At 33.0% G+C, this 128018-nt stretch overlaps 10 protein-coding genes, 3 non-coding genes and 1 pseudogene across 16 annotated transcripts; 6 read left to right on the forward strand and 8 right to left on the reverse strand.

The window, feature by feature from the left end:
* Window positions 1-9048: 9048 nt before the first annotated feature.
* On the reverse strand, window positions 9049-10194 carry LOC120174656. Its single transcript, XM_039181439.1, has 2 exons — window positions 10036-10194; window positions 9049-9981 (listed from the first exon to the last, which is right to left on the reverse strand). Exons 1-2 carry the CDS (start codon window positions 10192-10194, stop codon window positions 9589-9591), a joined length of 552 nt encoding a protein of 183 aa, XP_039037370.1. The 3' UTR covers window positions 9049-9588.
* Window positions 10195-23410: 13216 nt separating this feature from the next.
* Window positions 23411-23484, reverse strand: TRNAI-AAU. Its single transcript has one exon. It is a non-coding gene; the product is annotated as a tRNA-Ile (tRNA).
* Window positions 23485-23560: 76 nt separating this feature from the next.
* On the reverse strand, window positions 23561-23634 carry TRNAN-GUU. The gene has a single exon. It is a non-coding gene; the product is annotated as a tRNA-Asn (tRNA).
* Window positions 23635-25974: 2340 nt separating this feature from the next.
* Window positions 25975-27824, reverse strand: LOC120174530 (protein NUCLEAR FUSION DEFECTIVE 4-like). Its single transcript, XM_039181343.1, has one exon. It carries the CDS (start codon window positions 27806-27808, stop codon window positions 26021-26023), a length of 1788 nt encoding a protein of 595 aa, XP_039037274.1. The 5' UTR covers window positions 27809-27824; the 3' UTR covers window positions 25975-26020.
* Window positions 27825-34758: 6934 nt separating this feature from the next.
* Window positions 34759-39027, reverse strand: LOC120174532 (glycine-rich RNA-binding protein RZ1C-like). 3 transcript variants are annotated; one of them, XM_039181345.1, is made up of 4 exons: window positions 39008-39027; window positions 38744-38889; window positions 35237-35733; window positions 34759-35145 (listed from the first exon to the last, which is right to left on the reverse strand). In XM_039181345.1, the coding sequence occupies exons 2-4, from the start codon at window positions 38852-38854 to the stop codon at window positions 34923-34925; spliced, it is 831 nt and encodes a 276-aa protein (XP_039037276.1). In that variant the 5' UTR covers window positions 38855-38889; window positions 39008-39027; the 3' UTR covers window positions 34759-34922. The 3 variants fall into 3 exon arrangements, with proteins under 3 accessions (XP_039037276.1, XP_039037275.1, XP_039037277.1); XM_039181344.1 differs by lacking the exon at window positions 39008-39027 and having other exon boundaries at window positions 38744-38971; XM_039181346.1 differs by lacking the exons at window positions 38744-38889; window positions 39008-39027 and adding an exon at window positions 36138-37160.
* Window positions 39028-41812: 2785 nt separating this feature from the next.
* On the reverse strand, window positions 41813-46028 carry LOC120174622 (protein SEEDLING PLASTID DEVELOPMENT 1-like). The gene is made up of 10 exons (XM_039181424.1): window positions 45914-46028; window positions 45424-45876; window positions 44853-45067; window positions 44356-44506; window positions 44079-44270; window positions 43683-43845; window positions 43263-43567; window positions 42820-42996; window positions 42490-42651; window positions 41813-42278 (listed from the first exon to the last, which is right to left on the reverse strand). The coding sequence occupies exons 2-10, from the start codon at window positions 45868-45870 to the stop codon at window positions 41976-41978; spliced, it is 2115 nt and encodes a 704-aa protein (XP_039037355.1). The 5' UTR covers window positions 45871-45876; window positions 45914-46028; the 3' UTR covers window positions 41813-41975.
* Window positions 46029-49657: 3629 nt separating this feature from the next.
* On the forward strand, window positions 49658-49737 carry TRNAL-UAG. The gene has a single exon. It is a non-coding gene; the product is annotated as a tRNA-Leu (tRNA).
* A 505-nt stretch (window positions 49738-50242) lies between these two features.
* LOC120174657 (glycosyl hydrolase 5 family protein-like) lies at window positions 50243-52061 on the forward strand. Its single transcript, XM_039181440.1, has 3 exons — window positions 50243-50530; window positions 50722-51493; window positions 51602-52061. Exons 1-3 carry the CDS (start codon window positions 50243-50245, stop codon window positions 51676-51678), a joined length of 1137 nt encoding a protein of 378 aa, XP_039037371.1. The 3' UTR covers window positions 51679-52061.
* A 936-nt stretch (window positions 52062-52997) lies between these two features.
* Window positions 52998-57621, reverse strand: LOC120174525 (ACT domain-containing protein ACR10-like). Of its 2 annotated transcripts, XM_039181341.1 has the most exons (7): window positions 57606-57621; window positions 57414-57566; window positions 56868-57089; window positions 55176-55281; window positions 54231-54567; window positions 53439-53723; window positions 52998-53333 (listed from the first exon to the last, which is right to left on the reverse strand). In XM_039181341.1, coding segments are annotated over exons 1-7 (1242 nt in total). In that variant the 5' UTR covers window positions 57607-57621; the 3' UTR covers window positions 52998-53195. The 2 variants fall into 2 exon arrangements, with proteins under 2 accessions (XP_039037272.1, XP_039037271.1); XM_039181340.1 differs by lacking the exon at window positions 57606-57621 and having other exon boundaries at window positions 57414-57582.
* Window positions 57622-82399: 24778 nt separating this feature from the next.
* LOC120174658 (probable cysteine protease RD19D) lies at window positions 82400-84900 on the forward strand. The gene is made up of 4 exons (XM_039181441.1): window positions 82400-82915; window positions 83532-83651; window positions 83793-84036; window positions 84629-84900. The coding sequence occupies exons 1-4, from the start codon at window positions 82400-82402 to the stop codon at window positions 84898-84900; spliced, it is 1152 nt and encodes a 383-aa protein (XP_039037372.1).
* Window positions 84901-90819: 5919 nt separating this feature from the next.
* Window positions 90820-92169, forward strand: LOC120174613 (vinorine synthase-like). The gene has a single exon (XM_039181420.1). The coding sequence runs from the start codon at window positions 90820-90822 to the stop codon at window positions 92167-92169; it is 1350 nt and encodes a 449-aa protein (XP_039037351.1).
* A 3046-nt stretch (window positions 92170-95215) lies between these two features.
* Window positions 95216-98679, forward strand: LOC120174512. Its single transcript, XM_039181330.1, has 5 exons — window positions 95216-95291; window positions 96251-96496; window positions 97069-97156; window positions 98051-98117; window positions 98376-98679. Exons 2-5 carry the CDS (start codon window positions 96340-96342, stop codon window positions 98427-98429), a joined length of 366 nt encoding a protein of 121 aa, XP_039037261.1. The 5' UTR covers window positions 95216-95291; window positions 96251-96339; the 3' UTR covers window positions 98430-98679.
* Window positions 98680-99906: 1227 nt separating this feature from the next.
* LOC120174659 (dehydration-responsive element-binding protein 2A-like) lies at window positions 99907-100792 on the reverse strand. The gene has a single exon (XM_039181442.1). It carries the CDS (start codon window positions 100663-100665, stop codon window positions 99907-99909), a length of 759 nt encoding a protein of 252 aa, XP_039037373.1. The 5' UTR covers window positions 100666-100792.
* Window positions 100793-105818: 5026 nt separating this feature from the next.
* On the forward strand, window positions 105819-121976 carry LOC120174660 (annotated as a pseudogene).
* The last annotated feature ends 6042 nt before the right edge of the window (window positions 121977-128018 follow it).

Genomic DNA, 128018 nt, shown 5'->3' on the forward strand with positions numbered 1-128018 from the left:
ATGAGTTATTTTTTTCTTTTAACAATTTTTATCTATGGGAAAAGAGAATTTTACTTTTATTGAATATTAAACCCATAATCTAAGGATAAAAGGAGTTGTCGACGAAAAACTTTTAATTATTTGATTCAAAGATCGATATTTTATTAATGAGTTTTCATTGCAGATAGAATGTCAAGTACCAATCACTTTACTTGCAATCAACTTCATATACCAATCACACTAATCACACAGACCTGCCTTTCTCTCATCTCAATGGTATATGATGAACATAGTTATGAAGTAATGTAGTTAGGCATCGTAAAAAGTCGAGAAACAATACATTAATGACTTAATCTCACTTGCCCTGAATTTTATTTAATACTTTAATTTCCGACTGATTCAAATCCCATTTTTTTTTCATTTCAAAAAAAAAAATCATCTACTTAAGGAACAATAACAAGATTAGCACCCTATTTTTTAAGTAGATGGAGGAGTAATCTAGTTCGGACCAAAAGAAGTCAGAGTTTAACGTTGATGTTAGAGCTTCAGAAACTTTTCTAGAAAACTCTAGTTCGATAAAACGAATGGGAAGCCAAGACGAGGTTGTCGGCTGTATAACGTAGGGGTGTAAACCAGCCGAGACTCGACTCGAAAACTCTGAAATGGAGTTCGACTCGACTTGAAAACTCACGAGCTTAAAATTTTCAAGCTCGTCTCGAACTTGAAATCCTGAACTGAAGCTCGTGAGCAACTCGAAAAGGCTCGAAATGAAAAAAAATTCTTAAAATTAACTCGATTGAAGCCTCAAGCTCAAACGCGAACCTAAACCTTAAATACATGAAAATCTTACTGTATTTTAAAAAAAATCAATACATAAATATTAATATTACTAACAATTTATTTTTTTAAAAATAAAATCTTAATATATTATATTTTTGAGCTGTTCACGAGCTTTTCGAGTCGAATATCAAGTAGCTCGTTTCGGCTCGTTAAGAACTCGAGTCGATCTCGAGTCGAGTCCATTCGATCTGAGTATTTATCGAGTCTTGATCGAGTCGATCTCGAGTAGCTTGTGATATGTCTCATCTTATTTACAGCCCTAGTATAACATTCCCAAAACTCTGAACTTTCTCGATTTATTTTAGGTATATTCGGATTTTCAGAATAGTTTTGAGGTTTTCATTAATCTTTAAAATTATGTAGGTTGGATATATAAAAATATATTTTTAATATATTTATTAAAGATTCACTTTTTAATGGTTTCGGAGTCTATTATGCGCGGGGAATGGTAAACACCCCATAATGTCTAAAATTAATACCTCTCAATTATACGTTGTCTAGATAGTAAAATTTTACATATTCGAATCTAAATTTAAATTTCAACCCTTTTATTTTTATAAATAAATTTGAAAGAGTGAATTTTTTTATAAAACATTTGACTATAAAAAAATCTAATTCACTCAATTTTGTTTAAAAATATATTCTTTTACCTTAGAAATTAACGGAAATTATAATCCAGTCATGTTCGATACGATTCCAACTCTCAATATCAAATAGCATTGCCTTCAATTTTATTAAAATGAGAAAACAAATGGATGATTGATGAATGCAACACTAATAAATGATATATATGTAGCTGATGAAATGTCATATATGATATCCAAATTTTAACGAATAAATTCACACATGAAATATTTATACTAATTAAGTTAAAATTGACATAATGATCTTTCACTCGTACGTCTTAAGAAATTACACTCCATGTTTTTAGAGGTTTTCTTGTAGATCGTTCTATGCTCGAGACATTTTCCATTAAATAAATACAATTTTTTTTTATAAATCTACTTTATTTTTATTTAATTACTAGAATAGAAAGGATAGCCTTTATTTGAGTAATCCTTAGAAGAGTACTCCCAGGTGTTTGGTGGAATTCTATGGATGAATCTTAGAAAAAAAGGTATAGCCTTAATTAAAAACCAAATAATGTAGTTTTTACCAATCTAATTTATATACACGTACATTAATAGACAAGCATAATGGAAATAAAGCAGACTTAATATATAAATGCATGTTTAATGCTATAGTGCATAAATATGATATAACGTACAGTATATAAAAATATGTTTATAAAATTAATACAACATGGATATACATGATGTCAACGACCGATACGATACAAGGGAGGGGGGGGGTCCATATGAACGTAATAAAAACATGCTTGCTGAATGTATCAGGCAAAACATTGTAATGGAGGGCTAACAAATTGAGAAAATGAAAGGCTTTAATTTAAAATTGGTAAGTAATTATCTATAACTAAAATTAAGGAATAAATTAAGCTGCTCATAAATGACGTGGTCAAAGGGAAAACAAATGCTCTCAGAAGCTGTCTCAACATTCAAAGGGGATCAAAAGGAACAAATTGCAGAGTTAAAGGCTGAAAATAACATGGAATTAATCAAAAAAGGGACCAGATTACAAAACTTCCAAAGCACGAAGGACTAAAAACGCTAGTCTCCCCTAGAGATGTAAAACGCACGGGCCTGAAATGCACCAGTCGCTTCATCAAGTATAAAGGTCGCATTTTTTTCCTCTATCTAAAAAAAATCTTCCTAAAACTTTCCCTTTTCTCTTCTAGTCTTCGAATCCTAGAGAAGAGGAAGAGAAGGCCATCGTAAATCAATGCCGATCGAGAAAAAATCACCCCAGACATTCTTTCTTTAACCCTTAAAACTTAAAAACAACCATTCAATGTGTTTTACTACTACGCACGTAATATAAAAAGATGTTATTTCGGCGAATATTAATAAAAAGATGACATTTCTTTAAATAATGATTTAGGGTAATCTTTAGGTTAAACAACCAGATGGGGAAAAAAAGAAGAAGAAAAATATGAAAAATTATTATTTTTAATATATGTCACATGTAAAAGCGATTGATTTGAATATTTTAATGATTGTTTGAAATAATTATTTATTTTATATGTTTTTAAAGGATAAGAAAGAAATTATAAAAAAATAGTAAACTGTAAAAGATTAATCATGCTATTGCGTCTTTAAGTAAATATTTTTCCCTAAAATATCACACATTAAATTTTGGTTGGTTCAAAAGTTCTATTAAAAACTATACATTTATATAAACAATAAATTTGTTTCGTTTTAGTATTTAAACTTTCATTTGTTTCAAAATCATACCTAACATTTATTTTTCTTCGTTTTGGTACCTCGCCGTTAGAAATTTAGCGGAACTATTAAAACATGACACGTTTTATAGGTAAATTATATCATTCATCACTCAACTATCTTCTCACTCATATTTTGGTCACTGGAGTTTATTTTGTTTCGAGTCAATTTTTTTCAAATCATGTCGAGTCAAAAGATCGATTTTTTGACTCTAGTCAAAAGATCGATTTTTCTAGTCTAATCAAGTTTTGTTAACCCCTAGTCAAGACAAACTGCTTTGAGGGGGGAATTCTTTATCCTAATAACTATCCACAATCACTAGAGCAGATGGTTAAAAGCTCCCGATTGACACATCTCATTTCCCTTATATTGTTGGTTCATTACTCATTAGGAAAGAGAAATTTTGCTCCATATAACTTTTTAACATAAATAACACACAAAAAATTCCACGTAAATAATAATTTTAAGTTCATAAAAACATATGAATCAAGATCAACAATATTTTATCAAATCAAAACCCCTTAATCATGTCATAAAATAGATCAAAGTTGATATGTATAAGATAATAGGTCAAGGTCATCATATATTGTCATGTATATATGTGTATATAATGTTATGCACTATTGAGGCTAGCTGATACATTCATTTTTTTTTAATGTTTTCTTGATATAATATTTGTATGTTGTATATTTAAGGTCAATTAATTTATTCAAACTGCTAACATGCTGGTGTATTGAGTGGATGAGAAGATACTGAATCTATACTTCTCTTTCTATCTTCTTTATGGGTGAAATAAAATATTGAAATGGGTCAGTTGGAATTTCATTGCCAAACTTGGTCAGAGTTGCTACCAAACATTCTCTCCCAAGCTACCTCTCCCTCTTTCCCCCGTCACACTTCATTCATTCATACATGCATAGATGAGTCGAAAAGGAATGATAGTGACAAAACTCAATATTATTTTTGAGAGGTTATTTAAAAAAATTATATATATTAATTTAAATATATTATTATTTTTTCAATATAAATTATATATCAAAATATCGTACTAATAAAAGAAAAATTTATAAATCCTTAAAATTCATTTTTTTCGCATAAAAATTTGGGAACATTGCCCAATATTCTTTTGATTTTGGATGATGAGTTAATTATAAGTCTTACGTGCCGCACACAATGAATCCTTCATTAATAATATCTTCATGCCCAAGAACTTGCCTTCCTTTATCCATCCATTATCTCTTTTCTTCATGGTCATGCCATGCCCTACAACTTAACTAAATTAAAAATAATAGAGTAATTAATGCATATTGATAAAAGTTAATTTCATAAGCACTGAATCAAATGATTTCTTTATTTACTTTTAATATTTTTAAGGGTAAAGTATAAAAATGGTCCCCGACTATAAGGTATTACTTTGTTAATTTCCTAGATTATTAAAAGTTACAAAATGATCTCCTGACTATGTGGTGATGTTTTGTTGAGTCTCTCGACTATTAAAAGTTACAAAATGATCACCTAAGTATTCATATGTTTCAAAATCGTCCTTTTCCGTTAAAAATTGACATTCGTATGAGCTAGACGTTAACTTGTTGACTGAGATATGATTAAATCATATTTTAATGTTATTTACTGACACCATTGTTACTTTCAAGCACTAACTTGATGAAATAATGGTTCAAGCATTGGTTTGACGACATAATGTAAACGGAGAGTCGATCCATAAAATACAACTCAAACGGTTCTAGGATAAGATTTTATCATATCTTTGTCAATAGGTTAATGTCCACTCAGATAGTCACTAATTTTTAACGAAAAATGATGAGTTTGGAATATATAAATAGTCGGAAGACCATTTTGTATCTCTTAATAGTCGAGGACTCATCAAGGAATCGTTTTGTAACTTTTAATAGTCGGAGGACTCAATAAAGTAGCACCATAAAGTTGGGGGCATTTGTGTACTTTACCTAATATTTAAATACAGTGTAAGAACATTTATCATCGTCTTAGGGGCTGTTTGTTTACTTCAGAATGATTAAGCGCTGAATGATTCAAATGTTGAATGATTCAGATGTTATGTATGAATTAGCTCTGAATGTGACATGCTATTTGATAATGGCTCTGAATCATTAAGAATGTACTTCTGTGCTGAATCATTCAACACTATTTTGTTAAATCAGTCAGCACTGAATCATTCAGAAGTGCGAAACAAACGTGTTGAATGCTGAACGGTTCAACATTCAGTGCTGAATGGTTCTATTAAGAGGCAAACAAACAACCCCTTAGTGATATTATAAAAATTATAGTGTACCGAATAATTAACCTAAAATAACTTTTAGAATAAAATACTTTTAAATCTAAAAAAATTAACTTTTAGCTTTTAACTATAAAATTATCAAAATGCCATATTTCTTATGAAATATATAAATCCATGGAATCAAAGATTTAAAATATATTTGGTAATGTGATGTAAATTACATTTTTAAATTAATGTAATGTCAAATTATATTTTGGTCCCCAAAATGATGAAAATTCAGTTTTACCCTTAAAGATTATGAAGTTATACAACGATAAAAATTGCCCTTTTTTCTGTGTTATTTAGATGATGCAAAAACACAATGATAGTTTTGTGATTATAAATGTATTGTATTGTTCATAATATGTAAGTTAAAGTTCTAGTCAATAAAATTAATATTATTTTCATAAAGTCATTAAATTGAATTTATAAATTTATCTACTTATTTCATGTTATCAGGGCTTCACACCTGATCCCTAAAACTAAGAATATGTATTTATCAACAAATCCCAAAATTATGAGCAATTTGTACATTATTAATATAAAATAATTTATTAGTATGAAATTTATTATAAGCTATAAAATCATATAAGCCGAAGTAATCTAGTGGTTTCAATAGTTAAATGAAATATTATTTTTTCTGAAATTCTAAGTTCGAACATCTGTATTTATGGTATGTGTGTGCATTCTATATGCAATATCGTATATAAGCCCAGCTCCAATTTAGTTTCTAGTTTATATGCATTGAGTTTCCATTTGGGTATACAGATTCAATAAAAAATTTGGGGCTGCTGTACTCAATGAAAGCCCAAGGCCTTGCCTGCCTTAGCATGTTTGCTGTTATTATTGTCATTCAGTGTTCTTCCGTTATCATAGAAAAATAGATATCCATTTAGGAAATGTTATGTAAATCGTGAATTAATTATTGTTTTATCCTTAATAATATAAAATTAAGTGAGTTTTATATACTTTATAGATTGTATTGTAATAATTTGATCGTTAAATTTCATATTCATATTTTATTCACATAGATTATATATATATAATTTAAGTAAATTGAAAATATTAATTTTTTTAGATAGAAACCGTCAATATAATTATATTGATAAAATGAATATTTAAATTATTAAAATATCAAAAATTTAAAACCCTATGAAAATATGGAAATTTCATTTATTTATTTTAATTAATCATTGGCATTCAATCTAATGATCAATTAATCCATATCGAGTATTGCAGAGGTGAGGCCGACCCTCACAACTCAATTTGCTCCATTCGTAAACGCTAGAATTCAAACTCCTAACCTTACTTAAGAAATCTAGTTCTTCATCACATTAGACTAACCATTGTCGTGAAAATTCATTTATTGTCATGAACCTTGCTTAAGAATTCAAACCCTTTCAATAGGAAAAAAATAGAGAAATCTTTTTTAGATTTTATATATAATATATTAAAAATATTGACACAATTTTGTTGTACCCGTCAAATGTCCTTGCTTATCATTCTCGTATCTTATAGTCGTTACATGGGAGTTCTATAGTGAGACAGTCTTAATATACGGTTAAAGAAAGTCTCTATTGATTTTGTTATTATTTTTTAACAAAACCTGTAAAAAATACCGAAAACATTATTATTTCTATCTAAAACATTAATATTATTAACGTTTCCGGTAAAATGGTAAATAATAACAAAATCGGTAGAAAAAATAACAAAACCGGTAGCGTTTTACCAAACCCGGTAAAGCGTCAAATAATAATAAACAGTAGAATAATATGTTTCATGTAATTTTTATCGGTTTTGTTAAAAAAAATAATAACAAAACTGATAACGTATTTTTTAAACCTATATTTAAGACTATTGCACGTGATCATTTCACCGCTAGAGGATTCAAAAACTCTTCAACTTTCGACACTCAAGAAATCCGGAATTGAAACAACGATTTAAAAAAAATCTTAATATCTTGAAAAACAACGATTTAAAAAAAATCTTAAATATCTAACATCCATCAAAAAGTTCATGACTAAATTTTTCCCATAACCCTACGTAAGATCAGATGTTCCAAACCGAAGTCAGACTGTAAATAAGATAAAACAAATAACATGTCCAGAAGAAGTAATAAATCTAGAAATATCTTTTAGATTAAGTACATATATATATTAATAATAGGAATTTTTATATAAAGTAAATAAAAATAAAATTTTAGAATAGATATTATAATAAAAATATATAATTAATATAAATAAATTAAATTTTAAGATAAACCTCGCATCCGCTGCTGTCTAGAATGAGTCAGTTTCAATGCAAGTAGAGAGTGGTGAATGGAAAACGCGTGGGACGTTCACCGGTGAATGTTGCGCAAACCAGCATGTGGGCTGCATGATTACGGATGTTGATGGAGCGGTCCATCCCATTGGTATTAAAGTAAACAAGACCTTGACCCCTCCATGTGACGCAACCTATTCTTTCTCTGTTTAACTTTTTCATACTTATGTCGCCTAATGAAGGGAATGATAAAAGGAAGTATCGATCTCAAAATTACTCTTGAGTGAAATAGTGAGTTTAAGGAAATTACATTATATTATGTTTTAATAATTATAGGATAAATTTTGAAAGATTATAATTTTATGTTCGGGGGTCGGAAAAATCTCATTTGTATATAAGGATTTACAATGTATAATTTTATTATAATTTTTATGTTTGATCCCTCTAATTTTAATTTTCTTTTTAGTTTGATCCTGCCGGGCAAACAAAAACTACAATCAAACCAAAAATGAACTGAAATATTTAAAAATTAAATGCGCGATTTTAAACTTTTTTATTTTTACCCTATAATTTTATTTTCTTTAAAGTTTTGAAATATAATTTCCTTCCTTATACTTACTATTTCAAATCATTTTTTTCTCTATACTTTCATTTTCTTTTAATTAAATCCTAAAATTAAATTAAAGTCATTGAAAGTTGATTACTATTAAATTGTATGTCTGATAACCATATGTTATTATTTTGTATATAATATTTTTTTATTAATTAACAAGTGTTAAAATAGTGATAAAATATATTATATTTAAAAACATAAATTCAAACTTTAAAAATAATATAATTGAAAAAATCATATATCCTGAAATCTCTGTTTAATATATTCATGGAATATACATATGCACTAATCTTTAGTCAATATATAGTAGCGCTTTTAATGGCATATATTCGCCATTAATGGTAAGGGAAAAGAAATATCATTGAAGATCTACGACTATTATGGTCAGAATATTTTCATCATTAACCAACTTTGCTATCACGAGTGGGGATGGGTTTTTTTAAAAATTTTAAATTCTTATATATTTTAGATATTTTATTTGTATTTTATATTAAAAATCTATTTTGACTGCTTAAAATTTTAAAAAAATTCTCTTTCCTTAAAATTTTATAAGTTTATCTTCTTAACATAAATCTTGCATTTGTGTCTGGCTATTAACAAAGCACAAGCATATAGAAAGAAAATGACATAGCAAAGTAAAAACATTCAATTTAATTGCAATACACAATTTGGGAATTTTGGAACTCCTTGTCCAATTCCAGTAATATACATAATTGGGAAAGTTATGCATAGACAGAGACATTAACTAACATTCTAAGCCTCCATTGAAGTACATTGGTGGTTTTGTAGTTAGGACATTTGATTCCTAAGACAGAGACTAGTCTTCAAAATTCAGGTATGAAATTGGTAATTGTGTGGTGGAGGGTCAAACTATAGTTTTAGTGCTTCCGTTACAGTTGAGTTATGATTTAGTCCGTATAATTTAACATCATTGATCTTTCTACTTTTGTAGCACCATTAGCCAACAAAAATAATTAACCTCATAACTATTCTGGTTAAAATGTTGACGTGAAATTTTCTTAAAAACAACACTTCGAACTTATCAGTTGATATGGTTTTTTCTGTGTTCGAGAGGGTGTTTTAAGAAAAAGTTCTCGTCTATGTTTTAACTCGGATAGTTAATGGTGTTTAACTATTTGGGATTAACTAATGAAATCAAATTATGTCAAATTAGTATAGTAGAGGGACAAGAATCAGAATTTGACCTTCAGTGAAGAGCAACCTTGTGGTACTTGGAGTGAAGAGAATATTCAAAGTGATCTTCATAGTTCTGGACTCCTCTTCTTGCTTAAACAACCATTAACATCGTTGAAAGACTCTTGTTTTACGAATTGCTGTTTAGGGGAAGAAATAGACACCGGTGGAATCTCGATGGAGGCAAGCTGAGGCGGCGGATGCTGCCATTGAGGAAGCGGTCCTGCCAAAGAAGGTTCTGCAGGAGGGGACCGGCAATCCTTCACAGCCAGCAGCAGTTTCCCTTTCTCCGGAAGTGGCCTATTAGCTGCTAGTTTCAGGGCCTCTTGGGGAAGAGACGATTCCGGCAATGAGTCCGAATCCGGTGTTGAAACCAAGCTTATGTTGGACTCATCGTCACTGCTAGAAACACCAGAAAATGAAGCAGTTTCATGCTGCGCTTGTCTGTGCTGCTCAATGCGCTTTTAATTGTTGCTCGAACACGAATTTCTCCACCATTAGCTTCTGGCATCGACGTTGAGCTTCGTCTCCTCTTCATCATCTTGCTGAGAACATCTTTGAGATGAAACAATTTTCCATATCCCTTTGCTAAAAATGGGAGGATTCTTGAGCTTCTTGACAAGAGTTGAAATATACTGTTTTCCCCTTCTGTTTTCACGGGACAAACAACACATGAATCCAAAAGCACAAGATAAGCTTAAAAAGTTGAGTGCCCTTTTTATACAGTTAGTTTCTGTGCAAGTAAACAAGACTTGAAATGTTTCTAGGTTGAAGGGAGTGTGAAATCAGCCGTAAAAGTGGAGCCAAAATCCTTGAAATATTTTCAGGGTAGGGTGAGTACATGTGTTAATAATAGAAACTTTTCATATTGGGCATGCGTAAATAAAATTTCAGGATAAATGTTACTAATAAAATAAACAAATAAATAAATATATTCATATTTCAAGATAAATGTGTCCACCCTAGAATACACATACATCCGCATGTAAAAGTTCCAAAGGAAAATTTATTTTCATGAAGTTTTTCAAAAACATGAGCAATCCTAAAGTTCAAAATCAGTGAGTAAATTAAAAAATTGAAAGTATAGTGACTAAAATATGAGAGAGAATATTATTCAATTAAGTAAATTTGTAATTTACCCTTTTTTAGACACATACTAAACTTATGATTTAAACATGCAATAACACTGGCAAAACTTTCGAGATAATGTTCTGGAAAAAATTAATTAACGAGATAAAGCACTCCCAAGATTAATTGCTCAAATAAGGTGAAATCCACAGTATTGGCTACTAGGTAGGGATGGCAACTCAACCCGAATCCGACGGGTTCCGACCCGACCCGACCCGATCGGGTCGGATTTTTTATAAAAAATTCGGGTTCGGGTCGGGTTTAGGGTGAAAAAAATCCGACCCGACCCGACCCGAAAATATATATAATTTTATCCTATATATTTAGGGATAATTACAATAATATCCCTCCATATATAATTTTTTTCAATTAAGTCAAGTTTTCATTTTTATAAAAAATTCGGGTTCGGGTCGGGTTTAGGGTGAAAAAAATCCGACCCGACCCGACCCGAAAAATATATATAATTTTATCCTATATATTTAGGGATAATTACAATAATATCCCTCCATATATAATTTTTTTCAATTAAGTCACTGTTTTCATTGAATAAAATTTTTTTATTATTATTTCGGGTCGGGTCGGGTCGGGTTTCTAAGTCATATATTCGGGTCGGGTGAAACCTTAATTTCGTCGGGTCGGGTCGGGTCACGGGTGAAAAACCCTTTCTTCTCGGGTCGGGTCGGGTGGCCCAAAAACCCGACCCGACCCGACCCATTGCCATCCCTACTACTAGGTCGCCATGCCTTCCGGGCGACCTACTAGGTCGCCATGTCTTCCCCGCGAGCTACAAGAGATAGCATGTGCCATCAGAGGCCATCCGAGAGCATCTGAGGCCATCCGAACGAGCTATGCGAGGGCAGCCGAGCGAGCTATGCGAGGGAATCCGAGGGCAACCGAGCGAGCTATGTGTTGGGCCTACAAGGTCGCCCGGAGTTCATGGCGACCTACAAGGTCGCCCGGAAGGCATGGCGACCTACGGCCAACACTGTGGATTTCACTCTATTTGAGAGTGCATTAGCTCGTGAATTAATTTCTTTCAGAACCAATAACACTTGATAGGGTTAGGGTTCTATTATCTAGCTTAGAATCCAAATCAAAATACACTAATATGAGGAGTAGGTCAAGTGCTTTCTAAATCTCTAATTAGAATTTACATGAACTAAGAATTTTGGAGGGAATTTGAGATTTCTCTCTAAAGCTTAAGGTCTCAACAACGGTGGTTTTGGTGAAACTAAGAAGATGAAACAAAGTAGTGTGAAGATGGATTTTTCCTTCACAATTTCGGTGGGTAGTCTAAAATGGGGAAAGACTGATATTTTGAATTTATTTCATGCATTACACATATTTAATACTATTTTGACCTGGGATGAATCGTGATTAGAATTATTCGTCATCCTTAAAATTTTCAAATTATTATATATTTTATATTTTTTTCTATTGATAATATATTTTCATACTCATAGAATTTTATAAGTTTGTCCCCTCCTAAAATTTTAGAAGTTCGTCCCTTAACATAAACTCTGGAGTATGTACTATTTTGATAGAGGATTAAAAGCACGCGATTTATTTTCGCCTAAGAGAATTAGCTTAGGTTTTCTTTTTTGACTCTTAAAGAAAATGTTGCAAGTTTGATACTCGATTGGAATATTAGGGTGCTTTTTTGAAAGGAGGAAGGAGCTTCTATCCTATATCAACTCAACTAGAATCTACTATTTATTGTTTTGTACATTCAAAAGGGTTGGTGATCTTTAGAATAATTACAAAAATAAATTAAATTAATAAAGGGAAAACATGTAGTATATCGATAAGTAGCCCTATAGATGAAGTATATTTGAGAACCGATATTGAAGGTTATAATATTTACATGATAGTAGAGGAGAACGTTGGGAACAATCACTCCATATACTTTTTTTTAATTTAAGTATATTTTTTATTGATAATTTATTTTTACTCCCTAAAATTTTATAAGTTTGCTCTATTATAAATTTTATAAGTTATCATTAACATAAAATTTTACGTTGATCGTTGTATTTAAGCATGTTTAACATTAGTAAGATTGTTGGATTTTTTTTTTAAAATAAAAGGTTAAGTAGGAATGAATATTTGAATATAAATGAAAATTATAATATTGATATTTTGTTTAGAATTAAAGATTAATATAATTAGCACAACCAACGATCTCGGTGGTAAAGAATTATTGTTATTTTTAGGTCTTAGATTTGAACACCACGGATGTCATGACTGTGAGTGTTCAATATCAATGGTTGAGTGTTATCTTTAGACATATACTGCCTTTTACTTATCCTAATTATAAAAAAAAGATTAAATATAATTAGACCGATTGATAAATATAAATTTTAACAAATAATATAGTTAAAATAGATAATAAACTGAAATATTCTTCATAAAATGATGAGCAAGGTCCTTTTGTACTTAGCATTTTCACACTTTTTTCATGGAGAAATTATAATGGATAACTTTGATTTTAGGTTAGTAAACAAATTTAAAATATTAAATCACTAAATTATTATTTTCTATTAACAAAATTTTCAATAACTTATAAAACATGCCCTTAAGTTTTTCAATTTTAAAATTTTAAGAATAAAACCAATTGATGTGAATTTAATTCACCTATCATGCATGGATATATAGATAATCAAATGAGCAAAGTTGATAGGGTCGATTGGTTAATTTAGAGTTGAAAAAAATGGTCCTTTCTACTAGAATCATTTCCATCTTTTTTTCTTTTAATATATATTTTATTATTTTTCATATTTCATATTTTATAACATTTATAATTAGTATTAATTTATGGTTTACAATAATTAAAAACAATAATAGGTGGATTTAATCAATCAAATTAAAAACCAAAATAACCAACAATCAGTTATCTAATGAGATGAAATATTAGATTATTAAAGTAAGGTGTACGAATCAACGATCGCAATGGTTACGGGATTTGTTATTATCTCTTGATGTATAGGGTTCGAGCATTACATATGTAGGGATATGAGCATTTATTGACAAAGGGTTAAAAGTATGTTCACACTACATTGTATTCAACCCATATTTATAAAAAAAAATCCTTAAGCAAGGTCAGACGATCAAATCATAGCGTTGTGAATGAAGCAAACTGGTTTGAGAAAACCACCCCTATAATTAGCTTTTGTAGTACTAAATCCAAGTTAATCGATCAATAGATGAAACATATTTTTTCAAGCATGCTCTTTAAATGTAAAGTAGGTCCCTCAAATTATTCTATCAATATTTATATCTATGTGTACACTAACTAAAACTATTTTCAATCATAATAAATATCCAACATATGAACCCTACTTGTGACAGGCAAGAGTATGCTTAGAGACATCGGCATTCCACATTGAAATTTAATGTTCAACATTAATAGTTTCTCATTTGCAATGGGAAAATTTCAAGGAATTTTCTTAGCTTTAACTACATAAATCCAAAAAGTAGGGCAGTCCAAACTAAAAATTTGACAACGGAGCCTCAATATGATTCGATAAGATTTTGTTGTATTTCAAAGACCTTTTCTTTTCTTTTCTCATCAAACTTGACATTATGTTTAGAATCAAGAATGAATAGAGAGAGGTGAACATGAGAAATTGTGGTAGAACGCAAGGCTCTTAACCTTGTGGTTGTGGGATCGAGTCCCATTGAGAGCAATTCATAACGTAACAGAGGTCTTCCACGGAAGCTGCTCTCAACCTGGCGTTGGGGGCAGCCTACTACTCTACCTCCTCTTATCCCATTACGTATGGGAATAGAGTCAGCTATAATTTTTTTGAACAAGGGAAATTGTCCCCTTAAAAATTTTAAATTATTAATATTTTATGCATTTTCTATTAGAAAATTATTTTATTCCCTCCTATAATTTTATATGTTCGCTCATTTCTATTTTAAAATTTATCCATAATATAAAATCACGTGTATGTATATATCTAGGATTATGTGTGCATAATTATATCTTTGTAAATTGTAATTCTCTCAAAAATTTCAGTAGTCTCCACCAATTTTTTCTTAAAACAAATAAAATGATAGGTCCTTAAACTACATATGAATCTCCACTTTTGGACAAGAAGATATCCCGTTTAAAGGACCAATTTTATAAAAAGGTATAATAACCAACAACAACAACAACAAAATCATATTCCCATATGCAATGGGGCAAAGGTATAATAACCAAAGGTTATTAAATTATGTTTGAATTATCATTTTGATCGTTAAACTTTTAAAAATTAGAAAATAATCAATAAATCAATTAATAAAATATTTTTGATTATTTAGTAATAAATTATTAAAATAATTATTTGAATATAATTCAATCTCACTTTACCCAACCAAAGACCTTATATTTGACCAATCCCATCAACTTTTTGGCCTAACCCGAAACCCATGTTTTTACGTGTGGGTCCTTTTAGCCCCACCCTCTTGCATGAAAATTGTGGCGCACATCCCACGCTCACATCTACGCATGTGGCTTTAGCTAAGGGTACTACTTTTCCTTCATCTTTGATATATTTTTGTTTGTGGGCTCTTTCTTTTTGGGGTGCAATCAACTTCTAAAACATTGCAACTAATTTTATATAGTGGGTCGAAAAAATGTCAAATCGAAATATTTTTTTAGAGATTAAATTGATTTATTATTATTTTAGGAAAATAAAAATTTATTGAAGTGTTTTGTCCTCGTTTGCCTAAGAAAATTGTATTTTATTTTGTGTTTTAAATCAATTTCAATGAAGAAATGGGCTTTAAGATGCGGACAGACCCGTCTACGTGTAAGGGTAGTATGTGACATATTATAATACAGGTACTAAAATTTAGGGGTCTAGATTTAGTAACATAAGGTCTACACATCTTCTAGGACGAGTCTAGATGTAGAATATATATGATTTAGGGAAAAAGATAAATTTTAAAATTATCTTTTACTTTCGATCAAATATGTAATGCAAGTAGATGAATTTTGATTTAATTTTTTTTTGTTGTCCTCTCGATTTCAAAACTTCGTCTCGATTAATCAAGATTCAAATAATATATTTTGATTTAACATGTTACGTTAATGTTAAGTTCGCCTATTTGTTAATGCTGATTGCCAAATACTATATTTTTATATTTGTACATCGAAATGAAAATGGAATTCAATTAGTTTTGCTCTTCCTGAAAAAAGAAGTAAAAAAATTAATAGGAGATCACAAAAATAAAAATGACGACGAAGAAGAAAAATACATATTTGTTTTTGGGTAGTTCTATGTTACAACCTAAAATTTAAGGATAAAAACAGTAGAAATCAGATACTATCGGAAATGTTATCAAATCATAATATTTTAGATTGGACGTGATTTAAAATATTACATTTTTCATAGTATTTTAACGAGTGAGGACAGGATACAAATAGGTTAGAGTATGAGACTCCTAATGAGTCACTATTGCGAATTGATCTTTAGATCAGGGATGGGCCGAGGTAATGGGTGGGGGGCAATTGTTCTTCCTAAAAATTTAAAATTATCATATAATTTAGATTTTTTTATATAATTTTTGTTTAAAATCTATTTTTACCCCTTGAATTTTATAAATTTGTTCCCCTAAATTTTTAAAGATTCACACCCTCTAGAATAAAATCTTGTGTAGGTTACTGCTCTAAATCATCATGAAATATAAATTGAGTTTAATGGGGGTCTCGATTCCTCGAATACGGAGATGGAACAAAAACTTTTTAAGATAGAATTGAAGTCTTCTCAGAATTTATCGAATAGTCTTTGATAATGTGTCCCTTATCACCATATAAAATTATATTTTTGGAATTTTCATTAAGTTAGAAGGAAACTAACTCTTTTTAAATCAAGTATTAGTTTGGTGATTAACTGAAGAGAAAGTGAGTTAAGCAAGGTAGGGTTTAAGGTTTTAATGGAATCGTGTGTTATGGTAAACCAAAATTAATAGTATAATAAATAAAATAAAGGGTACTACATGTTAACAAATTATGCTTAACTGTAGATAATATAAGTGAACAAAACGTTCGATGAACTGTTCATAAATAATTTGATTTATGTGTGTTTGTCAAGCTAACTAAATTCATGAGCATAAACAAGAGTTTGAGGGTCGTTTATTATACGAACAAAGCATGTCCAGTTCATTTATACTCATAAAGAAGTTTGTTTATGTTCGTTCAAATTATTTATTTTAATCGTTTGGAAAAAAGTGTGAAAAGAAAGAACACGGCCCATGCAAGTCTCAAACCTACCGCCCCAAAATTTAAGCATAAAACAACAACACTAGAAAAAGGGTTTGAACCTCTAAACTTGTGGTTTACAGCCACACACTCTAACCAACTGAGCTATTCCGACTTTTTGCTTCTTGTTTAATGCATATTGTTTAACAAGACAAAGAGTTGCAGAGCTATTATGGAGGGTCAAAGCTGAAGTACATGGAAGCTTTAAAGGACTTGTTCCCCCTTGGCATATTGTTTACGTCTGGGATGTATCATTTCCTGCATCTTAAAACACTTGCATGTCGCTTTAACTCTTGTTTCTTGTTCCCATTTTGATTTTGATTTTAACTCTGTTGCATATTAGATATTGCATCCTACAAAAAATTTGGAAAAAATATAATTGATAGGTATGGCTCATAAATATACCAGTAAAGAGGACAGGAGATAGAGCGGAGTGAGCGAAGCGAACATCAATTGTCCTTACAAAGAAAGTCTCGTTGTGGGGTTACGAATTATGTGGGTTGGGGGTGCGGGGGCGTAGCCCCGCGGTACGGTACAGGGTTGATTTTGTAATTATGTACCACGGTTTTCTATTATAAATAGAGATGTAACCTAGACCTAAAATATCATTGAATAAAACTTCTAGCGCCGCCTAGGCACCGAGGACGTAAGCACATTGCCGAACCTCATAAAATTCTCGTGTTCTTTTGTTTTCTTTACCCGTTTTCGTCAACAATTGGTATCAGATGTCAGGAGCAAAATTCGAAGTCGCGAAATTCGATGGTCAGGGTAACTTCGGATTATGGCAAACGAGGGTGAAGGATCTATTGGCGCAGCAAGGGATCTTGAAGGCTTTGCGACCTACAAAGCCGGCGTCGATGGATGAGGAAGATTGGGAAGAATTGCAGCAGCGAGCGGCAGGAACCATACGATTATGCTTGGCAGACGAGGTTATGTATCACGTCATGTATCTATCGTCTCCAGACGAAATTTGGAGGAAGTTAGAAAGTCAGTTTATGTCCAAATCCTTAACGACAAAACTGTATCTGAAGCAGCGGATGTATGGGCTGAAGATGCAGGACGATCACGATTTGGCGCAACACGTGAATGTCTTCAATCAAATCGTTTCTGATCTGGCTCGGCTTGATGTGAAAATTGAGGATGAAGACAGAGCGATGATTCTGTTGTGTTCGTTGCCTCCCTCTTACGAACACATGGTGACTACTCTTACATATGGGAAAGAGACTATCAACGTTGAGGAGATTACTGCAGCCTTGTTGGCTCACAACCAGCGGAAGCAGAATGCAGGGGAAAGCTCTCAAGCCGATAGCTTATATGTCAAGGGTAATCGAGATCGTGGACGGAAGCCAGAGAAGGCAGGGTCCGGGAAGCGAAATTCCAGATCCAAATCCAGGGATAAGAAGACGATTCACTGTTACAAGTGCAAGGAGGCGGGACATATGAAGCGAGACTGTCCGAAGTTGAAAAAGCAGACTGATGAGAAGCGTGATGGCTCATCCAAGTCTGTGAACGTGGTCGAGGATGATAATTCTGATTACAGTGAGGGTGATATGCTTTCTATTTCAACGACACAATTGACAGATGCTTGGATTCTTGATTCTGGATGTTCTTATCACATCACGCCAAATAGGGAATGGTTTTCGACATACAAGCCGATTAATTCTAGTTCGGTTTATTTGGGTGATGATCGATGTTGTAATATTGTTGGTATTGGTGATGTCATAATTAAGATGCACGATGGCTCCGTTCGGACGTTGAGTGGTGTTCGACATATCCCAGACTTGAAGAAGAATTTGATTTCCTTGGGCACTTTGCACAAGAATGGTTTTATCCCTAAGGCTGACGAGGATAGGGAACCATTCGGATTGTTAAAGGAGCATTGACTGTGATGAAAGGCAAGATGACTGCAGGGAATATCTACAGATTGTTAGGGAGTACCGTTGCAGGTGGAGTTCACTCTGTTGAGTCCTGTGATGATACGACAAAATTGTGGCATATGCGCCTTGCTCATCTTAGTGAACGTGGTATGGCAGAATTACACAAGAGAAACTTGTTGCATGGTGTCAAAAGTTGTAAGCTCGATTTTTGCAAGTATTGTGTTCTTGGTAAACAGACTAAAGTCCGTTTTAAGACTGCGAAGCACACAACTCAAGGGATTCTTGATTATGTGCATTCTGATGTATGGGGGCCTTCCACGACATCGTCTTTGGGTGGATCTAGGTACTATGTTACTTTTATTGATGATTTTTCACGAAAAGTTTGGGTGTATTTTTTGAAACAGAAATCTGAAGTTTTTGAGAAGTTCAAGCTGTGGAAAGCTGAGGTAGAAAACCAAACAGGACGAAAAATCAAGTTTTTGCGGTCTGAAAATGGTACGGAGTACACAGATTCACATTTCCTACAATTCTGTAAGGAGCATGGGATTCAGAGGCATTTTACAGTGCGCAAGACACCACAACAGAATGGTGTTGCGGAACGAATGAACATGTCATTGAATGAAAGAGCCAGATGTTTGCGGTTGAATGCGGGGATTCCCAAACGCTTCTGGGCTGAGGCTGTTAACATGGCGTGTTACCTTATCAACAGATCGCCAAGGGCATCGCTGGCTGGGAAAGTTGCAGAAGAGGTATGGACTGGTCATGATGTTAGTTTTGATAACTTACGGATTTTTGGTTATCCTGCTTATGTGCATGTACCTGCTGATGAGAGATCCAAACTTGATGCAAAATCGAAGGAGTGCATTTTTCTGGGTTACAAGAAAGGTGTCAAAGGATTCAAGTTCTGGGATCCAATTGCGAAGAAAATTGTGATTAGTAGAGATGTCGTTTTTTGATGAACATTCCATGTTGCAGCAGAAGCAAGACACGACAGTGGTGGATTTCGAGTAGTTTCCAGTTGAGAAACCAGAAACTTCTCAACCGACTTCTGGTGGTTCCACTATGGATGATTTGCAGGATTATAGTCTCGCCAGAGACAGGGTGAGACGGACGAATATAAAGCCTCCGAACAAATTAGGTTTTGAAGACTTGGTATCTTTTTCACTTATTGTTAGCAGTGATGATCCGGTTACTTTTCATGATGCCGTTACTAGTCAGTAAAACGACAAGTGGATGGCAGCCATGGTTGAGGAGATGGAGTCTTTGAATCACAATCGTACATGGGAGTTAGTTCCCCTTCCTGAGGGTAAGAAGCCGATTGGTTGCAAATGGGTGTATAAGAAGAAACCAGCAGTAACAGAAAAAGAGGGGGAGAAGTTCAAGGCTCGTTTGGTAGCGAAGGGTTTTTCACAGCAGAAAGGAGTTGATTATGATGAAATCTTTTCTCCTGTGGTCAGGCACACTTCAATCCGAGCAGTACTTGCATTGGTGGCTAGTTGGGATTTGCATTTAGAGCAGATGGATGTTAAAACTGCTTTTTTGCATGGTGATTTAGAGGAGCAGATCTACATGTGGCAACCTGAAGGTTTCACTCAACCTGGAAACGAGCATTTAGTTTGTAGATTGAAGAAATCTTTGTACAGGTTGAAACAGTCTCCGAGACAGTGGTATAAACGATTTGACTCCTATATGATCAAGATTGGCTACAACCGATGTGAGTATGATTGTTGTGTCTATGTTAAGAGCATTGATGATGGTTCTTTTATTTTTTTATTATTGTATGTTGATTGCTGCGAAGAACATGGATGATGTTATCGGGTTGAAAACTTTATTGAGACAGGAATTTGATATGAAAGATTTAGGTGTTGCAAAGAAAATTCTTGGAATGGAAATTTGCAGGGACAGAGACTCAAGGAAACTGCGGCTATCTCAACGGGGTTATGTTGAGAAAATGCTAGAAAGGTTTGCGATGAGCAGCGCGAAACCAGTTAGCACTCCATTGGCGAATCACTTTAAGCTCTCATCAGAACAGTGCCCTAAGACAGATAAGGAAGCTGAAGATATGGCAAAGGTTCCGTATTCTAATGTTGTTGGCTGCTTGATGTATGCGATGGTATGTACTCGTCCTGATTTAGCTCATGCTGTTAGTCAAGTTTGTAAGTACATGTCTAAACCTGGTAAACAACATTGGGAAGCAGTCAAGTGGATCTTTCGGTACTTAAAGGGTACTGTGGGACATGGAATTGTTTTTGGGAGTCAGCGGGATAATCCTTTGGTTGTAGGATATGTGGATTCAGACTATGCAGGTGACTTGGATAATAGAAGATCTACGACAGGGTATGTCTTTACTCTTGGTGGAGGGCCTATTTGTTGGAAGTCTACTGTTCAATCTGTTGTGGCTCTATCTACAACTGAAGCTGAGTACATGGCAGCGGCTGAACCTGCAAAAGAAGATTTATGGCTTACTGGTTTAGTGAAGGAGTTGGGTGTTTAACAAGGTGGAGTTCAGTTGTTTTGTGATAATCAAAGTGCTATTCACTTGGCTAAGAATCAGGTGTATCGTGCTAGAACTAAACATATTGATGTAAGGTTCCACAAGATCAGAGAGTTGGTTGCATCTGGAGAGGTTTTGTTTCAGAAGGTACATACTGATGAGAATGCCGTTGATATGTTCACCAAGCCAGTTACGACAGACAAGTTCAAGCATTGCTTGGACTTGTTGAATGTTTTGAGTTGTTAAAGAAGCAAGGTAACCCAACCCACATTGAAGTTTCCAAGGGGCAGGATATTCGCCAAGGTGGAGATTTGATAGGTATGGCTCATAAATATACCAGTAAAGAGGACAGGAGATAGAGCGGAGTGAGCGAAGCGAACATCAATTGTCCTTACAAAGAAAGTCTCGTTGTGGGGTTACGAATTATGTGGGTTGGGGGTGCGGGGACGCAGCCCCGCAGTACGGTACATGGTTGATTTTGTAATTATGTACCACGGTTTTCTATTATAAATAGAGATGTAACCTAGACCTAAAATATCATTGAATAAAACTTCTAGCGCCGCCTAGGCACCGAGGACGTAAGCACATTGCCGAACCTCATAAAATTCTCGTGTTCTTTTGTTTTATTTACCCGTTTTCGTCAACAATAATCATATTCAAGTTTGATACTTCAGTAACATAAGCTGCTACTTCCACCACTTATTTTGTGTTTTGAATTTCCCATGTTATATATACATATATATATGATTGTTCAATCTATCTGTGTTTAATGGTTTCTCTTAGGGTTTTGAATTTAAACTCCTATTAGCCTTATTGGAGAACAGGAAAGAGTTACATAAGATTTTATGCTAAGGAGGTGAACTTATAATATTTTAAAGGGACGGAAACAATTTTTTAATAGAAAATACAAAAAATATCTAAAATATAGGTAATATAATTATCCTAGGCCGGTCGGATCAAAGATTTTTCATCCTAAACCTGATCAGATTCAAACATTTTTTCTTTATATTCAATCCTATAGAATCAGATTAGATCGAAACTCGTCAAATTTAGATAATTTGACCATCACTTATCACATTGGATATTTTATTTTGTGAAAGCGCAAACACTATATTAGACATCTTAAAAGTTAAGGTATTGCATAAGACCTTTTTCATAATATAAATACTACATTATACATTTTAAAAAATATAGGTAATATATTCTCCATAAAGAAATGTAAATGTCACATTCAACATTTGTCAAAATACATTGATAAAATATGACATGATCACATAGTTAATATTTCAAATTGAAGTTCTTTTAGTCAAATTCAAAGAAGTCATTAATTTTTACCGAGTTCGATTCAAAGAAAAATTCATTGAGTTGATCTCATCTATTTATGCGAAGACAAATCAAATACAAAGCCCTGGTCTTGGTGGATTGGTTGGGAATTCTTAACATTGTGAGATACGTTCATTGGAATAACTTCAAACACTCACCCTTAACCAAAACCATTGATAAACCTGTTATTATTCAAGTATAAACAAGGTAAGGCCAATGAGAACAAAACCATTAATGGTACGTCTTTAGATAGTTAATGAGAAAACATGTATGCATTTTTATGGAGAATAAGAAGAGCAATACATAATAGTAGCATTACAAACTTGGAAAGGGAACATTAAAGGTGTTCTGAAAGCAAAACCATGTATGTCCCTTTCCTGCTGGACCTGCTCTATCTACACTGCAGAAACAAAAAGAGTTGAATGGATTGCAACTATTTGAAAGTTGTGAAGATAAATTAGCATCCTCCCTTGTCCCCATTGATGCATCATCTAGATTTCCGCTACTTTCGACTTGCTCCAATCCTCAATGGGACTTCATCGGCAGGTTTTGGTTGAAGTTCATCTCCTACCCCATCCTCCAGCAGCACGACCTTCATTGCTGTTTTCTTTAGCTTCATTGCTGTGTACACCATTTGTTCCCATCAGATGATCTTCACTCCCTGCTTCGTTAGTTAAAAGCATTCATTGCCTTTATTTATTCCACCCACCAGATTGATTCCAATGGGAGGATTGGCCTCCCTGATCAGGAGAAACAAATATACTAGTTAGTAATGAGGGTTTGGAAAATTTGAAGAAAAAAAAGTGTGAAAAAGAGTAAAATGGCCCGTGCAGGTTTCGAACCTGCGACCTTCGCGTTATTAGCACGACGCTCTAACCAACTGAGCTAATAGGCCATTAGCTTTCTTTTGAGAAATATTATATATTTCCTAAATATAAAAAAGGGTTATTTGAAGTTGCAAAAAGTAGTAACGCTAGAAGGAGGGCTTGAACCTCCGACCTTGTGGTTAACAGCCACACGCTCTAACCAACTGAGCTATTCCAGCTTCTTGATCCACCATTCACACAAATGTTATTTAGTTCTTTATTAGATTAAACATATGTGGAAGGATGGAAGAATCTTTGGAACAAGTGGTTCTATTATGATAATTCAGAATAATTAATATTAAATAAATAAATTTTAAAATAAAAATAAATTAATAATATGTGCTTCTTAATATATTTATTTTCACTATTAAGCATCATAATTTTATATTTTGATTAAATAAATTAAATAAAGTAATGTAATATTCTCTGTGAATTCATTATATAATCGTATTTATAGAATTAATCTTATATTTATGAATCAAATGTACACGAAAAATGTGATTTATACATCTAAAATTAACATCACACTTTTAATAAAAATAAAAATAAATTCAATCATCCAAACGAAATTGAGTGTCTATAACATACTTGGATTGAATTAAAAGAGGAATTAGAAATTCCTAAATTTTAAAATAAAACAACGCTAGAAGGAGGGCTTGAACATCAACCTTGTGGTTAACAGTTCCTGCTCTAGTTATTTTATTAAATTATAATTCAGTGATAGCAGGCTTGTATAACTACATCTTTTAATTATATATCATAAGCTACAGTAATTAACAATATTATAGGCATTTTTATATTCAATTTTAGTAAATGTTAAACTGATCATTAAAAAATCATATTTATAATAGTATAACTTGTGATAGTTCAAATATTATATTTAGAGATGGTTATACGTGAAGTTAGATTGGGTTGAATTTTCCGTCAACTTGGCTTCGATTTGAGTAGTATATCCCTTCACTCGACTTGATCCAAATTTAGAAAGGCTTCATCTGTCCTAAACTTGACCCGACACAAATTAAAAATTATTTTATTATATTTATTCAGTAAAAAATGGAGAAAAGTGAAGAAAAGGAAATAAAGAAGGGTATTATAGTAATTATATCTAAATATATAGAGATGTTTATAGTAATATCTCAAGTTGGGTCAAGTCCAAGAATTTTCACTCTAAACCCGACCAGACTCTTACATACGTAATGCTCAAACTAGAGATCTCAAAGATAACAACAATCTCTTAATCACTAAGGTCGCTTGGTTCGTGCTGAATTTTGAGTATAAACGCCTAATAATTCATTTTATTTTTCTTAAATAGTCTAATATTTCAGTCTCTATCAATATTTAATCATGTCTATGACCTACTCGGAGTAATGCAGCAAAAAATGAGATAAGTACAAATCTTAATAAGATAATTACCTGCAGAGCACGCACATAGAGATTTACTTTCTCACAAAGTTGTGCAATTCGAGGCGATCATAGTGACTGAACATTCCATTTGCTAAAATGCCATCAGCAACTTTAGGAAAAGTCACTATGATCAGCTAAACCCTACATGGAAAAGAATGGTATTGAACTACATATATTATTATTATTTTTTAAAATGGAAAAATAGAGGGACGGAGATTACCTGAACCAACATATCAAAGAAGTAACCTTTATCTGTAGAAAAGCACGCTCTGGCAGATTTGGCTTCAAAACATGTAAAAAAAAATGCAGTAGCCTCTCGTGTCAAATTCCACTGAGAAAAAGCATATACCCAAAGAAAACAATTTCATTTGTTTTGTATAGAAAAGTAAGGTTATTTTCACAAGCAAAATGATAAACATCGGACCTGAAGAAAAAGGTCAGTAATAGTGTTGTAAACAACTGGACAACCTTCATTTGAGACACCATCAATGCAAAATTAACAGTTCCCTGCAAGTAAAACAAGTGATAACCCCTTTGTCCATGAAAATTAGAGATTAAATTCCATAGAAAAGATCATAACAATAGATATTGATTGCCGAACAATAAAAAGGACTTTAATGAAGAGAATTAATACGACTCAACATATTTATCAATTATTCATATGACACGCTTCAAACCCTTCAAATATTAGTGACTATTTGTACATTTTACTCTTTTTTATTTTATATATTTATTGTGTCACGTCAGTAATCCGTTAAAAGTTTAAAGATAGTTATTCTTCAATAACCACGTCTTAATTAAATAAAAACCAAAACGATTAAATATTATATTTTTTGAATTTGGTGAATATATATATATATATACAAAACTTAAACGAAAGTGATTAATTTTATAATTTAACCAAATTTATTTCCATGGAACAATTAAAAGTGAAAATTTTGGACCTTATCCAATTCAATGATACTGTCTCCCATATTAAAATAAAAAAAAGGAATTATAAAGGAATCCAATCCTTGTCAAAATCAATGACAAAGTCTCCTTATTTTTCATGTACATATTCTCATTTATTACGAATCATACAATAGTGAAACAACCCTACCCGGTCTAGGCCCCCTGTCGGTGGATGCCGTTACCAGAAGACTTCATCTCCGTCTTTCAAATTCAGTCTCCAGTCACCGCCATTTCCTTATCCGCTGCCTTCACGTCGTCCCGGAACTTCTTGTAAATGTCACTCTTATAAAATTTCCTAGTCCTGAGTGACAAAAGAAATGACACAATCGTGCCAAACAAGGTAGTAGCTGTTATTATAATGAAAGACAATTTGAAACACTCAACCCCTTTGCAATCCAGATCTTCACCGGCTCTCCTCACAATACCTAAAGCTGCCATTTGCTTCTTAGCCTCTCTATCGTACAAGTTTCCGGCCACTTTCACGTTGAGTATGTAGGCGCCGATGGGGCTCGCAACCGACCCTAAATTGTACAGCGTCGAATAGTATTTGAGTCCAAAGAGTTCAGAGATAATGGCGAAAAGTAAAGGCCATTGTGCCCCAAAGCAGAAACCAATGATGACCGATGCAACATAGAGGCCACCGGGGACATCGAAGGCAATCAAAAGGTGGCCGACACATGCGAAGAGCATAATCAAGGTGAGCATTAGAGGCCTGGGGAACTTGTATTTGGTCAAGAAGATTTCTGAGACAAAACCTGATGCAACTCTGCCAAGGTAATTCCATATGCTCACGAGGGAAACGAATGTGCTTATGCTTCTTTTAGGGTACCCCAAGGAGCTTCCAATTTGCCCGAGATTGTCGATCGCAGTTAAAGTGCCACCGACCCCACAAGTCGTGGCTAAGAAAAGGATTAACATGTCTAGGCTGAAAAGTGCCTGCAAAATTGTGTAGTCTTCTCCTCTGTTTGGTGCCTTGAATGCCGTTTTCCAGCATGAAACATCGGTTTGATCGCTACTTCTTGAATTGTTTGAGGCCAACATAGCTGCGGTGCTCGACTCTGAGGGAGTTTCGGGGATATTGTCCTTGGACTCTTCGGAATGCGGCTTCTCCGTGACGATTTTCAATGCAGAATTGGGATAATTTAAGGCCTTAATTCTGGCATCCCAAAGCTTGTATTCTTCAGTAATCACAACACCAAGTGGTAAAAACAGCAAGAAAAGAACAATGGCAGCACTGCCACCATATTTAGGTTGAGTGAACAAAAATCTCTTCTCCACAATGATAATAACAATCAAGAAAGAAGCAAGAGCAAGGGAGATATAAAGAAATTTATAGAAAACTTTAAGCTCATTCGCCTGGCGAGCCACTTTCATGACCCGAATCGTTCTCACAAAACAAAGCGATATAGCAGCCGGAAGCCAACCGATAAATAGGATCAAGGCCTTCGTATTATCACCGTACAAAGCATGGTACAACTGAGTTATGATCGCACCACTCAAGCCAACATAACCCTTGAGAAGCCCCAGCACGACGCCTCGGCTCTCTGGGAAATTCTTGACGCAGACGACGATAGAGCCGGTGTTGGCGAAAGATTGTGAATTGGCACCGATACATATGTACAAACACATATGCCACACTTGTGGTGTGGCGATCCTTTTGGTGACGGCCAACCAAATCATGAAGTACCCGAAGAAGTTGAGGACCGCACCGACTGATAGCACGAACCACGGCGGTGTGACCTCAGCTATGAGCCCCGATAGGACCCCGACGTTGTTGCCCAAGTCCTTGAAGAAACTGAGCAAATTGAGAGTGGTTTGGTCATAGCCAAGCGATTCTTTAATGTCGCCAGAGTATAAGCCAAACATGTAGGCTGCACCAGCAGCTGACATGATCAAAAGTGAGCCAAAAACCATGAGCCATGGTCCTGTTAGGATCTGAGCGGCTAAGCTCTTTGAGGTTGGCTCAGTGGCACCACCGTAACCTGACCCTGCCATCATTTTTTTTTGGTTTAAATTGTATTGTTTTCGATGAAGATTGATGGTTTAGAGCTTGTTTTTTAACATAGTGCTTAATAAGTCACTATATATAGGAAAAAGAAAAGGAAAATACATGTGCATGGAAACCAAGGATGAGGGTAAAATAGTCTTTGGAGTTTGTTCCAATTTTTTTTAATCATAAGTGTAATATCTCGTTTTGGTCCTACCTGTCTTTTTCAATTCGTTTTATTTCCTTCCTTTACCTTTATTTTGAATTTTTCTTAATCATGTTCTGTTTGTAATTCGAATGCTTCGGTTTATAAAAACCAGGCCACCTGCAAAATCAAGGAGAGGGTTTTTTGTTTTTCATAGGCGAGAGGAGAAGAGCAGCCATCACAACCAATTGTATTTTCGAAATGAAAATAACGAAAAGAGGTTCTCCCCTTTCTTTTCATTTGTTTCTTTGCATGCATGGTTTTTCTATTAACGGAGATGAATAACCTACAAAAAGAAAGTAAAGAGAAACCTACAAAAGAAAAGGAAAGGAGAATGGTGTACCTCTCGTCCTCCAACGAAAGGAGTGTGGATATCAGAGGATAACATATATGCAAATCGAGACGATCCAACGAGGTGGATGAGACAAGTGAAATCCAAAAGGTTTTCGACTATTAGTTACATACGATGACGAGATGCCGGGCGGCTAGTGACTATAGAACTCTAGAGAGAAGGGAGATATTATCTCTCTAAGACACGTTAGAGAGAGAAGAAAATGACTAAAGGGGTAGGGCTGTAAATGAGATGAGACAGATTGCGAGTTACTCAAGATCGACTCGGTCAAGGCTCGATAAATACTCGGATTGAATGAACTCCACTCGAGCTCGAACTCGACTCGAATTCTTAACGAGCCGAAACAAGCTACTTAATACTCGACTCGAAAAGCTCGTGAGCAGCTCGAAAATATAATATATTAAAATTTTATTTTTTTTAAAATAAATTATTAATAATATTAATATTTATGTGTTGATTTTTTTAAAATACAGTAAGATTTTTATGTATTTAAGATTCATGTTCGAGTTTGAGTTTGAGGCTTCAATCTAGTTAAGCTTAAGACTTTTTTTTCATTTCGAGCCTTTTCGAGCTGCTCACGAGCTTCAGTTCAGGATTTCGAGTTCAAGTCGAGCTTAAAAATTTTAAGCTCGCGAGTTTTCGAATCGAGTCAAACTTCATTTCAGAATTTTCGAATCAAGTCGAGTTCAGTAATACTCGAGCTCGACTCGACTCGTTTATACCCCTAAAAGGGATATATAAAACCTTCCAAAACGACGTCGTTTTGGCAATAGATCCGACCCACTCTAGACCATGAATATGTTGGGGAAACTATGGTCTTGGCCTTCTAATTTACGTTTTATTCCCGTTTGGTCATTTTTGTAATTTTATTTCTTTATTTCAGTTATTTGACTTTCTTTTGTTCTATTTTGGTCCTTTGCATTTGCTTTGTTATTTATTTTAATTTTTTAAGGTCTTTAATTTATAATACATTTCAATTAACTCAATTTTCTTTTGTTTGCTCGTTTTCAAATTTCTTTTAATTAAGATCCTTGGTTTTTTATTTATTCTAATTTAGTCTGTTTAGAATTTAATTTATTTAGTCTTATTTTTACTATTTATTTATTCCACCTCCAATTAGTACATTACTTCAGTTTTGGTATTTATTTCTTCTTTTAATCTTTTAGGACTTTTAAGACAGGTGAGTCAATTCTTTCATTTATTTATTTTATATCATATTATCATGTATATTTTTTATGAATGTTATTTTATATATTACTAATGAATTTTATTTCTTTTTCAAGGTGTAAGCAAAATTTATGTTTATTTAAGGGATCACTAATTAAATTAATTCATGAATTCATGGTTTTCTATTTTTAAGACAACATTTTAATCGACTAGGTACCAAAAAAGTATTGTGCGAGTGCTAATCATTCCTCATACGTAATCAACTCTCGATCCATTTTCGTTAGTAAGTAGACTGAATTTGTTGTTTCAATTTATTTAAAATGGTAAACTTTTAGGGTACTTCAATCACACCCTAATAAGGATCGATGGTGACTCTCTTGAACCACAATATAGTATGCATTCGAAGTATGCCTTTAAAAGAGGATTCACCTTTCATTTTCATATAATTGAGCTAGGTTCTACTCTTACCTATCTAATAGGGAGCACGAAGCTATGTCTTGTGAGGTTTTCACCTTCTTACAGGATAAGGGATCATTTCCGAGGCACACATATTATGCCTTTGTGTATGTTTTCACCACCATATGAACATAGGAGATGTGTATCACACCCTAGGGCAAATTTTAAGGGACTAAATTGTAAGATTCTCAAAATTTTATAGTAATTTTTGAAATTCCTGAAAGTTTCAGGACTCAAGCTTGTAATTACCCTACCCTATCAGTGAAAAATAATAAATGATGAAAATAAGCAATTTGGTGCGCCATTTACAACAAAGGAACCCATGCCTCTACCATCTAGGTCAGGCTATTATTCAACATCTTTTTCGTGGGGAAAGAAACAAAACCAGTACCCAAAACCAATGAAGCCTCACCCTCTCCCGTCTCTGGTTAGCCGTGGTGTCACCACCTCCATCAGTGAGATCACCGCCATCCCGTGACCCAAACCCAACCTTCCTCTTGTCGTGAAGCGTCATCGTTAGTCATCGAAGAGGTCCTGAAAGTTCCTTAGAATTCAAGCCCTCTTTCTAATTTTTTCACCGATTCGTCACCAACTAGATGGCTGTGGATCTCACCGTCGTTGTCATTGGAATCAGCTCCTCGTCGCGCCTCGATGTGGTGGTCATCGGTGACCGGCCGGTGATCCCCTGTAAACAGGGGAGGATGTAGTAAGCCCCGAGCCAAATACACAAAAAAGTGAAATTTAGTATAATATATTAAAGAAAAATGGAAAATATAAAAAAAATTTACACCTATTATTTTTAAGAAAAGAAAATTAAAATTTTAGATCCATTTATAAATTTCTAGATCTGTCAAGAAAATATGAAATGGAAAAAAGGGGAAATCATCAAGTTAGTCCTTCAGGATTGGTAAGATCTTAACCTTGTTTTCTAGTTTCCATGTAATTATGTTTATGTCTTAATAGTAGTTATGTTTATGTCTTAATAGTTCCAATAAGATTAATTTAGTCTCTAACCTTGGTAGCTAAATACTTTTTTTGTGGCAAGGGAAGTTATTTGGATTCAATTTCGTAATAGAGATGGTTCGAGTTCATGAGAAGATTGAAGGCTTGAAATCAAAGTTAATAAGCTTGAATTCGAGAATAAGGAGTTTCTAGCAGCATAGTTGACTATTTTTGAAAAAGGCATATTTTTTGTTTTTCGATGTCTTGGGTCCGTTTTTGAGGTTATTTTCGTCAAATTCGAACACAGTAAGTTGTTTTCATCTTTTTACCTTCTGATTTGATATGTTTCACAATTAAGTTATGTTTCTAATGTAATTCATTTTGATCAAATGGAAATTTAAATGGCTATCCGATGTGGCTTGAAAATCGAGGTAATACATTACTACCTTTTGCATGTTTTATGGACCATGTTGGTATTAATTAATGCATGGATGAAAACCTTTGGTCATGTGTGTAGTTAATATTTCTAACCTCGAACCGAATGTGGTAAAAAGTAAGTAAACTAAATAAGACTCAGATTACTCATATAAGAAACTAGAAGGCTGATAAGAAATAATTTCAAGCTCAGTGATTAACTAGTAAAGTGATTAACCTCATAATCCTTAAAATTATGATTATTCTTCGTTAAAAGTTTTATGGCCAAAAAATAAGAAATTATGAAATTGCCCTTGAGAGGTAAAAATAACACGGACTGACCCTAATAGTAAACTTTTCCTGAATATTCATATTTAACTTGATAAAATTTCTAATTCATATGTTAAATTCATGATTGTTCAGAAAATTCCTGATAATCAGTTCGTAACTTCAAAGAAGGCATTAGACCTAAAATCTCTGATTTTTGAGCAAACACCATAAGACTAATTCATAAGAAGTACTCTTTATGTCAGAACTGTTCGAAATGATTGAAAAATGAAAATATTGGATTGGATGAAATAACCAAAATACACCTGGATTCCAAAATGACCAAAATACTCATGAACTTCAACCTGATCAAAATACCCCGAGCTCTGATATGACCGAAGTACCCTTGAGCTCCATAATGGCTAAGATACACTTAAGGTTCTAAATTATTTAAATATCTCCACGACTTGGAATAAGGGAATATCTTTGGATAAATTCTGGAAATACTGATAAAATTAAGGGTTGTATCGCTCCTGAAGGTTGAAGCACGACCTAAGCATATCAACCATGCTTGCTACTATTAAGATTCGAGAGTTAGAATAATTACCGCATGAATATATTTATGTCTCATCAGCATCTGTTTAATGAAGATTTGTGAAGGTGGATTTGTTCGGCCACATAATGCAATCAATATGAAGAAATCAATATCCGTGAAGTGTTCCTACCAGAGTCTTGCTAAGTTCTACAATGATGAGAAATGTTTAACTCGATTGGACTCGGAAGTCGATAATTTGTTACAAATATGGAATATTGTAAATTATCGTTTTACTTATATTGAGTGATAAAGAAACTATATAAAATTTATTAGCCTTGTATTCGGTCATCAATTAATAATTTTCAATTATTTTATTTAAATTATTATATAAGATACGTGACACCATAATCAGAAATTTCATAATAATAGAGATAAAAGATTTTAAAAATTGTCTGCTAACAAGTGATTTGTTGGATAAAAGTGTAAAATATAAATTATAAGAGTAAAATACATCACATGTAATTCAATTATCAACTCAATTATAAAGGGTCATATTTTTCTTGAAAATTACAATTTAATCATTTATTTAAAATATTATTACAAATAGAATATAGTTATTAAATATTTAAAATAATAGTGATGTGGCTTGATATAATAATTATTTTAGTCCCCAAATATATATATATATTAACAATTTGGTCATAATTTGAAATATTCCAATATATTTAACCGTCTGATGAAATTTATCCAAAATTATAAGGGTAAAGTACACAAATGGTCCTCCGACTATAGAATACTACTTTTTTTAGTGCTCCAACTATTAAAAGTTATAAAATGGTCACTCAACTATTAATATGTTCCAAACTCGTCTTTTTCCATTAAAAATTGACAGTCGCTTGAGTTGGATGTTAACATGTGGAGTGTCGATTGAGATATGATAAAATATGATCTTAGAACCGTTTGAGTTGCATTTTGTGGATCGACTCTCCGTTTATATTATGTCATCGAGTCAGTACTTGAAACACTATGCCATCAAGCCAGTGCTTGAAAGCAATGGCGGTGCCAATAGACATCATTAAAATATGATTTTATCATATCTCAATCAGCATATTAATGTCAAACTAGACGACCATCAATTTTGTAACGAAAATGGACGAGTTTGTAACATATAATAGTCGAGTGACCATTTTGAAACTTGTAATACTCGAGGGACTCAACAAAGTAGCGCCTTATAATCGTAGGGACTATTTGTGTACTTTACCCAAATTATAATTGGTGAATTATTATTTTTTATTAATATGAGGTGATTACAAAATAGTATTTGTTTGAAAGACTCTAAACCATTTGATATAAACGCTCAAACATTATTTCATGAGTATGACACCTCTAAAAATAACAATGATTTATTTTACTAATGCGGTGAATAATAATTACTTCATAAAAGTGGCTGGGTGGATAATGTTATAATTGCTTTCTTGTGGTTGGGGGGATAAAAGTGGTAAGTAGTGGGTTAGGGTTTTTTAATTCATTATCTTTGTTCATAAGATTAGTGGATGATATAATATGATTAATATTATAAATTTCAAAAGGTATATAATTTCAATATGATATTTCACTATGTAAGATGATGAGTAAAAGGTGTCAATTTTGGCCACACCAAGATTTTGATATAAATATTTAAAATGTCCTAGACGATTCTGATTATTGTCAATTATTTTGTATTAAGTAAGACCAAACACCTATAATTTTTTTTAAAACTATCTTTAAACAAATAATTTTAAAAAGTTGAATTCAAAAGTCGATTACGCATGAGAAAGATAAAAGTTCCATCACAACGTTTAAAATTGATAATTATTTTAAAAAATAATCAGGTATAATCTCATGCTTATTAAAATCTCCAACCGTTAAATCAACACCGAATACAACCGTTAAATCAACACCGAATACATGTTACTATCCTAGGTTTGGGTCACATTTTGAGTGGCGAGATCTATGCCCGAAGCCCCGGATATTCTAGAACCCGAGATCTCAAGATGAAGTATTTCCTTTCCCTTCTTTTTTGTTTGTTTTTTGCTTTGTTGTTTGTAATTTTTGTGCTGAGAGGCATAGAGGTTTCGGCCAGGGTTGTGGATGATGGTAGATTGGGGCTGCTCGGTTTTAGGCTTATAGGCTTAAGAATATGGGTTGTTGTAGCAACTTCGGGTAAACAGGCTGATGACAATTTGTGGTCAAAGTGAGTTGATGGGGTTGAGAGTTCTGATTTTGCTTGTGGTGGAGAGATGACGGTGGCTCGGTTTAAGGAGTTGGGATGACGGGAAGACAATAGAGATAGAGGTCGAGTTATGAAACAATGGCGGACACAATGTGTACCGGAGCTCAATGGTCGTTTTGATGGTGTTTTCGACTGTGAGAGTGAAGCTTGAGAGTAGTGGAGACTGTCGGATGATGGTGGCCGAGGGGAGTATATTTTAAATCTAAATTAAAATATTTGTAATTATTTTATAAAAAAAATTATTATTAAAAAGTAATTTACATGAAGTTAATCTGAATGACAAAAAAAAACCATGTCCAGATCGACTAGGCATAGGCATAGGACGGGTTCATCATCTAGCAAGAAATAAGATAACAAGAGGAACAGATTCTCTAATTTAATTGATCTCTGTCAAATCCTACCATTCATGGTAATTCCAGCATCCTACATGATTCATTGTTTGATAGATTTGATAAAACTAAGTACCCTATGCATACCGTTTTCACCCAAAAGCTGAGACATCATAACGGCATCGCTTAATAGCGGTCAAAGGAAGACGGGTGACCTCCTCCCATGCCCGGACGATCATAAGGGCCGGCCCTGTTCCGGTAGCTTCTTCCATCACTCCGTGCTGCTGGCCCTCCACTTCCATACCTATCACTACCCCTTGGTGCAACATCTCGAAACCCTCTCTCTTTGCCATAACCATTTTGAGTGAAACAGTCTGGAACCCCGTATCGATCTCCCGCAGGGGGATACCTGCATTATTTATGGAAGCATTAGAATTGAAGATATTATATGACAGATGATGTCAAACCTGTGCAGTAACATTAGGTAAAATCTTATATACCTGTCGCCGATGAAACGATCACGGCTCCCATATCTGTCATCCCTGCTGTCAAAACGGTCCCTATCACCAAAGCGTCCGCCATCATAACGGTCATCTATGTACCGATCACGATCTCTGAAGCGATCACCACGGTCATCAGCGGCAGCGCCACCGTTTCTTGAACGTGAAGAGAACATGGCGCCACTCCCACCTCGGCTACCACCAGCTGAAGGACAATCACGGGCCCAATGCCCGAAGCGCCCACATCTGAAGCATTCATCTTGTGCAACAGGCCTGTCTCCACCTGCATGGCGACCCCTGCCACTTGATGAGTAACCTCCTCTATAGCCATGATCAAGATCTTCACTCATCTTGGGTTGAGCCTTATTCACCGAGATGGTGCGCTCTCCCAAGTCTCGCCCATGCATCTCCCTGATAGCTTCATCCATGGACCGGCGATCTGAAAATGTAATAAATCCAAATCCACGAGATCGCCCTGTATCTCTCTCCACCATGATCTACAGACACCAACACACACAAAAAGCTCATACCAAACAACAAAGAAATTGTAAAGCAAGTACTACATGATTATCGATTTAAGCATTTTAACATACAAGAAACAAATAGGTACCATGCACCATTTGTATACTAAAGGATAGAGGAAAATTACATCAAGTAAATTTGAAGAACATCAGTCTAGACAATTATGCTTGTGAACTATTGTGCCTACTTATATCGCAAGATAGTTTGAGTTTACCATAAAATGAGAAAAGTTGAAGGCAATATGGTATAATATGAAGTTGTAAAATTTATAGAACAAAATATATTTCCAGTAAAAAATAATCAACATCATCTATGGAAATGAAATAAATGGACTTCAAAAACATAGTATACGGGGAATAAAGAAGGAAGCATAACTTACTTTCTCCTTGTTATAGTTGGTTATGCATTGATATGATGACATGGCCAAGATTCTTAAAACATAACAGAAGATTCTGCAATTTTTTCCTTTTCTAATCTGATAAAATATGGATCTGACCTTAACACATTTCCCACAGGATCCGACATAACTGTTTATGCATAACTTATCAAAACCGTGGTCAAACAAATGGTTTTCTTTCTGATTTTCCGTTTCTCTTCCTCTTTATAGTTACATTCCCACCAGTCAGTGTTAGAAAACAATAGACACTATGGTTTCCACATTGAGCTAAAATCAATCCTTACCAAGCCAAAAACATTTTCCATATCAATCTATTTGTCTGCAAGGTATAAATGACATGAGAAGCAGATACATCATCAGGCCTCATATGCCAAAGTGTACTACTCATATCTGTGTGCAATCAGTTAGGGAGGAGAACTTCGAAAGTGGGATCACGAAAACTGCCAAAAATAGCAAGTCCAGTATCTTACAGTTTCAGCATTCTTGGTCAACAGAACTGGATAACTTTGAAAAGGCTCTCACAATAAAATCTGAGGGAGATAACAGTCGCTACAATAATATAAGCTCCCAAAACTTAATGCTACAGAGAGCGCTTGATCTATTATCTGCCATACAGATGCTGTCCCTGAAAAAGAACAGATCTGGTTCTCGGAATAAAAAAATTTCTAGTTCTTGAGGCTTTCATCAGAGGTAAGAGAAACAAATTGGGGGTTGCTAAACCGATTGGGTGAACAGTGGTACAAGCTTGAAAGATTAACAAAACTGGATCAAAACTCCCATGGAAAACATGTCCACAACTAATCTGGAACAGAGTCCATTTCTATTCTGAACCAATTGAGAAATTCAAAGGAAATCAACAAAGAAACCTAAACATAAGGCTAAATAGGGATCTTAAGTCACACTAACCACATCAGCCGATATGATGATACCAATCCCATCCAAAAGCGATTAACACTGCCCTCAGGAAAACTACATAATCATGCATGACTACACAGCTGCTCTTTGTCATCATCTGGAACATAGTGGCCCAGAAAATTGTACGCAAACGAGTAGAGACAAAGGTGGCACACTCCGCAACAAAAAAAGGTCAAGCACATGAGAATTGTACAGCAACTTAAGGCTCCACAAGGACTTCACAAGTAAGGAAGGTCTAGACATGCTTTCATATACACTAGAAAAGGAAAAGACGTCTTGACAGAACTCCGGTCCTCTTGGAAGGCAAATCAACCGATATGATGATACCAATCCCATCCAAAAGCAATTAACACCGCCCTCAGGAAAACTACATTATCGTCCGTGCACACACAGCTGCTCTTTACCATCATTTGGAACATAGTAGCCCAGAAAATTGTATGCTAATGATTAGAAACAAAGGAGGCACGCTCCGCAACAGAAAAGGTCAGGCCCGTGAGAATTGTACAGCAACTTAATGCTCCACGAGGACTTCACAGGTAAGGAAGGTCTAGACATGCTTATACACTGGAAAAGGAAAAGACATCTTGACAAAACTCCAGTCCTCTTGGAAGGTAAATCGACACAAATCGATGACTCATTTGTTGTCCATGAGAAAGAAAAACAGTGGTCTTGCCATAAAATTTTCCGAACCAACTCCATAAAGCCTTCAATGTGATGCTTACCAAAAATGGCCACTTAAGAAACAATGCATGTTTCTTCAAGGCAAAAAACTTAAGGCTTGTTCCTTCATGCAAGGATCCTTTAATCGAAACAAAACAGTTTCCCCATAACATAATTTAAAGAATCAGTTTTAACTTCACCTCCCTTCCATGAACCATACACTTAATTTAAACAAATACTTTGTACTTGAACATTACGAATAGGGATACTTTGCACTTCAACAACTTGATGCAGTCACTGACCAAAAACCCTTCCTAAAAAACCCATCCACGGTATGTCAAAATGTTCTTAGAGCAATTCAAAAAGACAAGAAACAAGAAAAAATAATTTGATAAGAGAGAAACATGAAAACTGAAGAAATTATTTATCACCCCAATACCTTATAAGCTTGCAAAACAGGTTCTACTATTGATATATAAAAGCAGTTTCTATATCAACAAATATGTGAAACATAGGCAGGAGACTTATAGCTGTGCATGTTTACAGTACCATAGAGAATTTGATATGATAACCACCTTTCAGAAAAAGAATACACAAATTTAAAAATGCATAGAACATACATTATACTGTTGGATAAATGTCAATAATGACTTGCTGTAAGCTTCACTACTCAATAATTTAATCCAATCTTTTTTCCTTTTATTATTAAAAATTTTGTTAATGTCAAATAACAAATTTTAGGCAAAGGAGTAAAGTTTGTTCAAATTCATGTTTGAAACCCAGTGTTACTAAACATATCCATAGATAAAAAAGAAAACACAATCCATTAGGTACAGCATACAATATTCAACCAAATTGAAGACAAAATCAACAACCCATTTTCCCACAAAGTACCCAACTTATAAATTCCCCACCAATTACTCTGATTAATTTTCCTGGCAACCAAACATAATATGATAAGGAGCGGAAGGGGGAAAACAATTTGTTTATTATTTGAAATCAAAAAAGGGTACCTGAGATTCAATAATTTTTCCAAACTGACTAAACGCATGCTCAAGCTGTCGCTCGGTGACATCCCATGATAATCCTCCGACAAATATTCGGTTCTCTTCTTTCCCTGTCATCCTTTACAAACAATTCTTCTTTCTTCTTTGAAAACCTGCAAATGAGAGAAAATAAAGCCAAAAAAAAGGATTAAAAAGATAAAATCTTTATCCGTTTCCTGAGAAAAAAAATCCTAACTTTCCCGAGAAAAGAAATATTATTCTTTTGTTTACCTCTCTCCTCTTTTGGCTTCGTGGTACTGTGGTTTTCTCTTTTGCGGTATTTTTATGAGAGAAACCCTAGATGATTTCGGGTGACACGTGAAACCTTTTGGGTAAAGTACATTAGAGGTCACTAAACTACAACACAATAATCCTCTTGGATTATAACTATCAAATATTTTAAAATAGTTATTAAACTTCCTAAACTATTACAAAAATATCCCTGAAACGTTAAAATAATAATAAATTAAGGATACTTTTTAATATTTTGATCATTTTAATATCATGTCCTTTTCCTGCTCTATCTACACTGCAGAAACAGCACTGAAACAATAGGAGAGAGGAACTTTTCTCGACACTTTCTTTTTTTAATACTTTCGAACCTGCGAACTCCGCGTTATTAGCACGACGCTCTAACCAACTGAGCTAATAGCCCTTCGGTTTCCATTTAACAAAAATAAAATTTGTTTTAAATAATAATATGTTTTAGGTAACAGATTGAAATTAAATAGGAAATTAAAAGTTCCGACACTATTTCGTTTCAGGGAGATTCGTTTTCCTATCAATTTACCAAAGCTAAACCAGCTCCAGCTCCAGTCACGACAAGGAAAGGCAGTCCGGAGAAGAGAAGAGAAAGCCAACGTTAAGCGTGGGACTCGGGGATAATAGTTCCTTTTTAAGTCTTTCTATAGCACTTCTCCATTTGATATGCCAGAAAGAAAACAACCAACAACTCCGAGTGCTAAAGGAAGCCCATCAGCGTATTCCACTACATTGCTGTCGGTTCCGACACGGCCATTTGTTCCCACCAGATGATCTTCACTAGCACCTGCTTCGTTAGTTGAACCATTGCCTTTTAATCAGATTGTATATTGACGCCGTTTGAAAACAAAAGTGTGAAAAAGAAAAAATTGGCCCGTGCAGGTTTCAAACCTGCAACCTTCACGTTATTAGCACGACGTTCTAACCGAGTTAATAGACAAGTGATATTTAATTGACAAATTGTTTTATATAACTGTGTAGCCGGGGTAACAGATTAAATTAAAAGGTTACTTAGAAGTTGCAAAATATGTCAACGCTAGAAGGAATAGTTATATGTGTGCTCAAGCTATTGAATAAAAGGAAGTGAGGAAACAACCAATGTTTTCTTCAACTTGTCAGATTTGAGTTATAATTTTGAATTCGTGTTATAGTTTAAGCATTACAAAGAAAAATTATTACTTGCTGTACTTTTTTAGTACATTATTCTAAATGTTGCCAAACTTTCAATTAATTGATTTCTGCAGGCAGGAAAAGTTTTCAATCAAGATTTATACTTCGAGAAAACCGTCAAATATGTTGGAGAACCAATGACTCATCTGGAATCCATTGCTTCCTCTGCGGTTTATATCTCTGATGCTTCCTCCTTTGAACTGTTTCTCTTTCCGGCTTTCCATGCGGTTCAGTTAAAACAAGGCATGCATTATATTAAGAAAAGAATAGTTACCTGAGGGACAGGTAGATTCATCAAAGGATTCTCTACATTGCTGCTTACCATTCAATTTCATCGGCTTATACACAATCTCCACTCCATACGTTTGCAGCAGATGCTCGTCTCTTGTTCTTATCATGACTCTGCTTCCTAAACCTAACACAGTGTTGAATAATGCAGAAGAACTTCAAGAATTCTAACACAGTGTTGAATAATGCAGAAGAACTTCAAGAATTCATGTATGGAATGTATGATTACTTCATTCAATCAAAGAAAACTTGCTTAGCGCAGTTTACACTACTGTTTTTATATAGAACATATACAATGCTTTAACTACTCAAGAAAATCACCTAACCAACTATCTGTTAAGCTGTTAAGAACTGCTAAGCTAACAAACTTCTAACAACCTAGCTTCTAGATCATTTCTAGAACCTCCTCATGCATGAACATGCATGGAGCTGCACGAGCACAACAGTACGTAACTCTCAACACACAGTAAGTGTTGTATGTATTCTGCATCATAAATAACAACAATAAGTCAACAACCTTTTTCTGAGATAACAAACGTCTTATAATGTCATTTCCTTCGTAAACATTACAAATCTTTAAACTTTCCTCCGGAAAAATCTTGGAAATAAGTTGTTTCTGCAAATAAACAAGTCCATCTCTATTTGTTGAAGCGCCAGTCAACAAGGAGTCCCACCCTTTGTAGGTTGACTAGCAACCACCGAACACGATGATGACACTGTTTCCTTTTTTATCGACTGCAACAATGTCGGACTTTGTTCGTACATGCTGCAGCTGATGGAGTAACAGTTTCTGACATTGGTAAGCCTGTTTATGTTCCTCCTATCAGAACTATGAGGGTACTAGGAAACCTGTACTTGGGTACAAGTAACCGATCTTGCAGACGGTATTATCATCGGTTGCACCATCAATCACGATGTGGCAGATGGGACATCATTCTAGCATTTCATGTATTCATGGTTGGAAATTTCCAATGGTTCAATTGATTACTAGGACCAATTTGACGAGCAACATTCTGATCACAAGTAGTTCCCCTCGATTTAATATTTATGGTAATGATTTTGGATGGGGAAATCCGATTGCAGTAAGAACTGGGCCCGAGACCAAGCTTGTTGGAAATATTACACTGTTCTTTGGAGCAGAAAAAGGAAGTATTGACATTGAATCATGCTTGTCAGCAGAGACATTGGAGGCTTTAGCAATGGGCGATGAATTTATCGATACCGTAACTTCATAATCGATGTTAATGTCGGAATCGAACATTGGTTCGTTGTGTTGTAAGTGAAAGTTCAGTAATCAGTCCCATGTTTTCGGTTTGATTGAGAAAGAAAACGATAGTAAATTGCATTATGATTAGTTGTAGTACGCTTTTACATTTTACAATGTCAAATAATTACATGATGAGATACATAACCTATTTATAAACTGTACAAGAATTGGAGCCTTGTATCAATCATTGATTCATATGATTGAAATAATGGTTTATTCAGGCAGGAAGGGAAGCCTTGTAACACTTGTTCCTCCATTGGTATCAGTTAGCGGCTTCAATCCGGTCTCATTTTGTAAATTCGATGTAGTTTTGAGGGATTTTGATGGAAGTTTTTTGTTCAATCTATGAGGAAGAATTTGCAACCTTGGGTTAAGCTCAGTACCTGAGTTTTCTGCATCCAACTGATAGCTTTTGACAAGCTCAAGTTGACGGGCAATTATTTCGGAACGTCTTGGAAGAAGTTCAACGGGTTCACCACCGGGAATAACGATATACTCAATCGCTAGGCGAACCTCCTGCAAGAATGCAAAGGAAGATGTCAATTAACAACAACTTCATTAAGTGTATATTGCAGTTAATTCAACGACATTTGAGCGGATACGACTTGATCGACCTGATAAGAACAGGGTTTCAATAACATATGCACTTTCCCCACCAAGATTTCAAGAATAATTGAAGAAATTTGGAACTGTTACGATTAAAGAGAACAAGGGGAAAATTTAGCACCTCTAAGGCATCGATCTCTTCCAAGGTGGGTTTTCGTTTTGGTGCATCATCTTCGACCTCAATATCGGAAGAATTTATGTTAAGAAGCCTCGACTTCGAGGTGTATGATTCCCTCTCGAGAATCATGCGCACTGCCTTGACCATTTGTGCCATGGTATTTGACTGCAATCCAAGAGAAGAAACCTTGATATCAATTAAACACGTTTTATGTATGTTGCGCCATTTTATTATGAAGTTTCATATCAGCAAGAGACTGTACCAGGAAGATAAAAACAACAATGAAGTTGGTGTTTTCAGCACAATTATTTGTGAAAATAGTTATGAAGATACCTTAATGACAAACATTGGCAACTTGTGGAACTTTGCTATTCCACGAATCCACGGGTTCTGCTTTATTTCGGAGGCCGATACTAAAACTGCATCGGCCATCCCAATGTCATCAGTGACATCTATTTCATCTTCAAGTCCCATTACTGTTGCTACTTGTAAGAGATCCGTTTCCAGGATCTAAAGGATACATCCAATAACAAAAAACATATAAGCACAGCATGAAGACACAAGAAGCTTATCAAGCACACAAAAGATATTCGATTAGATGCCATCCGATTACAATTATGAATCATGTTCTTTTTTCCAAAAAAAATGTTCTAAAAATCAACCTATAAATTTCAGTAAAATATCTGTCCAAGTGTCTATTTTCCTTTTCCTTTTTGTCCATTTCATCAAGCAGTCTTGAAACAAAAGTAATGGAAAACATAAATCGTGTACTTCACCTTGTAAGTATAAACGAATATCGGTGAGCTCCGTTTGCTAGCGGACCTGGTAAACCTGTGTTTCTTTCTAGGAATAGGAAGGTCATCTTCATCTTCATCACCAAAATCAACTTCAGCACGTTTTTCTTCATTAACATGCAAGACAGATTGTTCATCTTCCTCATCATAATGAACTTCAGCACTTTTTCCTTCATTAAGAAGCATGTGAGATAGTTCACGATGGTCGATTTTAGCCATTACAATAGACTTGATAGGAACACTAGCTTCAGGCTCCATCTGACGGGTTTCAAATAAAGGAGATCTCCCTGCCAACCAGAAATGATTCTGCTTAAACATCTTACATGAAAACTTTACTTGATATACAAGTAGGTAGACGCCAAAAGAAGGCTTCTAAATAAATATGAAACGGATATAATCTACCAGCCAGTATAGCATCCACAGTTGCATCAAGTCTATGATGGACACGACACTCGGTCTTAGATATCATCTCAACAGCACATGTAAAAGTCGGTGGGCCCTTTCGTTCGAGAATAGTCTTTTGCACTTTCCTTTTCCTTGCTTCTTCATCACCCAGAGTTACACTCTGCTTTCCAATGAAAGAATGACTTTAATCAATATGAAAAACTTCAGTAAAGGTGGCATAGATCGGCAAAATTTACCCATCTAAATCAATCGCACTCGAAACGTTTTACTTGTTCCATAAATTTCCTAACAACATGAAAGCAAGTGGTATATCCATATGGCAAATCCCACTTTGAGCACATTGAAAGCCATATGAGCAATATGAAGTGAAGAAAAAAAGAAGTTGCTTCGCACCTCGATGCCACCAACAAGGATCTGCAGAGAAGGGTTCTTTATTATGTTGTCAATAGTCATTCCATGGGCTGTTCCAACCAGCTGAACACCTCGTTGAGCGATAGTGCTGGCAGCTAATGCTTCAAGCTCTGTACCAATCTCATCAATTATGATGGTTTCAGGCATATGATTCTCAACAGCCTCAATCATAACCTGCAAGGTAATTGAGACCAGGACAATTAGACTTGAAATAAATGATTGGTGTTTTGCAATGAGAAAAACACACATCAATACTCACATTATGCTGCAAATTTACATTTGGAACTTGCATTCTCCTTGCACGCCCTATTCCTTCATGGGGGACATCTCCATCACCTCCAATCTCATTCGATGTATCCACAATGACAACACGCTTCATGTGTTCATCTGCCAACATTCTAGCTATTTCTCTGCAACAGAACGAAGTTTTTGTCGGATACAGAACTTCTGTACCATGAACAACTAAACTAGTTTTTATGTCAAATGTAGAAATCGAGATAACCACTGGACAGAATTCAATATAGTTCTTTCAAGAACTATCAGTAAACTCAAATAGTGAGTCGGTTATACTTTTGTAAGATCAGACAGCATTTAGATTATGAAACCTTGCGTATATAAAATCGAATCCACATAAATAAAAAAAATCAAACAAAAAAGTACCAAAAGAGGGGTTATCTAATCTAAACAAAAAGGTACAACAACTGTTTGAACAACAAGGTGATCAAGCAACAACATAGACTTTGTAGGAATAAGTACCTGATTAAGGTTGTTTTGCCAACTCCAGGAGGACCTATGACCAGGATGGAACCTCCTCCCTCGACCAAGTCGCGAATAATCTCAGCACTTCCAGACACAGCTCGACCCACCCGACAAGTGAGGCCGATAATTTGCAATTTACGGTTTCTAATAGCGCTAATGCGATGTAAAGATCTATCGATTCCGGAACGGTTGTCATCAGAAAAGTCACCAACCTAGAACAAAAGTACAAAACAAGTAATTTCAATTCACTTAATCTATGTAAAAAAGAAGCAACTTCATCTCAAAAAGAACTATGCCAGCCACAAAATTCTCATTCCCAACAACTAAAGTGACAAATAATATTTAATCATCAATAATTCAACAGATAGTATTTTTGTATTAAAGTCAAATTTTAATATAAAATATACCATCTCTGTTAAACATAAAACAAAAATTCAAACCTGAAGCTTAATCTAATTGGTTAAATGCTCATCCTTTAACAGTGATTCGAACCCATCATCTACCTCAAACTATACATGAAAAATGAGCAAAAAGTCAAATTAAACTTCACTAATTCACTGAAAAACACCTTAGATGTGGCGTGCACTAAATCTTCATGCTTAACAGGCTGATCCGAAATAATCCAATCCCCGAAAGGAAACCTAGCGAGAGGCTTCCTCCCCAAATCCATAACCACCTCAATCAACTCCCCTATCTCACCATGCCGGCTAAGCTCTCTCCTCACCCTCAACGGCAACATTTCGAGGAACAAATCGAGCTCCGTGCACGCCTCCAATCGGGAAGTCAAAGCCGACGAAGACCCATTCGAAGACGTGGCTCGATCCGACGGTTTCCGGATCTGCGGGGTCCGGAGAATCGAGGGCTGAGATTGCTTCAAAGGCGAGGTTGACATTCTCTGATGAGCTCCGCCGCGCTGGGACATGGTGATGAAGTGGGAATGCCGCTGACGGTGGCTCCATGAGACGGCGTCGTTGGTGATATCAATTAAAATTAATCTGGAATTCAGAGCTCTCATTTCCCTCGAGTGTGATATTTACTTTCCTTCTGGCTTCTGTGCTTGGTTTTTGTAGAAAGGAAAGAAGATATGAGAAGCAAAGGGAAGAGGAGGAAGAAGAAGATTCGAAGGGATCTCCTCTGGGATTGGAGGGAAAGTGGGGCCCAAGACATTGCCGACCGTGTAACACGAAGGGGGTTTCTTTGGATGCCACGTGTGGGGATATCTGGATTTTTTTGGATTACATTCTAAAAAGTTAAAATATGGAGTACTGTTACTGACAGTAAAAAGAGTAGTTAGTTATTTCGTGTCAATTCAGTTTAGGGGAAATTACGTGATTAGTACCTACACTATTAGTCTTAGTCAATTTTAATACTTAAACTTTCAATTATTTCATAACCATACCTAATATTTAGTTTTTTGTTTCATATTAGTACCTGTCGTTAAAAACTTAATGGACGGGCTGATGAGGCATAGCTCTGATAGATGCACGATCGATCTGAACGGTGGACCATGAGAGAATGAAGAGTTGACCAACATAGTCCATATTTAGGCCTATTGGACGGTTGACGACGAAGATTAGAGAATGAAGAAGTCAAAGAGTTCATCGTCAATTTGGAAAGATTTAGGCATTTTTCGATGAAACGGAGGCCGAAATCACATTCACATGGACGAAAAGGTGCAGGCTGGAACGTTTGAGATTCATCAGTCGACGGATGCGACAGCCAACGACTGTAGATCTGGCAATCGACAAGGTCGTTCGTTAAGTTTTTAATAGCGAGATACTATAATGAAACAAAAACTACATATTTTTTAAAAATTTGAAATTTTAGGTATTAAAATTATCAAAATTGATAGTTTAAGTACTAAATACATAATTTACCCTTCAATTTAAAAAGTTTAAAAAGTTGAATAATTGGTATAAATGGGTATATTATCAATTTGGTACCTATACTTGAACAAAACATTAAATTTTGATACATTTATTTTAGTGAAATGTCTAATACGACACATGTTTTGTTAGAATATTTAATGACTATACTTTAGTAGAAATTTCAATATATCAAACATGATACTACCAGTTAGAGCAAGAGGAAGAATTCAACTATGGTGTTCGATGGAACTATCAAGGACGAACATGTAATTTTATATTAAGGGAGTGAAATTTTAAAATGTTTTATAGGAGTGAATTTAAATAATTATAAAGACGAAAATAAATTATTAATAAAAAATATAAAAAAAAATATCTAAAATATTTCAAAATGATAGATTACTTCCGGCTACCTCCCTCAATCCATCTCTAATTAACGCCCGAACCTTCATCATCATAGGACAAAATCGAAAACAAAGTCAAGGTCCTCGACCGTCGTAGCACAAGGAGCACACGTCAATACTTTACGTAGAAGAGTTGTGTGGAATTAGTTTACTAGTTGTTAATTTGACTTAAAATATGTCCAGAAACAAAATAGCCAAATTTGTTCTTTAAATAGCTGACTAATGGGTCAATTAAAGTTATATAAGACAAAGTACTTGTTACACAAATAAAGCCCATAGCAAATTAAATTGGATTAATAACTAAATTTAAAAAAAATAGAAATTCAAAAATTAAATTCAGTCAAGCGAATCAGAAAAGACAAATAAGTTCAAAAAAAATTAAAGAAATTACTTGATTGATTTCAGATTTTTTTTTTGGAAGATTCAACTTTGTCCTTTTAACCTGCAACGAAACGAGAGATTAGTTAAACTGTAAATAATTACGAAAAAATGAATAAATAGAATTAACAAGCACTAATTTTATTTTGTGATAAAAAAATCCAAATTTCAACGGTGGTTGACTCCGGCTATCAGAGGCAGCAACTAGCAGCGAAGATGAAAATATTTCAGAGATTTTTTTTCTTCTCTTTTCCTCAAAAAATAAGCCAAAATGTTATTGAAGGATAAAGGATAGCTGTAAAATGACTATCGCTTCTTCATTTAATGAAATTTAGTCTTTTTCATTTTAATTTTATTTAAGATTTCACATTTAATTTTTATTTTTATTTAATTTAGTTCCTTTTAGCTATTTAGGTTATAGTTTAGGTCTTTAATTTAATTTTCTATTTGAACTTTGATTTGTTTCATGATTTTGTAAATGCGATGTTTTTCTTGTTAAATTTATGCCCGCCATGATTTTTGGATGAGGAATATGAAAACGAAAAAAATACCCCCTTGGTTATCTTGTTGGGTGTAAAGGCCTAATTTCTTGTTAAATGCATACAATGATCTTGTGTTGATTGTTATATATATCTTTGTGGATGTTGTGTTAATGTAGGATAAATTCCTGACAAGTCTATTATAATATTTCGAGTTCTTGAAAGACTAAAATACTCTAATAAGACCAAGTTTAGTATCCTATTTGGGTTTAAATAGATTATAACTTTTGAAGACCAATAACTCAATTAATTAAAGCAAAATAATTTATATTTTATATTGTTAAATTATAATTAGAGTGAAGCCCGACTAGCTCAGTCAATAGGGCGTAAGGCTTTAAACCTTGTGATTGTGGGTTCAAGGCCCACGGTGGGTGTGTTTGAATTCCTATATATATTTTTACCGCTAATGGCAGTGTGGTTTGTAAAGCAAAACTATTAAAATCGGGGTGTTGGAATGAAACGATGTGTTAAAAAAGATTGCAATTTTGAGGCTTATAACGTATAATAACACTATACAATGACATACCAATCAGTCATTCTGCATGAGTGAAGACTATATGCTATTAAATAAATTGTATCCACATGGAAGAGCATAACCTGTGACTGTGGTTCAGCGGTTAGAATTCTGGCCGTACAGACCCGGGCTTGAATCCCAGCAGGCCACAAATGCGTTATCTTGGTTGCTGCAATTCCGTTTTGTCCGTGGTTCTTGCCTTTTTTTTAATCTATTGAATGGTTTAATCGCGGTGGAAATTAGATTTTCAGATGTTTATGTGTTGGGCCAGTCTGACAATGGGTGAAAGGTGAAGCAAATTTTAATCGCACATTGAAGGCAAGCTTTTGGTCCCTTATTTAACCAAGTGAATTCGGCTAATGACAAAGCAAAACTATTGAAATTGGGTGCCGGTAGGGATGGCAACTCAACCCGAATCCGACGGGTTTCGATCCGACCCGACCCGATCGGGTCGGATTTTTTTTTTAAAAATTTCGGGTTCGGGTCGGGTTTTTTTTTAAATGTACTGTTCGGGTCGGGTCGGGTTTAGGGTGAAAAAAATCCGACCCGACCCGACCCGAAAAATATATATAATTTTATCCTATATATTTAGGGATAATTACAATAATGTCCCTCCATATATAATTTTTTTCAATTAAGTCACTGTTTTCATTGAATAAAATTTTTTTTATTATTATTTCGGGTCGGGTCGGGTTTCTAAGTCATATATTCGGGTCGGGTCGGGTCGGTTGAAACCTTAATTTCGTCAGGTCGAGTCGGGTCACGGGTGAAAAACCCTTTCTTCTCGGGTCGAGTCGGGTGGCCCAAAAAACCCGACCCGACCCGACCCATTGCCATCCCTAGGTGCTGGAATGAAACCATGTGTTCAAAAGGATTGGGGCAAAACTCCTTGTTTGTTCTTTCAATATGAACATGTAAAAATATACTACAAGGAGTTGTTGCTCCCATTGACTAAATTAGATTTGTTTTAATGTTTATGCTTTAATTCCCACTAACATCTTGTTGGTTTTTAGGAGGTCCATTAATCTTGGTTTTCCCTTTATTAAGGCTCAGAAACAAAATAGACAATATGAATGTTCTTTAGATACGCTTGCCATCTGCCAACAGTTTGGCCGAGTGGTCTAAGGCGCCAGATTTAGGCTCTGGTTCGAAAGGGCGTGGGTTCAAATCCCACAGCTGTTAAATTCTATTCAATATTAGAATTAGATGATTTTTTATAGACAACGCATTGAAAAGGACTCATAATCTTAAACATATAAAAATGTAACACTATTGTCGGTGTAATAACATTTGATGTTTACATATATTACGTGCAGAAATAATTATATTTATCTAATATAAAAATTTTAAAAAATATATTTAATTGAATTAGAATTAAAATTTCATGTATGCATTGGAATCATAACTACAATTTCACGAATAGAATTATATCAAAACAAAATTAATGTATTAAATTATATATGGGATTTATAAATTTAATATTTTATAATTACAAGTAATAATTATAGAAAGAGAAGCAATCCTACTATATAAATAAATCATTTAAATTTAATAATAAAAGTTAAAAGACATAATTAGAATAGGATTTGTGTGTTTATGGACAATGCGCAAACCAGTGTATAAATAAGGCACTAAGTAAGCTGTCCTTCAACGTTCTATTCTCCTCCTTCAAGTCAAAACAAAAGACATGGCAATTTTCGTTTCCTCCTCTATTCTCCTCCTCTTCCTCTTCTTTCCCATTGTCATGCCCCTGCCTCTGTCGACGAATTCACGTTGGATTGCGGGTGAGGGAGGACGACGCGTGAAGCTGGCGTGCATGAACTGGTCGTCTCACTCAGAACTGATGCTTGCCGAAGGGCTCAGCAAGCAGCCTATGGATAAGATCGCCAAACAGATTGTGTCAATGGGGTTCAACTGCGTTAGGTACACTTGGCCAGTCTATCTCATCACCAATGACTCGTTGGCATCCCTCACCGTTAGATCGTTTTAACGACTCGGCTTCGTTGAATCCGTCGCCGGAATCCAAGCCAACAACCCTTCCATCATCGATGTCCCACTTATCAAAGCTTACCAGATATGACAGATTTTCCATGTCCTTGTTTTCTCCGATTAGCTTTGAATAAACAACATGTCTCAAACTTTACGGCATTGATTTATTGATTGATATTTATATTTCAGACGGTGGTGTCAAGCTTAGGGAAAAACAATTTGATGGTCATACTTGACTATCACATCAGCAAACCCGGTTGGTGTTGCAGTAATCTTGATGGCAATGGTTTCTTCGGCGATAAGTACTTCAACCCGGATCAATGGATAACCGGGATGACTCGGATGGCCACTTTATTCAACGGTGTCACCAACGTGGTCGGCATGAGCTTGAGGAATGAGCTAAGAGGCCCGAAACAGAACGTAAACGACTGGTACAAGTACATGCAGAAAGGAGCCGAAGCAGTGCACTCGGCAATCCCGGATGTTCTCGTTATACTTTCTGGATTTGATTTCGACAGAGACTTGTCATTCTTCAAGACTCAACCCGTAAAACTCACGTTTAGTGGGAAACTAGTATTCGAGGCGCATTGGTATGGATTCTCCGATGGGGTGACCGGAAACCCAAACGAAGTTTGTGGCAGAGTTGCGACATACATGATGAACACATATGGGTATTTGGTTGATCAAGGATACCCGTTGTTCGTTGGCGAGTTCGGGATCGACCAAACAGGAGCCAATGTCAATGGCAATAGGTACTTGAACTGCTTTTTGGGCGTGGCAGCTGAGCTTGACCTGTTTTGGGCCTTGTGGACACTGGCCGTGAGCTATTACGTGAGAGAAGGTGTCGTCGGGTTAAACGAGTATTACGGAGCCTTGGATTATAATTGGTGTGCTCATAGGAATTCGAGCTTCATAAAAAGAATTTCAGCTCTCCAAGCTCCTTTCCGGGGTAAGCCAACGTATATTAAATTTTCTTTTTTAAATTGAGATTGATGTGAACCGAAAATGAAAAAAAAATCAATATTAATATTTTGTTATTCCACAATGACATATGCAGGTCCAGGTCTGTCGGAAGTCAAACCGCACAAAGTGATCTTCCATCCCTTAACAGGGCTTTGTATCACAAGGAAATAATTCGACCACCGGTTGCGGTTAGGTCCATGCACTGACTCCTACTCTTGGAATGACTCCCCCCATAAGACTTTACTAGTAAAAGGAACACATTTATGTTTACAAGCCAATAAATCCGGGACATCGGCAAAGCTGGGCGTCTTATGCACCGGCTCAAATTCGAAATGGGAAATGATATCGGATTCCAAGATGCATCTTTTGACTAATCTCAGAGATGGAAAATCTATTTGCCTCAATGTAGCGTCAGACAAGACTATCATCACAAATAGTTGCAAATGCATAAATAAAGACAACACATGTGACCCTTCGAGCCAGTGGTTCAAACTTGTGGACAGCACAAGGAGCAGCAAAAGGGCGAAATGATCTTTGTTGCAATACTTAGTTGGAAAGGGTAGCCTTTCGGTATAGAGTTTCATGGGAAGCAACTAGTGGTCAATGGGAGGCATATAGTCTATGGTCGAAACATGTTGACGCCATTTTGATCAAGCATTTAGTTTTAGTTTTATTTATTTCGAAATGTATAGAAATTAGGTTCCAGTTGATTTGATCACTAAAAAAACAGTAACCATTTTCATCACATTTGGATTGAGCTATTTATTTATTAGATAAACCAGCATGGATGATGGATCTTAATAAATGAATTTAGCAAAGATTTCCCGACATGACAAAATCATTGCAGATGAAATTAGCATTCAGTTTATCATTGAGGTAAAATTCAATCCAAAAAAAATTGGGTCTCGATTCCTATCCTATACCAAATTCGCAGCCTATTATGCACAGCCTCCAAATGCTGGCTAATTAATATGAAACAAGTTTCTCCTCGCTACCAACTATCCTGTAGCAGCTCACAATCTTATGAGTTCAATGTCCAAGGAGAATGTAGTTGTCATTTCAACTGGCTGTTTCAGACAATGGCACATCGCAAACAATAACAAATTTGATTAAATTCAGGCAGAGTCAAATCCATAGCAAAATGTTTAGATGAGTGACAAGTTAATAGCATTTATCTGTCTTATGTAGAATATAACAAAAGCTGTCTTCCTCGTGTATATATATATATGTATGCTCCTTGAGTTTGATGGATTCGATTCTGGCATCTCAAAGCTGTAGTCATGGGCACCAAATTTGGACATTAGAGTGTGTTTGGTTTGTATGCTAATGCTTATTAAGATCACATGAGAGATGCCCACCAATGGGGCAATTAAATCTATAACTTATAGGTAATACAAAAAATTAACAGCATAACGACTACATTTAAGTTGGAACTAAAATTTGAAATTCTGAAAAGTATGAATACCGAAAATGACCGAATTTCTTTCCCATTGTTGTAAAAGAGAACATCCTTTTTCATTTGTTTGAAGGCAACTTTACAGATTTACAGGTTGGTAACTTGTTAGAACCTACCATTCAACAAGAACCTCAAAAGAGAACCCCCAAAAAACCAAAGAGTGATGATGTACAGTGAGTGTGGAATTAAAGTCTAGGCTTCTGAGCATGATTTTTCAGTTATCTTAAATCTATCATTCCCATCCCATTAACATTTTTCTAACACCTTCTTCGATCTTATTCCTCGGAACATGACAACTATCTCCTTCGTCGAGTAGGATCCTATATACTTCCCATTCACGATCGCAGATCATGTGTCTCCCTATCTCAACCTGAGAGGAGTTGACATAAAAAACGAATTGCAGTTAGATATTGGGGGGCAGAAAGCGTTTACAAGTGCTATGACGAGCGATAACGATGGATATAGAGGCTCGTACCGAAAAGATCTGGGTGTTGAGATTCTTGAGAGCAAGGGTTATGTCGTGAAAAACAAGAGGCCGGCCTCTGGCGGACAATTCAACGGGGTTTGCTACCAGTAGCTCAGTATCAGGGCCGCGGCTTACCACAGCCACTCTAAGTGGACACCAAAGCTCCATCCTAAGACGAGAGCATAGTGCATTTTGCTTATTCCGGTCTATGATTTTCTTGCCATCGGCTTGCACTATGAACAAGTCCAACTCACAGCCACCTTTTCGGTTTGCAAAGAATCGTCCGTACGAAACCTGATATGAAAGGTTAATTTTTATATGTTGCATATACAAGAACTCGGGCTATCAAGAAGAGAAGACAAGCAACATAGTTGTGCAACCTTTTGCAGTTATGGAACAACTCTTTGTGGATATTCAAGACTTTCAGAAGATAATTTCAAGCAAATTTTAAAGCATAAAACAATCAAATTGAAGGTTTCCTTCTTGAGATTTACCCATAGCAAGCAAATCCGAAGTTATGTTGCTCTAACTCTTCATTTTACTTGAAATATCATGCCTGTCTCTTATTTCGACAGGGTTATGAAGATATTACCCTATGAAGAACCTCACATTCAAGCCTAAATAACTTTTTAAAAGAATTGTAGATAGCTGTGTCGGACACATAACATATCCGACAGGACCGACACTCACACTCAAGCCTAAATAATATAGATTCAATGTAATGCACAAATGGAACCAGAAATGCAAACAAAAAAAAAGGACTATTTTGAACAAAAATAGTTAGTAGTTTAAGATATGTACCTGGATATTATAGTCCTTTAGGGTTCTCATGGTATCATATATTAGGCCTTTATGGTCCTGGCAGAGGATTTGAATAAGTGTGTGGGAGGGGCTAAGGGTGTTGTCGACGGTAACGGATATCGGGTTTGATGTAAGTAATCCACTGGGATGCCCTGCTGGAAGCTCTAAATTGAACATGTCTTCAGTGACCGAGGAAGGAAGAAACAAAGTTCCTTGCGAAAATGTGGTTATTTCCAGACCAGCTGATTCAATCTCACAACTTACCAATATTTCACCCAATGCAATTTTCAGGTGAAAAATTGTTTGACTCTGCCGTTCTCTTGTATGAAGAAGATCCCTAGAATCAGAAAAAGTGAAGAACCAAGTTACAAAAGCATCACACATGCATGCCCGCACAAAAACATACAAATTTATACATACACGCATAAATGCATGCATGCATACATACAACATACATTATATATATATATATATATATATATCAGAAACAACAAATACATGTGTTGCCCCTGACAATTAACATATTGGTACAAGTTTCACGAGAGTCTCTCGGTGATACTAAAATTTTATGCATATCTCTCCCTTCTTTCACTTTGAAAATACATCAATTTACATTCCATATGCAAGGAAACATGAAAACTTCCATAAAATTTAATAAAAAAAAGTCACATAAAACTTAGGAACATAGTAATATCACTAAACAAACGCCGGTTCACTTCAGTTTGGAGATTATAGAAGTAGAACATTCACTTCAAGAGATCAGTTAGTTTTTATATTTAATTCTAATTTCCAACTCACGACGTTAACCATAATAGTTTCTCCTATTTCACACCTAAAGTGCATAGCATTTATCACTTCATCCCATGGTCAGGTAGTGCTGGTAATGGAGAAACCATTAAGATAACTACAAATTTCGAACTAAAAATGTTTTCAACACCGGCAAACCTGGTATCAGTGATGAAAAAGAGGTCCATCACTTTTCCATCAGGAGTTGTGGATACCTTCACTCTCTTTATTGTAAGCTCCAGATCGAAAAGGACTTGAGCTATATCTATCAAAACAGAAAAGGAGAATTTATGTCAACTTAAGAAAAAGAAAAACAAATGAAAAAGGATATGTTGATGTGCTTCACACTTAATGTTCCTTGCCTAAAAAAAACAAATCATTTGACTGAGAAGGGTAATTCATTAAGAGGAACGGATTGATTGGTAGTCTAGAATTTCATGACCTTATCTTTTGGGAGGGCTGCTTGGTTTACAGATGAGTCATAGTGATGCTGGTTTCCCTACAAAAGAATGCTCACACGTCCTGATTTCCTTTTAGAAATACTTGTACTTTTAAGACAGACTCCCATTTTCCATTTCCATCCACAAGACAATTTCTAAATTCAATAATTTTCCAAGTAATTAAAAATATGAAACCTCTTTTACCTTTCTATCCCTTAAAATCCAGCTGCAAGGTTGAAATAAAAAGTTTACTTTTCATATATATCAATATTCATCAACAATCATGCAATTCCTATTAATTTTCCCATGCAGTTTGGCTTGTCTAAAATCTAGAATAAGAAGATAACGTGAACATTAGAGTCTTAATCGAAGACAAGAGAAAACAAAAAAAATAGGGGGAAAAGAACCCCTTCACAAAGGTATTTCATTCTCATGATATATTTCCAGTTAATAAACAACAACAAAACTTATCCAAGTCAATTTAATCAAACAACTTTTAATAAATTGCAGCATAAATGAAATCATGCATTAAAAGTAGGGGTGTAAATTAACATAGCGTTCGATGAACTGTTCGTATAGCATTCGTTTGTTAAGCTAAATAAATAAGTATGAACAAAAAAAAATTATGTTAATTTAATAAACAAACGAACACGAACAAAGGTGTGTTCGATTTGTATATGTTCATGTACAAGCTCTTTCATGAGCTCGTTTATTGATTCGTTCATTTATGTTCATGAACAAACTCATTTACCCGGTTCTCCTTTACCTTTTATTTTTTTTACATTTTAAATAATGGTGAAGGTAGGGACTAAATTAAACACATAGTAAAAGTTGTAATTTAAACTGTGAAATTTAAGAAGTTTAAGCACTAGTGGCTTAATTTTATCATCTTTCTTTAGCTTGCAAACGAAAGGGAAAACTAAAATTGAACCTATAAACGAACATTAAACGAATACTAAATGAACATTTTCGTGAACGCTAAATGAATATGTTCGTGAACATATAAACAAACATGTTTGCAAACATTAAATGATATTGTTCGCGAACAAAAAATAAACGAACAAAAACATTAAATGAACATTTTCGCGAACAAAAAATAAACGAACACGAATACCATCAAAAATAAATAAACAAACACGAATACAATATTAAAAATTTAAACTAACATGAACCAAACTTAAACGCCTTCAAAAATTAACAAACAAACACGAACATAACTTTGTTCGTTCAAGATCGGTTCATTTACACTCCTAATTAAAAGAGGAGAAAATATCACTTTAGACATCAAGCAATGAGGCAAAACAAAATCAAATGCCCGAAATAACTCGAAAACTAATACGAGATGGTTAACCACTAGCTAAATTAAACATCTCATTTTCCATCAAAGAACAAATTTGAAAATAAAGATTACCATGTAATAGTCCCTTCCTATCACAAGAGCACCAAAACTTCAAAAGAAACACATCCAATTGCTTTGGCTGTTGATTTACAGTCCTGTAATAGTCGATTCCGGATGTCGAAAAATACGATGGACAAACTTCCAATAGCCTTTTTTCCAGCAAATCCCACCTTGTGTTTGTTTTTCCATCCACCCAAAGCACTATGTAGCACCATTTCCCATCTGTTGAGAAATCTTATCCACCAAAAGAAGAAACAAACAAAAATTCAGTAATTATCTTAAACTTCCAAGTTATCAACCCAAACAATATTGAGACAATAACAGACTAAAAAGTAAATAAATAGGGTATATCATAAGGAACTATGATCAAAACAATCAAGTGTTTAGCTTACTACACATAAACTAAAGAGAAGATTAAAACAAGATAAGAACTAATCAATTTTCAAACAGTTATTAACACAAAATCTAAGAAAATAACAATGACCCAACATTTATATTGTTACATACAACTAAAAAAACCAGAAATGTTTGAAACTTTGGTGAGTATATGAAGCTTACCTCCTCTAGTAATGCTTAAACCAAATAGTAAAGTAATCCTACACAAATCACAGCCTAAACCAGTCTTATCAGGGCAATTCACGGATATAACAGTGGGATCTCCAGCTTTTTCCGCTGGACTTACCACTACAACATCTTCCCTCAAAATTCCCATCTCCCCCACCCTTTTCCCTTCCTTTTTTCCTTTCACTCTCTCTTCACTCTGTTTCTTTGTTACTATGTTTTTTCTTCTTACCCTCACTCTTTTGCTTCCTTATTTGTTTTGTTTCCCAGTTTTGAAGCAAATGGATTGAAGTTTTCGTCAAAAACAGTGAAGATTTTTTTTTATAAAAAAAATGGAAGATATTTATTATTATTTAATTCCTCTGTTTATCTGTTTCCTTTTTCTCTCCGTGTGAATTTAAATTTCTCGGACTTTTTTTCGAAAACGAGATGGTTTCAATGATCAAGTGAAATCAGCTTCACCTGGTCTCTACACGTGGCGTTTTCTTATTTAATGATGTTAAAAGGTCAATCCAACTTATAAAACATGGGAAATTCTTCTTTCTGGTCCATAAGTAGATTTTTGTTCATGGTAATTTCCTTTCTTACAAAATAGTAATTTCCATAACCCCTACAAATTCTTTCTTTTTTTTACATAATTATATATATATATATATATATAAACATGCTTTTTCTCAAAGGAAAAGTCAAACGTCTTTTATTTAAAAATTCGAAATTTAGCTTTTGCATTTAAAATATAAAAATTAACTCTCTCACTTTTTATTTAAAAATTAAGGTGCAAATGTCAACTTCGTCAATATTTTCAATCATAATTGTTAGTATGTCATATTGATTGATTGAATTACCATATTCTTTTTCTTTAGAGTATTTTAGCTATTAATGTTCATTTTGGGGTAAAAAATCCCTCCGTATCCTTGCATACATGGTATTCAGACCCAAAACATCAAAGGATAACATCAAATCTCTTAACACTGAAGCGCTTAATTCATACTATCAATAGTGTCAATAAAATAAAATCTTAACATTTTTAAATCTAAGTAGTAGTCACATATTACCGATATCTTTTTCGAGATGAATGATTATTATTTATAATTAACTTTCGATCATTTAGTTCAAATCGAGTATGATAAAGATCTAATATGAAGATAATATTTTTTTATCTTAATTTAGAATCTCAATTCTTAAATACTCAAATATATATTTAAATTTTAATGAAACTGACATTAAGATCAATCATTAATGATTAACTAAAAAAACTTCATTAATCGGGAATAGAATAATAACTCTTTGTAATATTATACGTAAAAAGTTGTTAATTTATAAACTAGCACTTTTGTATACCCGACAATGCACGGGTTAGTTGCATATATAATTCGAATTTTGTTTGAGATTTTAAATTTTAAATAAAATAAAATAAAGTATATATAACTAAACAATGACTTGGATAAGGGTTTTTTTTTTCAATTAATAGATGTTTTATCTTTATCTTAAAAAAATTAAAAGAAAACGAGTAACCAATAAAGATGTAAAGGAATTGTTGGGTGGATAGCATTCCTTAAAGCTAATAGCTCAAACTATAATGCATTAAAGCAAATATATTTACGAGGTTGAAGTTGAAGCGTTTAAATTAATTACTATAAAAGTATTGAGTGATTTCGTTGATTAAAGAAAATAATATTCTCTTGAGGTTTTAGGCTCAAAAAATTGCGTATATTGTTAATGATTAAGAAAAAACTTAAACATATATTAATTTATACAAAGGACGCTATATTTTTTTCTAAATGATTTAAGTTTGATTAATATTATCTACAAAATACTATATGTATAATTGGATTTACATGGTGTTTAAAAAAAATGCTCGTGTGAAAAAATGATCGATTTTCACTATACTTCATTGAAATAATGTCGAAGAATCATATAAATTCGAATTCATAATCGAAAATCTTTTTACACTGATATTTTTTTAGGGATAGAATCTAATTACATTATTAATAGGGTTCTTAGAGCTTACAGGTTCGAGTAGATGCATCTGTATGATGTGTACGTTATTAATAGGTTAAGAAAAGTTTGAACAATTAATATTTTATAATCACTCTAGACTATTAAAAAATTAATTAAGGTGATATTATAAAAATTCTATAATTAATTCATTATTATTTTAAATTTTGGAGGTTTAAAGTAACATTCCATTATTTTTTTAGAAATTAATATTTATACAAAAACAACTTAATTTTGAATTTTAGATACTTATGTAATTGTTTTTTAATTAATCATCGATATTTGATCTATTGATTAATTAATTCGGATAAACTATTGCAGAAGTTTATATGAAGACAACCATGGGTGTTCATTATTCGATTTTAACCAAATTAACCGCTGAACCAAAACTTATATTTAAATATGTATTATTTATGTATATATATAGATTATGATTTGTAAATTTGGATATATGCTTTTACTTATTAATTATAAAATAAAGAATGTGTTAGTTTATAAAGATTCAATCATTAACCATCCATAATTAATTTATAAAAAATTGAATATTCAACATATAACTTTAAACTTTAAACTCAAATATTTTTTTTTACAAATTTAGATATTTAATAAATGATAATACTTAAATTGAATTTAATTATAACAATAATACTTTAGTGATTTGTGAACAAAAATATATTCAAATTCAATTAATACTGAAAATATAAATATCAACTACCATTTTTAATAAAGGCGTATGTCATCCTACAAAAAATTAATTCCTAAAATAATACCCATTTTATTAATTCCTAAAATATAAAAATATACATATATGTATTGAAGACACGTGCTGACATGAACTTAAATCAGATCAAGCAATGACGGCAACATGCATATATAAGCCTTGTATTTATTTATTTAATAAATGTATGTTTAAAAGGTCATATTAAAACACTTGAAAAAATAAATATATAAACAATGGGATTAGAGAATCTCATAGCCAAAGTAACTTATTTTGAACTATCAAAGACATGTTGTCGTGAACTTGATCAAATATATATTAGTAAGACTGTTAAAGGAAGTGTTAGCTCTATGGATCAATCTAAAATCGTAAAAAAGGGAATAATTGGCTTTTAGGAAATTCGGTGAAAACTTAAACAAAAATTAAAACTTTTGACACAACCGGTTCAGAGTAGTTAGATTTTCTCAACCAAAGTTTACATACACTATCTTAGTTTTCCAACACTAAGGATTTATCACAAACTTGAATTGAATTTTTTAAGGACACGAGTTAACCTTTACAACTATATCTTTTACAATAGCTAAGATAGAACCACTCTAGTTTTTCTAAATCTAAACTAGAATCACTCCCTTTTATTAGGTTTGATTTATGTAAATAAGGGTACCACTTTAGGTGAGTTTTTACAAAGATTAAGCCCACCAAGAATAAATGTAAAATACGTTTAATGAAGTTTTATACATTTTGTACAAGAGAAAATGAAAGAATTAACAATAGAAACACTTTTCTCATAATCTTTTAAGCTTAAACATGTGTTGTAATATTTTTCAAGTGCACTTGGATTGTTTATATAATGTGAAACGAGTTTTTAACCATTTATGACCGTTAGAATGAGTTATAATCATCGGTGATGCAAAATAATTGTTATATACAAAGAAAAAAAACTTTTACAACATAAGGGATTAATATTTTTTAAATATTTAATCGTTGCCAGCAAAGAAGTCGATCTTTTGAAGGAACGGATCAATCTTTTTTTTACAAGGGACCGATCCTTTTGAGAAATGGATCAATCTTATTTGGAATTGAATAAGTCCATTGCCTACTACCATTAAAAGGATCGACCTTTTGAGCTAAAATTTTTAGGAAACTCAACTTTAAAGGGTACAAATAATAAATATTTGAAAATGTCTGACTAAGTTGGAAAATATTTAAAACATATTTTTCAATTAAATTTAAATTTTGGAATATTTTTAAGAAATTTTAACAAATTCAATTAATTCCAAAAATATTTTATTTTTATTTATTATATCAAAATACTAGAATTCAAACTTCAGCATGAAATAACAAACTGACAGAGAAATTTGAATATCCAAAACTTTCTTTAACCATCATACTAACATGAGTCTAATCAAGTTCGGAACTTTAACAACTCAAAATAACAACTCTAATAAACAACTCTAATTTTATGAAGATTCTCAAATCTCACTTTATTTAGATATTGGTTTTTAAATATTTAAAATCAATATTTTAAGCATATGCACTCCCATCACTACTTGGCTCGATTCATATTTTTTTAGACATATTTTTATATATATATATTTTTATATTTTATAGATAAAATTTATATAATTTTTTAATATATTTAGATTAATATGCATCTAATAAACACTTTAATTTAAAGATATTTTTATTAAAAAATATGAAAAAAAAATCAATAAAATCTAGACAGCCAGCAATGGCGATCGCATTAAGCCTTCATTAAAACCAATGTTTTTTATTTTTATAAATTTGAGTAAATATAAGATAATATTTATTCAAAAATTTAACTATTTGATAAATGAATACTTATATCTTTAGCTAGAGGCGAAACCAAAAATTTATTAAGATGAGAGTTAAAGTACTTATCATTTTTTATAGATATATTTTTTTAATTGAGGGGATCTTGTAAAACTTTATTTATTTATTTTTAAAAAATTAATATTAATTAATACTTAACAAAATTAACGGGGCTCAAGACTACTCTTGTCCCCTATAAAGTTCCGCCCATACTCTTAGCGGGTGTTTGGTTCAAGGATTGTGGGATTCCCATGGGATGAGAATCCCACATTTCCATGTTTGGTTGGCCGGGAATCTCATTCCCGGTAATGTTTTATTACCAATAGTAGATTTTTTGGGGTATATTACTGGGAATGTCATTACATCCCTTATCTTAGGTATTGTAACATTACCGGTATTTTGGACTAAAATGCCCTTAAATTTTTCTTTTTTTCAAAAATATTTTTCTTCTGTCATTGAATAATAAAAATTCTACGAAGGTTAAATTACAAATTTATCTTTAAATTATTTTAGATTTACAAAAAAAATCTATAATTAAAATTTTATATGAAGTTCAGAGATTAAAAAAAATTACCCTTTCATTAAACTTTTTTTATATTTTTAATTTTGTAATAAATATTATGAATTTAATTTTTTAAAGAAAATATATACATATTTTACAATTTGTAATATTATACAAATATATATAATAATGACAATTTGGTCAAATATACATTCCAATAATCTTTTATTCTTTTAACCAAACACGGTAATCTTACATTCCTGCTAAACCAATCAAACACAAAATTTAACATTCTCAGTAATCCTATTCCCTGATAATCTTTTATTTCCACTGGTAATCTTATATTCTATGAACCAAACGCACCCTTAGCATATTTAATATTTGAGCTTAAAACCTCAAATAATAATAATAATAAGAGAAAATAACCTCAGTGACAAAAAATGCCTTATAATATACGATTTTAACCAACTTTTTTTGGATTTGCCAAAATGACCAACTAAATCGCAATGCGATTGATAATTCGCAACGCGATCTCCGGTATCGCAAATCAGTTTCCAGATTCGCAATGCGATTCTGACTATCGCATTGCGATTTCCCAAATTCGAGTTGCGATTTTCCTAATTCGCAACGCGAATACGTAATCGCGTTGCGATTTACTAAATCGCAACGAGATTCTGACTATCGCAATACTGAATTTCAAATTCGCAACTCGATTTCTGAATTCGTAACAAGTTTTAATTTCGCAACACAAATGTTTTGGGTATATAACTACGCAGCAGCAGCAACTCATAACCTAAATCCATAAATCGCAACTCATTCCATCTCCATCTATCACTCTCTCCGGCGACATCTGTTTCTATATCCAACGGCATCCTTCCCCATCCGGCAACAGGTTTTAGTTTCGAAGCTCGTTTGTTTAGTAAATTAATTTACAATAATGAAATCATCTACCAAAATATGGATCCTCATCAAAATCCAAAGCTCATATGGTGTCAAGCAAAAGGCAATCAAAATCGCAATCATCTTTAAAATCCCAATCACAACCGGCTTCACCTTTTGGGACTGTTAACTTAGGTGATTTTTAAATGCAAACGTTGTATTATGTGGGTTTTATGTGTGAACTTTTAACATTTTCAGTTAGGCATGTATTAGTAACTTGAGTTTGAAAATTGCTATGATCTGTTCAGTTGTTATCACTTATTAGGCATTCATTTGACTATCGCAACACGGAAATGACGTTCGCAATCATCTTAATGTCTATCGCAACGCGGAAATGAAAATCGCAACGAGAGAATCGCAATGCGAAATGAAAATCGCAACGACAAAATCACAACGCGAAACTAAAAATCACATCGCGGAAATGACTACCGCAATGCTAAATGAAAATCGCAATGAGAGAATCGCAATGCGAAATGAAAATCACAACGAGGGAATCGCAAAGCGAAATGAAAATCGCAACGCGAATTTAGTTTCGCATTGCGATTTTAGTTTCGCGTTGCGATTTTGTCGTTGCGATTTTCATTTCGCATTACGATTCTCTCGTTGCGATTTTCATTTCGCATTGCGATAGTCATTTTTGCCTTCAACATAATGCATATTGAAATCAACAAAATCAACCATTACATTTCAATCAATTAAACAAGCACAAATAAGAATTATGTTCACATCAATTAAACAAATCAACTTTTACAAATCATCTTTTACAAATCAATTAAACAATAAAAAAATAAGCAATAATTCTTATTTCCTCATCTACTATTGAATCAACTTTTGCAGCCATACATCGTTTTCACGTAGCTCACTTCTGAGATTAACCTGCAGAAACCAAATATTTGCTCAAACAACACTTTCTACACATCTAAAACCTACAAAACAGCAAATTATTGAATTCTAGGTACTTAACCAAACATTTTCAAACCAAAAGCCTATAAACTTACCAATTGTTTATGGACATTTTTATAACGCGGATGCAGATAGGCAGCGTCTCGTATATATCGATCTAGCCATATAATGCCAAAACCACAAGCCTACTACAGCTCTATCTCTATCGGTGGGAGGTAGATACTTTATACTTTCTGTGATCAAACGCTCCAACGCCAAGCATACGAGAGGACCACAATCCCCTCTGACTCCTTCCGTTTGTTGTGGTGCGGTCTCGTCTCTGCTAACTGTAATATTGAGTTTCTTTGGCTTCTTGTTTCCAGAACGAGTCCAATAATTTATCGCATACAAGAATTTAGCCAAATGAGAGCTCCATCCCTTAATAATATCTCTTAAATCAAACCAATGATATGTAATTTATCATGCTATCATATACTGTTGCCTTAAGGGATGCGAGCTGAAGCTCGACGAGAAGCCAATGTTTACGTTCCAAAACAGGGACAAACACCTGCAATCATAAGTAATAATTCATTCATTTGTGCACTTATTTATGAATACCTTTAAACTCATTCTAAAATAAATACTAACCTTATCGACATCCCACCATGCAGGATAAAGTTTAGCTTGTCCATTGCCCAACGCAAATGATTCATCTCGTTGATTCTTCAAGTGAACGGCGTTAAAAGACGTCGGCATAATTGTATATCGTGTATTTCTTTTATTTTCCTTAAGTTTCCTAATTATTAGAAGACGTGACACCCACGCATCGATATGCTGTTTTACAAAAAAAGACATATATTAGTGACTTACATAAATTTAAAAAAAAAATCAAATTGAAATATAAGAAAAATATAAGACTTACCCCTCCATCGAAATAGCCATTGTCTTCGACCCATAATAATACACCTCACCAAGACCGATCAAGCAACAAATAGATATCATCGTTGAGCTTGCATATGTCAGTGAAACACCCCTGGCTCCGCTCATGTAGATAAAAATCAACTGCGGTCTTAGCCCAAAGGGTGTTATCCAGAATTGTGTCTGGTAGTTGTCTCCTCTCCACTTCAGATACCAGAATGGTACTGGCCGGTAACTCATACGAGAGCCAACTCTTATCCATCATGTCCGGTACATCAGAGGGTTTCTCAAGAATCTTACATATGACGCCATGTGAATCGGGCTCTTGAATGGTGGGAGGGACCTCTTCAACGATGACAGTGGCCTCTTGAACGGTGGGAGGGGACTCTCGAGGAATGATAGGGGCCTCTTCAATGATAGGAGTGGACTCTTGAGGGATGACAGGCGAGTTGGGCTTCTTCTTGCGGTGTCTTCACACTATTGGGGTGTACGGAGACTTAATAGCACGTGCACGCCGTCTGATGCGTGAACTCCGTCGTGCAAGAAAAACCCGACGTAAAGCATCCACCTTATCGGGCCGCTAAATAATTAAATACAAAAATCAGTAAATAAACAGACATGATATTTATCATCAAGTTAAATATGGAAAATCTTAAACTTACCTCGTTGCGTAGAGTATGAACCTCATTCTACAACGATACTACCATCTCACGTAGAGCGGCAACCTCACCACGTAAAGTAGACACCTCCACATGCCATGTACCATCGTTATCACGTAGAGTACCGATCTCCTCACTCAAGGCATTGACCTCATCACGTAACTCCCTTGACTTATCCCGTGGAGTTGGAGAACAGGGAGATAGAAGTCGTGGCATCTTTGTCGGTCGCCTATCATGAGGTGATGGTGAAGAAGAGGCTCGATGATGTGACGGGATAGGTGATGGCTCTCGTTGTAGAGGTGTATAGTCGGGTCGATCAGGTGATGACTCTTGGTGAGGTGATGGCTCTCGAAGTGGAGGAAGTGGAGGCTGCTCATCATTCGTGCCATCAAAAAAACGTTGACTAGCTTGCCACCAATCAGTGGCAAGCTCAGCCTCCGTGGGTGTCAGTCTCTGTAATGGAGTGTTGGCCTCCTAAAAATATAAAACCTCAAACAAAGTTAAACGTCTACTATTAATAACTTGTTTATATATGATAGTATTTGTGTTAACTTACATTATTTATTGTCGCATATGGTATTAAGTCTTCCCAATCCAACAGACGTTTCCTCTTCCAGGAAATAGCCCTAGGAATATCATTTGAAGTTTTTTAATGCATATGTCCGCATGTTGGGGAAAGCCTCGAATATCCAAATCTACAAACAATATAATAACAAACATTAGTAATTGTTAAATAATTAATTATAATTTTGAAAACATTATGTTGAAACATTTTAATATTTCGATATAACAAATTAAGTTAAATGGATTTTAAGATTTTCCAAATGATTTTCTAAGTATATTCGATATAACTATTCGAATATCAAAACATTACTCCAAATATTTCAAAAATCATTTTTGATCCTTACTTAAGTGTAAAATTAAGTTTTAATCATAAAACAATTTCAAAATATTTTATAAAGTATTTCGAACCAATTCAAAGCCAAAAATTCCAGATTACTCAGAGGGAACCGATTCCCCCCCATAGGAGGAACCGATTCCCCCCTGAATGGTTTGGCTCCGAGATTTCCAGAATGCTCGGAGGGAACCGATTCCCCCCAAGGGGGGTACCGATTCCCCCCTTGTTCAACGGTCGAAATATTTGAATTTTACACTTAGGGAACCGATTCCCTATGAGAGGGAACCGATTCCCCCCACTGTCCAAGTTGTTTTATTAAATGTTTTCACACTAAAACGGCTATAATATCTTCTCTAATTATCCCCAACGTTCAGAAGTGATCCAAGGTGTATTTAAGCAAGCTTAGAAGCCATTGATCAACAACAAGAAATATCAAGCAACTAGAATCAAGAGAGAATCAAAGAGAAAGCATCAAACCTCAAGTTTGAGCATTTCAAGCCTATTTCATTCAATATCATTTTGCTTTCAAGAACACTTTTTGTGCTCAATTGTATTCATCTTTGAGTGTTCTTTTCTTTGTTCTAGAATTGTGCAAACATCTTACCTTGTGAGGTTTTCTTGTAAGTTTGCAAATTTGTAATCTTCTCTTTGAGAAAAGTGTTCTCAAGAGTTGGGGTATACTCTTGAGGGAATTGTAAGGTTATCTCTTTGGCCTCAAAAGAAAGAACAAATTAGTGAATTTGTTGGAAAATCCTTAGTGTGGATAGCTAAGGTAGTGGACGTAGACTTTGTTTGAGAAAGTCGAACCACTGTAAATCGCTGTGCAAATACTTTCAATTCTCTGCAAAAGCTTCCACAAAATTTTTATTGCCAATTCACCCCCCTCTTGGCCAATTTCGTCATTCGATTAACTCAACAATTGGCATCAGAGCCTAACTCATTTGAAGGTTTAATCGCCTCTTGAGTCGATCCGGGAAGAGTTACATCGATTACAAAGTCATCAATGGCCTCCACTTCAAACTTCGACTCCGGTCTCGATTCGATGCCCGTCAACAAGCCTCCTTTCTTCAATGGAGCTAACTACGCCTATTGGAAGAATAGAATGATGTACTTCATTCAAGAAAGTGACATGGGAGCATGGAATGCCGTAGAAGAAGGATACATTAAGCCTATCACTCATCCAAGGTTGTGGAGTGAAGGCGATATTAAAATGTTCCAGCTCAACTCCAAAGCCATCCATATTATCTTTTGTGATCTTGGACCAGATGAATACGGAAGAGTTTCATCGTGTACAACCGCCAAAGAAATATGGGACAAGCTTCAAGTCACACATGAGGTACCGATGAGGTAAAGAAATCAAAATTAGTATTCTAACGCATAGCTATGAAAATTTCAGGATGAAACCAAATGAAGACATCAAAGCTATGACGGATAGATTTTCAACGATTGTCAATGGTCTCAAATCATATGGAGAGATCATCTCAAATGAAAAGCTTGTGAGGAAGTTAGTCTACTCCCTCCCAAAATCATGGCAATCAAAGAAGACGGCAATCATCGAGTCTAAGGACCTATCGTCCTTAACTCTTGAAGAACTTATCGGTTCACTCCTCACTCATGAGATGATGCTTGAAGATGAGGTGGACCTTGATAAAGTTGAAGAGACACCAAAGGAGAAGGAGAAGAAGAAAAACATTGGAGTTGCTCTCAAATCCACAAAAGATGAGAGTGATTCTAATGATGATGATGATGACGAGGAAATGGCATTGTTTGCCAAACGGTTCAGAAAATGATGAGACCTTACCAAGGAAGAAAATTCAAACGAAACGAAGGCCTCAAAATGAACCAAAGAGAAGGACCCAATCATTTGCTATGAATGCAAAAAGCCGGGGCATGTCAAATATGATTGCCCACAATTGAAGAAAAAGGGTCAATCAAGAATAAGCACAAGGCTCATGTGGCTACATGGAGCGATGAAGAAGGTTCCGATGAAGAGGAACAAGAAGTAGCAAACTTGTGCTTGATGGCATTCGGGGAAGATTCTAAGGTAACCTCTAACTCATCTGATTTTGATGATTTATCTTATGATGAGCTATTAGAGGAATATAATGGGTTGGCTTCGGATTATGAGAAATTATTTTTAAAATATAAAAATGATGTTTCAAAGTTGAAAAATGAAAATAAACTCATATCCAAAACCAACAATGATCTTGAAAGTAAAATTAAAGATTTGCAAATCAAACTAGAAGAGTTTGAAAAGAAAAATTTAGATTTGCAAAATTTACTTTCAAAGGTCAATGATGATCATCAAAAGAAAATTGATGATCTTAAAATCTCTTTTGATAAAGTTGGAACAAAACGTTTTGAAAAAGGAGAAAATTCAAAATCCAACTTTGTTAGAAAAGATTTTAGAAACTACAATCATAGAAATCCTCAACGAACCTTAAATGGTAAAATATTTAGAAGTATATGGGTTCCTAAAGGACTCATTACTACTAAAGATAAAGATATCCTACAAAAATGGATACCTAAGGGAACTAGGATTTTGGAAACTAATGAATATGGACCCAAAAGAATTTGGGTACCAAAATCAAAAATTAATCTATGTTTGTAGGGAAAGGAGAATTGCTACAAGGCACGGGAAACAAATTCAAATTCATGGTACCTTGATAGTGGATGCTCAAGACATATGACCGGAGACAAAAGCCGGTTCATTGAGCTTAACGCCAAAATGGAGGAGAAGTGACTTTTGGAGACAATTCAAAAGGTCACATTGAAGGTATTGGTACAATAGGTAATACCTCTTCCATACAAATTAAGAATGTTTTATATGTGAATGGATTAAAGCATAATCTATTGAGTATTAGTCAATTATGCGATAAAGGATTCAATGTCTTATTTGAAATTAATGGTTGTAAAGTCATTGACATTGCATCTAATCGGATTATGCTTGTTGGTCATAGAATAGGAAACATTTACATGGTGCATTTAGATTCTATTGATATGACTAATTTATGCCTAGTTGCTAAGGATGAGCATGATAGTTGGTTATGGCATAGGAGACTAGGTCATGCTAGTATGAGTGTTTTGCAACGGCTAATTCAAGGTGATTTAGTTCGAGGGTTGCCTAAGCTTAAATTTGATAATGATAAAATCTGTGATGCTTGTGCTAAAGGAAAACAAAAACGAGTTTCTTTTAAATCTATTAATGATGTATCAACTAGTAGAGTATTACAATTGATCCATTTAGATCTTTTTGGGCCAACTAGAACTACTAGCTTGGGAGGAAAACAATATGCATTTGTCTTGGTAGATGACTATTCTAGATACACTTGGGTTCTATTCTTAAGTACTAAAGATGAAGCATTAGAAAATTTCACACATTTTCAAAAATAATCCAAAATGAAAAAGGTTACTCTATCACTAGTGTTAGAAGTGATCATGGAACTGAATTTGAAAATCTTGGATTTATCGAGTTTTGTAATTCTAATGGTATTAGCCACAATTTTTCAGCACCTATAACCCCTCAACAAAATGGAGTTGTTGAGAGGAAAAATCGAACTTTAGAAGAAATGGCTAGAACCATGCTTTGTGAAAATAATTTGCCAAAATATTTTTTGGCGGAAGCCACAAATACCGCTTGTTATGTTGTAAATCGAGTAATGATTAGGCCAATTTTAAAGAAAACTCCATATGAAATTCTCAAAAATAAAAAGCCTAACATTAGCTATTTTCATCCTTTTGGATGTAAATGTTTTGTTTTAAACAACGGTAAAGAAAATCTTGGTAAAATTTGATGCTAAAAGTGATGAAGGAATTTTTCTGGGTTATTCCTTAAATTCTAAAGCTTATCGTGTATTTAATAAAAGAACTTTAGTTGTAGAAGAGTCTATACATGTTGTTTTCGATGATAATCCCCTTCCGAGGAAGGATTCTTCTGTTAATGATGATGTAGGTATTGTACAAGCAAATGACGTTAGACATGACGTTGGAGAATCATCATCAAATGAAGAAACAAAAGATGAGGAAACTCATGATCCCCTCGAGAATCCAACCATTGAAGAAAGGGAAGTATCTTTTCCAAGAGAGTACAACTATGTCAAGGATGGTGAAATTATAGGTGATCCATCAAAAGGGGTAACTACTCGATCTTCTCTTAGAAATATCTGTAATTATGTTGCATTTATTTCATGCATAGAGCCTAAGAACATCAAAGAAGCATTAAAAGATGAACATTGGATTATGGCTATGCAAGAAGAATTAAATCAATTTGAGAGAAGTAAAGTATGGACATTAGTTGAAAGGCCTAGTAATAAATCTACTGTAGGTACTAGATGGGTTTTTAGAAATAAACTTGATGAAAGTGGTAATATAGTGAGGAACAAGGCTAGACTTGTTGCTCAAGGATATACTCAAGAAGAAGGCATAGACTATGATGAAACATACGCTCCCGTAGCTAGGATGGAAGCAATTAGAATGTTATTAGCATTTGCATGTTTCAATGAATTTAAATTATCAAATGGATGTTAAAAGTGCATTTTTAAATGGTTTTATAAAAGAAGAAGTGTACGTGGAACAACCTCCAGGTTTTGAAGATTCAAATTTTCCGGATCATGTTTTAAAATTGACAAAAGCTCTTTATGGTTTAAAACAAGCTCCTAGAGCTTGGTATGAAAGATTGTCAAATTTTTTAATTAAAAAAGGTTTTTTAAAAGGAAAGGTTGACACTACATTGTTTTTAAAGAAAAGGTAAAGATTTATTAGTAGTTTAAATTTATGTTGATGATAAATATTTGGTTCTACTAATGATGTTCTTTGTCAAGAATTTTCTAAGCTAATGCAAAGTGAGTTTGAGATGAGCATGATGGGGGAGCTCTCATTTTTCTTGGGACTCCAAATCAAGCAAAGAAAAGATGGCATCTTCATTAATCAAGCTAAGTACGTCAAAGATATGCTCAAGAAGTTTGGACTGGAAAATGGGAAACCTCATAACACTCCAATGAGCTCTTCAACAAAGCTTGACTTAGATGAAGGAGGTAAATGTGTAGATGTTAAATTATAGGTCAATGATGGCTCTTTGCTTTATCTAACTGCAAGTAGATCGGACATTATGTTTAGTGTTTGCTTATGTGCTAGATTTCAATCATGTCCTAAGGAATCACATTTACTAGCTGTTAAGAGAATCTTTAGATACCTTAAGGACACTCCTAGTTTAGGACTTTGGTATCCTAGAGACTCTAGCTTTAGCTTGCATGCTTTTTCTGATGCGGATTATGGAGGATGCAAATTAGATAGGAAAAGCACCTCCGGTACTTGTCAATTCCTTGGAAATATGTTGATTTCTTGGTTTTCAAAGAAACAAAATTGTGTGCATTATCTACCACTGAAGCAGAATACATTTCAGCCGGTAGTTGCTGTGCACAAGTTTTATGGATGAAACAACAACTTTTTGATTATGGAATTGAAGTAGGTACCATTCCTATCAAGTGTGACAATACTAGTGCTATTTGTCTCACTAAAATCCCATCCAACACTCTAGAACTAAGCACATTGAAATAAGACATCACTTCATTAGAGACCATGTCACTAAGGAAGATGTAGTTCTAGAATTTGTTGATACTTTGCACCAATTAGCGGATATCTTTACAAAACCCTTAGACAAGGAAAGATTTTGGACACTTAGGAGAGAATTAGGTTTGACCAACCTATCTTCACTTAGTGTTTAAAATAATTGTAGCACTTTTTATAAATCTTGAAAAATGCTTATAATAATAATTTTTGATTGCATTCTTGCTATTAGTTAGGGGGAGTTTGTGATTCTTAATGAAAATTAATTTTATGTTCAAAAATCAATTAAAGACTAATTTAATTATTTGAACATAATTAATGTTTGATATATGAGTTGCCAATACCACTAGAAAAGATTAATTTAGCATTTTGTGCTTAAAAAATCGGATTTTAGCATTTTGGTGCAGAGGGAATCGATCCCCCCTGAGGGAACCGATTCCCCCTTTGAAGGGGAACCGATTCCCCCCACAGGGGAATCGATACCCCCCTGGGGTTCTGCTAACCCCAAATCTCAACCCTCTTCCTCTCTCTCTTCGCCGTTTCTTCCCTCTAAACCCCTCAAATCTCCATTTTTGCCTCAAATCAACGATATTAATCGGAATTTGCTTCATAAATCATCTTCCAAACCTGTTGGAATCATTAAAATCGTGCAAACAACATCTAAATCCCCTCAATCTTCATATTTCAAGGTAAATTTTTCTAAACTCTTTATTTCATTATTTTTGAACATAGGATTAGTTTCAATTAGTTCTAGGTTGAAATAGTGATCGGGCATTGAGTATTTAGTGATTAGAAACTAGATGTTACAATTAATTTTATCAAAAACACAAGAATTTTTCAAATTTTTTTTAATTTTCGAAATATAAAAAAAATGTTATTTTTCAAATTATTGTGTTTTGATTAAATTATATTGTTGTTATGAAAAACTATACATATATTGTTTCTCAAAACCATATTTTTCAAAAGTTTTTCAAAAACTTTGCCCATTAGGATTGATTTAGAGAATCTTGAAATATTGAGGACTCATTTGAGTTTTGGGATTAATTGAATTGCATACATTTGTTTTAAAATTGCAGGTTATTCTATCTATTCCGATTTCCTTCACCATGTCAAATCCTAAACGACCTAGGTCTTCATCTAGTCGTTCTAGTCGTCAACCAAATCCACCTCAAAATCCTCATTCTATTCCAATTTCTAATCCCAATCCCACTGATCCTAACTTGACTATCCAAAATTCATGTATCAATCATCCTGGGTCTAGAAATCACCGATATTGGTATTATCAATATTTCGATTCTTACAAAATCCGGGAAGAACGTATTCCTTCTCGTCAAGCTATGTTAGCTATCGATTTTAAATATCTTCCCATTTTACAAGAATGGAAATTTGATAAACTATTTGATCTTGAACCCATCGTTTACCATCAACTTGTTCGTATATTCTACTCTAATGCCGTATGTGTTAAAAACCAAGCTGAAACCGAAACCATAGGAGTTCGTTCCTACCTCCTAAGACAATTTTTATATATTGACCCGGCATATATAGCCAATACTTTTGGATTAGATAATGATGGTATTTCGAATGAAAAACAAATCTTAGGTTCTCGTTATAAAAGAAGAGATAGTGCGAGTGTCTTAGACCTACATGAGCGTTTTCTTCATCTAATGATTTCTTGGTGGTTTCGACCATCCGGAGGTCGTTATTCTACTCTTAGAGCTTTGGATCTTTGGTGGTTACATTGTTTCGAAAACCGTATTAAAATTAACCTACCTCAGATTATTTTTGCTGAAATTGTTGAAACCGTAAATCTTGTTCCTAACAAGAAACACTGTTCATCTCTAGTTTACGGTTGCTTTTTGAGTAATCTGTTTTCCAAGCTGGGCTTAGAGTCGGTCTAGATGCCGTTTTTCCTCTTAAGAAACAAATAAATCTTCTTTCCTTAACGAGAGCGGGATGGGTAAAGGACAAAGAAACCGGTGAATGGGTTCGTTCTTCTACTCCGGGAGCTAGTTCTTCACAAGCTCCACCCGAGGCTGACGAAGATCCCGAGTTTGAACAATTAATGAGGGATATTGATGAAGCTGAAGAAGAACCTGAACAACCCGAAGAGCAGCCCGAGGAGCAAGCTCAACAAACGCATCAAATGCCTCCATATTTTCAATCCTTTATGGAGACATTTGATTTCCGATACGCTACCATGGACTCGCGCTTTTCCTCTATAGAGTCTCATTTATCCACAATGGGAGCTCAACAATTAGAGATTCTTCGGGAGATGCGTGCAAACAATGAATCAATCAACGCTCGTATCAATGAACTCACACACGAGATGGCCGCTATTCGAGCCCGTTTTCCTCCTACCGATCCGGATGCTTGATTTTATGTTTAGCTTTAAAACTTTGAAAAAAATGAATATTGTTTCAACATTTTGATATGTTTGATTTTGTGGATTGTTGGATTTTGGATATATGAATGGTGTGAACTTATATGTTTGGTTTGTTTTATTCATTTTTGCATCATTTACATTATCATTAGCAATATGACCAATTTTGCCATATCACATTATTTATGAATATTGATTTATGAAACTAATGGCTAACCTCTCTTTTGATTGTGATCTTAACAGCTTAAGCTTATAATTAATAAATCAATTGGCTAAATGATTTTCAAAACCTTGTTTTACAATGTCTTTTTGATTTAACAAAAAGGGGGAGAAGAATAAGTGTTAAAGTAAGGGGGAGTAATTTCTAATTTCAAAACTTGATTTCAAAAATCTTAAAATTACTAAAATGTTTTGTTATATCAAAAAGGGGGAGATTGTTGAAACATTTTAATATTTCGATATAACAAATTAAGTTAAATGGATTTTAAGATTTTCCAAATGATTTTCTAAGTATATTCGATATAACTATTCGAATATCAAAACATTACTCCAAATATTTCAAAAATCATTTTTGATCCTTACTTAAGTGTAAAATTAAGTTTTAATCATAAAACAATTTCAAAATATTTTATAAAGTATTTCGAACCAATTCAAAGCCAAAAATTCCAGATTACTCAGAGGGAACCGATTCCCCCCCTAGGAGGAACCGATTCCCCCCTGAATGGTTTGGCTCCGAGATTTCCAGAATGCTCGGAGGGAACCGATTCCCCCCTTGTTCAACGGTCGAAATATTTGAATTTTACACTTAGGGAACCGATTCCCTATGAGAGGGAACCGATTCCCCCCACTGTCCAAGTTGTTTTATTAAATGTTTTCACACTAAAACGGCTATAATATCTTCTCTAATTATCCCCAACGTTCAGAAGTGATCCAAGGTGTATTTAAGCAAGCTTAGAAGCCATTGATCAACAACAAGAAATATCAAGCAACTAGAATCAAGAGAGAATCAAAGAGAAAGCATCAAACCTCAAGTTTGAGCATTTCAAGCCTATTTTCATTCAATATTCATTTTGCTTTCAAGAACACTTTTTGTGCTCAATTGTATTCATCTTTGAGTGTTCTTTTCTTTGTTCTAGAATTGTGCAAACATCTTACCTTGTGAGGTTTTCTTGTAAGTTTGCAAATTTGTAATCTTCTCTTTGAGAAAAGAGTGTTCTCAAGAGTTGGGGTATACTCTTGAGGGAATTGTAAGGTTATCTCTTTGGCCTCAAAAGAAAGAACAAATGAGTGAATTTGTTGGAAAATCCTTAGTGTTGATAGCTAAGGTAGTGGACGTAGACTTTGTTTAAGAAAGTCGAACCACTGTAAATCGCTGTGCAAATACTTTCAATTCTCTGCAAAAGCTTCCACAAAATTTTTATTGCCAATTCACCCCCCTCTTGGCCAATTTCGTCATTCGATTAACTCAACACATTATATAGAAATTCTTACCTTAAAGGCCCAAACAAAGCCTGAAAAATTGTATTTCGACCCATCGCCACGTAAACTTTTGCGGTCATCAAAGGCAGTCGACAACTTAGTCCAAGTAGCTTTCCATATATATGAACCCCACGGAAACAGATTCCATGCATTTAGGTCCTCTACCAATAATATTAGCTCCTGAGGAATAGGTTGTCTGGCCTCTCTGCCTAAAAAACCGGCATACAAAAGTACTAGAAGGCATACTCGGACAACATCGACGTCATTCATCCGAGTAAAACCATCTTTCTTATTAAACAATTTATTCAGGTCTTCGACGTGTAAGTTCGGCTTCTCTATTAACTCATCAGGAAAAACTCGGGATAACCATGATGGACGGGTGATATGACGAGTGTACCGGCCTACATCATCGTGTCCGAATCGTAGACCAGTGATTAAGCATAACTCCTTCCGCCCAAAACAAGTATACTCCGGTGGAAAATGAAACCATATCTCTTCCTCACCACGTTGTATACTGTCGGGTAGATCGCTAGTCATGGTCTGAAGCCACAAATGGGTCAAATTAGCATCTCCACCCGGATGCTGTACTCTTAGCCATGACCCGAAGCAGGTTTCCTCAAACAATTTTCTTTGTGCAGGTGAAAGCTTCGAAGCAATTGTAGTGGCTAGGCTAACTTTATTCCTTAATGTCAATGAAGCCGAAAAAAATTTCTACAAAAATAATAAACATACCAAGTTAGATATACCAAAAACTACACTGTGAAGATATACCAAAAACAATAAACATAAAGAGTAGTAGTTTATTCTTGAAACTAAAATTTACAACACTGTTTTGTCTTTTGGTTGAAATGAAAATCGCAACGAGAGAATGACTATCGCAATGCGGAAATGACTATCGTAACGCGAAATGAAAATCGCAACGCGAAATTTAAAAAGCAACGAGAGAATCGCAACGCAAAATTAAAATCGCATCGAGAGAATCGCAACGCGAAATGAAAATCGCAATGCGATTTTGGTTTCGCGTTGCGATTATCTCGTTGCGATTTTCATTTCGCGTTGCGATTATCTCGTTGCGATAGTCATTTTCGTGTTGCGATTTTCATTTTCATGTTGCGATTTTAAGTTTAGAAACTATTATTCTTCTGCAAATTGAAACTTTAATGGATTGCATTACTTCAACCAAAAGACAAAACAAAGATAAATACTAACTTCACAGGGTTAAAGACTAAACAGTTTAGCAGTATTGGCAATAATCAAATGAATTTAATAAGAAATCTAAGTGAAATGGTTAATCTATTATTGAAATTACTAGTAAACTTATCATCAATTTCAATATGAAAAGCCTAAAATAATGCAAAAATTTCAAAATAAAAAATTTAAAAAAACTAACCCTCGGAGGTTGATTTTCCATTTCTGAATGATTGTGAGGGATTTCGCCGGAGATGGAGACGGAAATCTTCGGAGATGGGGACAGATTTCGCCGTAGAGAGTGAGAGATGGGACTGAGTTGTGATTTTAGGTTTTAAGTTATGAGTTGCGATTACGGGATATACTGTGAACGGTTCAGTGTTCCGATAATTAATATTCGTGTTTGAAATTTGAAAATAAAATACGCGTCGCGATTGTAATGACGCTTTAAAAATCGCGTTGCGATTTACGGATACGCGTTGCGATTTTACGTATTGTCGTTGCGATTTACGGATACGCATTACGATTTACGTATTCTCGTTGTGATTTACAGATACGCGTTGCGATTTACGTATTCTCGTTGCGATTTACGGATACGCGTTGCGATTTTACGTATTGTCGTTGCGATTTACGGATACTCGTTGCGATAGTCAGAATCGCGTTGCGATTTATATGTTCGCGTTGCGATTTTAATATTCGTGTTGCGATTATGTAAAATCGCAATGCGAATTTGTACTATCGCATTGCGATTCTTCATAATCGTGTTGCGATTCTGGTAACTGATTTGCGATTCTGGAGATCGCGTTGCGATTATTATTTCGCATTGCGATTTTGTTGGTCATTTTAGTAAATCCAAAAAAAATTAGTTAAAATCGTATATTATAAGACATTTTTGATCACTGAAGTTATTTTCTCTAATAATAAATCTCTTATCACTCTATTGGGGTTTACTGTAACGAATCTTAAATATCTTCAAAATATAAAAACTCGCGAACATATTCCCGTTTCCGGAGAAGTTGGAAATTAATCGCGATAAATTGACGTTAAATTAGATGAGTCACTGATCACCTAACTCTGTGCCTCCCTTAATTTCTTATCCCTAAAGATCAGGCCACGTGGAAAATCTTTATTTGTCCTCCCATCACGTGGTCTAGGAGAGGATATTCGGCGGAATCGGCCTCACTTCTTTTAATTTGCGCCAAGAACCAGAATCTGCCACGTGATAGTGTTAATTGACTTTTTCTACTTGTACTTGTCAGCCACGACATTGGAGACAGTTTAATTAACCTCGTTAACTAAGTCGTTGAATCAAATAAAAACATTTGAGTGAATCGAATTTGTAACTATTATTTTATTATATAATTATCATTTACATTTTTTTAATTAAATATATTTATTTGAGTTTTTTTTAATTTAACATAATATTATATTATTGATTGATACTAATTTAAATGAGACTTTACTCTAATCATATATATATATATATATATATATATATATATATCATATTTTTTAATTGTTTATGCAAGATTTGTAATATTATTAATAAATCAAATACCATCTAAACTCATATAATATATTTTTAAAATTTTTTAAAGAATGTATTTTGAGGATATAATATTGATGTGTGTATAATAGAGTCAAATAATTGGTGAGAGAAAAGAATTTGTAAAGAATTATATTAAGAGGATAAAATTAAATAAAATAAAAAATTAATGGAATAAACTATAGAAGAATTTATTTGTCGTAAAAAAGAATTGAAGTTATAAAATTATTATAAAATGATTTAAGAGTGTGCGGTTCAAATTTGATAAAAATAGATTTAAAATAAATGAGAAATTTGATAAACTTACTTATTATTTACTATGAGGATTATTGTGATTATGTTTTATAATTCTGATTAAATGTTTTAAAAATGAATACCCATTGATGATTTAACGTGATATATAAAATTTTTAAATTCGAATCGAATCATATTAAAACGTTAGATCATGAAAATCATCAACAACCCCGTATTGATTGAATATTAATTTCTCCAAATGTTTAAATATATATTTTTATTGTAATCTTATCAAACGATTTAACTTCACGTGCACACGGTTGGTATCATCTGATGCACGCTCATATTTGTATTGATTATGTTTTGAGATATAATATTTTATTTTTCTATTTAATTTTTTGATTTGTTTCAAATTATTTCATATCTAATTTGTGCTTAAATAATTCTAGGATATCAACGTTTTTCTATTTTTTATAATATAAACCAAATAAGCCTAAACCTAACTACCCAAGTACGGCTATGGCGGTCTAGAAAATTTTATTTGAATATTCAAAACCAAAATAATATTTATCAATAGATTAAAAACATCAATATATCCCTTTACATACATTATAAGCACAAAATCATTCTTTTTATTATTCGTAATACAACTCCACACATGAATTATTTTTTAACATAATCATTTTAAGTCTCAATAATTTTAGATAAAATATTCTTTTACTGTTTAAGTTAAATTTTCAATATTAAAAAAATATATGAATTAAAATATACAAATTTAAATATTTGAGCTGAACTTACAATTTATACAAAATAGATGAACTAATAACATAATTTTACAAAAAAAAAGTAATTATTAAAATATATTGCAATTACCTTTAGTTTATTTGAAAATGTTGAAAACATCGAATGAAGATAAAAGTTGTCAAATCATAAAAAGTAAGTTATAGGTGTTTCTTTTGGACATTGTCAAATCATGCATCAATTTTCAGACTATTTGTGAGCCGCCTTCAAATAATAATTAAATTTTCTTCCACTTAATTAAATTAGTTAAAAAAGTTTAAAACAACAATTAAATAATCATCAACTTTGCACTTAATAATTAAAGAAAAGTAAAATTAAGAAGACATTCAATTCAATTGCTATCGCAATAGGAGACGTACAAAGAATTGGGTTTTCATTCTTTAGCTATTGAACTAAGAAAAGGACTTTCTTAAAAAAAAACTAAAATTTCTTTTCTCTACGTTTTCTTTCAAAATTTTTGTATCATATCTCTTTTTATTTTTATTTTTATTTAGCCAGTAGTGATATTTATTTTAATGTTTATTACCAATCATAGTTAATTATTAGTTCTATTTTTTTATAATATATCGTTTGTTTACTTTTTTTTTCTTCTTTTCAATTTCAAAAAATAATCATTTTTCTTGTGACATATTTTTTCACTGATCTTGTGACACTTATTTTCTCTGATCTTGTGATACGTTCCTTTTGGCTTTTGATATGTTTTTTTTGGCATACGTTTGTGGTCATTGTGGTGTTCGCACAAAGATCCTCATGAAATTTATTTTTTAAGTGTTTTGTCGGTGGTCACATATAGTCATACTCACTCTTTGAAAAAATATTGTTTGCCGATATAATCAAAATTGTGTAGCGAAACAACATACCAAATAATTTGGTTCGCACACCTCTATTTTATCATTTCGTAAAATGTCTTGTTCGACACGAATATATTTTTATGAAATTTGTTGAATTCTTTTGATGTTTTTGTTTTTATTATATTTTTGAGTTTAATAATTTTGGTTTTATACGAAATCTTTTAATGATTACTGTCTTTATTTTTCTCTCTATATTTGAGTATTATATAATTTTAATTTTTTCCATTGCTATTATTAATGAAATTCAATTATCATATTAAAAAAGAAAATGACCTACTTTGAAACTTACATTCCTCCCTTATCACTCTTTAATTTTGTGTAAAAAAAATGAAATCAATTAGAGTTCTTATAAGTTGATAATTCATAGATTATAATTTTAAAATTATGGTTAGTTATATTAGTTTTATTTTGTTTATAGTTATTTTAAAATATTTAATTTAAATTAATAGATTTAAAACTCTCTCTTATAAAAAATTATTATTATTTTAGTAACCACATATATGTAAGCGGGTGGCATTCAGCTTGCCCTGAAAAGGGGGGAAAAAAGATCGGGCCGTAAAATTCAAATCCAGTCCATAAACACATTATTTTTCCGATAAATTTGAGATAAGTATAAAATAATATATATTTAAATATAATTCTCAATTATTTGATATCAAATGTTTACACATTTAATATTATCCAAATCTTTTAAGTCACTTAGTTCGTATTTTATAAGCACATTTACTAATGTTCTGAGGGTGCTTTTGAATCATTCATCTAAATAGACTTTGAGATGTTTTATTTTATTATCGTTTATAATCGCATGAATTGTTTTATATCTATTTTATGCGAATATAATTTAATATAAACAGAAATGATATTTAAATAAAAAAATTAGTGATAGTAATTTTGAATATTCAACATTAAATTAAAAGAAAATCCACGATCAATTCCTTCCGTCACTTATTGTTTTTATTTAATTATATTGATTAAAATATAATTTTTTCATCAATAATTATTTTAGTGATATGAGATATTAAATATTTTAAATGATATCAACGATTTAAATTTTAACATTATAAATATAGCAAAGTAGGTTGAGAAAATAGGTTTATAACTTATTTAGGATGGGCACGTATCTATTTTGGAATATGATTTCTTTTTATTAGTTCTTTATTTAAATGAGTATATCTATTTTAAAATTTTATTTAGGTTCGTTTTATATAATTTATTATAATAATAATAATAATAATAATAATAATAATAATAATTATTATTATTATTATATGTGTGTTCATATTTATAAATATTTTTAGATCTTCAATTTAAAAAGATGATCTCATAATAAATCTTTTTAACAATTAGTTAGAATAATCATCAATAAATTAAATACAAATAATTAAATAGAAAAATTGAAAGTAAAGCAAGAAAGCGGTAACATAAGGGTATTGTTCTGGAAACACGAGGCAGCCATGCACGGCATGCACGTAGCACAGTGCATTACGATCCCAAGTGTCCTTCATGGCGTGCTGTACTTGTGAACACAACTCCTTTTAAATCATCACCTCAAAACGGTGAGAACCCTAAAACCCTGAAGAAGTAAAATCAAAATGAAAGCAGGAGGGCAAAGCTCAACTCCAACCGCCACCACCGTCGCCATCAGAATTTTAACCTTGACTCTAATCTTCTCTTTCAGCCAAGCTCTCCTCGAAACCCCACAAGAACCAACCATACTCCAAGTCACAGACGATCCAAATATCCCGATTCTCAACACCAAATTATCGAGAAACCATGTCTACAATCAGTTCCGAGTCTACATGGAAACGTACGGGAAAAACTACTCGACCGGGAAGGAGTACATGCACCGCCTCGGGATCTTTGCCAAGAACTTGGCGAGGGCTGCTGAGCACCAGATGCTTGATCCTACGGCTGTGCATGGGGTCACTCAGTTCTCTGATCTATCCGAGGAGGAATTCGAGAGTCTTTACACCGGGCTCAAGGGCCCGACGACGGCAACACCATTGATGGATGGCGTTGGTGGTGAAGCGGAGAAGTTGGAGGTTGATGGGTTGCCTGAGAGCTTTGATTGGAGAGAAAAAGGAGCTGTGACTGAGGTCAAGACGCAGGTGACTTAACCAGATTTTTTTTTTGGGATCAAAATTTATGGTTCCCACTATTTTCCCACTTGTTGAAATAATGTTAATTGTTAAATTTTAGAAACCACAAAATACTATGCCTCCTATTAGATCCCCAATTAGGGGCTTGATTAGGATCAATTTAGGTTTAAATAATTTGAGTTAATTTTGGGTATTAAATTTTAGTTGCGGTGTCACGACTGTGGATGTTGCGGACATTATGACAATATCTGTTTTTATTAAAATAACTATATATTTAAATTGTATTGAGGATGCTGTAGCAGTATCACGATAGTTTTGACAATCGTTATGATGTATTCGTCAAGGTTCAAAATAAATGATTTTACCTTTCAAAAAAACATAAATGATTTTGGGTTTTAGCACTTTTCCAAGTTCAGGTCATTTCGGGTCATTTAGGATTGCTTATGGGTTGTTTTGGGATGGATGGTATAAGTTGATCTTAATTTTTATAATCAAATGTTAGATCAGGTTTGACTTCGACCAAGCACCTCTCCAGTTCATTTTTCCAATATGCCAATCTCTTAATTCACTAAAGGCATGTCTTGAGACGATGATGATGCATTATTGTTTCATTATATATTTATAGGGTACTTGTGGATCATGTTGGGCATTTAGCACTACGGGGGCCATGGAAGGAGCCAATTTCATAGCAACCGGGAAACTTCTAAATCTAAGTGAACAACAGCTTGTTGATTGTGATCACGTGGTAATTATTTGCATACTATATGCTTTGTTCTTGTTCACAATTATTGGTCATATTTTGGATACCATACCCATTCGACTTTCTTTCATGGCCTGGTTTTTAATCGTTCTCCTTATTTTGATGCCATGTTGCCTTCCAATTAAGTGCGATATAAAGCAGAAGGACACATGCGACAATGGTTGCGGTGGTGGCTTAATGACAAATGCCTATAAGTACTTGATCGATGCAGGAGGCTTAATGGAGGAGAGTGCATACCCGTATACAGGGAGACGAGAAGAATGCAAGTTCGACCCCGACAAAACAGCCGTTAAAGTTGCGAATTTCACGAACATCCCCATCGACGAAAACCAAATCGCAGCAAATTTAGTCCATCGTGGCCCTCTAGCCGGTGAGTTAATTTCCTTTGAAAACACATATATTCAATTTGTGCAATGCCATCATTGCAAGTAAACTTATCAAGCTATACATTATACAACATGTTGCATAATTCAAAATAGGTTGTTGTTCTTATAAACATTCGTTACACTCAGGAATATAGTCATTTGTTGGGTGGGAGGAATGGTAGTTTCTCAATTGCTTTGGTAGAATAGCATCTTAGGTCCTTGTTAGTTTAAATATTAGTCAAATAAGACCTGTGTCCCTTTTGAAATTCAGATTTTAGATTTAGATTTAGGTACTTAATAAATTCTTTAATATTAGTCAAATAAGACATTTGTCCCTCTCAATTTTTAAATTTAGATACCTAATAGATTCTCGACCCTCCCAATATTTGATCCTAATTCATCTATGATTGCACGTAATTTTGATAGAATAGTATATTGGGTCCCTGTTAGATTAAATATTTAATCAAATGAGGTCTTTGTCCTTTCCAACTTTTTAGCTTTAAGTGCTTAATAGTTTGTCTCTTTCAATATTTGATCATAATTTCGTTCCTGGATGCACGTGTGAACTCGGTTTCTATTCCTTTGTGCCCATTGCAGTGGGGTTGAATGCTGTCTTCATGCAAACCTACATAGGTGGGGTGTCATGCCCAATAATATGTGGGAAGAGATGGCTGAACCATGGAGTACTACTGGTGGGCTATGGTGCAAAAGGGTTTTCAATCTTGAGACTTGGAAATCAGCCATATTGGATCATCAAGAACTCATGGGGCAAAACATGGGGAGAACATGGCTATTATCGCCTTTGTCGAGGCCATGCTATGTGCGGCATCAACACAATGGTCTCAGCAGTGGCGACCCAAGTCCTCTAAACATGGATGGATCGAGGGGATGATCAGGAGGTTTTATGTTTGTCCCTGCTACCTGAATGTTATTGTTTATTATTATTTGATATTTACTTCATGTTAGGAAATTAGTTATGGTACTAATTTGCAATTGAACTTCGTTTATATATATATATATGTTCTATTTGTACCAGAAAAAAATGAATTTTATTTCAAATGCGTTTTCTATTATATAAATGATTTAAGGATAGAAAATAAATAATTAATATAAATAGTTGGTCGGTTGATCTTACCGTTGTTTAATATATTTATGGTTGTGGTATCTTTTCTTGATTAAGATGTATAATTCTATTGTGTGATTTTATCCTATTTTCATCTTATTTTATGATATCAGTATCGACATTGACTTTAATTTAGATTATATTTAAAAAGTTATATTGCATTGGATTTAAAGTTTATAATAATTTTGGTCAAAATATTACCAACGCTTTGTCTTTTAATTTTATATTAATAAATTGGGTTTTAGACTCTTCTGCAGGTTAACATCTTAATTGAAGTAGTCACCTAAAGTGGGAGAGCAAGTTAATCTCCCGATTATTTAAGTTTTTGTCTCGACTTATTCGTATCGATTATTAATAATTATTATTGTATAATCAATAATTTAAATTTGAGATTTACTTAAACAATAGTAAGTTATTTACTATTTGAACTAATCCAATACGTTGATTACATAGTACATATGTATTTATTTTTGTGCTAATTTGGATTCAACTCTTTCTATCTATGGAGTGGTGGTGGTGTTATGGATTGATATGCTCTGTCGGTTGAGACAGAAGGTAGGTAGGGATATGGATGCCTTGCTGTGGCATTAGAACTTGTTTTGTAGTGTACGAGTTATAGTAGGGATAGAAGTAAAATTTTATATTAGAGTATGGAACTTATAAAATTAAGAGGTAAACTTTAATATTAGAGAATCGAACCTATAAAATTAAGAGAGAATTTATAAAATATTAAGGAATGAAAATAGATTAGTAATAAAAAATATATTTAAAATGTACGAGAATTAAGAGAGCTTGATTTCGGATGGGTTGCTCCATTTGGGGAAGTGGGGTCTGATTTCAGGAACCTCGTTGTTTTTGTCCGAACAAAGTGTGGGAAAGACGTTGAAGCTTTGGATAACATTGGATGAAAAAAGGATGCTTTTGTTGGAGAAAGATGCTGAATTCCTCAACTTCACATCTCCAACTCCCAAAATCTCAAGTCTTTGATGCAAATTGCCTTCCACTACTAATGCTCATCACTTTCTTAGGTTTGTGAAGAACTGCTATCCTCTTTTGAAAAGACATTTCAGTATGTCATCACTTATAATCTCCGTGACTTTTTTTCCTTTTCGATGTGAAGTTTTATAGACCTTGATTTACATGTTAGAATTTTTAGGTAATAATTTTACTAATAAAAGTGAAATTTAGACTCTAAAGGGACCTAGAAATTCAAATTATTAAGGATTGAATTGAAATTAATTTTAAATATGGTACCCAAATTACAAAGATAAGGAGTAATTTGAATACAAACTAAAATGTAGAATCTATTTAAAATCCCATGTAACATCTCAATAATTGATTTAGAATTTTTACGATGTCCGATAACTGAAAATTGCTTATCTAATAACACAATGTAAATCTTTTTTAGTTTGAAACAAATTTAGTACCGTTATATGAGTGAAAATAGACCACTGAGATTAACAATAAGGAATGAAAATATATTCATAGAGAAAAAAGTAAATCTCAATCGTATATTTTACTTATCCAATAATCCTAAATTTGCATAAAATTAAAATTACATTATATATATATATATATATATAGAGAGAGAGAGAGAGAGAGAGAGAGAGAGAGAGAGAGGGGCACTAATTATTATATATATGTAGAAACCCTTAAGGGAGGGTTTCTTCCATTTTAATTGAGGAGGAATTTTGGCAGCAAGGCGTTGAAGGAGCCGGCTTTGGGTAGGTAATGGAAGTTAAAGCTGGCTGAGCTAAGGTCGGTTGCAATCAATACTCTGATTATTAATAACTATATTTAATGTAATATTATTCATCTTAATAGTTAAAACGGTAACTTATACTTATGGTCACTTAACTATTATCCATTTTCATTTTGATCACCAGTCTTTTATTTTTTTCAATCAGACTACTTGACTAATTAAGTCCTTGAAAAGTTTAAATTTTTATATAATTTAAATATTTTTTATATTTTTATTGATAATCTATTTTTGCTCTACTAAAATTTTATAAATTTGGTCCCTCTAAAATATAAGTTCAATAATTAATTTGGTCCAAAAACTTCACGGACCAATATAGTCCAAATCAAAAGAGTTAAAATAACATATATTATTTATTAGATTTAATTGTATCGTATATATCGGAACTGTGGTTTTTGTTTTAGTGGTTTTCAAATTTTTAAACATTCAAATTTCGTCTTCAAATTATGAATCTCGTTTTAAATTGATCTTCTAGAATTTAACATTTCAATTTTATCCCTAAATTATGATCATCATTCTAAATTAGTCTATAAACTTTTGAATATTTTTATTTTATCTCTATATTATTAGCATATGCTAATCATGTTCTCTATTGATAAAATCGTTAAAAATTTAATTATCATATTATCTCTAAACTTTTGAACATTTTTATTTTACCTCTACATTATCAGTATATGCTAATCATGTTCTCTATTAACAAAATCATTAAAAAATTTAATTGTCATGTAAATACTTTTTTGAATTATGTAATAATATGATGTTACATAAACAATAGTTAATATTGAATTTAAATAAATAATAATTTAACTTTGAAGTGTAGAAAGAATTATAAACAAATTATGAGAATAAAATTAAAAATCAAAGCATATTTTAATCTCATTCTAAATAATGATTACAAGGGACGTGATACAACATTAATTACCTTTTATGCAACATCGTACTATTATATAATACACATTAATGCCTACATGACATAACATTTTTTAACAGTGTTATTAACAGGAGACATAATTAGCATGTGCTTATAGTTTGGTTATGAAATCATAACGTTCAAAAGTTTGAGGATTAATTTAGATCAAGAGTTGTAAAATTTTAAATGTTCAAAAGTTTGGAAACTAAATTATAATGAAAGTCAAAATTTGGGGACACAATGTTTAAAAATTTATCCTAATAAAATTTGTAAACCCCTAGACTCGTTCTGGACGTTATGATCAAGTTTAGGTGGTTACATATTGTATTCATAAATTCTTTTCATATTTAAAACAACGTTAAAATCCATATAATAATATAATATGGAATTAGCCATAAGAAAGATTCATACGATAAACATATATATATATATATATATATTCATATATCAGAAAACCATATAAAACATATACATAACAAAATACCTATAATACATATATACCAAGACAGTAGAAAAAACACGTGTCACGAAAGTATAACTAAAGACATATAGAGATATACAATGGTGTAAAAATTAGAGTAGTCGTTCCTCCTGATGTCAAGTGTGCTAGTCTATGGTATATTATTATCTGAAAATGTTAAAATTTACAAAATGAGCTAAAAAATCGGTGTACTCGTTACAGTGTATAAAAACATACAGATAAAATACTCTAGTAAAAATCAATTCATCAAGCATGTTTTAAAAATATGAACACTACCTACATCCGAACACCAGAATGTGTAGGTTCTCCATAACTATACACCCACATGTACACCCAGTAAAGGCCTTATACATATAGCATAAGGACATGTGGCAAGGACTTACCCTACGCACAAAGCAAACAAGTCTGCAGTAAGGTCTTATAAGTCATAGACTATGCCCGATATACTCCCTCCAATAATATCTCTAATGACAATATTAAACATGTATTTATTCAAGTGAAAACAATAGTTTAATCTATTAAAACGTGAAAATATTTCATACTCAGAAATCAGATACAAAAATATAGTAACCAGAGATCATATAAAAAAATACAGTAAATCAAGTATCATATAAACAATATTCAGAAAATCAGGTATCGTGTCATAAAAATATTTAATATCACCAGAAATCTAAAACAATTCAGATAAATAGTTTAAAATAGTAATGTAACACAATCAGGAAACATACATGTATTGTTTTGAGTAGTATGATAAGGAAACCAATTATTGAGTCTGCCGATTACGATCAACGACAGCGCTAGATCATACAAATTGAAAAATCTATATCATAATCCTAATATGAATAGTAATAACATATATTTAAACAATCTACATAACCTACGAGTAACTCTCGAAGAATGCGGATTGAGCGGATCTAATCGACCCTCGGTCGGGAGAAACACTGGTACATTCATAAATCTATATACTTTAATAAATTTCATAATCAAATCTCAAATAAATAAGCAAAAATGCTAAGTATTTTCGGATTAACGGGCTCAATTCAGGGCTTTTGGGTTATAATTTAGCAAAATGGATCGCAAAATATGACTCGGGACATCGAAAAACATCCAAATAAAGGTTTTCAAAATAAAGTCAACGGCGATCAACGGTCAACAGTCAATGCTTAACGGTTTGGTTCGGGTAGGCAAGTCGAGTCAGGTAGCTTCTAGAAACCTGCTAGGAGGTGGACCTTCCCCACGCGCAGCAACGATGAGTAGGGGCACGTGCAGGGCATTTCGGTATCGAAAAAATAGAGAAAAAAATTTCTATATGCTCTTTAAGGAGTTTTGAGACACTTACTAAGCCCAGTTCACAACGGTGAATGCGCGGAGAGATCAATTTTGCAATGTCGAAAATTTGATCTTTTTCACCCCTCACACACCGACGGTAACAGAGACAAGATGAACACCGATAGACTCGGGACGATGTGAGAAACACGATGGTGCAGGTGGTGTCGAAAACGAAACAACGATCTACGATGAAACATCAATTGAAATTTCTTGTTAAAAGAAAAAAACTTGAAGAGAGAGAATGAGGTTTTAAATGAGGAGACTTTACATATTTGGGGTTATATATTCCTTAAAAAGGAAAATGATAAAATTATATCATAGGTCCTCTAGTTTTAGTTTATTTCAAAATTTAGATTTAAATTTAATTACAATTTTATTGTGGTCCCTAAATTTAATTAAACTTTAATTTAATCCTCGAAATAAATTTTAAAAAAATAAACTCTAATTTGAGGTGTGACAAGTTTATTAAAACTTAAAAGTAATTTTCTTTTTATAACTATTAAAAAAATTAAATAATGATAAATTAAAAAAATAGATAAATCAAGATTTCTAAATAAAATAATACGGAGACACAATGTTGTAGAACTAGAATATAAAATAATACAATAATCTTGAAAATATTTAATTATTTTTCAATAATAAATGCTACTATGATTCCCAATAACAAATCCTTTTTCCAACGCAATAGATTAGCCCATCCCTGTCAGGAAAAGGTTGTCAGTTGCCTCTCCACGAATTAATTGTAACCCTTCACCATTGTAAATATCGAAATTTTGCCACAATGTATATAAATAAATATCTTTTTAAAATTTATATAATAACAAAAGATTTGAGAAAAAGGTTTATTTAAAAATTTATTATTTATTTATTCACTTTTAATTAATATTTTTAACTATAATACAAGGACCAAAAGAGGTCATAAGTTAATTAGTTTTTTTTATAAATTTTAAATCTGATTTTAATCCTACTCGAATGGGAGAGAAATGTGAGGCTCTAAGGAAAAGAATTAAAATAATTTTAAAGGGTTAAAAACTCATGACAAAATGAAGATAAATAATTTAATCAACTGATCAAAAGTGTTTGTTTAAGTACTAAGCTAATTAACTAAATATACATGTGTGCGTATATATGGAATTCCTGAGTTCACCATCCTTTGTAAAAGGAGCAGTTTTAGCAAATTTGGAAAATGTTTAACTTTGAGGTTGAAATTTTTGCAAGAGAAATCATCAAACCATCTTCACCACAAATCCATGGCATGAAACCTTTCAAACTCAACTTCTTTGATCAACTCACCCCTTCAATTTACGGCACAGGTATTTTGTTCTACTCCATCAGTGAAACCAGTTTCACTCCCACCATCATCTTGCCTCAGCTAAAGACCTCACTTTCAGAAACCCTGAATCTCTTTTATCCATTGTCTGGTCGGATCAAAGACAACATGTTCGTCGACAGTTTCGATGAGGGCGTTCCTTTTCTATCGGCTCAAGCCGGTTGTCGGTTGTCCGAGTTCCTCAAGCTCCACGAGGTTAAGTCATTAAACAAATTGCTTCCATGCCATCCTTTCTCCAAGGAATTTAAAAGTGAGGTTGCCCCCCTTGTGTGCCAAGCCACTATTTTCGCTTGTGGCGGGATAGCCATAGGACTCGCAGTTTCTCATAAGCTCGTTGATGGGCAAACATATATTAATTTTAACAATCTTTGGAGTACAATCTCTCGAGGATCTCAGTACCATAATGTTGGATTTCATGGTTTAGCTGAGGCATCCAAGGTGTTTCCTCCACAAAATGAAGTCCCAAAAAATTACTTGTCAACGATGGAAAACTTGTGGTTCCTGGAATATAATAATTACATTACAAAGAGATTCACGTTCGACGCCAAATCCTTAAATGAACTGAGGGCCATTGCTAAAGGGGAACTTGAGATTTCACCGTCTCGGGTTCAAGCTTTATCAGGTTTTATCTGGAAACGTTTTATGGCAGCGTCTTGGACGATCTCGGCTTCATCGAAACCATCTATAGCAGTTCAAGCTGTGAACCTTAGACCAAGAATGAACCCTCCTATGTTACATAATTCGATTGGAAACCTGTTCTGGTGGGCAAGTTGCGCTGCAGATATAGCCGACGAGACCAGCACTGAGCTATTCGAGTTGGTCAAGTTGATGCGAGAATCGGTGGAAGGTTTCGACGAAGAATACTTGAATTCATTACAAGGGGAGCAAGGGTTTGAAGCCTTGGGGGACTTCATTAACCAGTTGGAAACCATGTTTTCCTATGAAAAACCAGACATGTTGGCCTTCACAAGCTGGTTTGATCTCATGCTTTACGAGCTTGATTTCGGATGGGGAAAGCCGCAATGGGTTGCTCCATTTGGGGAAGTGGGGTCTGATTTCAGGAACCTCGTTGTTTTTGTCCGAACAAAGTGTGGGAAAGACGTTGAAGCTTGGATAACATTGGATGAAAAAAGGATGCTTTTGTTGGAGAAAGATGCTGAATTCCTCAAGTTCACATCTCCAACTCCCAAAATCTCAAGTCTTTGATGCAAATTGCCTTCCACTACTAATGCTCATCACTTTCTTGGGTTAATAAAGAGACTAAATAAAAAGCTATCGGACTATATGGACACGACATATGTAGTAAATCCGTTGTTACATTTTATTATAATCAATGTTCTAGTGTGCCCGATAGCTTCTATTGCGTATGCAACTTTTAGTTTCAAAGGAAATCAAATTTTAAAATCTGTTACATGCGATGTGCCATTATTGTGGTTAGTTTTGAAGTTCTTGGGTTGTAATCTTTCAAGTAGTTTTTCAATTTGTTGGATGTCATGGTCATGGACGAGAAAAAATAGAGAATTGAAGGAATTAAGGACCGGATCAAATTAAGAAGGTTGAGGTCAATAAAAAAAGGAGAATTATTGGAACGACAACAACGTTTTAATTACTCTTGTTCTACAATAAATAGAGTTACTATGAACTTATGAGTTACCTTATTAGTCAAGAAGTTTCATACAAAAAGCTTTTATAAACCTCTAAAAGCATAAATAAAATTAGGATGAAGGAAATAATATCGATTTTTGGTACCTATACGAAGGGTGGTTAGGAAGATTTTACATTTGAGCTTATCAGAAGCTCTCAGAATATCCATATAGGCTTTTTACTATGACATGTGATCTATGGGGTCCATATTGCCATCATATACTTCCTTTGATAGTTTAAAATTTATAGGATATGTTGTAGCTAATAAGTGATAAGCTAAAGGGCTTCTTTCTTCCATGATAAAATTGGCATTTGGGTCTGGGGTAGCCTTCAACTCATTCAATTCTTTCGTTATCATTTCAAACTTTTGTTGTCACATACTTTCACTAGGGTGCTGCAGATTTTGAGTTAGAAATAGTTGTTTTGTGGACCCTAGTAATATGTACGTTGGTTTAGGTTTTGAGTCATGGGCTTGAGGAAGGTATTGGTTCTCTTGTTTTTCATCACAAGCATCTTTGTTACGAGATTAATTTTGGGCTTGTTATGAGTTACACCTTTTGATTAATTCTATTAGTTAGGAGGTTCGATTCACGCTCACTGCACCAACATTGATGTGCAACATGTGAAGTGGTGATTAGGACATATTAAATAACGGGCGTTAACTTAAGATGAACGATTCATTCTTTCTGATTTTGGTGAAGATTCGTAGGTAAAAAGAAGTCTTAACTTATGTGTGTTCGATGGTCATTTTACTCATTTCCTTTCTATTTGTACTTATTTTCTCTTGGAACTTGTGTGTATTATAGGATCAATTCATAAGCTGAGGTTTAGTCAAAGTTTTTATCACGAGATCTAGACATATTAAGTTTGTTTTCTGTGTCAACGATTGATGATGGACTCCTATTTATTACTCATGATTCTAGGTGGTTCAACATTTAGTAGGATAATATAACAAATTTAATTTTTAAAAAATTATTATTTAATTTGAAAAAAATCTTAAATTCATATATAATATTAAAAGTTGGATATGTAAAAGATTTGGTGTATTTCCCGAAAAAAAATATAAGGAGCATCGGCAAATCAATGTATGGATTTGTAATAAATTAGAAAGACTAGAAGGAAAAAATATATAAGTTTTCCAAGTTATAAATATAAATAAAAAATACAAATGATTCCTACCAAACACTTCATACCTACTCACGTGTTACATTATTGGTGAAAAAATAGACAATTGAATCAAACATCCTTAAACCCTGCTTTAGATTTCAAATTAGTTTTTAAAATTCAACATATTTTAATTGAATCCTTAAACCATCAATATCATTTCAATCAAACTCTTTCCTTGGTCTAACAATCTTTGTGAGTATTAAACAATGTAATTACATAACTGATTTTGAGCATATTTAAAATATTTAAATCAAAATTTAATAGTTTTATTCATATTGTACAAATAATTTAGTCTCACATACAGAAATCAAACATCAACATTAAAATTAATAAGATTTTTTAATACGTCAAATCAATATTCTCTATTAAATAAATGCATTATGTTTACAATTAGTTTGATGTAGTCTAACATATTCTATTTAAAATTTAAATTAATATTTAATATTTAAATTAATAATTAGATAAAAAAACTTAATTGAAATGATATAATAAATTAAAATTTCAATTAAAATATCTTCGTAGATAAATTTAAAATACCAATCATAATACTATATATATTTAAAATTGAATTATTTTACCATCAATATTCTTATTTTTTAAACGTCTTAATGTAAAAATAAATATCCAAATTATACTTAAAGTTAATTTTAGGCGTTTAAAGATTTTTTCGTTTGTGTCTAACGTTTTCAACGTTACACTTAAGGATGAGCATAGGACCCGAACCCGATCAGGTCGGGTTTTTTTTAAAAAAAATTGAGTTCGGGTTAGTTTTTTAATGTGATGTCCGGGTCGGGTCTGGTTAGGGTTTAGGATGAAAAATAACCGATCCGACCCAAAAAAATATATAATTTTACTTTATATATTTAAGAATAATTACAATAATATACTTCTATATATTATTTTTTCAATTAAGTCACTATTTTTATTCAATAAAAATATTTTATTATTATTTCGGGTTAGATCGGGTCGGGTTTGGGTCGAGTGGACCAAGAACCCGACCCATACCTAGTTACACTTTTTAGGTGTTTGAGTTGTTAACACCGTTAAGTGATATATGTCCGACATATAAAATTTTAACTTTTTTTAAATAAAATTTTTAAACTATTATAAGCCTAACACATTTCATTTAACGATCGAATTTAATAACAAGAACTTAAAAATATAATGTTAAAAACGTTAAACACTTATTTTAAAAAAAAAATTAAATACCTAAAATTAAATTTGAGTATAGTTTCACCGCCTATTTTTGCATTAAGCCATCTGAAATCAGTTCAAGATTCTATCCATTATAAAATTCCACGCGTCAAAATTCCAAATCACATCCACGTCGGCTTAGGCAAAGACGTTCATACACAAATGTAATGAAAACCAAAGCTAAGAACGACAACAACACATCAATAAGCGAACAAAACAAGAAAACTTGCAGAAAACACACATAATGATTTCCTTCGTTTTTTGAACTTTTTTATCTCTTCCCATAAACCAACTCCAAAATCTCACCTTTACCATCCTCAAAGGTATCTTATTTTGTTTACTTTCTCTTCTATTGTGCCTTTTTCCCCATTTTTTTTGTTTTATTGTTTGGATCGGTTGATTCTGAAATGGGTGTTCTTTTGTTTCACTTTTTCATGGCCAAATGCATTGTTGATTTCTCTCTCTCTAAAGTCTATGTTTTTTGGTGTTTTCTTATGGATCTTTTGTCTATATGGTTTATTTGATTTGTTCACATTGTTGTTCTTGTATGATAGGGTTTATTATTCTAGCTGATTCTTAAGTTGAGAAGCTATGGATTTGGAATGTATTTCTTTCATCATGTGTATATATAGTCAAGATTGTTTAAAAAATGTACAACTTGAAACTCTAATGTTCTTGAACAAGACGAGGTTCTTTAGGTTTTTGCTTTGCTTAGATTGTTGAACGAGGACAAATTCATTGGGAAGTTTTGAGGAATCTGGTGGAGTTTTGTTGTGTTTTTCGGACCAAGAACTTGAGTGAAATTGGAGGCTTGCTTTATTTTTCATGTAAATAAAGCAAGATCTTGATTCATGTTAATGGACGTGCTATCCATCTAGACTTTCTCAGATAATATTTTGTACATGCATAAATATTTTTCGATGAATTCCATATTTTCAGTTTATGCTCTTATTTCATGTCCATAAGGATAAGATTGTGTTGGATTGAACCGAATAAGCACTAGGGGAAGAAGGTCGTTGATATAGAACTGAGCTATTATTGTTGATAAATGTGTGTGTGTTAATTTATAAAGAGGTTTTAGAATCCGAGCTATAAGAAAAGTTAGAATCAAGATGAAAAAGCTTGTTATACGGTGTTAGATGTATATGTGATGTAAAAACAGATTGTATTGCAATATTTGGTTATGTATACTATAGCATGTAATATTACCAAGCCCAGTCGATGGAGTCATATTGTTGTAAACAGGCAATATTCGGACTGAAAATATCTTCATTCATTGCAGTGGACTTTGAATCCCTACCAACTTTTGTGGATAAATTTGACTTTTGAGGGAATGTAAGAGGAGCACTGTTGGTGAGTATTTCAATTTTTATGAAAAGGGAATGGTCATTTGGTTCGAAGATGATGGAGTTCAATACTGGATATTCCCATTCGAATGAGAAACATCCATCGGATTGTCGAAAATCTGCTGATAAAGGGAAAAGGCCTGCGGAAAAAGATGCAAGCGCTTCTGCATTTGTAAATCATGGTTAGTTCCCTTGCTTTAGATGGTTTATAGTGTTTGATTATCGGTATTTTCCCAATTTTTGCAATGAAATTAAGAATTTCTCAAAGATTATCAATGCCACAATGTCTGTCATTTTAGCTGTTAGATAAGACATGGTTTTGTACAAGACTTTCCCACTCATTTCGTTTGGGAATGTTTTCGAGAAGTGATTCTCCAACGAGCTTGTCCAACGCAAAAGCATCATTTTTCCAGCTTCTTGGTTTTAGTCAATAATCACTTTTCGAATGTGAATTTTTGGCTGAAAATTGACTGTTTGGGATTGCTTTTGCGTTTAAAACAGATTTTTGGGCCAAAAGCACTTCCAGAAGGATTCCCAAACGAGCCCGTTTGGACTCACATGTCGAATATGGGTACATGTCCAACACGGATATGCTCTATGTATTTAGAGGGTAACATCGCTGTACCATGTCAAAAAAAGTTACCATTCAAAAGGAAATGCAGAATTAGAACTGTTGTTTTTGTTTCAACAGAGCATATATTTATGTTTAGAAATTTGATCATGAAGTTATAATCTAATTGAATCTATCATTTAGCTACAATCGCTTGGCACGAGAACAGAAAAAGGTGGACAGGGGATAAATCGCAACAATCACGAAAGATTAGCAAGGATCAAGTTATAAGGTATAACGTTTTCTACATCCGTTTGTTCAATGACTGTTTGATATTGCTCTACTGTATACTATTTTGGTTGTGCGGAGATAGACATCATATATGCATTCAGGAACAGCCTAGTTGAAAACCGTGTAACCCGGACTAGGTGATGAGTGTTAGACATATACTATTTTCCATCAAATGCTCTTTTAGGTTTTTACTTTTTTCTGAATTTTCCATTTATTTGGAGGATCATATCCCCCGTTTTTACATTTTATGTCGTCGATTTCTTTAAACAAGAAATGTAATAAATTTGTATTTAATGGAAAATGGTCAGGGAGAAGTGAGAACCAAAATGTTGGTGCTAATAAACATCTTTGCCATTTTTTTCGTCTTCAATATGTGCAGTTAAAAAGTTAGAGCTGAAGTTGCTATTCGGTGTTGGCCTACGTGATATAATTCTGGGTTTGTTGAAAAAAATCAATGCTTTTCGTGTTTTCTCTTAAGTGCTTGTTCAAACTTCAATGCGAATGAAACTTTTGCAGACCCTGCGAAATACGAGTAATAAGAGATGATGCCTTTTATGGTTGCACATGTTGTTTATTGTGTGCCATATTTATCGGAAGGTGAACGGTAACTGATCCGGTTTTCCGACTGAAAAAGGGCTATTGTTGATATTTATACATACGGATTCTTAAACTCCATACACTTGTTCGCTCAAATAGAATATATATGATCAACTTCATAGGGAACTATCACAAAGTCGCAGCATAGAAATTAGAAATAGACATTATTATGCATAACATTTACGATTAAACAAAGAACGTCTCTTACCTTGCTTGATGTGTAGATTTTATTAGTTTAAAACTTTCTTATAGTTGCTCGAGCATGTTGGATAATAACTGCGAACACTTTATGTTGCAGCTGGTCCACAACATTCGAAGAGCTTCTCTCAACTAATGAGCCATTTTCCCAGCCAATTCCTTTACCGGTAAGTTCCCCGAACTGGACATCAAGAACAAGTGGTTGTTTTTATCGAATCAATCATCAAAGAATACATTAAAATGCTTAGGTGATATAGCGGTTGTTTACGATTCTATTCCCTCCCCCGTTTTAGTTCCATAGTATATTCGAAAAGAGAGAACGGGTTTGATCCGGCTTCCTCTGTATAATTGAATTACTGCAGCCATAGGAATACCATCATAAACACCATTGACTACTAATAACTGCAATACATCTGATTGTGCAGGAAATGGTAGATTTTCTAGTTGATATTTGGCACAACGACGGGCTGTTCGATTAGATGAACTGATGACGGACGATGATGTAGTAGCATGGGAGACTGTTAGACAAGTAGATGGAGTTCGTTTGTAATATTTATTTTAGTTGGTCTTAAACAAATTCTTAGGCATGGAAAACCTCCATTATTCTTCAAGATTGAGTGGCAATTGCTGGCCTGGATTTTGTTTGCTTCCTTAGACACATGAAACACACATTTTGATTATGTCACATAGATTCGGATATTTGTTTTACACGAGTATGAAGATTTTTTTTCCATATATAATTTTCTTATTATTTATGTCGGGATATATGTCGGAACGAGTATCAAACACAACAACAATAAAACCCTATTCTCATATGTAATGGGATATGTAATGAGGTAAGGGAGAGGTAGGGTAGTAGGTTACCCCTAACGCCAGGTTGAGAGTAGTTTCCGTGGAAGATATCCGGCAGTCAGAAAATTAAAAATAAAAATAAAATACAATACATGTATAAATAAATAAAAAAAATACATAATTGAACACGAATATCTTAAATAGTTATATACATGATTTTGCCTTTAAATGATTTTGCCTTTAAAGCATATTCATTTTTTCATTTAGTGCCTAATTTTTTATTTATCAGTTTGGCCTTTTCAATTTCATTCTCATTTTTTAAAAAAAAAATATTAAAGTCCTTTAAAAATGCGTCATGTATTATGTTCTTATTGTCAACTTTTTTCCTTTTTGATGTAATGAAATAGTAGTTTAGATATTAAATTAGGCCAAAACAGGTTTAAATGCTAAAATGAAAAAATTGATATACTTTAAGGGCTAAACGTGAATTAAGTAGTTTTAGAATAAGGTGTAGACTCGTAGTCAAGTTTAAAATAAATCCAATTCAGCCTTAATTTAATTTGATCGACATTTATTGTTATTATAAAGTATAAATCGATTAAGATCGACCACCTAATCCATTTAGTTAAACCGGTTCTAGTTAATTAAAATACAACATTTTAGAAGCCGTATTTTTTATAAAAAAAACTCTAAAGGTCGTCGTTTTTCTTTTTTCTTTTATTTGACCGATGATATTACCAGTTATGATATTAATAGTCAACCTAACCTATGTATTCTTTATTTTTTATTTTTTATATATCATATATTTTTTTATATTTTTAGTTTTTAATAATTTTATCTGACACGTTTTAATCTAAATTTATAACATATTTTCGATTGATTAGTTATTTTTTATTTAATTTTTTAAGATTAAATTTAACATTATTTCGACTAATCAAAATGATAATTTATATATATATATATATATATATTATGAATCACGGTTCTTCTTCGTCTATATACATTTAACGAGTTCGAACATAAACTGGTTCTGTCTAGTGACTGCGTAAAACCAGAAGAACAACAAAGCTCTTCCACAAGTATTCATTGTACAATAAAAACAAAGGCTTGAACCAAAACGAAATTGAGAAATGAGTATACTCTGTTCATCTATTAAAGAAAAAGCTACTCTAGATCAAGAAATCCACATCCTTCCCATAAATCACATCCTCCAAGATCAGTTGAAATGTCGCCAAAAATGTCTAATCCGTCCAGATAGTTATGAGTCTGCGTCCCGGAATCTGGGAACTCGAATTCTGCCGCCGTTGTTGTCTCGCTTCCGCCGCCCACATAAGTATCCGAGTGGCTCGATGCATCCACGGTGGGATCAGAACCCACAGAAGTACTCGCCGCCGTTGAAACCCCATTGGACAAATTCACGACCGAGCTAGAACCCTGAGTGCCGGAATCAGGGAACTCGAAATCCGGCGTTGTTGTTTCACTTCCGCCTCCGACTCCGGCATGTTTATCGCAAGTATCCGAGTGGCTTGAACCCTGAGGCATGTTGAGGATAGCCTTGTCGCCGGACATAGCCTCGGCGGCCTTGTCGTAAGCCAGAGCGGCTTCCAGAGCAGTCGGGAAAGTGCCGAGCCAGAGTCTCTTCTCCTTGTTGGGTGGGCGTATCTCCGCCACCCATGTACCCCATGTCCTCTGCCGAACGCCTCTGTACTGGCAATTTTGATTCTGCGGCCCTCCTTTTCCCTTCATACACCCCTTCTTAGACCCCTTGGCCGGTGCCTTACGAGCCTTCTTCTCGTCAGGATTATCAATCCACTTCTTCAATGTATCCTCCACCGATAATCCCCGACGCTTCCTTTTCCGGCAAGAACCTGAAACCTCGGCCGAACCCATTCTCCGGTTTTGATTTCCATTCGAACCCATCATCGAATTCAACGAAAAATTTAGGTTTTTTTATGTACGCCGAGGAGTCCTTGATTATCAGAGAAATAACAGAACGAAAACGCAGAAATAATAGCCAAAAGATTTAACGAATCTCAATACTTTTCACAAATTTTCACCGATTTCAATTGATTCACGTTGTCAAGAACAACGAAAAACTTGAAGGAAGCTAGTACCTACACCGATTTCAACAGGAAAAAAAACCCAGGGTTTTTGTTGATCAGCGAAAGAAAAGAAGGGGAAAAAACGCAGAAAATCAACGACGAGAAAAAGGAAAAGGTTGAACAAAATCCAGTATAACTCAATTATACTTTCTTACTTTGTCACGACCGTTGCGAATTTGAAGAGAAGAAGACCAGAAAGATCTTTAAAAGTAAATATTTCCTGGTGGGAAGTAAGATATTTATATGCGTTTTCCCGTTTATTTAATTAATTTTAGGACACGTGTCGGAACCCGAGTTTGATTGTTTGTCACCTGGAGACATCTAGAGTGTTATCTTTCCAGTTTACTTGGTTTCGAATAAATTTTGTTTTTACTCCGTTTCCTGTTTTACCCCTACGCGCTAGAACTTTAATTCCGGATATTCATGACTCCGAAGTTTTTGAATATTCTAATTTCATCACTAATTATGACTCTAATTTTAAATTAATCTTTAAACTTTTGAATATTATATTTCATCCCTAAATTATGACTCTATTTTTAAATTGATCTCCAAACTTTTTAATAATCCAATTTCATCTCAAATTTTTCTAAATATGTAATTACTTTCAATCACAGTTTAACCTAATTTCCCCCCCAAAATATAATAATATAACTTGGTCTAAAGATTTTATTAACAAGGGATGTGATTACTATATACATATAATTTTGGATGAAATTGGAATATTCAAAAAGTTTTAGGACCAATTTAGAATGATAGTCATAATTTAAGGATAAAATTGGAATATTTAAAAGTTTAGGGTCCAATTTAAAAAGAATATCATAATTTGAGGACATATGATGCAATTAACTCATATTAGAATAAGTAGTTTTATATAAAAAAAATTGTTTCTTATATAAATAATAAAATAATAATTTTAGTAAAATAAATTAATATTTTATAAAATATTTTTATAATAATTTATTAAAATAATATATAGAATTGTTAATTATATGAAACATGTTTTCAATTTAAAATATTTTATTTCCAACTCGACTGGTTTATAAAGGGTAAATTACTTTTTTGTCATTTATTTTTTTATCACTACTATTTTGATTATTGAGATTTTAAAAATTTTAATTTAATTACTCAAAATTTGAATTGATCTTGTTTTAGTCACTCTATCATTTAATAATTAATGATGTTATGACACGATAAGTTACACAAATGACGTCGTTTTAAATTTCTACATAAAACTAAATTTAGACCAAAACGATATGATATCAAATTCTCATAAAAAGTTTGTTTTTTCCTTTTCCTCACATATCTTATTTCTTCTTCTTCCTTCATTTTTCTTTATATTTCTCCCCCTCAGTCTGAACCAATCTCAAATTACAACCACTGTCTCAACCACCACCAACCATCGTCGTTGGAGGAGGATGAACCTAAAAATTTCCTACCAAACTCATCTCATCCTTCTGAACACGAATCCAATGTCCGTTTGACCGAAAAACAACCCAAGATCCACATATCTATCATTCGACAAATTCAATTCGTTGAACCGTCATCGTCTGACATCACTTTCGACTAACAATAATGGCATTCGACTAATCTTTTATTCCTCTACAAGTATTTTGATTTAGTTTCTCAGTGGAACTCCATAAAAGCCTCAAATTTTCTCTCAAACTTTCAATCTTCTCTTTCACCTATCTCAACATTCGATTGTCAAACTACCACGAATTGTTCTCCTCATCGGTGTTCATCTTTCTATTATTGGGATTTTACATCTGACCACTAGAGCATTTGAAAATGATATTTATAACTGAAAATGGGTTATTAGTTTTAGGGTTTGATTGTGATTCAAGGTTTATGTTTGATTGAGATTTTTAGTTTTATACTTAGTGGAGGATTATGGATTCGGGTGAAACGGAGGCCGAATTTGAATTCAGAGGATCAAAATAGGTCAATCTAAAAATTTTGAGTCTAATAGCTAATTCTCTTCACCGATGTCCACTTTTCCACTGTTGAGATTCTCGATCCAACCATTACAGCATTAAACTTGGAAATAAGATTTATAATCGAAAATGGGTTATAGGGTTTAGGGTTTGAATGTTGTTTAAGGTTTATGTTTTGATTGCGATTTGAAAATGGGTTACAGAGGTCGACTTTGAACTCAAAGGATCGAAATTGACTAATCTAAAAAATTTGGGTTTAGAGACTACCGATAATGGTGGTTGACACAATGATCAGTCTAATAAATTAATAAAAAATATAAAGTTAGCATACCGTTAGATAGATAAACGAAGATCAGTCTAATAAATTAATAAAAAAATATAAAGTTATTAAAATATGAGTAATTTAAAAATTCAATGATTAAATTAAAAACTTTAAACTTCACTACCCAAAATAAGAGTGATATAAAAGTTAAATGATGATTTGTATAATTTATCGTTAAATAAGTAAAAATACTCGAGATAAACCAAAACGATCTATCTCATGTATGTATGTGTTGATATTTATGGGAAAAGACTCGATAAATAACGAGTCGTAAAATGTAAATAACTATGGATTTGATGGAAATATTCCAAAATATAAAAACTTTGAACAAAGCGACAAAAAGAGTAAAATCTCCCCTTTTTGTCGTAAATGTCACATCCCACTAATGATGGTAAAGTACGCTAATGTTTATGAGTTATAAGATATTATTTTATTAAATCTATCTATTATTAAAAATTTATAAAATTTATAAAATTATATTCAAATTATATAATATTATTTTATTGAATCGTTTATTATTAAAAGTTATAAAATTATTATTCAACTATTTATATATTATAATTTTTTTTTGTAAAAAATTGATGGTCGTTTGAACAGAACGTTAACATGTTGGTTAATATATGATAAAATCATATTTTAATAACGTTTTCTGGTATCACTATTACTTTCAAACACCTAGTCAACAACATAATGTTTCAAGTACTGACTCGATGACATAATGTAAACATAGACTCGGTCAATAAAATACAACTCAAACGATTTTGGGATCAGATTTTATCATATTCGAATGAGAAGGTTAACGTTCAGCTCAAACGATCATCATTTTTAATGAAAAAAGATGAGTTTAGAACATATGAATGGTCGAGTAACTATTTTGTAACTTTTGATAGTCGGAGACTCAACAAAATAGTGCATTATAGTCGGTTCAAGTTTTATTCAAACTCGAGTCGAACTTCAATCTTTTACTTCGATTTTGAATCGAACTTGATAATTTTAAACTCGTGAGTTTTCAAATCGAGCAAAATTCATATATTACCTTGCATTCATATATTATTTTCTTTACATTATGGCTATTTTTTTTTATTTCATGTTGCTTTTTTTCTCTCTCTTTCAATGTCCTGCTTTGATGTGCATTTCCATTTTTATATATTTTGACAAACCAGTGATGAACTGCCGTTTGCCTTGAACAGTATGAATGGATTCTCCACCGTGGACGGCTTCGTGGAGAGAACGGAATCCCTAGCAGAGATGATCAAGTTCATCACGATCGAACCATAGTTATGTTCAAAAGCACACGCAAGACGCGGTTTTGAATGTCGTTAATCTCAGTAATCGTGTTGCAGAGAAGTCCCGCGGACACGCTGAGGACTTGGATGATTCGATCACCATGGTGAGGTTGATGAAGGAATGTGGCTTCCCCGTTGTCAACGACCTGATCAAGTACATCATGGATTCGTTAACATTAATATCGGCAAAGCAACTAAAGTGATGATTGTTCGACAGTCTTGATTCGAACTTTACTATGAGGATTAGATTTTGGGGACCGATATCGTGGGGTTATGGTCCTTGTAGGTGTCCGGCAGGATGGAAGTAACTGTTTCTCGACCATATTCAAGTCAACGAGAGAGAAGGTGAGCAGTTTTAAGTGGTCACAATTCGAGTACGGTGAGAGTTTATTGTTCGTGTCTGAACACTACGACGATTTTAAGGCCGGTAATGAATCGAAATTAGAACAATGATTGGAAGAAAGTGAAGGCAAATTGAATAAAATATCTGCAGATAATGATCATATACATATATACATTTATGAATATGATTTATTGATTCATTGGTTCTTTGATATCAAACCAAATTACAATTTGAATGTTCACTCTTATTGTTTGTACTACTTCTTGAGAGTATGTGTTTGTACGAACACGAGTATAAATCAGATAACAACGATGTTTGTATATAGACATTATCTTAAATTATTCAATGAACATACTTAAAAAGATGTATTTTTAAAATTTATTGATTTTAATTTGTTAAAGACAGATCTTGAACTTGATCAAGTTCATAAAGTAGGACAGTTAAAGACTATCGTTGGTATTAAAATCCTGAATATTTCAAAAGGTTACACTTATCTTTGATTATCGGGCTGATACATATATGATCAAATTCAAAACTCATCTTTGAAAACTAAAAATTAATAAATTTTAATTTATATATTTTTTAAATTTCATATTATTTAAATACGAGTTTTTTTGTCTTACATTATTATATATATTATTCTCATAAATTTATCCAATAATATAGTGCATCATGATAAATATTTTTAATTAAAAATTAAATTTTATTATATATGGATGAATAATTATTATTTTTAATTAATTAAAAATCTTATAATACTATTTTTCATTATATATTTTTAAACTCATCTTGAATTAATTTTTTTGATAAATCTAAGGTGAATATAATGTATTATATGTTCAAAGACATTCAATCATTTATGATATGCAGTGCACGAATCAGAATCTCAAGGATAATTTATATAGTAAATTTATGAATGAATTTAAAAAATAAAACAATTTTTCATTGTATAAATAGAATTTTAAGTAATATGAATGGAAATAACTAAAAGAAACGAACGCAGAAACATTCTTTTCAGTACGGAAAAAGAGTGAAGATTTTGAAACATTATAAATCAATATTTCACAGATCCGATCATCGCTCAAATTCTTCGCCATTAAATCCTTTTTTCCAGCAGGTAACTGAAACTCATTCGCTTATTGTTCAGAAGGCACGTTTTCGTTTTATCGTTAAAGGATTTTGTTTCTAATCTGAAAATTGTTATGCGTTCTTTGAATCACTCTGGCATTTCCGTGTTTATTGATTCATGTGTTTATTTTCTGCATTTAAAAAAACATTATTCAGAAATAGTAATTAAGATTCGCATTGCGTGAAATTTATCTCTTCTGATATTCAGCTTGCAGGATCCGAAGGTGTCTCACTCGAATTTTAGCTTTTAATTCTTTTCTGCGTCACTTGTTTGGTTACTGAGAAAACAATTGAAAATTGAGCGTAAAAGAAATTCTGCATACTATACATTTTTCATTCTATAATTCCTTTCTGTTATTATCAGACGTCATTCAACTCAACTTTCCTCCTCTTTTATTGAACTGAGCTCTAACGACTTAGCTAGTGTATATATATATATCTAATTTGTTTCCTCTTATTTTCCTTTTCAGGTGATAATATTAACTTTGTTCTGATGAATTGAGTTTGTGCGTTTTTCGATATTTATAGTGCGGGACAAGTGAAAGGCTTTTTGAGATGGGGATATTTGATAAATTTCCGATTCCTAAAGAGAAAGAAGTAAGTTTAATTCATTCTCTTCTAGTCCAATGATTTAAAGCTTTGTTTGGCTGCGGCTTTTGCTACTCTGCTTATAAAGCTTTTTGCCTGTAATTTTTTTCCGGAATGCAAAACTGTAATTGATTAGTACAAAATAAATGGCTAAAACGATATCTATTCTAATATGGTTAATTTTATATACTTGTAAATTGACGTGGTTTCATTTTTCAAACAAAACTAAAAATTGAGTGATAAAACAACAATAAAATGGTTTGTAATTTGTTGCATGTTTTGGCAACCATCTTGTGGTTGGCGGAGCTGGAAATGTATAATGGTTTTTATTTGTTTTGGTATAGGATGCTTTACTTGAATTATGTTATTATATTGATTTGTGGGCTGCTTGGTTTGTTGTTATCGAGCGCATTTGTGGTGAAATTTTTGATGAAGTGTGGGGAAGAAGATGATGCTGTGTTTGGTGGATTTAACTCATGTGTTATGGTTTTTGTTTGCTTATGATTGAAAATAGCATTTACGTGAAGAGCTTTTAAGAGTAGAAGATTGTTGGAATGCTACACGCTTTGATTCACTGCCTCATGTTGTCCGTATCTTGACATCAAGAAATCGTGAAGGTGAACTCGAGATTTTAAAGGAACAAATCGATGTTGTCGAGGAAGTTGTAGATGAAGTTGTCCACACTTATCATGGTGGCTTCAACAAAGCAATCCAAAATTATTCTCAGGTTATTTTATATATTCTGCTACGTTAAATCCTTTTACAGCGTGCCTCTCAAGTTTGTCAAGTTGTGGCTGTTTGTCAAGTTTCCTTGTATTGTTGCGTCATACTTAGTTGCCTCCCAAGTGCTTTCCTTTGTCATTGGAATTTACTTAGCATGCTTGTCTTGGCACTGTTAGTTGTGGCTGCTGCTGGTCTAGTTTCCCCGGATTGTTGTGTCATAATTATTTTCCTCCCAAGTGCTTTTCGTTGTGATTGGAATCTCCTTAACATTCTAATGGTGAAAATGTTGTTGTGAACTCTGGTACTTGGAGTCGGGTGAGACTTGAGAGTATGGGATACAGATATGTGTCCAACATGGGAGTGTTAAATTTTTTCCATGCGCGGATATGTGTCAAAACCAAGTGTCGGACATGGGAAATTTTAAAAGAAATGAGGAGCCATTGGAGCAACATGGGTTGTGAAAGCCTACAATTTTTTTATTTCTTTATTGTTGCTGTGTACTGAATGGCCTTGCGTGATATGACCCGTCGTTTAGCCTACTTTCATGTTCATGGAGAATAGCAGCCTTTGGCTTTCACCTAGATCGATAATTTCAATAGCTGTGATATTGACATGATTTCTTGATTGCATGACATGACATGATATCCGGTCATAATTTCTACTTCAAGAGGGATGGTTGCTGAGGTATATAAGCGGATGGACTGTAGCGTATAGTTCAGAAAATTTCATATTAGTAAACTTATCTTGTATTGTTTTTCAAATATCGACAGCATTTGTTTCTTTTGTTAATATTAGCTTTTAGTTAATTGCATGTGAACCATATTATCTTAATTTTTTGTTGAAAAGAAACACCATTTGGCATAGAAATATAAACGATTTCCCTTGATTTAGTATCTGATTTTTGTTATGCATTTGATTGCCAATCTTGTTTGAGAGAGTCCATTATCAATATCATGCCCAGTTTCCCACTGGATACTCATGGTAATTAATCCTATTTCATAATAAATAATCAGCATAAATGATTGATAATATTATATTACTGAATAAGCAAGTCTTAGAAAATAACTAAATAAATAAATTTTCATTGAAACAAATTATCTCTGGTATGATAACTTTAATGAGGTGTTATCTTTCTTGAATATTGATAAATTTCTTTTCCTTATTTTCCTTTTGTATAGTCTATAAGAAGGAAACATGAAATTGTCTTTATTTTTATTTTGGAAAATATTACCAGTAATATTCTGATTCAGTTAACTATTATTTGCTGCAATGATTAATGCCATTTTCTATTTATCTTTACCTTCTTATATGTTGAAATCAAAAGCGGAAAAACAAGCTTTACATTTTTTTTAACTGTTTATTCTTCAGATCTTTCGATTATTCAGTGAATCTTCTGAAAGTATTGATGTCTTAAAGGTAGATTTGGCTGAGGCAAAGAAACATCTTTCTGCACGCAATAAACAGTTGCATCAGTTGTGGTATCGATCTGTTACATTGCGCCATATAATCTCCTTGTTAGATCAGATTGAGGGCATAGCTCAGGTTTGTTCATCATTATTTATGTCATTCAAATGATATTTTCTTGGTATTTTCATGCTTTATCTTCATTAAGATTTGGTCACTTTCACTTCTATCAGTACCTTCTCGTGTTCCAGCAATTAATCCAGTAAATCTGATGATCACCTAGTTTGCTTGTTACCTGGATCAGGTTCCTGCACGTATTGAGAAGCTCATTTCAGAGAAGCAGTTTTATGCTGCAGTTCAATTGCATATTCAGTCAGCATTGATGCTTGAGCGAGAGGGCCTTCAATCGGTAATTTAAGATGTTTCAAGAAGTGCATATGTTTCTATTTTTAAATTTATTTTTGGTGAAACTTTTGTAAACTCATGTTGCTGTTGATCCCTAGATTAGATTGGCTTAAAATGTTACCAAAACTTCTTGTTTTAGCTTCTCTTACATTTTATCTTTTAGAGCAACTTGTTGCTTTGACATAAACAGATCAGGTGTTAATCTGTAAGTTGTTAGGCCTCCCAAAATAAATTGCCATATTTATGGAACAGCTGTGGTTATGTCTTTTAGCATAAGGGGTTTGTTAAATATCTAGAAAAAAGCAAAAAAAAAAAAAAAGGCCTTGTTTCAAGTTGAACCCCAATGCTTAGAAAATGAGGACATTAAACTCTAAAATAAATATGTTATACAGTTTTAACCTTCAATTAAGTAGACTGTTACTTGGCATTTGGACTGCATGTGCTGCTCCGAAGATATGCTAACACGCTGTTCTCTATTCTCTCTCTCTTATTTCCTCTTTTGCCTCTTTGTTAATGATGTAATGCAACAAAAATCAAATTCAACCATTAAAATGTCTGAAACTATACTGACATGCAAAATAATCTAGACGTACATAAATAAGTGAAATAAAATATGGGAGCCAAGTCAATTAAAAGCTAGAAGCCCAATGATGTTATGTTAATTGCAAATTTATCCCAAATGGAACAATTGATGCCTTATTTCATATGTTCATAAAACGAAGGTTTCAAAATAGCAAATAATCAACCTAGCCATGGAAGAAATCTCAAATTTATAAATAGTTCAGCTTTTCTACGACAGCAGTTTTTTTTTTCAGAATTGAAATTACAGATAGCATTAAGAGGTTCTGCTTGCATTTAATCGTTACCTAGGTTGGTGCTCTCCAAGACGTTCGATCTGAACTGACAAAGTTGCATGGTAATCTGTTCTATAAAGTTTTGGAGGATTTGCTTGCACATCTTTACAATAAGGGTGAATACAGGTATTTCTATCTGTTAAAGGCTCAAGTTTCCTTGGCATGTTCTTTTTGTGATGCATTGTCTCATGACTCTCATCTATTGACATTGAATAGGAAAGAAAGAGATGTCTGATTAAACATGTTACCTGCAAGCATTTTCTGGAAAGATTTCCCTTTAACAAAAAATTTGGTCATTAAGGATTAAGCTGATTAAATTCTGCAGCTTAGTTGCATCAGACCTGCATGAAAAGGATGACGAAGTGCCAACAACCACTGCTGTTTCAATTGTTCAGGGATCATATAGATTGAGTTCAAGAAATGGAGGGTAAGTCCAGATGGTTCATTTGTTTTTCTTTTTCTTAATGTACGATTGACTTTTCCTTGTTTTACATCGTAAAAATTAAATTAATAATTCTTATTTGTGAATATTCTAAGAAGAAAGGAAAATTCAAAAAAGAAGAAAGAGAGAGTTCGAATGAAAAGAGAGATTTTCGTATTGTTTACTTTAAAAATAAAAGAACCAGACTGCTTTTATAGGTTCAGAATTACAAAAATATAACTTAACTAGATATTTTTTTTCTTAACCTTTACCCCCTAAGAAAACTCATCTTTTAAAGAGATAAAATCCAATCCTACGTAAATTAGAACTTAAAATTTAGGATGTACAAAAACTCCTTTTCTATTAGTTTAAATCACGACAGCTTTCCACAATTTGGTTGTCTGTTTGCAAAATCTTCTTGAAGAATTTTATGAGTTTCAAACTTCACATCAGTTATTTACTTAAGTTTGAACCAATCCCTCATTTATTGGGTCTTCCCTTGAATAGTTTGGAATTCCATCCATAGTCCTTAGCCTTTTATTTTACTTTGGTCCTCGATCTATGAACTGTTTCATTCTAGTCCTGCCTACATATATTTTGGTTAATAGTGAAGTAATGTCTAAGTTGTAGCTTTTGTGGCACAATATGTAGACAGTCCCTTATCACGTGGATATTTTCCTTGATTGTTAATAGAAAAATGTGATAAAAATATCAAAAGAAAACTGCATCAAAAGGTTAAGGATCTAAATGGAACACTTTAGCAGTTAGGGACTGATATGAAATCAGGATAAAATATTAACCATATTAGTTAAATATATGGATTTTGTGTTCGTATATCAAATTTGGGCACTTGGGCCCCTCCACCCATGACCAATGGTTTTTGGTTGGATGTTTAACATGGCATCAGAACTTAGATTTTGTCATCTTCTTCCTACCTAACCCCATGTGAGGTTGACAATCCCTAGTAAGATTCTCGTGTATGCCCTATGAGCGACACACGAGGGGAGTGTTAAGTGATATTATCCCACATCAGTTAAGTATCAGATTTCGTATGGTCTTGTATTAAAGTTTTGTCCCCCATTTATCATAAATTGACTTTTCGTTTAATGTTTAACAATGATATTACAATGTCTTATTAATGATTTTTTTTTAATTACAAGAAAGAAACGTTCATTTCTGTTTTGGTTAGTAGAGTTTTATGGTTTTTGCCATGTATGGAGGTCTCTGTTTTAGTGATGTAGAGTTTTATGATTTTTTTAATTACAATAAAACATTGATTATGATGGAGAAAATGTAAGTTATAAGATCCTTAAAAAGATGTTAGTAATTTTACAGGTTCAGAGGTAAAGATTAAAACTAGAAGAAAAAGCTTAATCCTTTAATCTTTACCTCTGAACCTGTAAAATTACCAACATTTTTTTAAGGATCTTGTAACTTACATTTTCTCCATCATAATCAATATTTTATTGTTGATTTTAAGTTCTCATTATGTGCAAATCATCAGAAGCCTACTCTGCGTGTTAGTGTAGAAGTGCAGAGAGGTTATTAGAGTAATTGTTGTTTTATTTTTATATTTTTTCCTCCAGGGTTCTTATTTTAGTTATTATTGTTTTTAAAATGTTATATTTTACACTTGGTTCAGTTGTCTAAATTTGTTTCACCACGTTTTCCTTTCTCAGGTCACCTTCTGATGGTTATAACGAGAATGGATATTCGGAACCAAATGATGAAAAGCTTAACGGTGGTGATGGAAAGGATGGCAGAGTCTTATCCAATCAAATCCCAGTGTGGCTTTTTAATTCCACTCCAGATGAATTTCTTGTATGAATACTTCAATTAATATTATCTCATCTCATAATGTTGAGTTAATTAAATTTTCTGAACTTTGGCATTGAAGAATTGTTTCTTCTTTCCTCAGGAAACAATTAAAAAGAGTGATGCTCCACTTCAGTTGAAGTATTTGCAGACTATGGTGGAGTGCCTCTACAAGCTTCACAAAGTTGCTGCAGCTGGTTCTTTAATATGGTTAGTTGCTTTCTTTATGTAGTAATATGTTTTAATGGAACCTAAGGTTTCTTTCTTAGTGATTTTGGATAGATTCTGACAACGGTTTTCTACAACTATACTAATATGCTTATTTTCCTTTTTTGGATCTACCGTTGATATTTATGAGATGGTCTTTTAATTAGATACATGAACATAAAATAAGGAAGGATTTAATTTACATGATGAGAAATGATGAATGTAATCTTGAGTTTTTTCCCCTCTTAAGAACTTTTGGTATTTAACAAACTAATGACATGAACTTCAGATACTCGTGTATTTCTTTTTTTACTATTTGTAATATTTTTAAATTTTTATTTAAGCGGCTCTTGCTATTACTTGTCTTCATGACGGTTTATCTATTTAAGGATTGTCAAAACCTATGAACAGCCAAAGATTGCGATCCACTGTTCATGAGATCATCACATCCAGGATTAAAGCCCATGCACACTTCATAAATTCTTCAAAGTCTGAAATTGACCAGGGCACTCGAACTGGTACCACCCATCTCCATTTTTTGAAGGGGCAGCTAGAAAGCTACCAATTATTAAAACAAAAGCATCAGAATGGGATATCATTGGCTGGGACTCTGTTAGCAGTGAGCCCTGTCTCCCCTGTAATGGCTCCTACAGGAAAAGCACAGGTTGCTGCAAAAGAGCTTCTTGATTCAATTTTGGACTCTCTTGTTCGGATATTTGGTGAGACATTGAATAATATTTTTCTCTCAGTTTCTTTCTATTTTATTTACTCTTTAATTAAAATCTGAAACTAAATTTCTGAGCTGTAATTGGTCAGGAAACCACGTTGTTGTTGGAGAGCTTATTGAGTCAAAGTCTTCTTCCCTGCAAAATGATATGAAGACTCTAAAGTCAATGCCAACAGATGGAAACTATGATTCTGAAGCATCTCAAGTTACTGGAGGCTACAGTATTGGCTTTTCATTGACAGTTTTACAGGTCATTTATCTTTTCTAGTGCTTTAATATTGATATAGTTTCTTTTTAGAATGGCGTCCCAATAACTTCTAGACTTTTTATTTCTTCAATTTGCATTTCTTTATCCAACTATGTGATACAGAGTGAATGCCAACAACTCATATGCGAGATTCTTCGAGCAACCCCTGAGGCTGCAGCAGCAGACGCTGCTGTACAAACTGCCAGGCTTGCGACCAAAGAAAAGAGGCAAGTAACTGAGTCTGTTGTGATAATACTTGGAGAAAGAGATATAGTAAGGATTCAGTCATAGTTTCAATTGATCAATCTCTACTTTGATAACGTATTTTCATGTTTCACTTACCTGAAATGTTTATTTTGTTTCGTTTTATTATTTTTTGGGTGGGAGGGCGGGTGGGGTGGGACATTGGCTTCCATTTAAATCTCCTCTCATATTTAGGAAGGGATGAGAAAGAGTAACTGCTTCAATAATATTTAGTAGATCACTGAGAATAAGGCCTATTCATAATCTCGGCATGATGTTAATTGTAAAGAGAGAGATTGTAAATATTGATGATGTCGGTGTTGGAGGAATTCAGAATTGTTATATAGGATTTTCCCTGGAAGAGTTTGAATGTAACCTCATGGTGGTAGTGAAGTGTGATAGTATAAAGTTTGGATATGGTTGTGGATGAGACTGCCTGAAGTGAGTTTTTTTTCCTCCTTTTCATTTAGCCCACTTGATAGTATTTTTTGTTTTGCATCTTTTCTTGAGAATTATCTCCTTGCATGTTCTAACAAAATCCAACTAGAATTTAATTTTCATTATCTTGTCTCTATTTTCATTTGAATAAAAATGGATGTCTTTGCGCTCCTTCCATTAGTTATTAGAATAGTTGTTTGATCGAAGTGAAGTTTCCATAGTACAGTTCTCTTTGTTTATAAGCTATTATGAACTTATTGTCATATTGCAGCTGTGAGAAATTGAGAGAATAAAAAAGGGAGACATTGAGAGAAGAAAAAGAAATTCTCTAATCAAAATTCTCGTTGAAAAAACAGAAAACACAACCTATTTTTCTATGGGTTACAAGTTAGAGTCCTACTAGGTTTCTTTTCTTCATAACTTTTATCTCCTAAACTTTGTATTATGTCCTAAGAAACTTAATCCTAATCGTACAATATAAATAAATTAAACTTTATCTCATAAAATAAATCAAACTTCTAAGTGAAATAAAATTCCTAATTGTCGGCAACTTTCCACAACAGCAAGTTAGGAGAATATAAATTGTACTTTGCTCCCTAATGTTTTTTTTAAATAGCTTGCTCCCTAAGTTAGCATATATCTTTTGGTGTGGTAAATTATTCTTAATTATCAACAGAAATATAATATTATCCACTTTTCGTCAAATATTGTGTATGTCTGAAATGCTGAGTAACGATTGAATGACAAAAAGAGTATGTGATGCTATTCAATATCAGATATGATAAGTTAAGAGGATATTTAAGTAGCTATCCTTTCTCCCAATTTATTTCTTTCGATGTAAGTATGTCTTTGCATCATCTCTGCTTCCATCTATGTCCACTGTCAGAATATTTTCAGAGTTCAGCCTATGGGCTTCAGTTGTCGTAATTATTTATACCAGAACAGTAGTTATTGCAAATGTGAATACTATTTTTGTCATAATTACGGCAGTTTATAAATGAGAAGTCGAAATGGTTAGCATTCGTCCATCTGTTCTTTTGTGTAGTCTACAAATTGTGGTTTTATTTTTTTTAAGTGGTTTTATCTCACGTCAGTTAAGTCTTACGGTTTTTGTGATCTACATTCAAGTTGTGCATCTCCTTTTATAGCCATTTTGTTTATGGTTGGACGCTTTTAAGTAAATATTAAAGCCCAAGTTCGTGGTGTCATGTATTTCCCTTTATGTTTTTATGAACATGTTAGGCCTGTTTGTTAATATTGGTTTACAGATGAGGGGGAGTATTAATTGGTTTTATCCCTTGTCAGTTAAGGCTCTAGTTTGCAGTGGCTTTATATTAGGTCGGGATTCTCTCCCACAGTCTATAGGTTTTAGATTTGATGCCTAACATTATGTACCATTACTAGTGCTTCCCCCCTGTTTTACCATTATAACCGCTATAATTTGCCTCTTAATTTTCTTTTTGCTCACTTTTGTCATGAAAGCTTGAAAGTTGATAGTTTTGGTTACAGTGATGGATAGGAAGATGGCCTCACTTTTTCTTTCCGTTTCACAGATGGTACCTCGTCAGCTCCTAACCAGGGTACGCTAAAGTAGAATTACTGCAAACTTATTAAATTATTATTAGTCATTTCCTCGTGATTTATATAAAGTTATTAATCTGATATATTACATTATTTGTTCTCCTCACTTTTAGTTTATTGTTTGGTGTTGCTTCATTATTGTGGTTATAAGTATTAATCAACCAATAAAAGCTTTATGCCTATCCAATTAGACAAAATTTATGCTGGTGAGCTTGACTATTTGAGTTAAAGTCCTTAGAGTGACAATTGTAGCAAATTTTGGTATTATAGGAATGAGGGTTCATCCCTTACGGGAATTTCCTTTGGAGAAAATAGAAATGGTACAAGAAACATAAATCAACCGATGTTCATCTCATTTCCAAAAAGTATGTGGTAGAATTTTGTTGTTTTTCCCTCTAAACATTGTAGAGCTATGGTTCCTGCTTATGTTTAACTGACAGTTCGTATGGTAGTGGAATTTTCATTTGAAGTATTTATGTTTAGCTGGCAGGGGGAAAGCCACTGGTTTGGTTCTTTAAAATGATCTCAGTTTTTAACCCAAGTTGCTTATTTCAGCAAGCAGCTGTGTAGGGTTTTTTTTGTTCTTCTGATTTAATAGATATTCTTTCCTTTTTTTCCTCTCTTTTTGCAGCAGCCATTTATGATTTCTATTTTATTTGTGTGGCGATTGGAAACTTTTGTCTTCCCTTTCTTTCTTCTGTTCCAGTTTTTGTAGTTGCAATTTTTTTTCACATAATCAATTTGTTAAACATCTCCCTAATAGGAGTTGATTTTATTCGCCAAGGATGGAGTAAGAAGGGTTCCAATGTCCTACAAGAAGGTTATGGCTCTGCGGCTGTCTTGCCTGAGCAAGGCATTTATCTAGCTGCATCTATATACCGGTCTGTTCATCAGGTTTGGGACCATAAGAATCAAATATTTATGCTTTGAAATATATTCTTTATAACATTGTTCATAGCAGTGTTGTCAAGGTGTGCACATACGCATTGTGCCTTGGACCCTTTTGGGCAAGATGCATTTGATGGCACAAGCCTAGTGTGCTTAGGTGTACATTTTTGTAAGGCGATAGGCCTAAGAAAATATGCCTGATTAAAGTTCTCTTTAGTTATTTTAAACATTTTTCCATTAGGTATAACTAGGAACAAAGGGCATATCATCAAACTCTACTTCTCAATATTTAAGTATTCAACAACAAATATGAGACCATAAGGAGATCTTGCATATTAGTCATATTGGCAAATAATATTTTGCATGTTGTAGATAAACTGGAACACTCAATAGAGTTTATTATCATGATTTTATATCAATTTATTATACATATATACAGAGAAACACATGCATATACTTGTAGACACGCATATACATATTGCGTCTTACTTCACTTAAGCGAGTGCTTATCATGCACCCACGCCCAAGAATATATAAGGGTTCTAGTGCCTAAAGTGTGCTTTTAGCTGTTGGTGACTCTGATTCATAGATGGTTCTGTAAATGGCCTTTTTTAATCTGATGAGTGACGCAGTTTACAGATAGGATTGCTTCAATGCTACCGAATAAGTATTCCCAGCATGGGTAAGTCTCAATTCTAAGCTTGCATGTGGTACAAAGAAGGGTCACTTCTTGTGAATGATATGATAAGTATTTAAGGATAACTGTTAGGTAAAGCATATAGGTAGTTTCAATTTCTCACTTCATGCTATTCATTTTTCCGATCTCTTGTTTGCAATGCTTGGGTTTGAAGTGGGATGTGGAAGGGGGAAAATGTACAACCCTTTGGTTTCTATATGTCTTATCACAGTGATTTGATTACTAACTTTCCAAATGATTTCAGCCTTGTTCTTTGCTGTGGCATCTTTAAACATTATCCATGTTAATTCTTTTAGTGAAAGTTGTCCCCCCTCCCCCACCCCTCCTTATCTTTAGACGAGGATTTTCCATATTTTTTTAGGAATTATTTGTTGCATGTTTTCCATTATTTCATATCCCAATTTTTTGTAATTATTTCTAGTTTGAATATATATTATGGATCATGATGATATGGACTTGAGTGCTTTCCTAATCACATTTAGGTTTCTATAAATTTGATGTTGTGTATAGGTTGGAAATTTTGGTAGTTTCATCTAATCCAGGTGGAATTTGTAAATTATGTGGCCCAACTGCAAGTGAGCTGTAACTTTGACATTGATTTTTTTATCGTTAAATTTATGATTGCAGTAATGAAGGATTGCTATCCTTTTTGGAGAACTTTGTGAAAGATCACCTTTTACCAACCATGTTTGTTGACTACCGGAAAAGCATACAACAAGCTATATCAAGCAAGTTCCGAAACCATTTATGTCCCACCTGTCATTAATTGGCAAATTTCAATCCATGCTTCATATTAATTGCTTTAAGTGTTTATTGATTAAAAATTTTGTTTACCTTTCTCATTTTTTATGTATCATATACTATTGGCAATTTCAATATTTGACAATTTATGATGGCTATAACAAGAAAGATACGGAGCGGTCAGATCTAGTTTGATAGATGCTAAGCTAGGTTTGCTTTACCAGTATTAGTGAGTCAGTACTTCGTTAAGATTGTTGGCACAATATAATTAAAAATGTATTGAAATAAAACTGCATGAGATGCTACTTTGAATAAAGTGACAATGTAATTAGTAGATTGCTCGGTACTAATTTACTGGATTGGACGAAGGAGTATCTACATATCCATCTTTCTGAGTAATGAAGTGGAGTAGTTTCATATTAGAAAGCAGATTATAATAAGAGCCATGCTGCAAGTGACGGGTGGATTTGTCTCCAGAAATGTGGGGTTCAAAAATGGTCGAAACTGTCGGTTGCGTCACATATGTGATTCTCCAGTTTTGGTTCCCTCTTCTCCTTAGTTTACCTGAAAATGTTGTTTACAGGTCCAGCTTCATTTCGGCCACGTACACATCCCAATTCTTCATATGCTTCATCCATTGAGAAGGGTCGACCAGTCTTGCAGGGGCTTCTGGCCATTGATTTCTTAGCAAAAGAGGCAAGCATATCTTATCCTTCTTATTTTCAGAAGAAACTTTTATTTTTCTTTGTTTTCGATCTCATTATATTATTTAATTTCTTTTTCGACAAGTGACTATTAGCTTCTTCCTTTTCTTTGCTGTCTTGAACATCTTACATACATGTTTCAGGATATGAGAGGCTTTGTAATCTGGTCACATCCATTCCAGCCTTTTCTTTTTCCTAATTGTAAACTTTACTTGAACTCTAGATTCTTGGTTGGGCTCAAGCAATGCCTAAATTTGCTTCTGAACTTATGAAGCATGTGCAAACTTTCATCGAGCGAACATTTGAAAGATGTCGTACCTCATACACGGAGGTATGGATTCTTCTGTATACACATCTTTCCTTACGTTTGCTTCTAACCTACATTTTTTTATTATTTTGTGTGTGTAACCAGTGCTAATTGGTCTTGTTGCGTCCATTTTCTGAAAATTATGAAGTAAGAAAACCTTATATAAGGATTCAGGGTGTGTGGGGGGCTTTCTGTTTTTTTCTTTTTATATATATATATAATTCTGTGACTAGGTGGAATTCTATTTATTGGGCACAGATAATGGTTAAACGGTGGCTATAACAGCTCATAGCCATACCAGCTCTTTTAGTATATAATACTGATGGAAACAGACTAACAATGTTGAAACAAGGCAAAAGAATTAGCCTGCTAAAGAAGAGTGATGATATTTTTTTTTTATTGATAAGAAGTTTCCAAAAGACTTAAGTACCAAAAGAATCTGAAAAGATCAAACTGAAAATAAGACACTCAAAATTGACTCCACACGTTGTGTATGTTATGCCATTGTGTTAAACTTAGAAGCAGATGTGTGCATGCTTCTTATAAAAAATATTTGATCGAGATAGTTGAAACTAATGCTTGGCATTATTGTTAGTGACAATAAAATGTAGAAGTGGTCTCCAATCTTTTCTTTCAATTCTACTATGTATATGGTAATCAACAATTCATTGAACATTTTGTTAATATTTCAGGCAGTTCTTGAGAAACAGAGTTATATGATAATTGGGAGGCATGATATTGATAAACTGATGCGAAGGGATCCAGCTAGTGCATGTTTACCAAAAGCATCTGTTCAGTCAAATGCGAGAAATAACGCTTATGATGCAAGAAGCACTGATGTTGAATCAGAACTGAGTGACCTTCTCTTAAATTTGCGTCCTATTAAGCAGTACACATCTCACATGCATTTGAGCTTTAGTTGCAAATGAAACTTAGGGTGCCATCTTTCATATAATTTTGTGTTCTCAAAGTATCAATTTGAAGTGGTTCATTTTTTTATCTTACCACATCCCCACATGCAGGAGAATCTAATACGTGAGAACCATAAACTTGTTTTGCTGGCATCCCTGAGTGATTCATTGGAGTATGTTGCAGATTCAATTGAAAGGCAAGTGCTTTCATCTCACTTCAGTTGGTATTTGTATATATTGTGCAATTTGTGAAGCGAAATGGATTTTAAAAAGTAGTGTATAAAATACGAGGCATGCGATCTATTCCCTCCATTCCAGAATGTGCATCTCAATGTTTATAGACATTTACGAGTGAGTTATGAATACCTTTTCCATTCCGGAATGTGCATCTCGACGTTTATCGACATGTATGAATGAGTTATGAATACCTTTTCCAAGTAGGTTGTCACTTAAGAATTCAATCATGTACTTATAGATCCAGTGAAAGTTTGTGGTATAAGGAGTCATGATCATTGGGAGGCTTCGCTCTCGATGAAAATTAAAATGTTATGCTATATCTCAATGTGTTCTCTTTTCCTTCTTGTCCTGCTCTACGTGGATAAAAAGAGTGGTATATCAGTTTTGCACTTCATGTTATTAATGGAGCAGATCCTTATGCGATTAGTTACATGTCATGATAAAAAATTATGCTTTCGGGAACTTCCTATTCGCAAGTTTTCTGCTGTTTCTTACATTTTAGACATAACTAATGCAACATGTAGACTTGTACAAGTGATGCCACTAACAGCGAATCAAGTGGAGAATGGCATGCCTAGCCGAACAAGCAGTTCCCCTGCTAAGGCTCTGACGTTGTTTGCAGACGATTTCAGAAAACTAGCAATCGATTGCTTGAAAGTTCTACGGGTGGAGATGCAGTTGGAGACAATTTTCCACCTGCAGGTTGGTCAGAAAAGCAAAGTTTAGAAACGAATGACTGGTGAAAGCATCTGTAACTAACCACACAGTATTGGCTTAAACAGAAAATGACATACAGGGAATACCTGGAAAATCAAGATGCAGAAGAGCCTGATGACTTTGTTATTTTATTAGCTGCACAGGTCGAATTCTCCAACTATTTGCTTTAATGAATATTATAACTTCGTCATCATCATTCAAATTCTCTTTTCGGTTTTCTCCATGTGTAGATAACACGCAGGGATGAAGAAATTGCGCCTTTCGTTGCCGGGGTGAAGCGGAGTTACATATTTGGTGGAATATGTAGCATTGCTGCAAATGCAATCATTAAGGTTGGACTTGCATTGTAAAGATAACTGACTCTAAATTGCAGGCTATTCATATTTGTTCCAATTTAGTATAGAATAGCACCTACTTTACTCCTCTTACCGATCGGAGAATACTTCTGATTAGGCTTTGGTCGACATTAAATCGATCAACCTGTTCGGAGTTCAGCAGATATGTCGGAATTCAATTGCTCTATAACAGGTAAGTATGTCCCTTTATTTCCAGCAGATATGTCGGAATTCAAGCTTTGGATTCCAAGTCATACTGTCAAAACCCAAATGGTTCAGATTTATTCTTCTGATTCTGGCCTTGCATCCAATCTATGTTCCCATTAGTCTCATGCAGCTATCCCTTCAATCTATGGTGAAGCTATACAGCAGAAGTTAGAACACGTTCGAACCTATTACGAACTGTTAAATATGAGATTCGAGGCAAGATATATGAACTTGTAGTTCCTTTTCGTGATTAGCGAATGAAAAATTTTCGCCATTACAGATTTATCTGTTCTTTCCATATGGTTACAGGCCTTGCTTGCCTTCGTGACAGAGCACGGGCACTTGTTTACACGTGCAGAGTTAGTAGTATCGACTAATCTTTTCCTAGTCGAACCTAAATATTTCCGTATTGGTTTAACGACGAATCATGCTGTTGTTTCAACAGGTACATTAATCTTCTAAAAGTCCAGATCCCAGGAAGAGAGATACCTCCAGATGCACTAGATCAAATGAAAGAAATTTTACCCCATTAGCACTCGTGACTCGATTCGATCCTCCAGATAAATGACTCGTCTCCTAATCGGTATGGAACGGGGATATGAGGTTGGTTCTATTATTATTGCAAATAAAAATCTGTGGCTACAATAATTGTTAATGGAGTACACACGGTATATAAATGTTGATAGGTCGGATCGGGTTTAGATCGATCATAAGCATGTTATTAACATTATATAAAGCCTAGTCAGGTCTAAAACATAAGTTTCAAATTTCGTCTTTTTCAAGTTCAATTATATTTGTAAATAGATAACACAAGTCTAGTTATATCATTCACCACAATGATGGATCGAAGAGGGTGGGTGGGGTAGTCAACCTTAAAATTTTCACTCTCATTTTTTAAATTTTTTTATGCATTTTTTATTGATAATAATATGTTTTTACCTCCTTAAAATTTTATAAGTTTGTTCCCCTAATATAAAATCACATAAAATCATGAATTTGAATTTTAATCACCATAACCCAATGGTAAATGTATATATATATATTAATAAATAATAACTAAATATGGATGGAAACTTAGTGTTTGAATATGTCAACTGTTGTATATGGATAACAAATTAGATGTTTTTGGCAACTAGACTTCGGTTGTTTTTGGTAAATGTCGAAGTCGTAAGATTTGAAGTTTCCGTATTCGAATATATTAGTATTATTTAAATTTATTTTGATATAAAAACGATAAAATTTGAGGAAATGGGTCCTGAAAAAAGTTAGAGATTTGAGAATAATATCAAATTAAATAGAGAAATATAGATGTTATATTGATTGATAAAGTTGTTGATAGATGAAGACGACTTTGTTTTCTTTTTTCTTTTGTTTGTATTTTGGTATCAAATTGTAAAGAAATGAACGTGAAAGATTATAATAAGATTTCTTCACAAATCAATATTAAATGAATTTTGGGAGTTTTTCTTAAATTTATATAAAATTTTATTTTAGTCTTTATTTTTTTTAATTTAAATTTAATAATATAGTAAAATCATCGACAATTGCAAACATTATCAAAGTCGATTTCAACTATCGATGACTTCGTTTGTACTATGAAAATATCTCTATTTTCTTAACTAATATGATACCATCTTCAATTCTCTAAATTTTTTTCAGTATTTATTTTACTTAATTATGCCAAAATTAAAGTATATTCTATTTATCAATTTATTACTTCTATATTACAATAATTAATTAGGGGGTGTTTGGTTCAAGGAATGTGGGATTCCCATGGGATGGAATCCCACATTCCCATGTTTGGTTGGCTGGGAATCTCATTCCCGGTAATGTTTTATTACCAATAGTAGATTTTTTGGGGTATATTACCGGGAATGTCATTACCTCCCTTCCCTTAGGTATTGTAACATTACCGGCGTTTTGGACTAAAATGCCCTTAAATTTTTATTTTTTTTCAAAAATATCATTCTTCTGTCATTGAATAATAAAAATTCTACGAATGTTAAATTAAAAATTTATCCTTAAATTATTTTAGATTTACAAAAAAAGTCTATAATTAAAATTTTATATGAAGTTTAGGGGTTAAATTTTTTTTACCCTTTCATTAAACATTTTTTATATTTTTAATTTTGTAAAAAAATTATATAAATATTATGAATTTAATTTTTTAAAGAAAATATATAAATATTTTACAATTTGTAATATTATAAAAATATATAATAAGGACAATTTGGTCAAATATACATTCCAATAATCTTTTATTCCTTTGACCAAACACGGTAATCTTACATTCCTGCTAAACCAACCAAACACAAAATACAACATTCCCAGTAATCCTATTCCCTGGTAATCTTTTATTCCCACTGGTAATCTTACATTCCGTGAACCAAACGCACCCTTAGGATTAATACTAACGGTTGTAATTAAATTTAGGGTAAAGTACACAAATGGTCCCCGATTATAGGATATTACTTTGTTGAACCCCTGACTATTAAAAGTTACAAAATGATCCTCCGATTATAGGACATCGCTTTGTTGAGTCATTTCCCAACTATTCATGTGTTCTAACCTCGTCTTTTTCTATTAAAAAATTAATGACAATTTCTGTTGGACGTTAACCTGCTGACTGAAATATGATAAAATATAATCTCAGAATCTCAAACGACTATCATAACTTAGTCAATATGTTAACGTCCGACTCAGATGACTGTCAATTTTTACCGATAAATGATGAGTTTGGAACATATGAATAGTCGGGTGACCATAACTTTTAATAGTTGAGGGACTAAACAAAGCAACTTCATAGGATTATTTTGTAACTATTAATAGTTGGGAGATTCAATAAAACAATACCTATAGTCGAGGGAGCATTTGTATACTTTACCCTTAATTTAAACCAGAAAAGGTGTACCTTTCAAGGGAAATGCTTTTGGTTTTTTACACAACGCTCAAGCTTTCTTAATTAATTCTCTTTATCATTTTTTAATACTTCAACCAACTTGAATTATGGGAGCACTGAGTTTAATATTTATGTTAAAAAAAGAGATAAGATCATTAGGTTGGGCTTCATTTAATACAACTTTCGATGCATGCTTTCATGTTCCATGTTTTTAATTCTTTAATTTTAAAAACCCAGTTGTCCAATTTTCACTAGGCACATACAGATCTAATCCCAGTCCCCAAAGTAAGTGCATTGCATTTAATTTTTAAAACCCTACTCTTTGTTTCCTAACAAACAAAGTTTGCAACAAATAAAAACCCTAATGTAATATGGGTTCACACATGAAAAATCCTAGCCTACTAGGTAGGCAAGAACTCCTTAGATTTATTTATTGGACAAAGCCAGTTGGCTTATGTTTTTTTTTTAATTAATTACTGATATATGATCTATTAAGCTATTAATCTCGATCGAATTTTACATAGGTCATTATAAGGGCAATCCTCTTAATCTAATTTGTTTTATTCACAAAAGTCAGAGTTTAAACTTCTAACATTGTTTAAAAAATTTAATATCTCATTTCACTAGACCAGCTAGTTGTTGAATTGATCAATTGGTTTATGTTAGAATAAAAAAACATTATAGGATTTTATAGGCATTTGATAAATAGTTACTTTAGTCCTTTTTTTTAAGTACTTTAACCTTGAACATTTCGTTTTAAGGTAAAATACTCTTGATTAGATGAAAATCATTGGTTGAAGTTGAACTAATAGTCAATTATTGTTATTGACGTATCAATTTCTATGAATCCAAAGTGATGATATGATATATACCACGTCATCACTCATATATGTACAACATATGTCAAGTCACTATTTATGCACGTGTGACATGTGTCACATCATCACTGTTACTATATATGATTTATCACATCAGTAACAAAAAGTTGACTATTAGTCAACTAATTAATTATTTTAATCTAATCAAAGGTCATTTTATTTTAAAATGAAACTTTATGGGTTCAAATACTAAAAAAAATAGAAACTAAAATGACTATTCAATCAATTAGATATGTTTTTATCATTATATATTTTTTATGCGTTAATGTAATTTATGTCCCTTAACTTATCCATTCTTATTTAATTGGTATTTGAATTCAATATTTTTATATATAATTTAAATATTAAATTTAAATTTTCAATCTTTCAAATAATATAATACAATCTTAAAGTACGAGGTCATAAAGTAAATATATATTACCAAAACTTAATTATGTGTGTGAGAACCTGAAATTGTCACATCATTGTATAAGAGTATGTATATATTTTAAAAATATTAGTTGCGAGACATAATTAAAATCAAAATTCAGAATCAAATTAGAAAAATAAATGCTAACTTTGGATACCAATTAGGTATCATTATGAGATTGGATAAGCAAATTCATTTAAAAAATATTTTATTGACTAGTGTCATTAAAATTAATAAATTAAAGCTAAAATATTTTATTCGTTATTTTCAATACACTGGATATAATGTTAGCACTATATATAATAATCTAAATTATAATGGATGCTCTAAAAGAACACTCCAATAAAAATAATGGTTTTTAATTCTTTGTGGCAATAATAAGGGGCAAATATATATATTTTGGTACGTGAACTTGATTTTAAAATTCAATTTGATACCTAATTTTGTGGTCCAATTAGGTATTTAAACTTGGCATTAAATTTCAATTTGGTACCTATTTTTTTAATCTAGTTAGGTACTTGAATTTGACTTTTAGGTTAAAATTAGTATCTAAACTTGTCTTCATGGTTTAAATAAGTCATTTATCGTAAGAATAGATTTGAATCAACAAGTCAAATTCAAGTATCTAATTGGACCAAAAAAAAGTTTAAATACCAATTCAAACCTTAAAATAAAATTCAAATATTAAATTGTATTTTAATACCAAATTCAAATGCCAAAATACATATTTTCTTTGAAAATAAAAAATAATAACCCTGGCTACCAAAAAGGACTAATTAGTTTGATTTGAGTGAGTAATTTAACATGGGAAATTGAAATGGGTGTTTGATTTAAACATAAAAATCCAAAGCACTCCTTTGGTGCTACTTTGGCTAGTTGCTACCACATGCTTTCATGTGGGATCACACCCAATTGGAAAACCTTTTTGATATTTCTTTTCAATCATTTAAGGGTTAGGGTTCCAACACTTGTCACTTACAAAAAATACAATATGTACTCTCTTTTTCAAATTCATGTGTCTGTTTGAAATTTATCTTTCAAACTTATTTTTTTTATTAATTCAAGACAAGAATAAAATAGTATTTATTTAAATATAATTCTTAATTTTTTTATATTAAAAGCTTACACCTCTTAATATTTACAGTATTCGAATTCGAGACCTAAAGAAATAACAATAATTTAACGTTTGTAGATATTGAATTATTCCTACGTCTAATGATGTCGCAATTTTAGAATTCTAAATCTTTATCAAATTCATACATGAAAACTTACTAATTTTTATGCTTAGATTTGTTTAAGGATAGAATTGAAAGTCATTAGATAATATTTTTAATTTATAATTTAATTAGGCTTAAATATTTATTTATTTATTAATATAAATATTTTATTTTATTTGCATTAAAATAAAAATATAAAATTATTATAAATATGGTGTGAAAATAATAATAATAATAATATTATTGTGGGAATGAAATTGGGATAATGTAATTTGAAAATAATATAGCAAAAATAAAAATGTCACAATCATAAGGTTTGAACTATCAATTTATTGTCTACCATTTTTGCAGCATTACCATCCTCCATCCCCAATCACCTCTTACCATTATTATGTGGGACCTTACCTTTTAAATTATTATTTAAATTCATTTTTCTAAATTATTATTAAAAAATGCTATCCACCAAATATTAAAATGCTTTATATTAATTTTTATAATTAAAATTAATGAAGAATATTTTTAAAAACTGAAATTAAAATTAATTAATCGAGATTTATTATTTATTTCGACTTACCACTCCTATTGAGTTTAATTAATGTTATTTAAATATGAGTATGTTTAAATAAAAATTATATAACTTTTTATTTTTTTATCAAAAGTTCATTTATTTATTCATACATATAAATATTAACTTATTTAATATCTAATAAAATTAAAATCTTAATGTTTTGAGATCCCTCGTGCAATATAGAAATAATATCAATTGCGATTTTAAAAATCACAATTAAGCATGAATCAAGTGACTTCAGTGACTGGAGGGATGATTGTTATCTTTTGAGATATCGAGTTTAAGCACGACGTCTGTAGGATATATGAGTACTCATTATTAAATAATTAAAAATCTTTCAAGCATATATTATCTTACAATCACTCTATTATGTTGTCTTTAAAATTTTGAATTTTTAATAAAAAGTATATGTTTTCCTATATATATATACACACACTTTAAATTTCCTTTTTTTACCTTTTTAACTGGTGATTATTCATTGATATATTCATATTTTAAACTCTCATATTTCTATTATTTTATTATATAAGTATTGACTGTTGTATTTTTTTAATAAAATATCATTCTATTAATGTCAATTAAATTATTACTTATAATAATATTTTAGATTAAATGGTGTAATCAATAATTATTGTAGCTTTTTTTAATATTAAAAATTAATTCTAATAATAATCCTGAAAATTTTATATAAACAAAATCTTTCTTTCTTTTTTTCTTTCCCTTTTTGGATTAACAACAACAGTGACAAAAACAAAAACCCAATGTTTTAGTGTGAACCCAAAAGCCGAAAAACAGA

The sequence above is a fragment of the Hibiscus syriacus genome, unplaced genomic scaffold (genome assembly GCF_006381635.1).
Source record: "Hibiscus syriacus cultivar Baekdansim isolate YM2019G1 unplaced genomic scaffold, ASM638163v2 tig00112114_pilon, whole genome shotgun sequence".
In the NCBI taxonomy this organism is placed as follows: domain Eukaryota; kingdom Viridiplantae; phylum Streptophyta; class Magnoliopsida; order Malvales; family Malvaceae; genus Hibiscus; species Hibiscus syriacus.

What these genes read in the sequence shown, in the direction of transcription:
- LOC120174656 (XM_039181439.1), bottom strand. Translation starts at nt 10,194, where the DNA reads ATGTGTTGTTTGTCCCGTGAAAACAGAAGGGGAAAACAGTATATTTCA. An exon ending in AAGAGGAGACGAAGCTCAAC is followed by an intron (nt 9,982 to 10,035) that starts GTCGATGCCAGA and finishes AACAATTAAAAG; the next exon opens with CGCATTGAGCAGCACAGACA.
- LOC120174530 (XM_039181343.1), bottom strand. Translation starts at nt 27,808, where the DNA reads ATGATGGCAGGGTCAGGTTACGGTGGTGCCACTGAGCCAACCTCAAAG.
- LOC120174532 (XM_039181345.1), bottom strand. Translation starts at nt 38,854, where the DNA reads ATGACAGGGAAAGAAGAGAACCGAATATTTGTCGGAGGATTATCATGG. An exon ending in GAAAAATTATTGAATCTCAG is followed by an intron (nt 35,734 to 38,743) that starts GTACCCTTTTTT and finishes TGGTGTCTGTAG; the next exon opens with ATCATGGTGGAGAGAGATAC. An exon ending in GATCGTTTCATCGGCGACAG is followed by an intron (nt 35,146 to 35,236) that starts GTATATAAGATT and finishes TAAATAATGCAG; the next exon opens with GTATCCCCCTGCGGGAGATC.
- LOC120174622 (XM_039181424.1), bottom strand. Translation starts at nt 45,870, where the DNA reads ATGAGAGCTCTGAATTCCAGATTAATTTTAATTGATATCACCAACGAC. An exon ending in TGTGGATGCTATACTGGCTG is followed by an intron (nt 43,568 to 43,682) that starts GTAGATTATATC and finishes TCTGGTTGGCAG; the next exon opens with GGAGATCTCCTTTATTTGAA. An exon ending in AAGAGATCGATGCCTTAGAG is followed by an intron (nt 42,279 to 42,489) that starts GTGCTAAATTTT and finishes GCATTCTTGCAG; the next exon opens with GAGGTTCGCCTAGCGATTGA.
- LOC120174657 (XM_039181440.1), top strand. Translation starts at nt 50,243, where the DNA reads ATGGCAATTTTCGTTTCCTCCTCTATTCTCCTCCTCTTCCTCTTCTTT. An exon ending in ACTCGTTGGCATCCCTCACC is followed by an intron (nt 50,531 to 50,721) that starts GTTAGATCGTTT and finishes TATTGATTGATA; the next exon opens with TTTATATTTCAGACGGTGGT. An exon ending in TCTCCAAGCTCCTTTCCGGG is followed by an intron (nt 51,494 to 51,601) that starts GTAAGCCAACGT and finishes TGACATATGCAG; the next exon opens with GTCCAGGTCTGTCGGAAGTC.
- LOC120174525 (XM_039181341.1), bottom strand. An exon ending in TAAAGGACTATAATATCCAG is followed by an intron (nt 53,724 to 54,230) that starts GTACATATCTTA and finishes CTTTCATATCAG; the next exon opens with GTTTCGTACGGACGATTCTT. An exon ending in TCAACACCCAGATCTTTTCG is followed by an intron (nt 53,334 to 53,438) that starts GTACGAGCCTCT and finishes AACTCCTCTCAG; the next exon opens with GTTGAGATAGGGAGACACAT.
- LOC120174658 (XM_039181441.1), top strand. Translation starts at nt 82,400, where the DNA reads ATGAAAGCAGGAGGGCAAAGCTCAACTCCAACCGCCACCACCGTCGCC. An exon ending in TGACTGAGGTCAAGACGCAG is followed by an intron (nt 82,916 to 83,531) that starts GTGACTTAACCA and finishes ATATATTTATAG; the next exon opens with GGTACTTGTGGATCATGTTG. An exon ending in CCATCGTGGCCCTCTAGCCG is followed by an intron (nt 84,037 to 84,628) that starts GTGAGTTAATTT and finishes TGCCCATTGCAG; the next exon opens with TGGGGTTGAATGCTGTCTTC.
- LOC120174613 (XM_039181420.1), top strand. Translation starts at nt 90,820, where the DNA reads ATGTTTAACTTTGAGGTTGAAATTTTTGCAAGAGAAATCATCAAACCA.
- LOC120174512 (XM_039181330.1), top strand. Translation starts at nt 96,340, where the DNA reads ATGAAAAGGGAATGGTCATTTGGTTCGAAGATGATGGAGTTCAATACT. An exon ending in TTCTGCATTTGTAAATCATG is followed by an intron (nt 96,497 to 97,068) that starts GTTAGTTCCCTT and finishes TCTATCATTTAG; the next exon opens with CTACAATCGCTTGGCACGAG. An exon ending in AGCAAGGATCAAGTTATAAG is followed by an intron (nt 97,157 to 98,050) that starts GTATAACGTTTT and finishes TTTATGTTGCAG; the next exon opens with CTGGTCCACAACATTCGAAG.
- LOC120174659 (XM_039181442.1), bottom strand. Translation starts at nt 100,665, where the DNA reads ATGATGGGTTCGAATGGAAATCAAAACCGGAGAATGGGTTCGGCCGAG.